This window comes from Azolla caroliniana, unplaced genomic scaffold, assembly GCF_043228905.1.
Source record: "Azolla caroliniana isolate FFs.n. ecotype wild unplaced genomic scaffold, voAzoCaro1.0.p SCAF_10, whole genome shotgun sequence".
Classification (NCBI taxonomy): Eukaryota; Viridiplantae; Streptophyta; class Polypodiopsida; order Salviniales; family Salviniaceae; genus Azolla; species Azolla caroliniana.
This window is the reverse complement of record NW_028230445.1, coordinates 3,465,085-3,601,497: the sequence shown is the minus strand read 5'-3', so window position 1 is coordinate 3,601,497 and position 136,413 is coordinate 3,465,085. Positions and strand designations below refer to the sequence as shown.

General features: G+C 37.7%; 10 protein-coding genes and 1 long non-coding RNA gene across 17 annotated transcripts; 5 read left to right on the top strand and 6 right to left on the bottom strand.

Moving 5' to 3' along the window:
* The first annotated feature begins 4,411 nt into the window (after positions 1 to 4,411).
* On the top strand, positions 4,412 to 6,904 carry LOC147858733 (pentatricopeptide (PPR) repeat-containing protein). The gene has a single exon (XM_087325756.1). It carries the CDS (start codon positions 4,445 to 4,447, stop codon positions 6,542 to 6,544), a length of 2,100 nt encoding a protein of 699 aa, XP_087181882.1. The 5' UTR covers positions 4,412 to 4,444; the 3' UTR covers positions 6,545 to 6,904.
* A 605-nt stretch (positions 6,905 to 7,509) lies between these two features.
* On the bottom strand, positions 7,510 to 11,615 carry LOC147858732 (pentatricopeptide repeat-containing protein At1g11290, chloroplastic-like). Of its 6 annotated transcripts, XM_087326109.1 has the most exons (5): positions 11,501 to 11,615; positions 11,091 to 11,467; positions 8,398 to 10,307; positions 8,161 to 8,322; positions 7,510 to 8,067 (listed from the first exon to the last, which is right to left on the bottom strand). In XM_087326109.1, exons 1-3 carry the CDS (start codon positions 11,581 to 11,583, stop codon positions 8,611 to 8,613), a joined length of 2,157 nt encoding a protein of 718 aa, XP_087182235.1. In that variant the 5' UTR covers positions 11,584 to 11,615; the 3' UTR covers positions 7,510 to 8,067; positions 8,161 to 8,322; positions 8,398 to 8,610. The 6 variants fall into 6 exon arrangements, with proteins under 6 accessions (XP_087182235.1, XP_087182238.1, XP_087182240.1 ...); XM_087326112.1 differs by lacking the exon at positions 11,501 to 11,615 and having other exon boundaries at positions 7,510 to 8,322; positions 8,398 to 10,216; positions 11,091 to 11,222; XM_087326114.1 differs by lacking the exons at positions 11,091 to 11,467; positions 11,501 to 11,615 and adding an exon at positions 10,991 to 11,084 and having other exon boundaries at positions 7,510 to 8,322; positions 8,398 to 10,216.
* A 1,811-nt stretch (positions 11,616 to 13,426) lies between these two features.
* On the bottom strand, positions 13,427 to 17,368 carry LOC147858731 (cytochrome c1-2, heme protein, mitochondrial-like). Its single transcript, XM_087325534.1, has 7 exons — positions 17,199 to 17,368; positions 15,595 to 15,800; positions 15,052 to 15,331; positions 14,909 to 14,980; positions 14,581 to 14,697; positions 13,969 to 14,034; positions 13,427 to 13,878 (listed from the first exon to the last, which is right to left on the bottom strand). The coding sequence occupies exons 1-7, from the start codon at positions 17,283 to 17,285 to the stop codon at positions 13,762 to 13,764; spliced, it is 945 nt and encodes a 314-aa protein (XP_087181660.1). The 5' UTR covers positions 17,286 to 17,368; the 3' UTR covers positions 13,427 to 13,761.
* A 3,229-nt stretch (positions 17,369 to 20,597) lies between these two features.
* Positions 20,598 to 30,656, bottom strand: LOC147858730 (protein ARABIDILLO 1-like). Its single transcript, XM_087325533.1, has 12 exons — positions 29,149 to 30,656; positions 28,907 to 29,065; positions 28,352 to 28,432; positions 28,132 to 28,263; positions 27,888 to 28,015; positions 27,718 to 27,805; positions 27,548 to 27,642; positions 27,419 to 27,482; positions 27,066 to 27,241; positions 21,283 to 21,504; positions 21,085 to 21,169; positions 20,598 to 20,979 (listed from the first exon to the last, which is right to left on the bottom strand). Exons 1-12 carry the CDS (start codon positions 30,511 to 30,513, stop codon positions 20,800 to 20,802), a joined length of 2,775 nt encoding a protein of 924 aa, XP_087181659.1. The 5' UTR covers positions 30,514 to 30,656; the 3' UTR covers positions 20,598 to 20,799.
* Positions 30,657 to 40,817: 10,161 nt separating this feature from the next.
* On the top strand, positions 40,818 to 49,983 carry LOC147858729 (callose synthase 5-like). Its single transcript, XM_087325553.1, has 30 exons — positions 40,818 to 40,955; positions 41,144 to 41,261; positions 41,340 to 41,674; positions 42,035 to 42,087; positions 42,167 to 42,227; positions 42,343 to 42,424; positions 42,526 to 42,575; positions 42,676 to 42,762; positions 42,938 to 43,015; positions 43,107 to 43,198; positions 43,281 to 43,377; positions 43,458 to 43,618; positions 43,767 to 43,890; positions 43,997 to 44,091; positions 44,184 to 44,304; positions 44,486 to 44,637; positions 44,821 to 44,930; positions 45,020 to 45,160; positions 45,244 to 45,312; positions 45,953 to 46,139; positions 46,214 to 46,325; positions 46,799 to 46,918; positions 46,996 to 47,111; positions 47,197 to 47,280; positions 47,362 to 47,474; positions 47,565 to 47,794; positions 48,062 to 48,859; positions 48,963 to 49,013; positions 49,115 to 49,300; positions 49,564 to 49,983. The coding sequence occupies exons 1-30, from the start codon at positions 40,872 to 40,874 to the stop codon at positions 49,789 to 49,791; spliced, it is 4,335 nt and encodes a 1,444-aa protein (XP_087181679.1). The 5' UTR covers positions 40,818 to 40,871; the 3' UTR covers positions 49,792 to 49,983.
* Positions 49,984 to 68,312: 18,329 nt separating this feature from the next.
* On the top strand, positions 68,313 to 74,292 carry LOC147858728 (Nucleotide/sugar transporter family protein). 2 transcript variants are annotated; one of them, XM_087326094.1, is made up of 8 exons: positions 68,313 to 68,378; positions 70,504 to 70,770; positions 70,949 to 71,100; positions 71,766 to 71,971; positions 72,126 to 72,219; positions 72,474 to 72,640; positions 72,901 to 73,071; positions 73,652 to 74,292. In XM_087326094.1, exons 2-8 carry the CDS (start codon positions 70,668 to 70,670, stop codon positions 73,947 to 73,949), a joined length of 1,191 nt encoding a protein of 396 aa, XP_087182220.1. In that variant the 5' UTR covers positions 68,313 to 68,378; positions 70,504 to 70,667; the 3' UTR covers positions 73,950 to 74,292. The 2 variants fall into 2 exon arrangements, with proteins under 2 accessions (XP_087182220.1, XP_087182221.1); XM_087326095.1 differs by lacking the exon at positions 73,652 to 74,292 and having other exon boundaries at positions 72,901 to 73,075.
* A 9,925-nt stretch (positions 74,293 to 84,217) lies between these two features.
* Positions 84,218 to 87,118, top strand: CKX5 (cytokinin oxidase 5). Its single transcript, XM_087326417.1, has 5 exons — positions 84,218 to 84,984; positions 85,110 to 85,237; positions 85,383 to 85,685; positions 85,787 to 86,046; positions 86,547 to 87,118. The coding sequence occupies exons 1-5, from the start codon at positions 84,282 to 84,284 to the stop codon at positions 86,953 to 86,955; spliced, it is 1,803 nt and encodes a 600-aa protein (XP_087182543.1). The 5' UTR covers positions 84,218 to 84,281; the 3' UTR covers positions 86,956 to 87,118.
* A 3,739-nt stretch (positions 87,119 to 90,857) lies between these two features.
* LOC147858726 (uncharacterized) lies at positions 90,858 to 91,109 on the bottom strand. The gene is made up of 2 exons (XR_015530380.1): positions 91,071 to 91,109; positions 90,858 to 90,929 (listed from the first exon to the last, which is right to left on the bottom strand). It is a non-coding gene; the product is annotated as an uncharacterized LOC147858726 (long non-coding RNA).
* Positions 91,110 to 92,281: 1,172 nt separating this feature from the next.
* On the bottom strand, positions 92,282 to 94,564 carry LOC147858725 (serine/threonine-protein kinase-like protein At3g51990). Its single transcript, XM_087326062.1, has one exon. It carries the CDS (start codon positions 94,173 to 94,175, stop codon positions 92,778 to 92,780), a length of 1,398 nt encoding a protein of 465 aa, XP_087182188.1. The 5' UTR covers positions 94,176 to 94,564; the 3' UTR covers positions 92,282 to 92,777.
* Positions 94,565 to 105,820: 11,256 nt separating this feature from the next.
* On the bottom strand, positions 105,821 to 107,930 carry LOC147858724 (uncharacterized). Its single transcript, XM_087325672.1, has 2 exons — positions 106,562 to 107,930; positions 105,821 to 106,212 (listed from the first exon to the last, which is right to left on the bottom strand). The coding sequence occupies exons 1-2, from the start codon at positions 107,928 to 107,930 to the stop codon at positions 105,821 to 105,823; spliced, it is 1,761 nt and encodes a 586-aa protein (XP_087181798.1).
* A 12,575-nt stretch (positions 107,931 to 120,505) lies between these two features.
* RBCX2 (Chaperonin-like RbcX protein) lies at positions 120,506 to 126,315 on the top strand. The gene is made up of 5 exons (XM_087326201.1): positions 120,506 to 121,133; positions 121,716 to 121,807; positions 121,903 to 121,960; positions 122,042 to 122,107; positions 125,994 to 126,315. The coding sequence occupies exons 1-5, from the start codon at positions 120,543 to 120,545 to the stop codon at positions 126,108 to 126,110; spliced, it is 924 nt and encodes a 307-aa protein (XP_087182327.1). The 5' UTR covers positions 120,506 to 120,542; the 3' UTR covers positions 126,111 to 126,315.
* The last annotated feature ends 10,098 nt before the right edge of the window (positions 126,316 to 136,413 follow it).

Here is a 136,413-nt window from a genome sequence, read left to right as displayed (position 1 = left end):
GCGTTTGAGGACTGTAAAAGGTCTACAAAACTGTGGGGCTAACTTAGCACACTTACCCATAGAAAATGTCTTAGAATTGTGAGGCACACGTAGAAATACTTTCTGTCCAAGGTTGAATACATGAGGTTGCCTATTATGGTTCGCATAAAAACACGCTCTATCTTGAGCCATTTTTATATTATCTCATGCAATATGCAACATATCTTGCATTTCCCTTAGAAAGTTTTGTGTATAAGTTTCACAACTCATCATGATGTATATTAGTTAAATCAATTGAGGCTCGTGGTTGGAAACCATACATAAACATAAAAGGACTATATCCCCTCGATGTATGTTTGGAGCTGTTATAAGCAAACTCCAAAATTGGAAGATAACGTTCCCATTTTGTTGGTTTTGCACCAACGTATGCTTGAAGCATGTCCTCAATAATTTGATTTACTCGTTCTGTCTGTCCATCAGATTGAGGATGATCTGTGGAGCTCATTCTCAATGTAGTTTCTAACTTCTTAAAGACTTGCATCCAAAAGTCGCTAGTAAACTTTGGATCTCGATCACTCACAATATCCATCGGTAACTTATAAAAAAAGAAAATAACTCATCAACAAATTGCTAAGCCAATTCATGAGTTGTTACCATAGTTTTCGTAGCTATAAATCAGGCCATTTTAGTTAGTCAATCAACCACAACCCAAATGGCATCATGGCCTTTTTGGTGCGAGGAAGGTTAACAATAAAATCCATGGATATATTTTCCACTTATTGTTGGGAATTTCCAAGGGATATAAAAGTCCAAAATAGCCCGACAATAAAATCTACGGATATACTTTCCCACTTATTATTGCTCGGCCTTGTTAACCTAACGTTGGTGACATTTAGTCACATAGCTATATATGTCAATGCATTGATAACAAAGAACTATTTCAACGGCCTCTTCGAAGGATTTTGGATCCTTATTGTGCATTATCCAATGATAATCCGAATTAAGGATGCCATTGACAAAACAAGCTATTAACCAATTTTCACATTCTAGCCCCGATTTTTGAATTTAGGTTCTAGTACGGTGAACATAATCTTCTAGCGAGGAAAATTTCTAGCTAGAGAGGTTCATTAATGTGTGTGTCGCCTTGGTGTGAGATGGAGGTTGTAGAAATTGACCCTTGAAAACTATGACAAAGTTTGTCTAGGTATTGGGCTATTTCCCAAAAGTGTGAAGCCCACGCCACCAAGTAGCAGCCTTACCCCCTAGTTCTCGACCGACATATGCAATCTTCGTACTGTGTGGCTTGGGATAGAACTCAAAATGAAACTCCCATCTACCTAGCCATGTGTAGATTGCTTATTCGGTTCTTTCCTTTTTTTCTCCTTGATGTTCATTTGGTTTATTAGTATCAAACTATGGTTCACCTTGACGTTCATCTGGTTTATTAGTATTGCGTTGCATACTAATGACCCGTGATTTTAGAGCACTATGAGATTGCCAAAGTTCTGAAATCTCGTTCAAGGTAGAATTGAGGAAATTTTGTATTTGTAAAAAATACGACTCAATTGGGATTGCCCTAGGAGTATATCCTTGAATTGCCTTCACATGGGAGGATGTCATCGGGTCGTTATTATGAGCCATGAGAATATAGTGTCTTGCAAAGAAATAGGATAGGGTCAGACAAATAGCCATAACATAATGTTGTGATATAAACATATCATGGGCAAACATCAATCGATATCATGATCTCACGTCAATACCCCTCTGGACGTATGAGATGAGGTTCAAGATCAAGTAACTATGGTAACACAAAGGTGTTTTAAAAACCATGGGGGTGACAAATGAATGTCTTTCCCTTATCTCTATATCTATTTTTACATGGTAGCTCCCTGAGGCTCAACCATGTTTGTTTGCATCATGAATAGTTTATACACGTAAAATGTTAACAATAAACCATGTCTTTGTGCCCACCCATGCGGTTTCAGCTCTTTAAGTCATATTACGAGGACCCCAAAGCACACTTGGACCTAAAGTCTAAACATGTTTTATAGTCATATGCATCAATAATGTTATATGGTCTTGGTCATATTTGAACTCAAGGCCTCTAGAACAAAACCATTAAACACTTGAGCTAACCAAATGGCTTACTCCTATTAAATGTTTAAAACTTATGCAGAGATATATCAAGGCATTTGCACACATATGTTATTTTTTAAAAGAAAACATATGTGTCTATAATCCTTATTCTCTCTCATTAACTAGAAAACTATGTTGGTACATTACCAAACCTCAAGTCTCATCATTGCAATGGCAGACCATAAGGAGCAACCTAATTGTCAAGCCAACATTAGCCTTTTTTTTCGTAGTAGGCCCACGTGGCCCATCACATGGTTACTCCATTACGAATGCCTTTCATAAAGATGATCTCATGGTGGCATCGTAATCATGTAACGAGTGCAGAATTTTCGATGTGTGTTTCATAAGGGCGACCTCGCATGAAGTGGGTCAAGCCCTTACGCTCACACCATCATTGTCGCTATGTTTGTCTCGTTCTAACATGTAGCAAAATCAAGGTGACCAAGGGGGATAACAAAAAAAAATGTTAAAAAGGATGGTGACTACGTCATTCTCACAAAAATGTGAGGACAGCCACAAAATCTTTACCCCGAAAGACAACCATCGATCAATTAAAATAACATAACAAATTCTTGATATACACACACATATGTTTATGACATGTATACACGATTAAATACGTATACATGTGATTACATATGTATATATTTCAAAGAATCGTTAACAAAACATTAAACGACAAATGATGTAATCAAGATATGTAATTGAGGCATATAGCCTCTACGCACACGTAACATCCAAAATAAGGGTGAATGTAATACACAAATGAGGTATTAACCTCTTACGCATAAGTAACATATGGATGTGAACGTAATACACAATTGAGGTATTGATCCCGTACGCATACGACACAAATCACATATCAAATATATGTCAATTGAGGTATTGAACCTCATACACACATGTATACGTTTTATACAACCAACCTATTACCACTACGACATAATTGAATGAATGAAATTATACATATTGACTTAAACATGATTAGAATGGGAGAAGAAAGAATAGTAAAAAATAAAGGAAAATACTGAAGTTCCTTTGTTGATATGTATTTGGATCCAACTCAAACGAATATCGATCGATCACCATCCAACAAAACAAATCAGCAAGAGAAACATTAGGAAAAATGCTCAGATACCAACTATTAGAGATTAGCCCTAATGTAAGCAAAATATAAGAAAATATAAGTTAAGAAAATAGAGAAGAGAGAGAATGAAGGGTGTTGATCCACCAGACCACCCTTGAACGAAGGGATCGAGATGAACTCGAGCCTTGATCGGCGTCCCATACCACCATTGTGGCATCTAGTTGTACTTAGTGTTGGCGTACTCTCTACAAGAGTTGATCACCACAATATCAGAGTCTCGATGTAGTCGATAATGTGTCAAATGAGGGTAGCTAGGCCTCATATTTATAGCCAGACCTAAAGTCCCTAGGCAAGTTCACATTTCGCCCTTATGGATTGTCTCAATTCCTAGGATTAAAAGTAATCATCCCTTTACACTTTCGTTTAAACCTCACACTTTATCCACATGTATAGAATACTACGATACAATCTTACCACGGGATAATTTATGGTCATGCTCGTAACATAACTAGCTCATACTTGTCCTAAAAGGTTGTGAATTAAAATGATAAAACAAAACTGGGAATTAAGTTAAAAGGATAATGGAGATATTAATGGCCTTTAAGATGCGAACTGATGGTGCTTATCAAAGTTCAAGAAATGATTCGTGCGGCTTTGGAGTAAGATCTCAATGTTTTTTTTTGGGAAGTATGGTTTCCATGCCAACAAACCCCTCTAGTTCCTCTCAATCCCTCAATTGAGAATCACCCACTCGTCCATTTCTTTCCATCAACTCAATTTGTTCATTCAATTTCAAATCTGCTTATCACCATCTCGTTGCACCCATGTCCAAGGGATTTGCATATCCTCTCCGCCCTCATAGTTCGAGTAGGACCTTCACATCTACACTTCGTGATGATCAATTCAGTGTTGTCCACACGAAGCTCTTCCATTCCGTACATATGTGTTAGTAAGCAGTTTGTGCTCCGGTCCATGTCCTGTAGAAGGACGCAGGGAGATGTTAGGGTTTCATTCACAGAGAGCACAACAAAACAGGCCGGAGCTTCTGTTTCCCACAAGCATTTCGTCCCATCGACACAAACTCCCTGAGAAACCCAAATATTTCCCGAATGTGTCCGGCTTCGTTTGTCCGGACAAGTGTGAACACGTTGGGAAGGCCATACAAATGGCCTCACACAGTAGGAGATAAGGCAAAGTCTTCAAGCTTTTGCCATAGCCATAGCCATAGCCATAGCCATAGCCATGGCAGCCAGTACAGGAGGAGTAGCTTCATGCCTCTCTTCCTCTGTTTCATCTTCTCCACCACCGCCTCCAACTTCATCCCCTTCCCCTTCCCCTTCCCCATCCACCATCCCTTCTTCTCAGAAACCCATCAATCCTCTCCAGAAGAAGAAGAACTCAGTCAAGATCAATCTGGCCGATCAGCTCCAACCTTTGTCCAAACAGTTCCTTCACAACCCCCCTCCTTCTCATGCTTGGACATCACCGAGCCGCAGGAAAGCTCGCGACTCTCAAAGCCCTAATAACTCGAATAAGAAATCCCCTCCTCCTTCGGTTCGCCAAACCCTAATGCTCCTGGAAAAGACTGTCGATCCTGACCAACTTGACCTCGAGGTTCTTGATGATGAGGTAGGCTTTCTCACCTGTAAGGATATGGTTGCTATCCTTCAAGCTCAGACAAGGTGGCGCCGATCATTGATCTTCTTCAATTGGCTCAGATCTAAGTCATTTCAATTGAATGCATATGTCTACAATGTCATGCTCAAAATACTGAGAAAAGCAGGGAAATGGGAGACTGGAAAAGAAATTGCAGAAGATATGGTTGAATCCGGAATTGAACTCAACAACATCACTTATTCCACTATTATTAGCTTTGCTATTCAATGCAAGAAGCCAGATGAAGCTCTAGAGTGGTTTTCTCAGATGCGAGATGTGGGTTGTGTACCCGATTCCGTTACTTTTGCTTCTGTTATCGATGTACATGTGAAATCTGGTAGAATTCGTGAAGCCGAAGAACTGTGCTCTGAAATGCAGCGGCAAATTCAACCATGGGATTCAGTAGTCTACTCTCAAATCATGAAATTGCATGGTTTGCAAAAGGATTATGATCAGATGTGGGAAGTCTATAAGAAAATGCAAGAGGAAGGAATAGTTCCAAATGTGGTCACTTTCAATTCCTTAATCTCGTTGCTTGGAAATGCAGGTAGGTCTATGCAAGCCTTACGAGTCTTCAATGATATGCTGGGGTTTGGATTGAAACCCTCTCCGGTAACACTTAGCCTAATGTTCAAGAGTTTTGCAAAGAGCAAGCATAGTAGTGAAGCATTCGAGCTATATGAGAGGATGAACGAAGAAGGATGGGTAGTTGACTCGGTGGTATACAATTCACTGCTTAGCCTATGTGCACAGCTAGGAAAGGTAGATGAAGGAGAGAAAATATACAAAGAGCTTTTAAATTCTAAACGATGTCGACCTGATGATTGGACATGGAGGACTCTGGTGGATATGTATGTGAAAGGTGGGAAAGTCGAAGAGGCTAGAAGGATAACAAAGGAAATGGTTAGTCGGGGCCGAGTGATAGATTTGCCTGTTTACATGGGTCTTATACAAGGGTATGCTAAAAAGAAGGAATTCAAGCTTGTTGTGGAGTTATTTGATGAAGTGAAAAAGACAGGTATGCCGATGGACCATATGTTGGCGGGAGTGATGCTTAACGCCCTTGTCCAGTGTCAGAAGGCACAAGGAGAGGAGATATTGCCTCTCATTGAGAGGATTGGTGTAATATATCCTAAACTAAAGACGGTGATTGAGAACCTATCCAAAGAAGAGCTAAGTATAGAAGAAATGAGAGAAGATATTCGAGCCATGTTGAATGGGGCTTCAGAGGATTGCCGGAGGCCTTTCTGTAACTTATTGATAGATTTATGTTATGCGAGAGAAGGATTGGTTGATAGCTATGCTCGGGAATTGTTAGCCATTGCTATATCTTTTGGAGTTTATCCAAATTTACAGAATAGATCAACTGTAGAATGGAGACTTAAGCTGAGGTTGTTATCATTTGGTGCTGCAAGAGCAGCTTTAAGTGGGTGGATTAGTAGCTTAAGAGATGCGTTGAAGGATGGGGAGCTTCCTTCTTCATTAAGTATTGAAGTTGGTATGGGTATTCTCGTTGCCCCCCATGATGATGATGGTGACTCTTCTCATGTGATGAAGACCTTCATTTTGAAGCTTCTCCAAGGCATGAATGCACCTTTTGGAGAAAGCAAATTTGGACGCCTAAATGCAAGCAACAAGGATGTTAAGGCTTGGCTGTTATCCTCAGAGAGCTCTATGTCAGCATAATCTTTTAATAGAGTGTGATAAATGAACGAATGATTGCTGGATGCAAATCCCTAGCCTTTTAGTAGATTATGAAGAATGAATTGTAGATTCATCTCCCTCACCATTCAGTCGATTATGATGATGAATGAATGAGTATCGGATCCATATCATGCCAAAAATTACAAGAAATCAGAGAGCCACTTATTGATGGAGATTCCCCTGCCACCAAGTACCAGTGAATCCAACTTTTGGACTGATTGTACCACTATTTACAATTTGCTTCAATTCAGCATCATAGATTTTGTAGACTTTAGTAGTTTCCCTGCCAGAAAAACTGTAAACATTTTCGAGTAATACAGTTTCTATATCTTGTTTTCACAATGCATATGCATCATAATGATGTGTGGTTTGTTATTGAGCTTAAGTTAATAAAGGGACAATAAATTTAGACTTTTCTTGCAGACCAGACTAAATGATAACTATTATATTTGGCTATACCTAGCATATCTTTGACTTCATGATGCAGTATCATTCTTAGGAAGTTTAGAACAAAGTTAAAAGTATTTGTGCAACACAAACAGATGTCTAATAAAAAGATTAAGAATTCTTATAGTCATTGAACTAGCAACCAGTAAGCTAATAAAGCTTAGTGATGTTATAATGATGAAAAATGTTTCCTACAGAGGAACTTGCAAAAAGAATGGGAAGAGTACGTAATAATTTGATAGACTACGTACAGATCAAAGACATTGTAGGAAGAATGACTTTAAGTCCATGTAACCTGAAAGTTTGTGAACTGCAAAAATGATAATGAAAATTTGAGAACAAATTATTCTTTACCTGCATATACAATATGTAGGTAACAATGTGATCCTTGAAATTTTATTGATTGTTGATTGACATGATATAGAAAGACATTGGCGAAAGGAAAGACTTTATGTTGACAAAACTTGATAGATTTTGAAATTGATGTGAAGAAATGATGGGAACATTTGAACTAACTTTATTTATGAAGATTTTACACGTTCCCTTGACCTACACTGCATATGCTTCTCAAAATGTAATTTATTCATTATTTTTCTTGGGGGAATTGTTTCCCACTCTTTAAAACATCTTATGGTACATCAGTGGATCGTCCATCATGCCAAATAAGCACCCAATTCTATGAAGGTTCAGAGCTTCTCTGTTTTTACTTAGGCCATCCATAAATACAAAATATTTTCGTATCAGCAGAATAATTGTGTAGCTAATCTAGAATTCCAAAGTGATATTTTGAGCAACTATGATAGGAGACCCCAAATAGCAAAGATGAGCATCATTATTGAGTGTGGCAACTGCTTCAATTCAGCCCCAGTATACCAGAGAGTGAGCAATATGCAGCATATACTTTTTATATGTTACAATTGTGACCTACCAATACAATTGTGATCAATGCAATGGTTTAACAAACAAGGCATTCACTCCAAAAGAAGGTGAGTGATTGACATCCGCGGGAATTACATCAGGAAACTAACCGGGTTCCTTCCATTGAGATCACTTTATGTCTACAGTGTCACCAATAAAAGAATTCAATCCTGACAATCACTCTCTTGAATGTAGATAAGATACTAGGCAAAATAATCATCATAACTTAGTACCCAAAATTTCAAAGAATTTGCTTGACGAGCTAGCAAAGAAGTCTGCTCATGTCCCTAAGGTGAGATATCAGCTACTCCGGCATCAAGTTGACCACAGTTCGTGCAAAAAATGTTGATAGAGATCCCCATTATCAATGAGTATTGGAAGTTAGATATCAATGTCTGCAAAATCAAATGAGATTGTCAAGAAAATTATACATGGAGTTGGTCTAAAAAACACACAAAAATTATGCCCACCTTACTAAGAGACTGCAATGAATTAAGCAAATCTTCCTTTCAACAGCATTGCTTCAATGCTGAAGATATGAAGTCATTCAGAACATAGACTATTTTGGTCATTACCAAACAAATCTATATCCAGGAACCAAGTCTATTACTACCCTCATTGTTCAGATCTCATTCCTAATCAGCTGAGACATCTTCTTGTTACTAGTTATCAGTTATGTCATGTCAGTCATCAAAATTACTGCAAGAACGCATGTTTGCCAGCATTAAGCAAACTCCATCATTCTCTGGCTCGAGAACAAAAGCTTGTTTTGCAATATGCTCTGCACGTTCTACATCTGTCTGATGCCGGCAGGCACTGAGAAATGTTCTGAATGATACTATTGATGGCTCTTTGTGCACATTAAAAATCAAGTCTTCAGCTTCATTCAACTGACCAGCTCTACTAACTAGGTCAATCAAACAATCATAATGCTCTGCCCTGGGTATGTCATGATAACCATGCAGCATTAAAGAAAACTGACGGATACCTTGCTCAAGTAGACCAGCATGGCTGCATGAAGATAAAATGCTCACAAAAGTACTTGAATCGGGGACAATACCTTTTTTCTGCATTACCTCGAAATAATAAAGGGCCTCATTTCCCTGACCATGATGGGCACATGCTGAAATCATTGTATTGAAAGACACATTGTTTTCCTCATTCAATTTAAGTTCAAAAACACATCTTGCATCATTGAAGCTGCCACACTCACTGTACATGTTGACAAGAGACGTCCTAAGAACAAGATCGATATCAAACCCTCTGGACAGTAGTTGAGAATGGATGTCAACTCCTTTGGAAAACGCAAAAAGACTAGCACATGCATCAAGAGCGCTGGCATAAGTAAATCCATCAGGGAGCAATCCTTCCCATTGCATCTGATAAAACAATTCCAGTGCATCTGAACACCTTCCAGTCTGCATAAACACTGATATCATTGTAGTAAAGGAGACTAGATTTCGTTCAAAAAGGTTCCAATATGTCCTCTCAGCATCTTCTAAACTGCTACATTTCTGATACATACTCATCAGAGCATTTGAAACACATATACCAAAGTCTAACCCACTTCCTACAATCTGCACATGTCTATGTTTTCCTTCAAGAAGACTTCCTTCACAAGAATACACAGAAACAACACTAATAAAGGTGACTTCATTTGGGAAAAAACCTTCCTCTTGCATTTGGTGAAAAAGTTGAAGCCCTTTCTCATCCTCTCTGTTGCAGATACAGGATGAAATTAGAGCATTCCATACTGCCACATCGACCTCATTTATTGTCTCAAATACCTTGAAAAGGTATTGTAGAGGGCATCCAGAGATGATGCTTAAAAATGTGACTTTATTCAGATGGAATCCCTCCTTTCCCATTTGGTCAAGCAAGTGCAAGATTATCTTAGGCCCACGAGATTCCTGTGCATAGGCTTTTAGTATCACATTCCACGAAATTAAATTTCTGCTGATCAATTTATCAAAAACAGATGTTGCAGCTTCTAATTTGCCACATTTGGAATACATGTTAACTATAGCATTTCCTACCTTCACGTCAGTTTCATAGCCTTTATTTACAATTAAACCATGGAATTTCTCACCTGAGATCACATCAAATGAACAAGCACAAATAGATAATAACGCGATAAAGGTAACCTTATCCGGAACAACATCTTCAAGCTCCATTTGCTTATATAAAGCCATAACTTCTTCCACTTGGCCATCTCGACAAACTGAGAGAATACAGTTCCAAGCCACTACATCCTTGGCATCTATGTTATGAAACACTAGCCATGCCTCACTGAGGCAACCACATTTCCCATACATATGCATAAGAGCAGTTGATACAGATAAATTCAAATCTTGTAGGATGCAAGCATGGAAAAACTTACCTGCAGATGAATAAGAGAAATTGATACAGATAAATGAAAATCTTGCTAATGTATGCATCAGATAGTCTACCCACAGATGAATAATCGCGCTTTCAACAGATACAATTCAAATGTTGTGAAATGCAAGCATTGTGAAACTTAAGAGCATATGTCAATAAAAGCAGTTCCAAGGTAGAACCTTCAAGTTAAAAACTGAACTTCAAATGAAGACAAGTAGTTTCAAAGAATAAACTCAAAGAAAAAACTGCTAAGTACACCTGGGTTTATCTTTTCCCCAAATGCCCCATGTTTTCCTTATTACCCCCAAATGCATTTCAGGTTTTTCCTTATTTCCCAAGTGCCCTAAGTATTTGATATTTCCCTGAAATGCACTTGGTTAATCCACATGAAAGCAACTGTATCTGCTGTTTGAGCAATTATAAGGTCAACTCACGACCTTTTTAGCAATTATATGTGCCATCTGAGACATTATGTGGTCAACGCATCTCCTTTTGGAGGGGGTGATTAAAGGCTTTTGGTGAATTGCCACAAAGTCACGGAGATTTCTGAGTTTCTCATAGAGGAGGATGCTACCATGGAAAAGCTCTGCGTGAGCAAGCATACACACACACACACACACACACACATATGAACAAGAAAAGTCTCAAGAGATGAATCCAACCCTTATAGATTGACAAATTTACCTTCATCCAGTGATGAAGACAAACAGAATGTGGGGAAGACAGCAGCAGAGATAGGCATATCTGGACGATAAATCCAGCCCTTATAGATTGACAAATTTACCTTCATCAAGTGATGAAGACAAACAGAATGTGGAGAAGACAGCAGCATAGATAGGCATATCTGGACGAACACCTTCAAGGATCATCTGATGAAAGAAACTACGAGCAAGCAATCGATGACCATGACGAACGCATGAGGTAACGACGTAATTCCACGAGTACACGTCGCGAGGGCATGAATCGGAAGAGAACAGCTTAACACTGTCGTGTAGGGCACCGCATCGACCATACATATAGAGGAGAACGTTGAAAAGGAAAGGATTTCCAAGTAGAGTATGAGGGTGGGGATGAAGGAAGATGTGGTGGTGGGCGATTCTACCTTCTTGAAGGGACTCCGAGTGGGCATAGGAGCGAAGGAGGGTAGCAAGGGAAGAAGGGGTGAGCGATTCCCTGAGTTGGAAAGAAGGAGAGGAGGTAGCGTGGCGAGAAGCTTCAATGGCGGAGGCGATGGGCCGCTCTGTATGGGATGATCGAAGGAGAGGAAGAGGCAGCATCCATGAACAGAGAAGAGGTTCTTTCTGGAGGCTCCCCTGTTCCTCAAATCAGAGTCTTCTGAGACAAAGACACTCTTCTTGAGTGTGTAGTGTGTAGTGTGTTATTAATCGGTTCGGTTCGGCTCGGTTTGAGAGGGTCCAAACCGAACCGTGGTTCGGTTTCAGTTTTCCAACGTAGGTCAAATCTTAAATTTTTTAAATTTTAAAGATGTTCCTAAAATGTGAGAATAAGGTCTAAAAATGAAAAGATTGTTTAAAAACAAATTTTTTTAAATTTAAAATAAAAATAGAAATAAAAAACCGTTAAACCGTTTAAACCACAGTTTCTGGCTGTTGAAACCAAACCGAACCGTTTTTAAAAACCTAAACTTGAACCGAACCAAACGAAACCGTTAAGCCGCGGTTTCACGATTCGGTTTGATCCGATTGTTATGTGCATCTCAGACAATAGAAACAAAACCCTTTTCTTCTTCAACAATAACTAACCGATGGCAGGCGCACATACCCGATGGTGGGCTGACATACCCGATAGCCGACTCCTGACAATCACAAAAAACCAGCCCTTCAGTGGTCCGATCCGAGGCTTTTAACCCCACCCGTTGCAACCCGCCAAATTGTGTGTCGATGCGAGCCACAATATCATCATTGATTGATTGATCGCAATATAACATTCGCACCTAACGGGTTTTCTTCACAACCTTTTCATGGACATGAATCACCATGGAAAACGGAAAACCCATGTTGATGTGGCACATTCGGATTGGTTGAAAACTTATGATTGAACCCCCAAGCCAACCCAATCAAATCCAACAGTTTCTGAAACTCGTGGATCAAACCAATCTCTTATACATGGAAGCCCTCTCGGGAAGGTTTCAATTATTGGCCAATAGTAAAATCATTTCGATTTAGTATCTACCCAACCGAAAGGTATCACCAAACTTATGAACACTAGATCTATGTTCTTAATTTCATGGCATGGATACTAGCAAGAACTTCTTGAAACCAAAAATTTTACTTGGCACACAATTAAGCTAACAACTAGGTATAGCATCTCCATCTTTAAATTGTTTATCTTAACTTGGGAGGCAATTTGACATAATCATCCACTAACAAAACTTTTGAATGCTTGACTACAAATTTCAGTTGACATTGCAATTCAAGTATAGAACAGTATTCTCCCCCTTCAGTTTTACTTCTAGAGTTTTGGTTGAGATTATGATACACCTCAATCAAGAGTTCTGAATAAACTACCTACAACTATCTATGCCATCCTTTGCAACTTGACATACTGCAACTATTATTCTGTTAAAATAAATGTTTTACCGGACTAGATCGTTATACAGAAAAGGGATTGTGATGGCTGGCAATTATGATGAAATAATGATCACAATATTATCTCCATTAATCTCCTAAGTCATCCTAAAACTAAATTATCAACCTAAATAATTGACACTAACAATAACCTTGGTCACAACTTGAAATGACTTATCATGAACAATAAACACACTAGAGAGGGGCATACAGATGCGAATCTTCAGACATGGCCATGTCACGTATGAATAATAATTCGGAATTTGCATATCTTTTAAGCTTAGCCTCTGTGGGCTTCCTTTCCCATACCTATAAGATCTACAACAAATTTAAGATGTATTCATCTGTATATAAATCCATCTGGATGAAAGAATTATTAAGACATTTACTTTTAGATCCTCTGGTTTTCTTTTAAACCTAAAACCTCAGACTATTACTATCATGTTAACAAACTTCGTGCATCGTGCTACAACCAATATAACTGACTACCATCACCCATTTAACAAAAGCTTATACATTTGAACACCGTATGTATTACAGAATAATTGCATTTCTATTACAGACAACTAAAATGTGAGAAGAAAAAGGTTATTCAATCATAGGGGTGAAAAGTTGAGCCCCAATCGGCCTTTCCACAACTATCCATCATATTAACTGGCCTTACACTCTAATAGAAAATCAACCAAATGAGCAAAATAATATTCATGACCCTCACTTCTCCAAAAAGCAATTATTGAGGAAAAAATTTGTTATAACCAGTTTTAAATGGATCCAGAGTCATGCAACTGCCAACGAAAGTCGCGCATCTGATTCTGATTATTCTCATGTAATGATGCAAAAATTACCAAGCTGCAGTGGATGTAATGTTTAGTTAACAACATCCACAATCACTTTCCTTGATTTTAGTGGTGCCCATTTCCATCTCTTGTAGTAGCCTGCTTGCAAAAGGGCTAAGAAAAGCACTAACATAACTTTGAAGCCCATCTGTAAAAGACAATTTGTAGATTCTGTTCAAGCAACCATCACACCCTTCAACATCCCTTAAGAGTCATAATATGTACAGCAAACACCTACCAATTTGCGCTCCTCCATTTCTGGCTCAGCAGCCCATGATAAGAATGTTACCACATCCTTTGCCATCTGTCAAACCAATCAACTAAAAATTTAGCCACAGAATTTGCATAAGGCAAGAAGCAGATGCAGCTGTGAAAGTACAAAAGACCCAAATTTCATGTGACACATTTAAATAAGGAAATATACCAACATCTAACATTATTTTCATTGCTAACCCATTATTTAAAAAATCATTGCGTTTAGTTATTTGAAACAATATACAAATTTTTGTTCCTCCAGCAAGCCTGCATGACATTCTAGCACAAAAACGTTGATGAGTTATAAATACAAATCCATTCAATCATGCAATTCTGAAAGTCCCAGTCAATTAGCAGACTGAACCATTAGCCCCTTTAAGCTGAATATATATCTGTAGCCAGTTAATGATGTGATATTTGAAGAGGTTGGGTCTATTTGTTGTATTTAGGCTTTTATGAGCTGCAAAAAGTATTTTCCTTTTGATATTACTTTATGTAAGTTGAAATCCTTTACAATGAAGAATCACATATCATAAGTCAATTAAAATGCATCCAATAAAACTTTTATTTATACATTACATTAAGAGGGCAATACCTGTGTCTCCGTTGCAGGTACACCATCTTCGTACTCAACTCCACCATCAACAAGCATTTTAGGCATTGCAATTGCCCCACCAGGAAAATAAGGATTGTAATGTAGACCCTCTCTTACCTGCATAAAACATTCTCCCTTATCCATATAGATTCTCGATTACAAATATTTGCCACTAATTTCACATCAATAGTAAAGAGAGAGAGAGAGAGAGAGAGAGAGAGAGATGTAGCATTGTAAATGTTCTGAAACCCAAGAAAGAGTATTCCCATTCTCTGCATGCTCATCTATCGTAAAATAGAGGTAGATCTAGAAGATGATGTAAAAATACCGAAACACCAGCTGGAGGTTCATGATACCCAGTGAGAAGAGCAAAGACATAGTTCTGACCATTATGGCGTGCCTGAAAGGAGAAAAGATGCTTTAAGACATAATTCTGTATCGCTACAATGTTTTTGATATCATCATACCAACCTTTGTTATCAGACTCAGATCTGGTGGATAAGCCCCTCCATTTGCAAATCGTGCTGCTTGTTCATTAGGATAGGGATTAGGAAACCGATCACTGGTTTTGCCTGGTCGAGTAAACATCTCTCCCTCATCATTGGGACCATCTGTGACTTCAATCTCTGATGCAATTACTTTTACTTCATCTTCTGTATATGCAACCCCAATAAGGTCACGGTATGATATTAATGACATGCTATGACATGCAGCACAGACTTGTTGATAAACTTGATGCCCTCTCCTGATTCTGCAAATTCAATAGAGAAAAGAATCAAAATGTATGCAGAATCTGAAATAGAAAAACCTCCTCGATACTCATCACAGCAATAGATATAAATGAACCAAGTAGTATGACCCTATAAACTTTTTACAAGGTATATTAAACAAAACATGAAATAGACCAACATCCTCAATGCTCATTGTAACAATAGACAGTAATGAACCAAGTATATTCATCAAGCAGTGGTAATATAACTCTTAACTTTTGAAAAGGTATAAAAAATGACATACGCAGCATGATCATAGGAACTTAATACGCCTTCATGGGACCAAGGGTAATTTGCAGCATGCAAACCATGTTCTGCCTCATCAGCATAGGCAACACCTGCAAGGCCTAAAAGGCCAGCCACACCTGCTCCAAAATAGATCAAACCTCTAGAAGATCTTGTTCTGTTACTTTCCCCAGCATTCTGATGGTTATCAATAGCAACTGCTGCCTGCCACAGAAAAACATAGAGAAAATCAAAACAATTCTAGTGCATAATGAGTTTAAATGTCGCAGAAAATATGAAGAACTTTTGAAAGAGTAAACATAATGGCTGGTCATACAACTAAAATAAATAAATCACCAAAAATATGGGATTGAGATATTGTAAAATAAAGAATAAAATCACTGCTAATCATATAATCAAATGAAATTCGTACAAGTTCTTTCTATGCACGTTGCAACCTACTCCTTTGGACCATTACCTTACAAACCCCAAATGCCCCACAAAGGACAGGTTTTATACTCACTCCGCAGAATATGATTATTGCATGAATCAATTATTCATACAAACTTGAGTAAGAGCTATCTCCAATTAAGATTTTGATCATTAAAAAGAAAGGTTATAACATTCTAGTCTCACAATGACATAAAAGAGAAAGGTGATTAGCATAGAGAGTTCAAATTTACACCTAAAAAGGAGAGAACTTTGATAGTTATTGCTCTTAGGATACTTATTATGCATGAAAAAGGACAAAATTTTGGCCTAATGAATCAACTAAAATACATAATTACCATTGAATATTTGAGATAAAGCAGCACATTTGAATGAAAATCTGTTTCACAGGTATTTTAGATCATGTGGAAGATCAAATAATGTCTTTGCAGAAGGGCAAGACGCATCAATTAACATGCATAACCATAATTGAATATGTTGACCTGAAGCAGCACATTTGAATGCAAATGAGTATATGGATCTTTTACATCATATGGAAGCCAAAACCATTTCTTTGCAGAAGGGCAAGAAGCATCCATGAACATACATAACTACCATTTTACACGTTTAACTGAAGCAATACATCTTTGAATGTAAAATGAGTCTATCTCTAGCAAGGCTCTTTTAGATTCTACAGAAGTTTTAACCACTTCTTTGCAGAAATGCACCAACTAACGTAAAGAAGTGCAAATGGATATGTTGGGCTAAAACACAGTATTGTTAACTGAGTAATGAATTTCATGAGTATTTTAGAGCAAATTGAAGCTCAAAACCAACGTAAATATACATATATCATAATATGTGTTGAGCTAAACCAACTTCATCAGTGAATGCAAAATCAATTCCATGGTTATTTTCAATCCTATGGAAGCTCAAAACCATTTCTTTTACAGAAAGGGCATATCATCACATTATGAGCGAATACAAATAAATCATACAAAGGTTTCAACAAACAGATCCCGATGCTTGAAGCCTAACACATGCTTTTACAGTACAAAATGCATACTTTCAGAAAGATAGACGTCGTAATAGCAGACAGATAATGAAGGTAGCCCTACCCTACCTGTCGCCCCGTAGCCGAAGGGCTAACCCTAAATCTAAACAGAAACAGAGCTCGAATGTTTTGAAGCTTACCGGAGAGACGATCTTCTGATTCTCTAAATGGCGAACGATGCGAGAAAAGGCACGCCCGGCCAGCAAGCCCGCCTTACGAGCAACCATAGCTGGATCAACAGAGAGGGAAGAAGAAGAAGAAGAAGAAGAGACAGGAAGGAAGAGAAGAAAAGAGAGAAGACCTACAAATACAGAGAGATCAAAATAATCCTTCCATCATTCATTCATTCATTCACATGCACAAAACATACACATGACACATGACACATACACATACACATACTCACATGACACATGACACATTACACATTACACATGCACATGCACATACTCACATGACACATGACACATGCACATACTCACATGACACATGACACATACTCACATGACACATGACACATTACACATATACATTACACATACACATGACACTTCACACTTCACACTTCACACATGCACACACATATATGCTCATCATGCTTTATCATCGTCCGTTCGGCAAACCCTCGACCACCCTTGCCGACCAATCGTTGGCCTCCCTCATCCAAGCACCTGATTCCATCACATGCCACCCCGCCCATACACACCCCAAATGCCATTTTCGTTCACGTGTGACGATACTCCACGTTATCTGATCGAGTTTTGGTCGAGTTATTTGACCATCCTAATTAACGATGCATTTCGAACACACTTACTACGTGAGATGTAGCTCCGCCATCCATTGAGACGTGTCTTGATATTATAGACACTCTTGATGGTTGCATCTTAGGTCCAGTTAAACAATCTTCACACACCATGGCCTTATTGTATTGTGTTTAGGTCATCTATAGATGTGATTGTTCTATCATCCATAAAGGAGGTCCTACATTGCATGGAACTTCTCACATGCATAACTTATAAGCTATTTATAATGTGTATACATTTAGTAATAAGTTTTGCATAGCTACATTAAACATGGGTTAAGGAGACCCAATACTTATTTAGAGGCCTCTGGCCAAAGACAATTTCGATGGCAAAGTTTTGTAAATAGACCTGGGTTTTATGGATATATATGAAGAAGGGTTATGCTCTTGTATGCATTCACTTCATTAGTACCATCCATGGTAGCTACTCTCTCTTGACCAAAGATTGGCATGCACATTATGCCCAAGATACAAGCTAGATGCCTTAGAGCATAGCATGAGGTGTGTGCACACCTCTCACCAACTGTTGGACCTGAACTCCAAGAGATTTGTGGTTGTTAGGAAATAAGACCCAAGCCTTATACATGTTTCCATTAGTTAATCGATATTATTATGTTCACCATGGCACCATGTGAACCAAAGGAAATCAAACATCCTCAAGACAAATTGTTAAGCGAAGTCCAAACAAAAAAGAAAAAGATCAAGATAGGAAATCTAAAGGGGAGTTATTGATATACATGCATAAACCTTGATGTTTGCATGGGCTTGCATACCATGACAAATATAAGTTTTTTTTTCCCCTTGGAAATATCCTTTCATTAGTTATAAACAATTGTTACAAGAATGTTGACCTACCGTCAAGCTTCCCTTGATATGTTGCACTTTTCCATGGCAAATATAAGTTATGTTCCACAATTTTGGATAACTTACCAAATAAATTGAAAGCAGATATAATCTCATAATAGAATTTGAAACTAATCGGGGTAAATGGACCAAGGAAGTCTATAAGTTCAAGGTAGTGGGTGTAAATGGCTATTTTAGTCACGTTGATAGAACCAATGACAATGTCTTTCGAAATATAGACCAATTTCATGGAAAGTCGTCAATTTCTAGCAATCATATCACTATGTAAGGGTGTCATGCTTGTTTTGGTGAGTTTGTTTTAAAAGACCTAAATTTGACAGCCAACATTTTCACGCAAGAGGATAAACAAATGGATAAAACAAGGTACAAATATTATTTTCATTTATTTAATTGCCTTCTCATGTACATCGACACAAACTATTTTGACAAAAATAAACTATGTAACAAAAAGAAGCATCTCATCTGCCCAAACCTCATAAAGAAAGACCAACTCGTTATAAAGGACTATGTCATGGAATTGTTGCAAGTTAGATCCATTGCTTGCCTACTAGAATTTGAACCATGATCTCCTACTCACAGGAGTGTCTTCTTCGTCAATTTGCTTTGCCACTATACCCATATGCCAAGAATTACACATTCCCTTGATGGATTTTAAACCTTCATGAGAAACCTCATCCTGTTATGGTCAACATATGCACAAATAGAATGAAGGAAAAAAAGTGTCATACAAAAATGATTATAAGTGATGTTGCACATAATGCAAGCTGGTAAGCATGTGAGGTAAGAGAATGTGTAAGATATGAACAAGGGAGTGCATATAGATAGTGGTTCCAAATTTTCCATTACAATCCAATGGGATGACTCTATACACACTCAAAGCATTAATGTGTTACATGCTACGCACAATTCAGAAATAAAACTCATCCTCCTCCAATTATTAGTCTTGAGAAAAGGCTATATCAAGTCCACAAATATAAGATCCCAAAACACTTACTACTTTCATATGAACACCACTCTACAAGATTTTGAAAATGATATTGGAACAAATTGATATTACCTTATACAAAGTCATCAGAACAAAATTTATGGAACCTTATAAGAAATTTTCTTCTCAAAAGATCCTTGCTATTCATTAATGAGCTTTGACAGATATTGGAGAGCACAAAATGAATATAATTTATCATATCACCCAGAACTTTCCCTAAATCTTTATTCCACATTTGAACGAAAATTTAATCCCAAACATGAGTAGACATTAAATTATTTAGTTACCCAAGACTTTCCATAAATCATTATTCCATATACTTCGCATGGAGTCAATTCCGAGTTGAGTTCTATTTCCCATGGGGGTAGACATGTCAAAAAGTGTTTATTGTCATTAGTTTCAATTAAGTTATCTTCAAGATGCACATATCACTATCCTCAAGATGCCCAAAAGCTATCTTCAGTTATTTGAGATGATGAGGATGATGATACATTAAGCCCCACAAGGGGTCAACATAACCAATATGGCCAACAAAGGTACGGACTAGGTATGTGACCATATAATTATGTGTATAAAACAAACACTTGATCCACAACTTTGTGAATTACATGCCAATCAAACAAAAATTATGAATTGATCTTGCAAGAGAAACTTGGCATTGCCACGGACCCAACAAATATGAAGCCCTGAACTGGGGGGTGGGGGGGTATCATACTTTACACACCCACCTCATCAAGAAGATTTATGAATGTAATTTCTTTCTAGGAAATCTAGAAAAAGGGACTTGTAACATCATCACAATCCTCTTATGTAAAGAGCATACAATAATCTTTATACTCCATGCAACAAATGCTTTTGCCAATCCTCTTTCTCTCCTCGATTAACGACTTCCTTGAACTCTTTCTCGCATCTAAGTAAAAGAACTACACTGCACAAACATATAACGGCGAAAAAAACCCAGGAATACAGTGGATATAAAACCTCTGGTTTGGTTTCAAATCAGATCCACAGCTTAAAAAGAACCCAAAGATTTTTTCCCTTTGGTGGTAAAGAGAGCATAGGACCCGAAATCCCTTAGCAACTCTTGCAGCTACACATTGGGGATATCTACATTACATTGCTCAAGGTTACGTAGAACAATGCGAGCAAACACTTTGGCCTGAAGAGGAGCTGTTGCTGCTGCAGCTGCGGCTCTAAGTACTCGTCCTGCGCCAGCATTCTGAAGAAGGTTCACATGATGAACAGCATGTCTGCCCCCGGGCATTGTGAACTAATATGTATATATACATACATATAAAATACCACTTTGAAAGTGAGAATTTTTTTCTAAATATTAATTCAACACCCATATGGATCATGTTGAGGTTATGGTCACCTGAAGAATAGCAAAAGCAGCACACGCACGTAGCACTGGTGACCCATTCCGTAACATAGTTACAAACCGCCCAATTTCAGCAACACTGCATTATTACACTCCAAAAATCAAAGATATTAAAGAACAAAAATGTGATACGAAATAAAATATATGATATAATTGTTGAGACTGAAAAAACTCCATATCCAGGAGAATTACCTGCAACGAAGGTGGCCAGCTTCTTGTATGCGCGCTGAATCAGCAACTGCCATTAATGCCGAAGGAACCCCTGAGACTGATGCAGCTGACAATGCATGTTGATTGGAAAAGCCATGAAGAAACGCTTCTATATGCCGCATTGCAAGTCGTCTTGCTCCATCAAGGCCACCATTTTTCATGACATTTTCACAGAAAGTTGCTCCTAATGTTACTGCATCCATTCTGAGATTGAGGAGATTTACGTGAGAGGAAGAAATATAGGACTTAAAATATAAACAGCTGAATTTACTTTTGCACGGAAAAGATGCACTTTCGAGATTCTCTAGGGTCCAGAATTTAGAATTAGGAATTTGGGTGGAGTTGGTGTAATGAAATTGTAGCACTGGTCAATGCGAAACCTACTGCAAAGGGATACATAGCTGAGTCCATCCATGTAGTTTGATTGCATACAGGAGCCCATTTATCATCAATATCAGTGCAACCTATACATATGACCATCTTCCCAGCAGATACTCAGATTTCTTCCATGTCCTATATGTATCCAGTCTATTAATCTCTCTTAATCACCCTGCCTTGCCCCGGAGACAAATTTTCAGGAGAAGAATGTGGAGATGGAGAAATGAACCAGAAATGGGCAAAAAACTACAAACAGGGTGGGAAATAGTCCCAAAACCAAAGAAAAAAGGAGGGTATGGAAATTACAGCTTCAGAATTCTGAGGCCCTCTACTGGTTGCCCCAATTGCACAACAGGTATCCCATGTGCCAAAGTTGCCAAGTGGAATGTGTTCCATGCACCCAGCAGTGTAATCATCTCCATACTCTGAATATGGAGGAGATTATACTGAGGTAACAGATCATGAAGATAGTAATGTCTTGTTTATTTAGATCATAATTGCATTGTCTCACACCCCAAGATTTTACCTCCTAGGGAAGTTGGAAAAGGCAATGGAGAAACACACGCCCAAAAGAGGGAAATAAACCATTAGATTGGTTACATCTTGAAGTACTTGCAGCCATCTATGACCAGACCCATTATATCTTGAAGTTATTGTATGTGGATAACTTAAATGCGAACACATAAAATGGCTAGGGAAGTTAGACAGCAATAAGGGACAGGAATAGAAAGCAATATCCTTCTTTAACCAAATCCCACATTAACCCAATCAAGACAGATAAACCCCCAATAAGTGTCGATATTCTTCTCTTTGTAAGGCTCTTGTGTAGCACATACTGTTCCACTACATGCCGAGGATATTTCACGTTCTCTTTCTGTACCTCGCATGATGATCCTCATAATAATCAACACTCCATGATGCACTAATCACCTCTCTGCACCAAGATCACATAGTCAAGGCATACTGATCCACAACCATAAGCTGTGCTTCACCGTGACACAATGATGTGGTGCATCAACTAGCTGTACTTAGCTACCTACTATGAGGAAGACTCCCGTGATATATATCCCACATATTAGGAGATAACCACCCACAAAAATTTATCTTGGATATGTGAAGATCTTGTCTGTACTGTAACATATCTCGCACTTCATGTGCACATATAATAGCATATACCAGCAACAGTTATTTTCACCATTGGTCCAAAAAGAATAGTGCAAACAATTTCGTCTTCAAAAATCATTGAGGTAGCACCTCCTCCCTTCACATTTTTTGTTTTATGGAACTAGCTTGGAAAAAGCCTTTACAGCGTACCCTTACCATATACACCTGTGAGAGTTAAAATAATATTCTATCATGGTTTTACAGTTCCATTTAATGTCCTGTCCACATGATGCACATTTATCTCATTGATTTCTAGCTTCCATTACCACTTGAGCACATGTCATTATTCTCACATAGTTCCTCTTGAACATTGCACATGTAATATCAATCAAACCAAAGTCATCAGCAATGAATTCATATGTCCAAATGTGCAAGTGTTAACATCCAGAGAGGCTTAAGCTAGGGACACAACTTCAAGATAAAGCACCTCATGTATGAACTTTGAGGACTTAAGCCATTCTATAATGGAACTAGTTTCTATGATCCCAGTAGAGAAGTATATAGTGAGCAGAACAGATAATCAAACTGGATACAAAGAGAACTTGTTTAGTCTGACGGCGCCACTTGGTACGAAGAGATCCAATTATCAATCTCTATTTAAGTTATGATACACCAGACATATTTATCATCCATCCCCTTTACGTACATACTTACCTCTCCCATGCGCTTGAAGTGGGATAGGACAAATAAAAAATTCATCTCACCAGGTGAAGACAGAGAGAGGTCATATTTCATGAAGGGCAGACACTCGCATGGTGTCATGCACAGCCATCAGCTGTAAAACCCTTGTTGCCAACAAAGCAAAGGATCATTACTCGGCATACAAGGTAGTGTCCTTGTTTTGGACATCTATCAATCTTGAATTGGACTATGATGGATACCTTTAAAATGTTGGGAATTTCTAGAACTCGTCTGAGATTCACTTCCACTCTATAAAGTGGAATCATGTAGCACTTGATGACATATATATATATATATAAAGTTTTATTTTGTTCTGATATCTCTTCCCCTCTTTCGTTTATGCCGCCCCAATCATCATAGCGGCATTATTCTGATCAGCGACCAGTATCCACTGGCTTTGGGAGCTGCCTAAATGAAGGTACTCCAGGTTGGCACTTACGTCATCAAAAAAACTTGCTGAACTCAGAGATAATCATTGTCGGTACCCTGAAACGCAAAAATGATTTGAGTCGCATGGCATAAGCATAAATGCTTGGATTGTCCCCACCTAAACATGACCAAAGTGGAGAAGAAAGAGCAATCTAAACTGATATTATCAAATTGGATAACGAAAGGACATGTACCAATGCCACAACATCTCTTGGTAGGAAGATAGCCCACTATAAGACACATCTTTTACACACATTGAAGGATGGATTATCATCAGGACATCTTATACGAACATACATCAATCTCATGCGCTACACTGTGATAGGGCAGCAATGAACTTCTTCACATCTCTGGAAGAAGAGGTAAAGATTTGAGGTAGGCACATATACATGCACATCTCTGGAAGACGAATTTGCCAATTGAGCCATCAAGGAGTGGAATCTGAAGAGTTGTCATTGTACTGTTTTTTACAAAATACGATGCAGATGCCATTGCCTCTTTAACCGTAGCTTTGGCCCCCCATGCAAGGCAATGGAATATGAGGACCAATGGTGATCAGGGTTGTTCTTGCTAGAACTCACGAGGCACATGGAGTTGTCGAAGGACAAACAGACAACTACACACAACTTTCTTTGGCCCCAGCAGTCCTATTCATGCCATAAGTCAATCAAGGGTCACACAAGTGGGCTCCCAAGTAGGACATTGCAAAGGGGTGACAATAGATTTAGCAATAACAAATTGTCGTGCATGTGGGCCCCAGCCTCGTGAACCCCAATCTCAGCACCCTTGTCATTGACAGATGAAGACCATTATTTCCCACTATAACAGTTGCTTCCCTTGTTTCAGATATCTCTACATCTAAGAACCTACGCTAGAGATCTTTCAAAGAAAAAATTACAATCTATGTGATGAGACAATATTTTAAGATGTAATGTCTTTTTCAATATATCTTTCTTTTCTTCCATTCCATCACTTTCCTCTCTTTATTCGACCATAGTAAAGGCTCCCATGGATTCTAACATGGTACCAAAACCCTGAACACCACAACTCTGTATATTCACTGGCATTGTTTAGATGTCTATATCTTTCTTTTCTTTCACTCTTTCTATTCAACCATGCTGTAAAGGCTCCCATGGTTTCTAACATGGTACCAAAACCCTGAACACCATGACTCTTTACACTCACTGGTGTTGTTTAGATATCTAAATCTTTCTTTTGTTTCACTCTTATCTCTTTCCTCTTTCTATTCAACCATGCTCATTATACCATGATACCAAAACCTTGAACACCTTGTCTCTTTATGCTCATTAGCATTGTTTAGGTGTCAATATATCTTTCTTTTCTTTCGCTCTATCTCTTTCCTCTTTCTATTCATCCATGTGGTAAAGGTTCCCATGGTTTCTAACATGGCACCAAAACCCTGAACACCATGTCTCTTTATGCTCACTGGAGTTGTTTAGATGTCGATGTATCTTGCTTTTCTTTCACTTTATCTCTTTCATCTTTCTATTCAGCCATGTGGTAAAGGCTCCCACGGTTTCTAAAATGGTACAAAAACCCCGAAAACGATGTCTCTTTATGCTCAGTGGTGCTGTTTAGATCTCAGATTTTTCCCCTCACTCATACAAATCAGCTCACTCAAAACTATCATACTCACTAATAAACCTACCTACCCCACCAATGCCCATATCAGCAACTTTATTGTCACTCAGCTTCTGCAACTTACAAAAGTCAGCAAAATTTCAGTCGAAACAACATTCCATCAACATTATTTCAGAGTCACTTCAGTCTTCAGAGCAGCCATCTTCAAACTCTTGAATCTCATATCAAGCTCATTTTGCTTTCTGATATCCATCACCTCAACCTTTAGCCATAGCAATCAGTTTCACATTTCCGACAACTTGACCAAGAATTAGCATCATTAATGTTATTATTCATAAGGTTCTCTAACCCTAAAATTTAAATCTTTCCAATCTCACTCTCTTTACTCACACTTTCATACTATCCTTTCACTTTGACGTTTTACCACTGTATTCATAAACACATACCATCTAGCATATTTGCACACAATTTCTCATTTTGATCATGTCAGAGGATCCATCTCTCTTTTCTCAGTCAGTCCTTTTACTTCGATCATATCTAGCATCATTGCTCCATTGATCCATTCATCAGTCAGTCCATTGTCTCCTTCACTTTCTCTCATTCAATTTCCACTTGATCATTTAGTCATCTTAGTCGCTCACATTGAACATCCACCCATTGCATCTACCCTAAGAACTACATGTGAATTTTATCCTTGAGGGGGGAATGCCTGCCTCTGAATCAAATCAATCAACTTTCACTAGATCACACCAGCTATATTATCCATCATTCATACCTCAAGCCATGTCAATCAATTCATCATCTATGAATTTGTCAACCATCAACGCTGTCACCTTCGGTAACATGAGTAATCCATCAAATACAGCAGTCATTTGCAAGTTATGCATTCATCTTCACTTGTTCAGAAGTAGGCACAGCTTTATGGGTAAAAACAGTCCATTTAGTCATGCATTCATGGTTTTTGCACCATAAGTTCAGCTACCAAGATTATCTATCGTTAATCCTTGTGATCATTTTAACTCTTTTATTGTTCTCATGGAAGAGATGATATTTGCAGTTGGAATACCTTATTAAGTCTCGCAGGCATTTTCATCTTTTACAGATGTTAATACTTCGTTCTCTCTTTCTTGTTTATCCTTTGCTCGAATCTTGTATCATATCCAAAAGGCTTCAAAATGATCAAAACTTATTTGAAGTTTTCTTTGAAATATCTTTCCACAGATTCTTGCGGATAATACCTTGAACAATGATCTACATTGGTAAAAGTGTTTCATGCCCAAGTGAATCAAACAACTATATACCCAATCGTACTGCTGTTCAAACCTCCATATCCACTAGAATGTGTATCAAGTTGCCTTTCTTCTCATGTAAAGTGGAGATTGATTGAGGAAAATATAGGGTTTAGGGTTAATTTACATGTTCTTTGAATAACAGAGTTTAAGGTTTAGTTTAGAAAACTGAATGAATGCTCTGAGCAAAGAAGAATGCCAATAGCTCATTGTAATTAATACCTGCCATCAAACATGTAAGCAAGTGCAAGGGCAGCCATAAAACGAGCCATCTTTGACACAGAAGAAGAGCAAAGATGCACAAGAGCCCGAACCCCTCCTTCTTCAACTATTCGCCAGGCATTACCTGGATTAAATGCAAGGTTCCATAGAGCACCTGCCGCAGTTTCATGTACATCCTGCAGTGAAACATGCAACATTCTGTCCATAGTAAAACAAACAAGTGATAATATCATAACATGAAACACCATTATCAAAGTATTAGTTATTTCTTGGTGAAATAAATGAGTTATATAGGTTATTCCATCTTTCAAAATAGATATTGCACATATAATCAGATGAAGGAGGAAGCATACCTCAGCCTCAGAGTAAGCAAGAGTTATCAAAGGTACCACACCACCTTCCCTCCCAATTGCGATGCTGAAATAACATATCAATATTAGGCCAGATTACAAGCAACTGCGTTATAAGAAACAGGGTTCCACCTGTTAGCTTCAGAGACAGACAACCCCCAAAGGGCTCCAGCTGCCCTCTCCTGCAAACCATGAGAACCAGTGCTGCAGGATTGTGCCAGAGCAACCTGTGGCCAAATGCAAAATGCCAGAATTAAAACCATGTTTCCTTCTTAAAAGAATGGAAGCAATCTATGACTTACCAATGCCTCAACACCACCAGCTGCGGCAATTGCCTCCCTGTTTCTATCATCAAATGAAAGATTCCATAATGCACCAGCAGCCTCTTGCCTAAACAGATCTATAATGATTAGCAGTGGTCATTGAAACAACAAGATATTATAGAGGACGCCCTTTAAAACTGAAGCATCACCTTACACCTTCACTCTGTGAAGAGGTCAGTTCAACTAATGCTTCAAGTGCGCCAGCTTCCTGCCCAACAGCAGCATTGTTGCCATTGCTGTCCCCATGTGCTGCCAAGTTGGCAAGGGCTCTAGCAGCCTGCACATCAACCATTTGCATGAGAACACCTCAAATCGCAGCATTGACTACGAATGATTTCTCAGTAAAACTTGATAAATCATAGAAGATTCAAAAGAAGAGGTAAAGAGAAAAACCTGTTCTTGAACACCTTCATGCTTACATAATCGTGCAAGCGTTACCAATGCATGCACACCACCTGTGATGGCCACCTCCATGCTACACTTATCGTCTGCTGCCAAATTGGCAAGTGCTCCAGCAGCACGTTCCTAGATAAGTAAAGCATCAACTCTTTGAAGTAACATCGTAAACCTTCAATGTTGGCATGAAACTAAAACCAAGGTCCTAGATTCGTACCAGAACCCCATCACCCCCATTCGGCCACTTAAAGACCAGCTCCACTAGTGCTTTGATACCCCCTGTTTCGGCGATAGTGCCCTATATGTAGAAACCCACATTCATTAACGGCATTTAACCAAAACATACTATATATGTCATATCAGATTGCCATAAAAGAAGGAATTTAACCAAAACATATTATCCATATCGTGTAAGATCACCAGAAAAGTAGATAGGATTCATCATCCAACTGTAGAATGATATAGCATATCCCTTTCAATAAATAGAACTAGCTTATTTAGTCTCTCAGTCCATTATTGGTCTTAAAACCATGCAGTTCAGTAAAACTCTAGGGCCTTGAGCTTTCAGTAAAGCAAACTATCCTATTTATCTATCATAAGACATAGGTGATATAGCACTTTTACTCAGGTTGAAAAGCTTAATTTCCGCTTTATATTCCTCCACTACTAATGGATTCCATTTTGAATGTACTTGGAGAGCTTAGTTTTGACGTTGTATTCCTTCACTACTTTTAAGATCCATTTGAATGAACTTGAAGAGCTTAATTTTCACCTTATGTTCCTCTCCTACGGATAAGTTCCATAGGCCTCCAGCAGCCTCCTCTGCAACCCACCGATTCGGAGATCTTGCCAACATAGCCAAAATGCTAATCCCCCCTTCCATAGCTACACACTTTGCAACCTCTGCATTAACAGAGAGATTTGCTATAGCCTGCCAAAAAAGACGAAGACCAAGTGAATAACCTCTACAAGCAAACATTCAAAGACGATATTTGTGAGATGTGGGCCTGTAACCTTAGCAGCCTCCGACTGAACACCTTCTCGACAAGACTTTGCCAACTTCAAAAGAAGACTAATTCCTCCTCCATGCATCACAGCTTCAGCTCTACAAGGATCTACAGTTGCATTCACATCATCGGTGACCACAAATGTGGCTAGAGCAGTGGCAGCCCTTTCTTGAACTTCCTCTTGTGTGCTTTTAGCTAGATGGAGCAATGTAGAGGTGCCTTGTTTAAGCCAAAACGAATCCAGACCAGGTGTATTGCTATCCGCGATTCTAAGCAATGCATGTGATAGAACCCATTCTGTCCAATTCAGAAGCTCTTGGCAGTTCTTGCTTCCTGGCTGCCATGTATGGCAATCCCATTCAAATTGCTGAAAACTTTCTTTGTTCTCCATAGAAGCATAAGAGGTGAGTGATACCAGTGCATTCACAAGGTCAGTGAAACGAGCAAGAAAAATCTTCTTTTTTGGAGAGTATATCAATGACCCACTTCCTTCTTCAACATTTGAACAGTTCAAAGCACAAAGCACTTTCAAACTATCCATGGAAAGCAATCTTCCCATGGCTGAAGGAGGAATTTGGGTTCGAGAAACATCTATTGCAACAAGCGAAGGAATCTTACTCAGTGATTGAGCAGCTAGATTCCATTGAATGTTCTTCAATCCTGCCAAAGATAAGAACCTGAGAGAGGTAGAAATTGATAAAGCAACATCATCAACATGGGCGGAATCAATAAAACCCAATTCGGAAATATGAATACAATGCTTAACTAATCCTTCAATTGCATCTCTATCCACGTCTCTGACACCCATGAGCCTGAGTCTCTTGAGATTGGGGCAACATAATGCAATGACTCGAATAGCATCACTACTTATTCTTTCACAATCAGGACCAAGTTGAAGACTACATAAGCTCACATGGCGAGCTGCGAGCATCGAAAGAGAAGCATCTGTAAGTTCTCTGCAATTATCACCAATAAGTTCTTCCAATTGATAAGCTTTCAGAGAGATGATAGATGAAGCTGCCATGGCACCTCTGAATCGGAGTCTGTGAAGGTTTGAACATTTCTTCGCAAGGTGAGCTGCTGTGTTCTGGTCCAATGTGTGAGCTCTCATATCTAAGTTTTTCCATAGACACGGCGAAGCTCCGAGAGAATGCCATGTCTTACACACAGAAGATAAACGAGCTCTGTCTCTATAGTCGAGAAGGGTGAACAGAGCTATCACAGTGTCGTGTGGGAGTCTTGTCCAATCTATCTTAATGCGATCGACATGTGACAGTCCGGAATCTCCTTCATCTTCTGCGTATAACAGGGTTTCTTTTGCTCTGCTAACTCTGTACTTTACTATTTTCCTGCGTACTCTGCGGTTCATCATTTCCCTCAATTCCGCTCAACAGAGGAAGAATGGAAGGAGATGAAGGTGAGGATGGTGATGGTGATAGCAATGGTGAAGAAGAAGAAGAAGAATCATGGTGTGTGTGTGTGTGTGTGTGTGTGTGTGTGTGTGTTGCTGCCTCTGTGGAATAGACAGACAGAGAGAGAGAGAGAGAGAGAGAGAGAGAGAGAGAGAGAGAGAGAGGGAGAATTCTCTGTGTTTTTTTGGGTTGCCCCGAAGGGCCCAATGAAGGAGAAGAGGGAGAATGGAGCTATGGCGAAGCAGGGGGCAGAGCTATGGATCAAGATCAATCGAATTCGATCGATCGATCGATCTGAAGACAGGCACAGACACAGACACAGACACAGAGAGAGAGAGAGATTGATCGATGGATGGATCTGTTACTCTGTATGTATGTATCTCAAAAGGAAGGAAGAAAAACAGAGAGAGGCTTCTTTCTTCTTCTTCTTCTTCTTCTTCTTCTTCTTCTTCTTTTCTATATTTTCTTTATTTCTTTTTTTTATTATTCATTAATTAATTTATTATTATTATTAGGAGTAGTAGTACTGACTTACATACTTACTTACATGGGCTTTTTCTTTCTTGACACTAACACTGCCTAATGATCATCACCCTTTCCAAATTTTACCCACCCAACCCAACCAATAAACCACCTCTCATGTGCCGGTGCCCCGCTTGTTTTGATCGCCCGTCCGAATCCAACGAAAGGGCGGGCGGCACGTCCCAGAAAACCCCTTCACGCATCACTACTATTCATCCCTCGGCTTTCGTCCTCGTGCGAATGGCTGCCGAACTAACACCCCCCCATACACTTTAACTCATGAATAGAGTTGTATTCATTGTTGTTCACTTTCTTTCTTTTTTGAAAAAAGATATCCTTTCATTAGTGTAACAATTTACAAGCTTGCAAAGGGAAGAAACAACCATTTTGGAGGTTGCAAGTGCCACAAAAGATTACCATTGTTGTCTCTCTTTCTTTTATCATAATTGGCATACCCTTGTGGTAAGTAAGTTGTTATGCTACAAACACTACACCTTGGGTTTGAAACCCATTTTTCTCACTACACATTGGGGGGGGGGGGAGGGGTTGCATTCTTTTGTGTGTGTGTGTGTGTGTGTGTGATGGTGGTGCTTCTGAATTTTGGAAAATTACTAGATGCGAGTAAGCATTCGTCCATCTTTGTTGGATTGTTTTCTTCATAAATATCTAGGAGGTTTTCACATTAAACCATCACAATTTCTAGAAAGTCAATGTTTGGAATATCGCACGTGCAAATGGCACCAAACTCGAGTATTTTCGCGCATCATTATTGTAAAGGATGCGACAAGTTGTAGAGCATGTCAGTTTTGGATTGTTGGTCTTAGGGGGGTTAAGTGAGCTAATGCAACCTTGAAGGATGCGACTTGGTTCGACGGATAATATGTTACGGAAATTGTTGAAAGTAGAGAATATGCCCCAAAATGCTAGCCAAAAATGGACTAGAAACTGTTGAAGGAAATAGATGATTTCCACTCTTACTTTGTTGGGTATGGAAAGTGAAGTTGAATTAATGGTGGCTGCAATCACATGTCCATGTTCCACATTCTTGAGTAGAATTTCTCCCATCATTGATTCTTGTGTTCCCTCGTAACATACCACTCTTGACTTTTCTCTTGTTCATTTGTTGTTATTATCTTTGTTCAATGTTAATGGATCATCACATTGTCATCCTTCTTTGTGTATCCAGCAAGGCAAGCCTTACATTGACCAAGTTAATGCATAAGCTAATTAAGCTTCCTGATTAACATCCATAATATGGTGGTAGTTTAACAATATTATTTTGTATTATGTGCGTGAATACAATGTCTCACTGCATATGTGCATGAACATTATCCATTCCATACAGATTGAGTATATAATGGAAATTCCTTTTGCTTCAATGAATCAACAATAAGACAAATCATGCTTTCATGCTTACAATTGACCAATACTCTAGTAAAAGGAATCCCTTTACATGTTATATTAAAGGTAAAGATGTACCATATAAATTCAAGTAAGACACACTTCATTGTTAATATTATGATAGTATGTGCTTAGCTCTATTCCAAAAAAATACTCTTAGAAGTACCTAATCTCTCCAGCCTCAAGATCTATTGGTTTTATATCACATCCTTCGTATGCGATGGGATTGTTCCCTGTAGCATAGTTTTAGAACAAATGGTACCTTTAGCATCCATATAATATTTACCCAAGAGAGATCCCACTCATAATGGAACAAGTGGACATTAGCCATAATGTACGTTATTCATAGCATATATCAACCAAGATAATATAGCCTTTAGAAATCAATTGCTAAGAGCTTGTAATGGTTGGTAAATGTAGACTATTCACAACTAAACTAGATAAATTCATACTCTACACCAACGATTGACTCACAATATTCTATCACTCTTGGTTGTACTTTTTTGTACTATGCAATGTTTAGTTGTGTGAAACACATGCACCACAAATCGTGTGCATGTTCTTATGCATGCCATTCAATATTTATTAGTGTGCTCCTACAATATCAGTTTACGATTATTCTAATTTTACAACAATAATGAAAATATAACTCATGAACATCTACAATTGGGCACTTGACACGATTTCCAAGCCCAATTTGTCTCTACAACCATCACACATGCACCACAAATGACATGCATGTCTTTTTTATGCCTTTCAATAATCAAGTAAATTCAAAACTGAGAATATTTTCAATAATCAATTCATTCTCAGTTTAAAAATCAATAGGACATAAATATTGAAATTGAAAATCTAGCTTATTGTGTTGACAAGCAATCCCATAAATGACAAACATTTGTCTCTTGGCCATGATGTCCACAACAAAGGGCAACCAAAACAAACCTACTTTAGAAAGAGTTAGACGAACCCCATGGAGATACTTATTTGTGAGCCAAAGCAAAAGAGTTACATTCATTGGGGACGTGTTCTCTCATAGATGAGTCCAAAATGTATGAGTTAAGACTCAAGCAAGGCCATGTTTCCTGCAATGCTCCAACGAATTTGGTATCGATGGTCTTTACCCATGCTAGAATTCATCTACCAAATTTACCCACATTAGCAAAGAAAGTGAGTTTAGTTTCCCATGCAATGAGAACAAATGCTTCGAAGTCCACTCTCTCAGGTGGCACTAAAGTTTTGTTGCTAAACACCGCCTCCACAACAATAAAAGTGTGCATGTCTCTTCCACTCTTATGGTGTCCCTAAATATTTGGTAGTGTTTGTCTATTCGATGGCAATACAACGTGCAATAATTTGTCATAATCCACAATTAGATATACATTGTCTATGCTAGATGCTTGATCCTATTCAATGAATGAAGTATAAAAAGTGGAATGTCGTGTCGCTATGTAGAAGGGGCCATTATTATTTCCTTAACGACATCCCCATACATCACCTACCTACTTGACATGACGTATTTTCAACAAATGATGTATCATCATGTGCATGTACAAGTATATCATATCATAAGTTCACCTCCATCACACCTATATTGAACCCAATGTCAATCACTCCTCATGCAATGTGACATGTGGAACCAAGCATGTGAACATTCTTCCTCCATACTTGATATTCTAAGTGAATGTTTGTGCATCTCTTGTAGAGAAACCACAAGCCACATCCCAACCCATTTGCAATGATCAATATATGTAATATATTCATATTGAAATGTATATGAATGTAAATTGCCAGATAATGAGCATACATAATCTAAAAATGTGTTGAAACATATAGACATTTTGTAAGTCACCTTATCCTAAAAGTCTAATACTATTTTTGAAAAATGTGTAGTGACATTCCATGCCTGCTTGGATTATGGAATGAAAAGCGACATTGACGAGAAAATGTCTCGAGTGGCCCACTTGATATGATGGGAAAACAAAGTAAGTGAAAAAATATATGAAATCATGGCTTGCTTGAAAGCAAAGTGAAACCTGGCAATCTATTTCGTAAAGATTAATAATAACGAGATGTTTAAGGTTACATTATGGAAGGGGATGAAAAAACAAAGAGAAAAGGCTAACCTAAATATGATGTGAAAAAGTTATGTTGTACATATGAACTTAGAGAATAGAGCAAAAAACAATTTTCGTAAACCAAGCAATGTACTGGAGCTCACCAAAACATTTTCCATTACATTTGAGAACATTGCTACTGGGTCGCAAATTATAGTGACTTGGCTCACAAGAACATGTTATTGAATGAGAAAAACAAAACTATGGATTATATACATCACATGGGATTTTCAATGTCTAATTGGTTTGGAAATATAATGCAAGTTATTTGCGAGGTAATTAAAAAATAGATGACATGCTATTTCATTTTGCAAGGAACTTTTTCTTTTCCGGATCCCTCTATGAAGATTAACAATTGAAAGAAGCATTTTCGTTATGTGTCTAAAATATACTCCATGAATGTGCACATCTTTAATTGCACAATTCACTTCTCCGTTTAGAGCTAAAGTTCTACTATTCGATCTAGAGCTTCAAGGTAAACCAACCACTCTCAGGTCAATTAGAAATGACACCAAGGATTCAATCTTGTGGGCAATCTACAACTCACACCCTAAACGGCTCAATGCAATGTTCGCAATCAACACAAGTGGCGTGCGAGGCAAGAGGTAAGGTACTAGAATCATCTCGGTAATTTTTCGAATCATCAGGCGGGACGACCTAGTGATACACATATGTTATCAGATACATACATACATGTATCGGTTGTGGTCTAGAAGGGTACATAGGTGTCTTGTTTCTCGAGGCCTATGCGAGCCGGCTAGTGGAGAGGAGTGGGGCCGCAATTGGCATTGGTGCATGCGGTAAAAAATGGTCTGGACACGACATACATTGGGAAGATATGTATGTGTGTGTGTGTGTTTGGTAATATGTTATTAAAGGGTAAGCATTGAGCAAAACAAAAGAAGGTTACCATCTTCTATTGTTAATCATACATACATACATACATATATTACATACATACATACATTACATACATTACATACATACATTATACATACATACACACACTATATACATACATACGTACGTACGTACGTACATACATACATACATTACATACATACATACGTACATACATACATACATACGTACGTACGTACATACGTACGTACGTACATACATACGTACGTACATACATACATACGTACGTACGTACGTACATATATACATACATACATACATACATACATACATGCATGTATGTATACAGTATATATATATACATATATGAACACAAAAGAAATAAAATTAGTTAAAGAAAAGACCGTTTTTCGTTGATTCAAAAGAAGCTCACACTCACACTCAGCTCCCCGCCATCGCCATCGCCATCCTGCTTCCTTCAGCTCGCCGATTCTGTGTATTACCGAGCACAACAAAGAAATCCACCATTTCCACCTGTATCTTGCTACTGCATCTCCATCTCCATCTCCATCTCCATCTCCATCTCCATCTCCATCCTTCGTCTCTCGTTTGGCTTCAGCGCGCCATTTCTGCAGTCCGTATCACCAAACGAAACAAAAAAAGAGGCTCCCATCTCGTATCCGTTCCCTTCTGTCATCTCCTGTTTCGCCATCGCCATCGCCATCGCCATCGCCAGCCTTCTTCTTGCTTCTTCCTTCATTTAGTTTCGTTGCTTCAGCGCGCCGTTTTATTTTGTCCGTGTTAATAAAGAAAGCTATCATTTTTCCCGCGTTTCTGTCCTTCCTTTCCTCTGTCTTCATCCTTCCTTATCTGCTTTCTTCTCCGTATCTGCTCTCCAAGCTTTCCTTCGACTTAATCCAGTTCCCGTAAAACTCCAGAATTTCTGTGGAATCAATCGAATCTTCTTCGCGTTTGTGGTTCTTCCACTGCTTCAAGTTCGATCAGCCATGGCTACCACCTCGCATGAACCAAAATTCAGTTTTCTTTTCTCTCAATATCAAATCTTGGTCAGAGCAGATCATGATCAGTGTTTCTGTGCATCATCCGTAATTTCAACCAAGTTTTGACAGTTCTTCTTCACCGTTAGCAACAATATCAGGTTCTTTATCTGCAGCTCCCAGTTGTCTCTGCCTCAATTTATGCTTATTAGGCCACTACCAGTCATTCTTCAGTTTCCTGCTTGCATGGACAAAGTCGAATCTTGTTCACGAAAATGACAAAACGATCGCATAGCTGAAGAATCCTCCAGAAACTTTCTTCATCGGTAATTACGATTTTAGCTATTTTAATCCTGAATCTGGAGTAAAAAAGATTGATTATATCAATAACTTCTGCTTTTCACTGGCTCTAGCTGCTGCTAATTAGGCTATCGTTGCACAAATCAATCACCAGTTTCTCCATGAAAACTTAACCCTTTTGAGGAAAATTTAAACGGATCAATTGGAACCAAGTTTCAGCTTTAGGCACTGGTTTTCAAGTAGCCATTGCAGAATCGATATCCACTTTCTTGGTTAAAAGACGAAATCTTATACTGGAATACAATACCTTCACTAATATGAAGGATATTTGATATTTGAATTTTTTTTATTCAAAAAGGGACTTTCTTCGAGCGCCATATCCCAAACATACCAACCATGGAAGGGTCATAAAAAAAGGTTAAGTTATGTGTCTAAGTTTAGTCATACGTCATTAGAGAAGGTTCATCTTCACAGCCACTCCAGCTTCTTTGATCAGAAACTTTGAAGAAAAATACATTTTTTGTAGCAAGGCTTGCCCAGGAAAATACATTTTTGGAAAATGTGCGACAGGTTCCCATCACCTTCACAACGATAACACCTTGGTTGATCAGGACTTGAAGACAGTTAATCCAATCAGGGACAAAAGCAGAGAAGAATCACCGTGAATTCTGTCACTCTGTCAAAACAGCATCCATGGCATTCGAACGATCAACTGGTGCAACACAACGGCGCTTTTCACATTCTCTTACGAACACTGGACAATTCTCCTCTGATTTCAGAGATAGTGAAGTCGTCCCATCATCGTTATCACAAATTGCAAATATATTACGGGTGGCGAAAGAGATAGAAAATCAGAATCCTAGGGTTGCCTACTTGTGTATGTTCCTTCTTTGCAAACTTGAATCTCTTCTCCAAAGGTTTGTGTATTTTCTCAAACTTGAAGCTCTCTGGTTTTGACTTTACATTGTTTTATTGAAGGCCGTTTCCATGCGTTTGAAAAAGCACACCGATTAGATCCACAATCAAGGGGTAGGGGAGTTCGGCAATTTAAGACATCGTTAATCCATAGACTGCAAAAGGTAAGTAAAATGGAAAAAATACAATGTATTGCACTAAGGCTATGATATGTCTCAAAAATCTTCGTACACGGTACTTCCATTTCCTGAATAACAACAATCATTCAAGATAAATACTATTCTCGGCAGCTTACTTTATGTCCTAGAACTTAATTCCAACGCAATTTTGTTTTCTTCCGTTTGGCACTGTAGGATGATGAAGAGACAGCCAGCTGGAGATCAGAAGCAACCGATGCCAAAGAAATGCGCAAATTTTACCGTTCTTATTATGAGAACTATGTGAAGGCCCTGAGTGGAGCTGAACAGAAGGATAGGTAAGTCTGAAAAAAATTGCTTCCAACTACATAATTTTCTTGATTTGGTTCTCATTTGTGACATGAATAACATGGTGATCCTCAAGCATAATGGATTTTATCATGCACAGTAAGTTTACATAACGTTTGTATTTTCTATGTAACACAGAGCAGAGTTGGCTAAAGCGTATCTGATAGCAGGAGTGCTTTTCGAGGTTCTTTGTGCAGTGAATAACGATGAAGGCGTTGGACCTGAGGTAATCTTCCTTTCCTTTGCACTGTTAGGATATACCTTATTTGCATGGTAAATGTCATAGCTTCTGCTATTGCAGATCATTGCAGCTAGTAGAGATGTGGAGGAGAAAAAAGAAATTTATGCTGCATATAACATTCTTCCTCTTGATGAAGATGGAGCATCCCTGGCAATTATGAATCGGGAAGAGGTACAATGAGATAATGCAAATACATTTTCCTCTATTAGCTCTTCTATGTTTTCTTATGCTTATATGTATGCTGAATAAGCTTTCAAGGTTTTGCTTACATTGCAAGAGACTTCTGTTTATCATTACAGAATATAACTATGTAATGGATATAATTCATCATGTTAATGCTCAATTTTTTCGTGGTAAAGAAAAGATTTGTTGGTTTTTACAAGGTTGCGAGTATTAAAAATGACTTGATGTTTTTACTAAAAGAACTATGCGCTGGTTGTCTATGCAACTTCATCATTAAATTGTTTACTATGCTATCCACTCTTTCGCACCCTCTAAATTAATTCAATGCCGCAGTGAACTTCTTCTATGTTTGCTGTCTCAATAATCAGATTCTCAAAAAATGAGCTTGATAAATGTAAACAAAAGATTAGAAACGTCTTATGGTATTTGATTTCTGAATAACCATTGTCTTAAATTTGAGATTGATAAATGGACAAGTAAAGATCATATACTTCTTGCAATGAGAGGTTCAGGGTTGAAACTTTCTTTGATTCTCTAATAGCGTCTCTCTCTCTCTATGTATCTTTATTTAGGAGAACAAATGCTTTTGTGTTAAATCCATATATTTTACAACTATTGATAGAAGTTACGTTTTCACCTAATAAATTAAGCTTCCGTCAAGGATTTGAATAAACAAGACTTGTTTCTTGTTTTGGTTTGAAATCTAGAATTTATGAAAGTATCATGCTAGCCTATATTGAAATCAAGTTCCATTATTTACGCTTGATTGTTGATGTACCAGATATGCGCTGCTGTTGCTGCATTGAGATACACTAATTCATTATCGTGGCCATCATCTAAAAAACCAGCAAAAGCAATTCCATTGGACATTTTAGATTGGTTGCAGGCCATGTTTGGATTCCAAGTATTCTTTTTTAATGACCATTTTTCTTGAACATTTGTTAACAAGTGTTCTTATGTCCTGGTTTAATGTCATTTTTTTTTAATGCAGAAAGATAATGTAGCCAATCAAAGAGAGCATCTTATTTTATTACTTGCAAATATACATGTGCGGCTTGATCCCAAACCTATCCTCAAGTTTAAGGTATTCAATTGACATTTTCCTAGAGAACTGAGAACTTATTTCTAACAAATCTGTAATGTAGAGCAATGAATTGAGAACTCTTTCTAACTTGTCGATGTATAATATATATCAGCTAGATAGTCGTGCTGTTGACAAGCTTAAGAGCACATTGTTCAAGAATTATAAAGATTGGTGTGAATTTTTGGGTCGTCAGAGCAATATAAGGTGTGTCTGACATTTTTTATTTAAAATCCTTGTTTTTATTAATTTAGTGCCCTAGAGCATTTGATATTATATCAGCAAACTTCACTGGAATCCACAGCTTTTCTCTCGGACAAAATGCGTCACATGAAGCAATTCAACAAAGGAACCTGCTCTTGATGGCACTCTATCTATTGATTTGGGGGGAAGCTTCAAATCTACGATTTATGCCCGAATGCCTTTGCTACATCTTTCATAATGTATGTCTGAATTATTTTTGTCATTTTGCTTCTTCTTTTTTGCTGTTAGCTAATTGTGTTTGAAGAAAAAGATGCCACCAATACATTCATTTTGTTGATTGAACTTGGATACACCTGATGGTTAGTTTCTGTACTGCAGATGGCATCTGAATTGAAGGGAATGCTTGGTAGTACTAGCATTGTTACTGGTGAACATGTTATGCCTGCATATGGAGGCGATGAATATTCATTTTTGAGGAAAGTTATCACACCAATATACAATGTGATTGAGAAGGTGCAAAAAAGTGATTAATACATGTTTCTGATCTGTTTTTGCGTTTGCATATATGAACTCTAATATGGATTGCAAAATGGGTTTGCATGAAACATATCTTTAGGAGGTGGCCAATAACTGGAATGGAACTGCAACTCATTCAGCATGGAGGAATTATGATGATTTAAATGAATATTTCTGGTTGAATCCTTCACATTATCTAGTCTATCATCATTGTTTTCTGGAACCACTTGACATCTACTAATTAGACCTTAATAATTTTCCGTTACAGGTCAAATGACTGTTTTCAGCTGGATTGGCCGATGAAATGTGAATTAGACTTCTTTCGAACTCACTGTCAAGTTGGGCCTTCATCAACTACTAAGGTGCGTGATGTTGGAGAATTCTTGTTGCTTTTTCTATGTTAATAAGATGCTCTATTCTAGAAAAGGTTTGGCGTTCTAGATACTCTATGTGAATTGCAGGATCCTCGCAAGATTTCTTCTCAAGGAGTCAAAAAGATGAATTTTGTAGAAGTTAGAAGCTTTTGGCATCTTTTCAGAAGCTTTGACCGAATGTGGACTTTTTATATTTTAGCTTTGCAGGTATTCTACATTAAACATCATGTCGTATGAGTGAATGTATAATCTAAGTGGCGTTTTTGTTTTGATTTTCTGGTATGTGGTTTTTATTTGTTTCTTATTGTGAGGGTGGAGGTTTGAAATATGATTGAAGATGTGAAGGAAAATGCATGAGGCAATTATATACATAACATAATGATTTATTTTTGTAGGCAATGGTTATCTTAACCCAGACCGAAACAGGATCTCCTCTTGAAGTTTTCCAGCTTCCTGTATTTGAAAATGTGTTAAGCATTTTCATAACAGCAGCAATACTTCGTTTGCTACAAGGTCTAACCTAGTTTTCAGATTTTCAACCTACTTTATTACTTCGACATAGACATAATGGTTTGTTCATGTACTTTGCAGTGATCCTAGATATTGCCTTAAATATCAAAGCTTATCACAGCAGCAAGCTCAGTAATATGGCTAGACTGCTACTGAAGCTAGTTGTGGCTATAGCTTGGGTTGTTATACTGCCAGTCTGCTATCTGCATTCATGGGAAAATCCAAGTGGCATTCTAAAAATGATCAAAGATTGGCTTCGACAAACAGACAAAATCCCCTCCCTATACATCTCTGCAGTTATAATCTATCTGCTTCCAAATGTCCTAGGTGCTGTTCTATTTTTGTTGCCTTCTCTGAGGACAGTAGTAGAGAAGTCCAATTGGAAGATATTTCAGTTTTTGCTTTGGTGGTCACAAGTAAGTGTTTTAATCCTTATATTATATTTCATAACATTTTTATTTCCTATTAATTGTAATTTGTCAGTTAATGGGAAATTCTGCAGAGGGAGGGTTCATTTGTATGCAGGTAGTTGTTAGGGTGTTTGGCCTAGCCATGCAGCAAAACCTTTTGATGAGTGAGAATTGCTCATCTGATGACTTGGATTCTGGCTGCACTCATCATCCTAGAAGTGACCTAAGGATTAGTTTAATTTAAAAGAGATTTGCAAAAGAAAAGAATAGAGCTGATTCATTAAGCAGAAAATGCTCTATTGAAATACCAGAGTTGGGAGATACAAGTAAAAAACATATATAACGGAATACATCTTATGAATGCAGCCTCGGTTATATGTTGGACGAGGAATGCAGGAGGGTGCAGTCGCTCTGTTCAAGTATTTCATATAATCAACTAGATAATTTTTGCTGCTTACAGAAATTGCCAGTCTCTTATATTTCTTTTTTCAACCACAGATACACAATGTTCTGGATTCTTCTTCTCATCTGCAAATTTTGTTTTAGCTATTATATACAGGTATTTAAGTTTCTTTCTTCTGTAGTACTCATTTGTATTGTGTTTATGATCTGGATATTTCACTAGAAGTGCAAGTGTTATCATTCAAATGAGCTAAACAAAACTGCTGTGGCAGATTAAACCGTTAATGAAGGTGACCCGTGATATTATGCGTGTGAAATCCATTCATTATGAGTGGCATGAACTTTTCCCCCACGGTAGGTTATCCTCACAAGCATTGAGTTACTATAATTTGTATTTTATTTCTGGCAATCAAGTCCCAGTATGCCTAAGGATTTCGTAACTATTGTGATAACAGCAAAACATAACATTGAAGCTTTGATCTCTATATGGGTTCCTGTGATTTTGGTATGTTCATGTAAACATCTATATTGGTTTGGTAGCTTGTAGTACTGAGATACCGAATGCTGACATATCTAAAAAAATCATCAATGTCTCTATTTGGCAGGTTTATTTTATGGATACTCAAATATGGTATGCTGTATTTTCTACACTTGTGGGAGGAGTAATTGGTGCATTTCGCCGTCTTGGGGAGGTAAAACAATGTTATGCATTAGGAGATAGCATTGTTATTTTTAGTCATCATTATCCTGTCTGCACCATTAACCGTTAAGGAACCATTTTCATTATCATCTACATGATAATTTATGTACATTTTCTCTGGTTGTACATAATGAAAATAATATGTTAAGTGCTCATATAAAATGCAGATTCGTACACTAGGTATGCTACGTTCGAGGTTCTCTTCACTACCACAGGCCTTCAATAATCGTTTGGTGTCACTTAAAGTAACTATTCAGCCTTATCAATTTACATTTAGAGAAGTATGAAAATTATTTGGCTACCTTGTTTAAACATCTCACAATTATTCTTATACAGGTTTGTGATAGAAAGACTCAGCATGCAAAGTTTGCACAACTTTGGAATGAGGTTATCCTTAGTTTTAGAGAGGAAGACATCATTAGCAATAAGTAAGTTTTTAGTCAAACGAAGCTTAATAATTTCAGATGTGAGTTATCTCAATCCAACTGTGCATGTGCAATATACATGCAGGGATTTGGATCTCTTGCTTGTCCCATCATCTTATTCCTCAGACCCCAACTTGAAAATAATGTCTGAGCAGTGGCCACCGTTTCTCCTTGCAAGCAAGGTAACTTTTTGTTGCCCAGTTGATGAAAGCGGTTGTGACATTTTCTCCAAGAATTGATGCAAATTGTCATCAACGTCCAGTTGCCAATAGCATTGAACATGGCAGCCGATTTTGAAGGAAAAGACCATGATCTTTGGAAGCGCATTTCAGCTGATTTGTATAGAAAAGTTGCGGTCGAGGAGTGTTATGAGCTCTTTAAGCTCGTCCTAAATTACTTGGTTATTGGAAAGAGGGAGAAGCGGTAAGGATTAAACAGCACCCTTTTGATAATTATAGTCTCCTTGATGTATCTTTGGTGTTCTTTGATTTGTAGTTTTTCAAAATTGTATCATTCATTTTTACAAAGGTACTGCCTTTTGACACATCTCCTATGTTTACTAATTGCTTAGAATATTGAAGAAACTATTAGGTGAAGTGGACTCTTCTATTCATAATAGAAAATTCCTTGAACGTTTCAAGATAAAAAAGCTTCCACTTCTTTACCAGAAGTTTGTGGATCTCATCTTAACTTTGGTAAGTTAGGTAACATTTTCCTCAGGCATTTCTATGAAAGTTGATAAATTTACTTGTAACACCATTTTTGCTGCTGAATGTGATTTTTCTATGTTTTGGTTTGCAGCAGCTAGAAACCTCCAATGATTCAAAACATAGTGCTGTAGTTCTTTTACTGCAGGATATGCTTGAAGTGACTACACAAGATATCATGGAGGGAAGGTAACTTTCAACTTCACAATGAGATTCTTGTGCAATTCATGTTCAGTTGCTCAAAATACACCGTGTCTAATTTGTTAAGTGGAATCAATCAGTTTTGAGCTCGAGTATAATAGCCATGGGAAATCTCGATCTGAGGAAAAACAGCTATTTGCAAGCACTGATCCACCAGCAATAAATTATTCGTTACCTGATTCTCTTGCCTGGAAAGAGCAAGTAAGTGTTTTTTCTTTATTAGAGGATAACTTTGAAAAAACCCTAAGTCTTTGTTATTTCGCCAAATGCTCTTAGTCAAGATTGAAAGGGGATGAATTGCTCAAATAGTACATGTAATTGAGAAATAGGGAATGCATTTATGGTTGAATGCAAATGCCTGAACAAACTCTTGGTTGTGCAGATTAAGAGGTTGTATTTGTTGCTCACCGTGAAGGAATCTGCTATGGATATACCATTGAACCTTGAGGCTCGCCGACGCATTGCCTTCTTTACAAACTCTTTATTCATGAGCATGCCAAGAGCTCCACCAGTGTGTGACATGCTATCGTTTAGGTATGATGGGCTAAAAATCTATTATGATGTATGGCATCTCTGGAATAGCAAGATATTTCTTTCATTAAATTGCATTGTTTCAGTTGTCTTGGGTAAGTATCAAGATTATTGAACTTCGTTGTATAAATGCACGATCCGGATATGTGATGCTCCACTGATTCATTATTTTGTACTGTGACATAGTGTCCTGACTCCGTATTACAGTGAGGATACTGTTTATACTATTGATCAGATTAATCAGGATAATGAGGATGGTGTATCCATCTTGTTTTATCTGCAGAAAATCTATCCAGGTAAGTTCATACACTTCAGGTGTTCTGACTACTTACATCTAGAAGTTATCCATTTTCTCTTCTTATTATGAATTCTTACTGTAAGCAAGATGAATGGGAGAATTTTCTGGAGCGTTTGGGATTCCAAAAAGACGGCGATATTAGGAAAGATAACGACCTTTGGTCTGGTGAAAAGGAGCTCGAATTACGTCATTGGGCATCCACACGTGGACAAACACTATTACGAACAGGTCCCATTGCGCTAGAATTGAAATTTTCGTTTTTATATAACAAAAACCCATTTGACATAAGTCTTATATGCTGTTTTTTGTAGTGAAAGGAATGATGTATTATTCACGAGCTTTAAAACTTCAAGCGTTCCTTGATATCGCGTCAGATCAAGGTTATATTCCTGGGCTTCTTTTGAGCTCAAGCTATTTGTTTCCTTTGAGTAACATAAAAGGTTGTTAGATTTTAATGCATAGCTGAGTGTGCATAACACAAAACCCATGGGCAATGTGATCATTATGGATTCGTGTAGAGTTGCCATACCTCTATTTTGTATAGATCAACAATTTAGAGATTACATCAGCAATTGAACTCTTCTAAAATCACTAAAACATGTAATAACAGCTATATACCTCGGTATTAGAGGCCGCGTTTGTGTTTCTAGTGTATGAAATTTGTACAATATTCAAAAACTATATTGTAGACATGTTATATTTTCTTGGTTTGTTATATTATTAGTCTTTTCTCTTTCAGTTTCTATTTCTATTTCATCATGGTCAGGTTTTACCACATCACCTCTGGAGAAGTAATCAAACACCTGATCTGTCGATCATTGTTTCCTGCCGTGTTTTCTATCATTGGTTTATATTAAGATTGGCTGCCTACTATATGATTTTACTGGTTCTGTTGATTGATTATTCCGTTTTGTCCAGGAAACCTTATTATGGTCATTCTTATGAATTAGTTTCCCTTGAAACTACATTTCCATGAAATTTCCCAACGCTGGGTTTTAAATCTGACATGATGCTTTGCAGAAATAGCTGAAGGCTACCAAGCACACATTGCAACCTCAGCCAAAGAAATGAGCCAGAGGTCTCTTGAAGCAACCCTTGAAGCAGTGGTAGAAATGAAGTTTACATATGTGGTCTCTTGCCAAAACTATGGTGCACAAAAGCGGTGTGGAGATCAACACGCTGCAGATGTTTTGAGCTTAATGATGAAGTGGGTATCCATCTATTTAAATAACCTTATACGGTTTATACACCTAGATGGTTTATATACTTTTATGTGTATAGGTACCCATCTCTGAGAGTCGCTTACATAGATGAAAAGGAGGTGAGGGAGAAGGACAAGATACATAAAGAATATTACTCTGTTTTGGTTAAAGCAGTAAATGGGTTGGATGAGGTAGTTCTTTTCCTTTTCATCTGACTATATTAAATGATCAATGCATGCAATGTATCACGATTGCTTTTGTGAGGGTTTCAAATAGTGTGACATCTTATTAGATCAATATGAAAGGCCAAACAGCATTTTCTATTCCTGCCTATGGTTACCAGCTATCTCATTTCTGTCTAATGGCCTCATTGTGAATGTGAATTATTGAATTAATTTAATGAATCATCTTAAGAAGCAGGGTAGATAAAAGAACACTTTGTATTGTAATGCAATTAGCCAGGGTCTGCAAATATTGCTTTTTCTTCTCATAAATCTGTTCTGTATTGCACTACACTAAGTCATATCGATTGTATCACAAATTCTATCTCTTTTTCTTTCATTACAAGCCCAAATACACACGTGCACAATCTCGCGCATACACAAATGGCATTTTCCCAGCAGTCACCCTCTCTGCAAAATATTAAGTTTCAATGACATGTCAGGAAATATACCGTATCAAGTTGCCTGGGGTGGTGCAACTGGGTGAGGGAAAGCCAGAGAACCAGAATCATGCTATTATATTTACACGAGGGGAGGCATTGCAGGCTATTGACATGAATCAGGTAAAATTTACAAGCCTTTATTCCTAAGTAGGCTATCGCTATGAATTTGTCATCCTGACCTATATTTAACTTTTCAGGATAATTATCTAGAGGAAACCTTCAAGATGCGAAATCTTTTAGAGGAATTCAAAGAGAACCATGGTGTTCGGGATCCAACCATCCTTGGTGTGCGAGAGCATGTGTTTACTGGAAGGTATATCTTTAACATTAGAAATATTGAAATATGCATGGTTTACCAACAGCTTGTAAATTTGTGTAACCATTCCGTTTCTTGGTAGTGTTTCATCCTTAGCTTGGTTTATGTCGATGCAAGAGACTAGTTTTGTCACCATTGGACAACGTGTGCTAGCAGAGCCATTGAAGTAAGAATAAATGTATGTTTTAATGGATATTATCATATTCAAATGCTCCACTTTATTAAGTTGTTGGCCTGGCAAATGCAGAACTCGTTTCCACTATGGACATCCAGATGTCTTTGACAGACTGTTCCATTTAACTAGAGGAGGTATAAGCAAGGCTTCACGGGTCATTAACCTGAGTGAAGATATATTTGCAGGTTTGTATTCTGAGATTTATGCTCTTCATAATTGTAGTCTATAAACGTATTGCATTCCTAATAATGTGTTGATTTGTATTTGTCCTCTAGGTTTCAATTCTACTCTGCGACAAGGCAACATCACACATCATGAATATATTCAAGTTGGAAAGGGACGAGATGTTGGATTGAACCAGATTTCAATGTTCGAAGCCAAGGTTGCCAATGGTAATGGTGAACAGTCGTTAAGTAGGGATATATACCGTCTGGGACACCGATTTGACTTTTTCCGGATGCTTTCCTGCTACTTCACAACAGTGGGGTTTTATTTCAGCTCGATGGTACGCCACAAAAATTCATTTTTTATTCTATGATTAAGTTTTTTACAGTCAATATGGACATGTTAGTATGCGGGAGAAATTATTATCCAGTGTAATAGAAAATGGCTACTAGGTAGAATGTCCTAGATATACAATGAGCATTACATAAAGCTCCTAGCAGGAATTCTTCATTTTCACCTTATAATAGCTAGTTGAGTTCATCATTTCTTATTTTTCTGAATTTATGTTCTGTAGAGTTGCAAACATTGACTACTTATGGCTTTGCAGATGGTTGTACTCACTGTCTATGCATTCTTATATGGTCGTCTTTATCTCACTTTAAGTGGGTTAGAAACTTCTCTTTTGGCTGAAGCTGAGTTAAAGAAGAATGTTCCTCTGGAAGCGGCATTGGCTTCCCAGTCTCTTGTGCAGCTTGGTGTACTAATGGCACTACCAATGGTGATGGAAATAGGCCTAGAGAGAGGGTTCTGGAAGGCTGTCAGTGATTTTATAGTGATGCAATTGCAGCTTGCATCTGTATTTTTTACATTCTCTTTAGGGACAAAGACTCACTATTTCGGGAGAACTATTTTGCATGGAGGTGCAAAATACCGAGCCACAGGACGTGGATTTGTAGTGAGGCATGAACGATTTGCTGAGAATTACCGTTTATACTCTCGGAGCCACTTCACCAAAGGGATGGAACTTACTGTCCTGCTTCTAATTTACAGCATATATGGAGAGTCAAGGAAGGGCTTAGTTTCATATATTCTGGTCACGTTTTCAATGTGGTTTCTAGTGGCATCCTGGCTGTTTGGCCCATTTTTGTTCAATCCATCCGGATTTGATTGGCAGAAGATTGTGGAGGATTGGGATGACTGGAACCAATGGATCAAATGTCGAGGGGGTATTGGCGTGCACTCAACTAAGAGTTGGGAATCATGGTGGAATGAAGAACAAGAGCATCTCAAGTATACAGGCATTCTAGGGCGGCTCTTGGAAGTTCTTCTTTCATTGAGATTCTTCATTTATCAATATGGGCTTATTTACCATCTTCACATTGTGAATGGAAGCACAAGGATAGAGGCAAGGCGATAGAGATGTTATAATGCACATTGTTTTGGAGAATCTCTTTCTTGTTTCTCATTTTCTTGTTTCTCATTTTCTTCTTTCCCTATATGTTATTCAGGTGTATGGACTGTCATGGCTGGTTGTGGTTGCAATGCTAACTTTATTGAAGGTCTGTTACTATTATGTGTTTCCCTATTTGTCATTTAAGTATAGTTGGATCTACCCGACATAATCAAATCGATACAAAATTTGAATTATGTTTCAACGTAGATCGTTTCGATGGGGAGGAAGCGGTTCGGTGGAGATTTCCAGCTACTTTTTAGACTGCTGAAGGCCGGGCTCTTCATTGTAGCTGTTTCCGTACTTTCAGGACTCTTCCTTGTTTTTGAATTTACCTCTTCGGATCTCTATACCTGCCTGCTTGCATTTTTGCCAACCGGCTGGGGAATTTTACTGGTAACTAATTGTGATAAACATCTAATGGAAAATCAGAATGATAATTCCCCCGTTTTCGAGAATCCCCAGAATATTCCTCGGTTTTCAAAACTTACACTACTGCATAGAGGTTAATTCTCGTTAAGTTAAGTTTGAAAGCACAGGAGTATTGTGGTAGATATTTTCAGGCAGAACATAGCAGTATTTTCATTCCCAAAGCTGGAAATCAGTGAAGGGTATGCTTTCTGTTCCTCATTATATCATTCATTCTTTACCTGTTGCAGATTTCTCAAGCATGCAAACCCATTGTGGTGGCTATTGGGCTTTGGGAATCTGTGAAGGCTCTTGCACGTGGATATGAATACATGATGGGGCTTGTGTTATTTACTCCTGTCGCAGTGTTGGCATGGTTCCCTTTCGTGTCCGAGTTCCAATCGCGACTCTTATTCAACCAAGCCTTCAGTAGGGGTCTTCAAATCTCACGTATCTTGGCAGGTGGGAAGAAAGGTTGATTTATGATGTTCTTTGGTTCTTCTGCATAAGAAGGGAAGACATGTATGTAAATACATAATGTTGTCTTTACATAAAGCCCAAACCTTACCAATAAGAACCTCATCAAAACCAATCAATTCACAACCCTAAACCTAACTCTAAACCCATTTCTAGATGGACTTACCAACTCTAAGAAAGAAAGAAAAACTATTCTTATTGTCTAGCCCACACGAAGCAAATGCTTTTGTACTATACTTCCTACTTTTGTAATCAAGACAACGTAGAGTGATTAAGGTTAAGCTCTAATTAGCTATATAGAATGTGTGTTGTAATCTTTTGTTCTTATGCATGTATTAATGCTTCTCAAATCATTTTAAAGCCTAATTAGTCTCTTAATCAAGGGTAATCATGAGGAAGTAAACGTGAATAGGTTATGGTTGTGGAAATAGCGATTCAAGAGTGATATCAATAGGTTGTACGATGGCTTGGATCATTTGGCTCACGACATTGATGTGAAGGTAGAACTTTGTTGGTCAATAGACGTGCTCTATGTGGTGTGCACCTTGAGGAGACATAGGTCACATCAAATCACGCTTCTAACATGTGATGCATATAATATTAGTCTAAAGATTCAATGTCTCACCACATTTCAACAATGCAATCATTGTTGTGTAATTGCTAAATTGCATTTCAACATTGCAATCATGGACGTTGAAATATCCAGAAAAACAAGGGAAATATATAGCACAAAATAAATTTAGATTACTTGTTAACCTTTTTGAATTGTGACCAATATTAACTAAGTATGTATTAAAGTTCGTATAGGCTTGAAAGAGCATCCTATCTTGTGTGCATCAAAGAGACATACAAGATCATGTTATTGCAAGTGTGAAATATTAATATAATAATTCATGTCGAATTATATTATAATAAATTATTAAAAAATAGAAGTAATTTTATTAACACGAATTCACATGCATGGGAGAAGCAAGCTATATAAGCATATTTCCTATCATACAATGTATTAACATACAATGATTCATCACCAAATCTATTGATGTTGAATTAGTTAATTGAACTACATTAGAACAAATTTAACATATTGAGAAAGATAATGTTGTATAATAAATCTTTATAGCAAAATTACGTAAATTCTTGAACAATAATAGTGGAGGAAGGGTTGATCATACACAACCAACATATTTGTGTTTAAGCTTTATGACATTGTTGGTGAGAATGTAGTTTTTGATGGTGAAAGACAAAGGTTCAACAAAAACACAAAGGCTAAAAGAAGCAATATGCTAGAAGGGATGGTAACCATGCAACACCTAAAACTCACAACCACGTTTCCACTAGATGAACCAAACATGGTCCCAAATTCCAATTGCCTTATCAAGGCCCTTGGCTGAATTGATCGTTAGTATGAAGCATCTTGAGATACATTGGATTGAGAGTTTAGGGTTTAGGGTTTTAGACGTTAGGGTAACAATGTTGGATAAGGTCAACCTTGTGACAAATGCATACCCACGGGCCACACCTATTGCAAATTGCCCAAAACCTTGCCATTTCATTGTTTCAACATTAGGTTTTGGAGTTGATCAACGATTACAAGGATGTCTTTGGTTGGTCCTACAAAATATGTGGGTAGTTCGGATCCCCTAGTTTATCACTATCATATCAATTATATTTTAGTTATTACTTTATGAATGAACACCAATTACTATGTAGTCTTGGTGGAGGAGGAAATCCACAAATTGCTCCACATTGGCTTCAATCGATTGGTGAAGAAGGTTGAACCCAATAGTTGATTAAAGGTGCTCAAACTCTTCCCTTATATAAGTGTGGTTAATACGGATATAGGACCTAGGTAATGAATGATTTCTCATTTTAACCGTGACTTAAGTCATTCTTTAAGCTAGTGTCATTCCTCATATTCGATCGGCTTAAAATAGAAGAACATGATTAGAGATTCATTAAAATAGTCCAAGATTCCTTTTTGCATACAAGGTGCATATCCATTTGATCTTGTGCACCAATCTAATGTGAGAATAACCATAAATTAATTGCATTGGAGCAATGATATCAATGTAATCACATGTTCATATCGTTCGATGGGAGATGTCATTTATATGCATGTACATAAATTCTTTGAGCATAGTTTGCCAATCCAGTCCAATCCTTAGTCATATTTCTCTCATAATCGATTTGCATTTCAATTCTCATGATTAAAATTCCTCAACATCACCATTAATACCAAGGTGAATCTTTAAAAAAAATCCTCAACACCAAAAGAGTCCCTACTCAAATCCACACATTGTACATAAAAAGCTTGCACTTTTGGTCTGTGGATATATCCAAGGATAATAATAAAATCTCTCTCTCTCATCAACTTGTATACTCATCCCAATAGCTTATTGTCATGAATACATAAACATCATGGCTTCACCTAGGCTTGAACCCAAGACCTTGTAATACATAATCAAGAACCCAACCATTAAGATAGCCTATAATTATACCAGATGATAAAAGCTACTTCTTGTAATACACTGATTATTATAAATACTCTGGAACATTCTAGAACATTCTAGAATATCCTCGAACATCTTAGAATATTCTAGGTCTAGAACATTTTACAACATTATAGAAAACTCTAGGCTATAGAAATAGGAACCTATAAATAGGGGCATACATGTATTCTCAAATCAATTCGAATCAACATCAGTCTTAAGCTCTCATCGCTTATCTTGTATCCATTCTCATTCTACTTTAATACATTCATTCTTCCCTTATCATTTCATTCCTCTCTTCTTGTGATCTCTTTATATCTTTCTTTTGTCACTCTATCTTCTGGCTTGGTTCTGGCAGTTTGATTCGAATTTCTCTCTCTCCTTTATCCTCCTCTATAAACATCACGAAACCATGGTTGCCATCAACTCAGAAGAATATCTCAGCCTTGTTGCTGAAATGGAGAATCTTAAATCCTAGTTCACATCTCTTGAATTAGAGAATCAACGACTTCTTGGAAAATGTTACTATGGAGAAGCAACAACAACAAGAGGAGTTTACACAATGGGTGCAACAACTAGAGTCAACAATTGTAATTTTACAACAACAAAGGGGCGAAGGTCAAGGAATTATCAAGGAGAGCAAAATCAGCCTCCCCGCTAAATTTGATGGTTCAAGGGCACATTTTCGAGGTTTCTTGAATCAAGTGCAGTTGGTAATTCAAATGCATCCCACGCGTTATTCGAGTGATGCATCTCGAGTCGAGTTAGTGAGCACCTTATTGGCATAGCATTGTTGTGGTTTGCTCCATTATTAGAGACAAATTCTCCTCTACTCCATAATTTAGAGGAATTTGTCAAAGAATTTAAGGCTTGCTTTGGAGATACATATGGGGCAAGAACAATGATCAACAAGATTCATACACTACGTAAAGGTGATAAGCCAACATCGACATATGCCGCCAATTTTCGTCTCATCGCAAGCGATATTCCTTGGCACGAACAAGCCCTAATGGAGCAGTTTCGTTACAGTCTTCATAGCGATGTAAAAGACTTACTTCCTACATTCCCCGAGGATTCAAAAACTCTTACAGAAGCTATTAGTCGAGCAATATGGTACGATAATTGTCTTTTTGAGCGTCGATGTGAACAACAACAAATAACAAGATCAAGATTCACACCAACTTATGCATCAGTAACAACACGGTCATCTCCAAGGCAAACATATAGCCTTGCTCCAACTCCAAGGCAACCACGTAGTCCAGCCCCAATGGATAGGCCTATACCCATGGAGATTGATATGACCCAACGACGAGGACCGTTGTCGGATGAAGAGAAACAACGACGTCGAGCAAACCGTTTGTGCTTATATTGCGGAGGTCCAGGACATATAGCCATTCATTGCTCCCGTAGGCCAAGACGTCAGGTAAATAAAATTCACTACGACAATAAAACCAAGTCCAACATTTTAGAAGCACTTAGTGATCCTAATATTATGAATAATACATCCTTGTCCAATAAATTTTAAGTCCTAAGCCAAGTAGAAGAGGAGCCAAACGAATAAGTCCGGCCAAAATAGGAGCCATTTGGCTGGACAACTCTAGATCTGTACAACCTAGTGTAGGTTCCATTTCTTCCAAGCATGTTAGTAGAGTCTTTTCAGCCCAAGTACAAGTTAGGACACTGAGTTGTCAATTTTAGGTCCAAGCTTGAGTCTTAGATACCGGTGTGAATTCTTGTTTCATGGATAGAGATTTTGCCCAAAAATATCAAATATCCTTGCATACCCTTCCTTGCCCGGTTTCTGTGGTAGTGATTGATGGACGTCCCATAGCTTTCAGGGAGATAATCGAAGTGTATGAGCCAATACACATACTCTTAGGTGATTTAGGATGTGTAGTTTCCTTAAAGTAGCCCCGCGCATCCAATTGTCCTTGGTTAGCCATGGTTTGAGCTACATAACCCAAGAATAGATTGGAGGAGGCGAGAAATTTGGTGCCCTTCATCAGAAAACATCATTGCTAAGGACTGAACCCAAGACTCTTCCTTTAAAGAATATAGTTCTAGCACTACACCATCTCCTTTTCCTCAAATCTAAACCATTACATTGCAATAATTGTCCCAAGCGGGAGGAAAACAATAACTTTTCTTATTTACAGTATCAGTGACACCTTCTAGTGCCACTCAAGGGAATTCAAACATCCAAATTCCCAAAAAATATCAAGAATATGCGGATGTCTTTGATAAAGTCAAAGCTAGCGTACATCTAAAGCATCGGTCGTATGACTATCCCATTGATCTTCAACCAGGAAAAGAGCTATCACCAAGTTAGCTTGAGGTTCTTCGAGAATACATCGAGGAGAATCTTGCCCATGGGTTCATTCGACATTCAGAGTCTCTAGTTGGTGCTCCCATATTTTTTGTGAAGAAGAAGGACGGTAATCTTCATTTGGTCGTGGACTATTAGGAATTAAATAAAGTCATCATAAGAAATAGGTATGTTCTACCTTTAATCTCTAGTCTTTAAGAGCGCATTGGTGGGGCAAAGCATTTTACAAAAATCGATTTAAGAGGTGCATATAATCTAGTTCAAATTGACCGGGAGATCAATGGAAAACTGCATTTCGCACTCGGTATGGTCATTTTTAGTCATGCCTTTCGGGCTCACAAATGCACCCGCAGTTTTCCAACATATGGCAAATGACATTTCTCGAGATTTTCTGGATATCTTTCTCATCATCTATTTAGATGATCTGCTGATTTACTCGAAAACATAAGAGGAGCATGATATACATGCCCGGAAAGTATTTGAACCTTTCAAAAAGTATGGTCTGTATGCCAAACTTGAGAAGTGCAGTTTTGACAGCAAACAAGTCGAATTATTGGGCTATACTATTTCATCCAAGGGTATCTTCATGGATCCAGCAAAAGTCATAACAATATTGGAATGGCAACCCCCACGTTCTGTTTGAGACGTCCAATGTTTCCTCGGATTTGCTAATTTCTATCGCAAATTCATATGGAATTATTCAAAGATCGTGTTGCCTCTCACCCAACTCACCAAGAAAGATCAAGAGTTTCTTTGGACTAATGAAGTAGACACGACCTTTACTTAGCTCAAAAAGGCATTCACATTAGCTCCTATCTTAGTGCATATTGATCCTGAAAGGCCATTTACTATTGAGGCGAATGCGTCAGACTTTGCATTGGGGAGTATCCTATCATAACCAAGCAAGGACATGCAGTCCCATCTAGTCGCGTTTCACTCGCGAAAATTTATTGTTGCGAAGATAAACTACAAGGTGCATGACAAGGAGTTATTAGCTGTGGTTGACTCTTTCGAGCAATGACGACATTTATTGGCAGGATCGCCTCATCAAATCATCATTTATAGTGATCACAAAAATCTTACGTATTTTCAAACGACTTGAGTGTTAAATAGGAGACAAGCTCGGTGGGCACCATTTCTAACTCGTTTTAATTTCAAGATCATTTTTCGCCCCAGGAAACAACAAGGGAAAGCGAATGCTCTGTCTCAGCAATCATATCTCGCACTTCGGCCTGGAGATCCAGCCTTCGACAATCAAAAGCAAATTCTCCTAGGACCATCAAAGCTACAAGCAACAACAGTTTATGCCACGCCACTTGAATCAAGCCTTGTGGATACTATTCAGCAACGACTTCACTCTGATGATGATTTCGCTAAGGATGTCTTAGCCCACATTAGTCCAAGCCATGCATCTTGCTCACATTGGAAGGGCCATCTCAATACTATCAGGAATTCAAATGGCAAGATGGCTTACTCTTTTACAAGAATCTCCTTTACGTCCCTGATGGATCACCCCGCCTTCAAGTATTGGAGTATTGTCATGATGCCCCTATCGCTGGACATTTTGGAATTGCCAAGACCATGGAGTTGGTGAAGCACTCGTTTTGGTGGCCTCATTTGCAAAACTTTGTCGAAGATTATGTTCGTACATGTGACACATGTTGCCAAGCCAAAAGACACAAGCATAATCCTTATGGCTTGTTACAACCATTACCGCCTCCAACTAAGCCATGGTAGTCTATTTCTATGGATTTCATTACAAATCTGCCACCTTCAAAAGGATTTGATACTATTTTAATAGTAATTGATCGATTTACCAAGATGGTGCATTTTTTACCATGTGTAAAGAGCATCAGTAGTCAGGAAACCGTAGATCTCATTATGTGTGAAGTGTTTTGACATCATGGTCTTCCAAACAATACAATTAGCGATCGTGGTCCTCAATTTATCTCTTACTTTTGGAAGCACCTATGGACAGGCCTCAAAATTTCTTGCAAACTCTCTTCGGCTTATCATCCACAAACCGACGGACAAACAAAGCGCACAAATCAAACGCTCGAGCATTATCTTCGTTGCTTCATCAATTATCAACAAGATGATTGGAGTAATATTTTACTCTTCTACCAAGGTTGTTGTCACCTTTCTTTGCCTACACCGGCAACCATCCTCGATGGTGTATCCTAGATCTTCCCAAGGTCGCACAAAACCCTAGTGTTGAGCATCACCTTCATCGACTACATCGGATCCAGTTAGTGTTATCTTCACATCTTCAGACAGCTCAAGCACAACATAAGACTAATGCAGATCGACATCGTCTTAAGTGTCCTTTTAAGGTTGGTGACCGAGTATGGTCGCTTTGTCGTCACATCAAGACTACCCAACACTGTGAGAAACTCGATTATCAACATTTAGGTCCTTTTCTCATCATGGTGCGGATTAATGATGCAACCTTTGATCCTAACCTTCCTACACACATGCGGCTTCACCCAGTCTTTCATAGCTCTCTTTTGGAACCTTCTCGCACCTCTTCCATTCTGAATCGAGTCATGCCACCTCCGCCCCCTGTCCAACTTGCTGACGGCCCCGAATATGAGGTATGAGGTAGCTACTATTCTTGATTCTATGTCCAACTTGTTGACAGCCCCGAATATGAGGTATGAGGTAGCTACTATTCTTGATTCTAAGATTGTGCACAATAAGCTCTATTATCTTGTTGATTGGGTAGGCTATCCTCCGAGTGATCGCACTTGGGAACCCGTCAATAATGTTTCTAATGCTCAAGCTCTTGTCGACGACTTCCATCGTTGCTATCCAAACAAATCGGGCCCTACATTGTTAACGCCGACTTCCACTTGTCGTTCTCGAAGGGGAGATAGTGTCATGAATACATGAATATCATGGCTTCACCTAGGCTTGAACCCAAGACCTTGTAATACATAATCAAGAACCCAACCATTAAGATAGCCTATGATCATATGAGATGATAAAAGCTACTTCTTGTAATACATTGATTATTGTAAATACTCTGGAACATTCTAGAACATTCTAGAATATCCTAGAACATCTTAGAATATTCTAGGTCTAGAACATTCGACAACATTATTGAAATCTCTAGGCTATTCTATAGGAACCTATAAATAGGGGCATACATGTATTCTCAAATCAATTCGAATCAACACCGGTCTTAAGCTCTCATCGCCTATCTTGTATCCATTCTCATTCTACTTTAATACATTCATTCTTCTCTTATCATTTCATTCCTTTCTTCTTGTGATCTCTTTATATCTTTCTTCTGTCACTCGATCTTCTGTCTTGGTTCTGACACTTATTCAATCAATTAAATGAGGGAAATATGAATGTGTTTTGGTTCTGTTTCACACATCTTATTGTTTTACTGTTGAGGTTCTATGCATAAGACTTAAGCAATTGGTCTCTCAAAAGGCACAAGACCTTCAAGGTATGAGAGCCGAAATGCTCAAATTGACAAGAGGAGGTATATCAAGGTATCATGTAGTATGTGTTTGGATCACTGACATGTTTAATTGTAATTATGACATTGCTTGCATCACTATTCAAATTGAAGGAAACCTTTACATAAAGTGGGTGGGAGACAAAAATAACATAAACAACTATTAGATAATAATGGCAAGTTCTCTCATGAAAATCTATTTGGATGTAAAATTGAAGCTAACTTAAGTGTATGAGCTCAAAAGAGTTGTGAGAGGACTTATGGACAAGTTGGTTTTTGAAAACAACATAAGTGTTAATGAAGGAAAATCTATTGAAAGGTAAAGGATAATATTTTGCTTCGTAAACTTCAAGAAAGCTCTTGATGTGGTAGCCCATGAGCATCTATGGAGATGCATCAAACTATAGAGGATACCAAATGATTATGTGGTTGTAATTTCTTGGATTTATAAGAATGTGATACGTTATGTGTGCATGTTACATAGAATTTTAGTTTTTTTTAGTAACATTATTAGTTTTAAGCAAGAAGGTCCGTTCTCACCATCTCTCTCTGGTTCATGCATTGATAAAGTTGGAAGTTGGAACAAATGAGCAATGATGCATCATGGAATTTATCATTGGGGATGCACATACTTACGTGTAAATGGGTCTAGGGAAGAAGAATACGATGACGAGGAAGAAGAAGAAGAAGAAGTGGGAGCATGAAAATACTGCAAAACGTTCTTCACAAATGGAGATGATGTGGCACTTTTTTTAAATGTTGTAGTAGATGTATTGTTGAGATATCAAGCTCAACTAGGCTTAGGAATTTTGTTAACTAGGTTTAGTTATTTTATCAAATGTGTAACTTAGTAGTGACATACATAGAATCTAGTTAGTATGTTGACTTCAAAGCCATTGATAGGATTTTATACTTGTACTTAAGTATGGATACATTCTATATCCTCCACTACCAAGTACATTTAATATAGGACTTCCATCCTTGTACCTATATTCTCCTCACACATGTGCACCCTTGCACATGATATGTATATATACCTCATTGTGGGTATTTTTGTAACTTAATGTTTTTTTTATAATACAAGCCAGAGTTCCTTGAGCTACACTTGTGTTAATCATCCCCCATCTTGTCTTATTGTTCCGAAGTGTACTTCCTCTCTTTCTCTCATACACACACACACACACACACACACACATATCACCTAACCTTCCGTTGCTTAATCACATACGTTATTAACTACTCACCTAATTAAACACTAATTAACCCTTAGTTAGTTATCTAATTATTTACATGTATAAAAGCTTATGAGTGTATTTTGAAACTTTTGTATGGATATTAAGTCAATTGTCAACAACTCCATAACAAGGGTTATGCTTGTGAAACTTCAAAACAATGATAAACCATGCAATACATACAATCACAATACCACAAGAACCCTAGTCCTTCTTATGATAGTGAGGATTTTATGGCAAGATAAGCTCTGCACGGTGGTGTACGATTAGCTAACATAAAGGTAACTCCATTGAGGGATTGCTACTACCTAATAGTTATGGTATTTCATGGAGACAATCAAACAAGAATTGATTTCGTATACTTCGATTGTACCGCAAACCCCAATACCTAAGGTCGTTAAATATTGTTCTATATAGTGGGGAGGGAAAAGCTCTAGTACGTGATGTGAAAACACATTGGAAGGTTGACAAAGCTATCCTTGTTAACAATGTGATATAACAATCCAAATGGCTTAGCAATTGACCATGCCAGCCTTTGTGTTTGGTATTCTTAACCATTGTATTGAAAAAGCATGTCCCATTCGAATCATTCTTTTCCCCATCTCTCTCTCCCTCATACATTCAATTGATATGTTGTCATCAAGATTTGACCTTAGCAAATGCTACTGGCTTTTGAAGCTTTTATTGAGTGGTAATTCATTTTCATGTGGCTGATTGTATGTAAATGACAGTATTAAAAACTTGGTTTATGACAAAAAGGTATATGTTACAACCTAAAGTGCTCATCGCATCACCTTAATGAAACTTTTATAAAGCAAGTGAAGAATGCTACTCACGTATGTCCTCAATGTTTTATGCTTCATTTGATCATGTTGTCAAAATTGACGATGTTATATTTGCATGTAGCGAAAAAGCTCTAGGGGATCAAGTTTACAGGAGTCCCGGTCATGAGATTCAAGATTGAATTTGGTAATTGTTTTACTTCTAACACCACTTTGAAATTCCATGTTACGTTGACCAAATGTCTCATTGTTTATGCATGCCCACTCATGGAGGCGACATCTTCTAATGGGTGGCATTGCAAATTTGGACATCATGTGTATCATTAACTTTGAGCTTTTTCTTAATCCTAATTAATTAACAACAACCCCACATATAATTGTTGTTTGTTGGCTTTCATTGTCTTCATGTCCATGTGTTCCAGTGCGGGTAGATAAGATGCAAGAACATTATATTTTTTATTTATTACTTTACGTCCACACATCAATGCCAAAAATATACGATGTACGTGCCACATTTATGAGTTGGTTTTGAAAGTGTAATCGTAAAGTCTTATTTAATTAAGATTTATAACTTACTCTTAATATTTGCGTCTTTGTTATTTCTCGGTTTTCATATTTGGTTTCTCAAAGTCAGTTCATTGTTATGTCTATGAAAACGAGGTAGTATGTCATCCATGTAATTTCATATCTATATGGGTTCTATCAAATAATATTAAAGATACGTGTTAAGTAGATGAAGGAATTTGTATAAAATCAAACCAAGTCAAGTGATCTAGTCAAGAATTGCATTTTGTTTTTTGGGCTTAAAACACGTATTAAGGATCTATATGCCGGAAGAGAGCCTTGCAACATAAAATGGGGGAAACACATTTGTGGGTAACTAATATGTTTTTATCTTATACTACAACATGAGATGAACCATAGTCAAAGTGGAAATTGGATAAAATCTTGACATAAAGTGAGAGATAAATAAGTGGATCACATATAACCCAAGAATAGTGATGGAGTCTCTTTGCATTTGTCAAAACAATTTATGTTGGCCCAATCCTTTCGTGCAATGTTTTAGATCAATTATAATTCTATAAGCTAACAAGTGATTTGATTGTCCAACTTTGCCCCAACAATTGGAATAATGGGGTACAAGGGTGCATGGGAGGCCTATCACAACCAAGGCAACATTGTTGTTAATCTTAGCATTGCTATATGTTGAAACTCAAGGATATCCCTCGAAAAATCCTTCTCATCCTAATCGTTTCTCTATTTAAGCAAAAGGGTTCTGATATTCTTAAACCTCTTGTAGATATGGATTCACCTTCCCTCAAAATTTAATGTAAGATGGGGTTTTTATAGATACCATAGCAATTTATTCCAAACTATATGTTGGGGGTTTATCATTCAATGTGTGCATGGTGTGGCTCAAAGTAATGAAGGGCCACTTTGGTATATACTTAAGCACAGTAATTGTGGAAATTCATTTTCTCTCAATTGAGGAACTTGGTGGTTACTTATCAAGGTACTTTGTTGGGAGGCAGGATTCAAACCTATGCTTCTAAGTGATTGACACTCTACCACTAAGTCACTCCCTAACGGTCTTGACGGAATTTGTGGGACCAAATCCAAGCATTGGAAGTGTTCTTTTCTTTTCCCTTCCATGGTAAAATATGTTAGGAGTTTCATTTCAACCCTAGCCCAACCCCCCAACCCCTCTTTTTAGTCTCAAAGGACCCCCTATTTCATATGTGACTCGTGAGTAACCCCCTATTTGGACCTAGGGACACCCCCCTCAATTAGCTCTAGGTCAATTTAAGAAATCAGCCCTAATTAAGACGAAGTTCCTAAATCAACATTATGTAAGCCTTAGCTAAAAGGCCTAGAGCTAGCAACAGAGAGATGCTCTTCAATCGAGAAGCAGGTAAATAGTGTGTGATGGTCTTGTCGCTCATCAACGCAACAATAGTTGCAAATTCTTGCAATTGTTGATGCCCAATGTCTTTGTCCCAAACCACACTGCCAAGCCTTACCCCTTGACTATCCAAGCCTAGACTTCACACCAATATACCCCCCTACTTCTCCCTCTCACACACAACCTAACCCCCTCAAGAACCTTACCCATGAACATGGAGAGGTAGGGAACTTTATGTTTCTAGAATACCTTCGCCCCAATATCTTGTTTAGTGTCACTTCCTCCCCCAACCTACACACATATAATTACATATAATTACATTTAACCACACACATATACACAATCACGTAAGTGGCAACATACAATTACAAAACTCCCACCCTCACTTTTCTAGCAACACACAAATGTATTTCCACATAAACTCATGTGTTTAGACAACTACATACATGTGAACCTAAGCACACTCATTACTTTATCTTAAAACGCCCCCTTGTTCTTATCATACACATGTATATATACATGTTTACTCACACATATATATTGAGGCATTACTACACACAAAAGCACATACATGAGTCATTATGTGCACACATACACACGAGAGCAAACACATCCACATTTGCTCTCACACATAGATGTAATCATTCACGCATACACCTTTATACGCCACGCCCTTTGGCACAAACATATACAATCACTCACAAGTGAATATAAGTACGAAAACCAAAGGACTCAACACTAAGTGCATACATATATGGACACAAACACATATGCGCAACTTTCAATCGCAAAAACACACTTTGGCACCTTCTCAGGCATCCACAAGCACGAGCACACATTCCCCATACAAGCAACATTAGGGCAAGTTAATTCATACTTATGCACCCATATGCACACATTCAACGAGGGCAATTCTAAAGTGCTCCTACACATACCAATAAGCAAAATAGTTGGAGGGGGACTTTCCATCATCATAAATGTTCAACTTTAACAAACTTTAAACACACAATATTCAACCTTGCCTTCCCTAGTTCTCGAACCTTGGTGGTTCCACCCAACCTTTCAAATACATGCATTGATTTCTACAACATTTATCTAGTCATAGTCCACTCTCTTATGGCAAAGTGATGGAAGAAAAAATAAGTACACGTGCTAAACAGAGTAGTAATATGGCATAAAAGTTAAACAATTTTTTCAAAAACGTCTTAACACCATTGACCACATTGTTATTCTTTGAATGCAAATGAATTAAGTCATTTAAATAGTAAATGATTTTATTGTTGCTTTATAGACTTTTAAGGAAGGTTTTAATATGGTGCCCCCTGAACAGTTTTGGAGATCCATGGAAGAACTTGCAATACCAGTGTGCCTGCAATTTCTAACATTTATGAGAAGGTAGCATGGCAAGTGTATGTCGAAATGGAAATACATTTTTTTCACTAACATTATTGATGTTGGGCAAAAACGCCCACCCTCACCAACTCTATTTGGTTGATGCATTGATGAATTTTAGCAAATGCTCAATGAATTAATAATAGGGCAATATTTCATTGAAGAAGTTATGATTCATGACTAGGATTGCAATTATCGTGCTTTTGTTATATATGTTAAGAACTTATCTTATGCTTCACTCATCATACCTTTTTGGTGGTATTGCCATCAATATAACATTGAACGCGAAGATGTATAAAGAAAAGGGCATAGCTTCCCAACTTTAGGATTGGGCTTTGTGTTTGTGTGTGTGGACCCAACAATTAGTGTTAAGGGATTTACACTAATCCTTGCACTAATATCTTGTAATGTGCAAAGTGAAATAAAATAATCTAATGTGTGGGTTATTCCTTCTTCTCATTTCCTCTTCTTTATTTAGTTAAACGAGTTGTGTTAAATTTATTGTGATTCTAATTAAGTTATTTCAATAAAGTGTTTAACACTTGTCGGTATGTTAAGAACAATTGACACCCCTTGCTCAGCTCACCCCTAAATAGGTAGACCTTATCTTGGATTCCACAAAGTGGCCTTTATGTAAAGAAACTCCATTCAATAAGTTCTTAATGTGTGGCTGATGTGATGTTTTAACAAACACTTTAGGAGATGTACAAAAGCTCATTGAATGTCTTGGAAAACTTTTAATCCTAAAACAATAGTTTATTAGTAATAGCAATAGCCACACCTCAATTGATTAAGAATGTCACACAACACATACAAAGAAAGAAGTGAGTAAGGTTTGGCTATTTAACACTAAACCTATCACTCAACTCACTAAGATTTACGTGGAACCAAGGGGAAGGAGAGAGCTAGCTCATGCTTAGACTATTACTGGGTCAAAACTAAAGATGGAAGAATAAGTAATAAAGTAATAAAAAAAATGTCTATTGCTTTTTTACATAGGGTTTGTCCCTTTTCACATTTGGGTGGCCATTTTGCCAAAACAAATTTGTTCTATCCCTTTTTTTTCTTAGTCTTGCCAATGTTGTTATCTTTATGGATCGTGCTACATATTTAACAATGCAATGACAAGATTAATCAAAAATCATGCTCTCATGAAGTATGTCTTTGACACATTGGTGATAAAAATGCTACTCTATGGTGTGGTAACATCTTTAAGTCCATTTGGGAAGAGGTTGAAAATCTCCAAAACCTTTTCTTAAGAAGTTTCTTAAAGTTGGCATAGAAATGTTAACAAATGCTCCTTCTTCATGAGATTAGATCACTTTCCATTAAGATCATGGGCATAGAAAGAGTTGTTGAGTACATGGAGAAGGTCCAAAAAGATTGTGACATTGATTTCCTAAAATTACATTGGAAGCAAGCAAAAAACTGAATACTCCCACATAAGCAAAAATGCGAGTTTTGATGGGTGCAAGTTATGATAAAATGTTTTTGAGAATGGGATGTACCATGATTGTTTCTTACTATTTAGGAGAGATGCAAAGGCTCACGCTTCACACATTGTATTGCATATATTGAGCCAAACCATGAAATCTTCTTCTTCTTTGAATAGACAATTTGCAATCGCCGATACAAGCTAGGCCAAAAACCATCCCTTTGTCCACCCTTTGTACATTGTTTCCATACAACTTAGCTCACATTCTTTTCAAAGTGTGTTATGACACAAACAAAGAGATTAATTGATTGTGCATACTTCTCCTTGAACAAGTTCATGAGTCTAAATATCATACTCCATAACAATGTTCTACCTTTGATCACCATGTCATCAATCTTGACCTATATGTACCCGCATTTATCTTATAATCTCGGTGTGCGTGTACGGTTAATTGTGCCATTATGGTTTAATGTGTTCTGTTTTTCTCCAAAATGAAGCTACTTTCCCATTAGTTAGGAAGGATTATTACAAAAAGACTGCACACGAGGCTTATATACAAATCGAGAAATCTCCCTCCAAACAAGTACAAGAAAATGAGATTAGTTACTTAGCATACCGGGTTGACTACTCAATATAAGCAGATACCTATAGCTAAAAATGGTGCCCGTCAATTTTGGCTAGTATGAGACACCTCCTAGGGCCTACACCGCAGGGACGGCGGCAAGTGACTCGGAAACACACAAACAAAGAGATTAATTAATTGTGCATACTTCTCCTTGAACAAGTTCATGAGTCTAAATATCATACTCCATAACAATGTTCTACCTTTGATCACCACGTCATCAATCTTGACCTATATGTACCCGCATTTATCTTATAATCTCGATGTGCGTGTACGGTTAATTGTGCCATTATGGTTTAATGTGTTCTTTAGTGTGAAGGATTAGTGTTTTCTTAATTTAGAGAATAACAAAGTGGAATGGAAGGATCATCATATCTTTGACCTTTGAATAACACACCCTTTAATGTAATTTTGCCTCATAGAATTCCAACGGTTATTCAACCTTTAGACTTGGTTTCATATTTCAAATTGGCTCTAATACTTGTTGGATATATGATGGATTATCAAGAAAGCATATATTCATATTGTTCTTGTTTTTATTTTAAATCCCACTTCATGATACATCAAATTACTCTCATGGGGAGCAGAGCTCAAACATGAGTGGGCATTGGGATCCTATTCTTGTGTCTTGTGTTCGATGAGGATGTCAAGAGTTGTTTTCTGTATTTTATACTATTCTATTTTGAAAGGATTCGCATCTGTAATATCATATATATAATCAACAAACAATGTTGAAAGAGTTGTTTTCTGTATTTTATACTGTACTATTTTGAAAGGATTCGCATCTATAATATCATATATATAATCAACAAACAATGGTGAAAGACAAAGGCTCGTTTTTTTGAAAGTTGCACATGGACATAAAGAAGAATGAAATGCCACACTATTATATTTCTGTAGTACTTCTTTATGTTTTTACACATCATATGTATATCCTAAATCAATGACAAGAAACAAAAGTCGGTGCTTGTCTCACTTGAAAAGATGTTCCTGTTGAGGGTCTCCATTGGAGGAAGAAATTCTTGCTTATTCCTTCACATAAAATGCATGTGTCACTTGGAACACGTGAACAACTAACTAATGGATAATTGTAGCCAAACATACAAATCAACCACTTGAATTTCGTAGAAAATGAATCTATACAGCATGAGACATTTCACAAAGGCTTCCATTAACTAGTCCCTTTAGAAAAGAAAGTTAAAGAGAGAAAACAATACGTGACGCAGCAACACACTTGATGAAAAGGAGGCGATACATGATATCCAACAATTCACAACCATAAAAAAATGTACATCTGTGCTTTGCTCTCCCTTCTATGACACATTAATTGTGTCCGATGTTAAAATTCATGAATTGTGCTCTTTAAGATATATAGCTTTATTGAAACAAGAGAACATAAGGGGCATGACAAAAAATCTACCTTCCATTTTAAAATATTGGAAAAGTAGGTTATATAACATTTTAAATTTACGTGTATGACCTATAGTGGCCTCATATCATGGATCCAAATTCAAGATGTTAGCTTCCATGTTTAGTAAAACCAACAGGAACCTTGGCCAACTCAAGTATTTATTATGAGTGAATAAAATGTTAGAGGACACAAGTCACGACTCAAATATTGCTTGTTTGGTCTTTCACCTATATAATTAGGATAATTGGAGTTCTTCATACATACTTTTATTAGCTCAAGCAATGGTGACTGGCAGCTTCTCAACCCTTAATCTATTTACAAACTTCAATTCATTAAGTAGGTAATGTAGAACGAGATCTGCAAAGTGGGCCATTATTGTAAAGAAAAATCAGTGATGGATGCGTGATGACATTATTTTTATCGTCAAAAGTATACAACATATTGCATGTACCTACAACGAGATTAACACAATAATTTATAAGATAACAATTATAGATCGAGGAACAACATTGTCTATGAAGCATATAAATGCTGAACTCACTTATTGATATTGGGTAGGTGACCTATTGAATTGAGGTGCCTCCCATTTCTAGACCTTAAAAAGTCTTCAAAGGTTTGACATGTACTCTAGACTATATACATGGATGGACTTACGACCATGCGAATAGTTCTTTTTTTTCTAGAGTAGTCAGACACAATTTAAGCTCCATACGTAAGCGAATTGCATAATGAATACATTTGATCCAGACATCCATTTTACCACTAATCACACAATGAATACATTTGATCCAGAAGTCTGTTTACCACTAATCACATAATGAATACATTTGATCCAGACTTCTATTTATCACATAACGGATACATTTGATCCAGAAGTCTATTTACCACTGGGAGTATAGTCATATGGTATTCATCACTTTGATTTCCGACATGGTTGACACTAGAGTTGAATTTTGGCACAGGAGGGTCACAAAGCGCTTTTATATACAATCTCCGTCAGTTTTCTAGCCAGACCCGGGTTAGGGTTTAGGGTTTAGTAGTGCTTGCATAGAAGACAGTGTAAGGCGATCCTTCCTCGAGTGTGTGCCGAGATGGATTTAGCTCAATTGGTAAGGTTGACCAATGGAGACCAGCAGGTGGTCATGGGTTCAACCCCCTACATTCAACAGAGTGGCATATGGTGAAATAAGAGATATCTATGGAATAATAGAGAGGTGAGAAAATTGGGTCTCGAACCCAAGATGTAGGTAGTGCTAATACAATGTAAAACCACACTTAGGGTAAGCTAATTACAATAAATAAATAAGAGAGAGAGAGAGAGAGAGAGAGAGAGAGAGAGAAAATGAATTTTTGATAATTGTAGAGAAAATGCCCCTGTACAAAAAAAGAGAGAGGGGTACCTTTTGTAATTTCATATTTCTTCATCACCTTCTCTGCTCCTCTAAAGTGAATGAATTATATATTCCCTGCAGAAAGAACCTCGAGTTTGTTCTGTTCTCATTCTTTTTACTTCCATTTCTCAAGCAAGGTATGTTTCCTCTCTCTCTCTCTCTCTCTCTCTCTCTCTCTCTCTCTCTCTCTCTCTCTCTCTGTTTGCCTTTCTTTCTATATATATGCTTTTGGGCTGTCTTTCTTCTCTCTCTCTCTCTCTTGTGTTCTCTTTCTTTATCTGCATTGTGGGTTTTCTCTTCTCTTCTCTTCTTTTCTTTCAATCCCCCTTCATACGAGCATTCCATTCCATTTTTTTTTCACACGCTCCATTTTCTCTAACTGCATCAATCTTTTATCTCTCTCTTTCTTTCCATTTTATATGTGGGTGTGTGTGTTTGTGTATGTTGACTGTATGGTGGAAGAATTAAAAGTAACTTCCTTTTTTGTTCTTCCTATGATTCTTCTGGATTTGTTCAAAAACCTCAGCTTAAATGTAGATCTCTGTTTTCAATAAGAAAATTATTTCTCTTCCCAATTCAAGTTTTATTCATCATCTTGATCATCAGACTTATCCACTCCAGATCATGTATGTATTTATATCTCCTTTTTATCCTCCTAAAATTTGGTCTTGCGCTGTTTTAGCTTACATTTTCATTCTCTGTCAGTTATCTTAGGTTCACATATTGTTTTTTCAATGATGTATATATACATATATGCGGTGGTGATTATTAGTATCCTCGTTCTTTTTCTTCTTATCTCCATAGCTCTTTCACATATTTCTTTGTTTGTAATTCTTGTTGATTGTAACTTTAACATCTCTAGAGTGTTATATGATGTCTCTAAAGTAGCAATACTGCTTCTCTAGTGTACTACGGTTTTTATTTTAGGTTTTTCTGTTTCGATTCAAAGGTTTTTTCTTTTTCCAAGTGTTATATAGTTTCTCATTCTCAATTATTCACTAAAAATCCTCATCTTTATTTGAATATTCAAGTGAATCATATCTGGCTTTCACAAGTCCCTTTATATGCATGGATGGTCTTTACAGAGATCATGACTTAATTCTCTGAAATAAATGCAGGGTCTTCCATATAGTTTTACTGTGTTATATTACATTACCACAAGCATTCAGGTTACGCATATAGTATTTACCAAAGTTAGGTAGGTCAATGAAGTCCTGCCGAACCTACACGATTCGATCCTTTATATTGTATTCCTTTCAAAAACGTGGTGTCTTGAAGGTTAGTTTAAAATTTCGCTTATAGGAACAAAGAACAATGTTGTCTTATTGTCATTAAGTAGTTGACTTAAAATATGAATCCACACTCATGGCTTATCATTCATTGTATTGTTTTCCTTCTAAAAATATGGTATTGTGAAACTTAGTTTATAACAGCAACACACCATTTAGTCTATAGTAATGAAGGACAATGTTGTCTTACTGGCATCAATTAGTTGGCATCTGAATCCACATCCATGGGTTCTCATCATATATTTTTCCTTTCGAAAATATGGTATTGTGAAAAGTTTTGGCGTAAGAGTCAATCTCTTTATCAGGAATTTAAATCATTATGTGACATTTAAAAGAATTAAAATTCAGAAAAGGATATTTTCCTTTCTTTCTTTCATTCAAATGTTTGATCTTCCTCAATCATATATCAAATATCTTCTGTCTTTCAAATGATTCGAAATCCTCGATTAATATCAAGTGTATCCTTTATCAATTCGTTAGGAGATTCCAGGAACACATTGACCTCAAATGATCGGTGACACTTTTTCATTGTAGAACGAGATTTTATTTTTACTTTATTGACCTTTTTCGACATCTTGTACCACTTTCCGTTATTTATAGTACTCTTATATATTTTCTTTGTATATTCTATCTTGTGTCTTAAGTATATGAAAGGCAACATTCAAGTAAAATACCTGGAATACTCATAACTGTAAAACCTGGTGGAAGAAAACATAAACAATAATCACAATTCTCGTGAAAATTAACTTCATTTTTATAATGTTTGGTAAAACAAGCTTTAGGATTCAGGATTTCTAGAATTGTTTTGCTCCACTGTGCATTGGGAGTAATTAGTAATGGTTGGAAGATGATTTTTTTTAAGTGACACAGTTTTGGAAGAATGTGAATTAACTCAGATTTTTTTTTGGAATAAAGACACTGATTTTGAAACTTTAAAGTTTACGGTAAATACCATGTCTCCTGTTCATTGCAGGGATGCCTTGTCTTTTGGGTTGAAGCAAGCAAACCACATTTTCTGATCGAAGTTTTGGGGTTTTATTTGAATACGCATATATGTGGATCATTAGATCTGATGATCTCTAGGAGCTGTGGAAAAAGTCTTAAGGATTCTTTTGCTCTGTTCCATACAAATTTTCCATGGCTGTGCTGAAGCTTGCTGTGGGAGAAACACTAAAGTACTTCCTCAGCAAAGATGTACAGAAATTGCTGAAACGGAAAGACAGTGATGCTGGAGACCGAAGTATGGTTTCTTCTTGGCTACAGTTATTTATGGCTTCTTCATTTGTTAATACTTAATTGATCATCTCTTATCTGCTTCTAAAACGCTACATTGTAGTTTGTGTGCTGATAATTGTATGGTTTCTTTTCCAAGATGAATTCTTGTGTTTCTAATGCTGTTTTTCTTCTTCTTTAAACAGCAAGATCATTGGAGGAGATAAGGTCATCTTTTATGAATGAATTCCTCACTGGTGAAGGCGCTAAACGTCAACAACTACGTTTCTGTGGCCCAAAGATTGCATTATCTTTCAACTTCATCGTTGCAATCGCCATCATTCTTATGAATAAGCTGGTGAGCCTATTACACTGCTTGTTTTTTCATGAAAGGTTCACGCCATTTGCCTGTTCTCTTTTTTGCTCGCGTTGGTTGTTTGATTTTCTATAAGAATGCAAAATTGAGGTTCAAGTTGAAAAAAGAGGGGAGAATGTAAGAAGTAGATATAGACATGATAATGGTCTCAACTTTCACCAAATAGATTCCAAATTTGATAATTTCCTTAACCCCTGCCTTCTTTCATTAGATCGAGTTGCTTTTTTCAATCTCCTGATGATTACCAAGTGTTCTCGTGAAAAAGGTGAGGGACCCGTAATATCTTGGTCAAACAGTCCGGCTAATCCATGTGCATAATGTGTGTTTTTGACATTGATCATATATATGTTTTGAATATGAAATGTTCATTAGGCAATATTTGAATGATTGCCATGACAAATGTTCTCAAGCACAATAGCAAATATTCTTAAATAGTAAAAAGGTGCACCAGGTGGTTGTAACATTTTTAAACGGGTTTCTATGAATATGAATAATGCATTTTGGACTATTTATGCTACATTGCGCTAGTATTAGTGTGGCACTTTTATCTTTATGATTATAGTACATAATAAATTAATATATCTGGATACAGAATGTATACATATTCGGACCTATGATTGGGAATAGTTTATTCTTGTCTTTTGCAGTTATTAGGCAAGGTGGGATTCAACTATCCTATAGCTCTTACAGTTATCCATTATGGGGTGAGCTGGGCTCTGATGGCTGTCCTCAATGTATTCTCTTTGATTCCTGCAGCTCCATCATCCAAGACCCCTTTTATCTCTCTTCTATCCCTTGGTGTAGTAATGTCATTTGCTAGTGGGCTTGCGAACGTAAGCTTAAAGCATAACAGGTGAAATCTACCCACCATGATTAAAAGTACTGGATCATGTTTCTGTTTAAGACTACAATATTTCTTACTTTAGTGATTTTCATGCACTACAAAGAAGGATAACTCTTACATTGATCTCCACTAAGACAAATTTCTCCTGATGTTAAATATCCAGTGTAGGATTCTATCAGATGGCAAAAATTGCTGTCACTCCAACAATTGTATTCACTGAATTAGTAATTTTTGGGAAACGTGTTTCCTTCCAAAAGGTAAAAAGACTCATTATTATTTTAAATCTATGTAGGGCAAAAACTCCCAAAATTCTCCTAAATCTGCAAGAATATCCCTAAATTTGCAAAAGATACCAAAAGACCAAAATTTGCAGAAGGTACCAACATTTTGTACTCCAGCAGAGGGTTTTTCTGGTAAATTTTGAAAAACTTAGGGTTATTCTTGTAATTACCTGATATGTATTAGTTAACCAATTATCTAAGCTTAACTGGATTTGGATCTATGGCCTCAGGCACTCTCATTGATGGTGGTTTCTTTCGGTGTTGCGATTGCGACTGTAACTGACCTTGATTTCAATTTCTTTGGTGCCTTAGTTGCAATTGCTTGGATTGCTCCTAGTGCTGCCAATAAAATTTTATGGTCTAGCTTGCAGCAGCAGGGGAATTGGACAGCACTTGGGTAAGTCAAAAAATGAAGAATAAACTCGAAGCTTTGTTTATGTTTCTTTTTTGTAAGATTGTCTTGAGGTCTATATGTGTGCACGTTTATTTTTAATTCTTGAATGTTTTGTATGTTTTGAAACTGTGTGTGAATTGAAAGTACTTTCTTATGTAGTTTGAGGATCTGGAGTAGGTACAGATTGGAAATTCTTTTTTGTTTTCAAGTTCTGGACAGATTGTCATTTTTTGAAGTGTTTTTAATCTTCTGGTATATATCAGCTTAATGTGGAAGACGACACCAATCACATTTGTATCACTCATAGCTCTAATGCCTTGTTTGGATCCGCCGGGTCTTCTCACATTCAATTGGAACCTCACAAATACGATGGCAATCTTTCTATCTGCCTTCTTTGGTTTTCTGCTGCAATGGTCTGGGGCTCTAGCATTAGGGTAAGCTGTGTACATAAATCTCAAGATCCTATCTGCATGTATCTATATATTTAGTTCTATATTTATTTTTAGATGTGTGTGTGTGTATACACACATACCAATACACATATATACATGTACATGTCTGTATGATTGGCCATATATGTTTAGTCTGAAGATGACTATATTTATTAGTCCTTTTGGCAAATGGGGTTTCCATGGGAAACATATTGTATTGCGAAATAAAATTATTGCATGCATGCATACATACATACTGAAAAAAATTATGCATGCATGGATGTATGTACATATCTACATATACATTTGCCAAATATGTATGTATCTTTGTCACTACATATACATTTGCCAAATATGTATGTATCTCTTGCTACATATGTATGCATATTTTCTGTGTATGTATGCGAATCTCTTGACATATGTATAGAGTGTATACACGTATGTGTGTATCTATATGGATATATCATATATATATATATATATATGCATGCATGTATGCCACATGTATGTATGAAGGTATATATGATTTTGCGATGCATATTTAATATATACTGGTTTTTAATATTCTCCATTATCTTGTCAGTGCAACATCGGCCATTTCACATGTAGTGCTTGGGCAATTCAAGACTTGTGTGATCCTTCTTGGAGGGTTCCTTCTCTTTCAGGCAAACCCAGGTCCCAAGAGCATTTGTGGAGCGACAATGGCCTTGTCAGGAATGGCCATGTACACATTCTTAAACCTTCAACATGAAGGAAGTGATGTCAACACAAAGCAAAGTTCACAGAAACCACTGGGTTTTTCTAACCTAAAACCTCATTCCAAGGTGAATAAATCATTCTTGGAAAGTAGTGAGACGAAAGAGGCCACTAACTCTGTATGAAAATGGACTACTGTCCATGACTTGTGACATACCTTGTATCTCTTGATGAGAAGTGAAAAGGAAGAAGAAAAGACACCTTACTATATTCCAAATAGTATTTATGCTATTTGTGATGGATTAGGTGATAAGGAGGAATGGAAGGAGCAAAAATTATATGAGAGTGCCCTAGTAAAATGCTTATTTATGGCATGTTCTATGGGAATGCATATTCCAAGTAAAAAGATTTATAGTTATATTGAAACCAAACACGATATTTTATTCATCAAAGTTGTGATGTCACAATTTGGCATTCAAAGAATGAAGTCTTCATGGTGAGTTCAATAATAATACACCATTTGGGAAACTGTTGACATATTAGCATTGCATAACCCAAAATTATATCTAAACTTCTTTGATGAGCTAGTTGGCATGGTTGCAAATGTTTGGTAGATTTTGGGTTTAGGATCTTTTAAGTGCTATTTTTTCAACTGATCGAAGGCGTGGCTGTTGATACTTGCATCACACGGAGTTCTTTGTACAATGACATCAATTCTTGAAGGCATACAATATCTTTATCATTTGGTATGTTTATAGTTAATCATGTGAGTTCCTTTCATAGTGTGATCGAAATTAGTCTTGTCTTAGTTAATATTACTCTTCCTTTGTGAATGTTAACAAAGCTTGAGCCTAAGTAGAAGAAATGAGGGGATCCTACCAATAAGGATGAGGTAGTTGTGAGAATCCAACATCGAGCATTCAAAGAAGCTTTGACAAATTGCCATCATTCAGTTACGATTGATTTTTATGACCTTGCTGTGTCCAAAGTGGATTTATGGATATACTATAAAGGTTACAACTCTAGCAAAAACATCATCCTCAACATTTTATGATATCTTTGGCCAATGCTTGCAGCTCAAGAGTAATCAATCTTGGCATAGTTTGTATACAAACCATTATGTCCATTGCATTTGGTTTTCTTATTATTCTCTCTTGTGTTGTTTCCTTTTCCTCATAAAATATACAAGTCTTTTTTCGTTCACATTTTAATTAGATCAATATCAAAAGTTGTAGGAAATTTGTACATTATGTGTATGTGTGCTCAGTTAGTAAACTTGAGTTGCGAATCAATATATCATGTTTCTTATTAGCCTTGATTATATATGACAAGTTTTGCCTTGATGCATTTCAATGAAGGATTGATCATACAAGCACGTCGATGAATTTCTAGTTCAAGGATTTCATAGTGTGGAACAAGTGGTAACCTTAAAACAATGAAATACATGTGTGATGTAGCATGATAATGTGTACCGCCATTTTCCACAAAAGGGATTTTGGCAATTCCAAAATAAGGAATGTAGCAAATGCATTCCAATTAGGCTTTGTCCCTCACAAAGAAATATTTATGCTATCATTTAGGGGTTAACAAAATTGCATACATTGTCATGCTCTTGGGAACAAAGAAGAAGCTTAATAGAGTTCTATGCCCTTCATAGTGTTTGCAAGTATATATTGAAACTTGAAAGCAGAATGCCTTACAATCACCTCGTCCATCAACTGGGAAATCAAACATTGACCATAACAAACCACAAATATAATTTTCTATTGTCTATCTAGAAAGGGTTTGCACCATGGCAGTGTGAAAAGAAATTCTGAAAGTACAAGCAGAGTAAAAGAAAGGGACATGCAAACATGATTGCGTGTTTTACTCAATCAAACTAGAATGTCTACACATGAAGGAGTGAAGTACTCAACATAGACCTAAGATTGATCTATATTGCAACTACATTGATACTGAACGTTGGGGAAATTCCCAAGGTGAATGGTTAAGGCCCATGCTTACATCCATGTTGAAGAGACTGAGATGTACCATCGCACTGATGCACTGATGCACTGATGCATTCAAAATAGAAATTCAAGTAGGAAAAGAGGATGTGACTATGTCTCATTGCTTTTATATGAGGACATCATGTGTCGTTTCCAATAATTAAGGTTGTACAAGCTTCCAATAATTATGTGACTATGCCCATGCTTACATTCAAGCACCCATGTTGAAGAGAGTGAGATGTGCCATCGCAATGATGCACTCATGCATTCAAAATAGAAAATCAAGTAGGAAAAGAGAATGTGACTATGTCTCATTGCTTTTATATGAGGACATCATACATCGTTTCCAATAATTAAGGTTGTACAAGCTTTCAAAAACCGTTTTCAATAACACAATGCACATGTTCTTTGCTTGTCTCCTTCACCACAAAAAACTCATGCGAGGTAACATTGTTTTATTGCTTTCTTTTTGTAAAATTCCCCACCTACAGTTTGGGGAAGTGCTTTGTATTAATTAATTAGTCCCATCCATCAAATTTGGCCCCCCATGGGCCTTACATATAATCATCTCTCAAAGTTTTACATTAACTGTAAATGTCCTTCAAACTTGTAGTGTATCCTAATTTTGAGGTTAATACAAAAGACAATAATCCCATTTACAAACTCTCAATGCCTAGTAGGAACACTATGAAGAATGATATATGACAAAACATTGTGCATATGTGCACTACCATACAAGATGAGAATTGAAGCAATGAAATTGAAGAAAAGTTGAGAATCACCCAAAACACTGAGGACGATTAACCTCCTTTCTTGACAACATCAGAACAAACTATGTGAGTAAACTTCTAAGAGTGTGGATCAACTCACTACCTATGATAGCTAAGTCCACTAACGCAGATTATGTCTCATTAGAAAGTATATGAGAGTGTTGATTCTTCATAATAGTACAGAGTGCAATACTTAAAATTGTGCCAAAAATATTAATGCAACATAACTTGAGTGCCTCTCGAATTCCCTATAGTTGTGGCATAAATGAGGTGTATGGTAACTCACATTTTAGAGAGAGAGAGTGAAAGAGATATTGAGAGCTTGTGAGGGTAGAAGCATGATAATAGTACTCAAGATGGACATTACAATAGAATCTTGTTTGATTGTTCAAAGCGTGTAGCCACATGTAGTTGGTGTATTTTCTTAAGGGAGCTCAAGTGCTTAATAAAAATGATATATATGTCTCTATAAAGCAAAGGTAGGAATGTCTGATTGGAGGGGATTAGAGCATGTTGTATATGAATGTGCGCAAGAGAGAGTTCATAAGGTTGTTTGATGAAGACTAGGGGTTTATATGTTCAACTTTTAAATTTCCACAATTGCATTGATTAAATTAGCTAATTGTGCACTCAAATAGTAGTAAATCACATGTTCGACAATTACATGTTGGAGTGTCATCTAAGAAATTAGCAAAAACAAACTACTTTGAGAGATTTGAACCCATTTCATGGGTTTATTAAAACCTTGGGTTACTCCTATACATGATTGTAACATGAATATAAAAAATGGTGTGAGAAAATATTAAAGTATCAAAAACCCACAAGATGTAATGGGTATGTGAGTGGCATTCTCCTCAAGCCTCGTAGAGAAATCGGATTTGAACTTAAATTTTTTGGAAAAAAAGAACTTAAATGTCTCTGCATTTGAATAGATATAATACTTTGTTTAAAAAGACAAAGCGGAGGGAGATTATCATAACAATATTAATCTTGGAAATATTTTAACCACAATTTCATTCTCGATCGTAATCCTTGAATATCTAACGTTCATTGACCAAAGAAGACAACTGATTTGGGGTTCAGTTTGATACTCATGGTGTCATCTACAAATTGAACTTTCAAACAAGTTAAAGATAGATAGATAAATTTTATTATTGCCTTGGCAAGTCAATTATGATGTGTGGGAACCTAAGGGAGGGAGAGCCACTTAAAACGATACACATAGTGTCACCTACTAATCTTGCATCGTATTGATGAATATTGCTAACAAGGTTATAATTTTGGATCAATAATGTTATATTGTGTGATAATGAAGAAACTTATGGCTGGCAATATTATAAAGGATTTATATTTATTGCAAGCATTGATATTCTAAAAGTATCTTGGTGCTTTGAGATTTCATGAAATATATTTTATGATCTTAAAAGTGTCTTGGGGATCAATCATACTTTTATTTACACGAATACCCGTGAGATATGCCTACCTGGCTTGTTTAAGGATTTAAAAAAATGAATTGATGATGTAATTTATTGTTGGATAAATTTGCAAGATTATATTTCGGATTTGGAAAAAAGAGTATTGATGATGCAAATCTTCGTTGACTAAATATGAAGGATTATAAATACAATCAAAGTTCTAAAACGCAGGCCTTTTGTTGCATGCTCATACATGGCTTGTTCTAATGGAAAGTTGAAACTTATTGAGGTTGTACATAGTGTTTGACAAAGAAATTTACTTATGGATGATATTATATGTTCCATAATCAATATAGAACCGTATAATTGTTTTTACTTGAAAAGTAATGTTGGTTTACTACAGATATATGTCACTTATGTAGGACTTGCCATGAGCCTTCTCATCATCTTTTAGTATGTAAATAAGTTACATAAGAGTCAAAGTGCATATTGAAATTCTCTTTAAACCTATCATCGTGATGTTAATAGTTCTAAATCTTGTGATTTGTGGCCCTAAATGAGTTCAAATATTAAGCAATGGCATAGTCATTATAAAAATTCTTTGTATTTTTTAATTTTGTGATCATGCACATATCAATAATAGTTTGCACCTATCTTAGGAGAAAGGTACCATGTTTATTTTTACATAATGTGAAGCATTTTTATTCGTATTATAAGGACCATATTGATGGTTTTAGTAATTGACCAAAGCCTATGGTGTTATTTCAACAGTTTTTGTGCCTACTTAGACCTAAAAGCACTTTGCTCCCTTGTAGGTTAGCTAGAGTTGAACCTAGATTTGAAGACAATGTACTCAACTTCCCTTGTGCCAAAGTCCGAAGTGTGAACACTTTCATAGCAATTAGTGTATTCCTTAAACCTTTGGCAACAAACTTGAGCTCAAATCTCTCCTAGTCCAAAGTTCAAGGTCTCAACACCTTCATAAAATAACGGTTAGTAACATAGAAGGATATTTTTTGTTCAAACCATAACAAACCCATGGACTTCGACGCAAGGAACCAATCCCTAATAATTGCCAAATATCTTTAGCACATGAGGTAGCATATAACATCACCATCTTCGATAATTTAAGAGATCTTGGACATTAGTAAGATAGTGTTTTTATTTTCAGAGTGGCATGTATAATTTACGAGATCTCCCACCAAGGAGGAAATAGTAAGATAATGCTTTGTAAAAGCATGGCAAAACATCCTGAGATAGGAGTGCGTGTATTTTTTTTTCCGGAGGGGATAATGATAACGAAGGGATATTAATAGGAAGGAGATCTTCTTCTTCTTCTTTTGCCAAGGAGGAAAAGAAGGTGACAATGATGATGACAATATATGCAAGATGTTGTTTATGTGGAAAGGTGTTAAAAAGGGGAGAGATATGGGGAGAGGATCAAAGAGTGATGTCAAGTAAGAAAGTAGTAGTTAAGAGGAAGCATATGAGGGCATTATTGTGAAGGATTTGATGACATTTTGGTAGGAAAAAAAGGATTTTGTTCTTGGAAGTGTGGTTGTCAAACAAAATCCCTAAAGCTAAGGAAAAGGAGGGGGGGGGGGGGTTTAGAATGAAGATAGATAGAGATATTATTTGAGTCTTTTTTTTCTCTCTCTCAAAAGCATAAATGCTTAGATTGATAAGAGGAGATACTAGAGGTTTCTCAAATCTTATGATTACCAACACTCTCGTCTTTCTTCGAAGCAAAGTCTAGGAGCTCAAAATGATATTGAGAGAGAATGTGTGCGTACATGACAATTCTGACCATAGACGAGACAACGCCCGACTTTGTGGAGACCATGTGGTCATCATTTCGGTACATTGATATGGCATGTATATTCCTAAAAGTGTGGGAACAAGAAACAAACTTGAGAGAGAGAGTGATTTGTGTGTGTGTGTGTGTTCATGACCAATTGTGGCATATTTGAGATGCTTGTATCAATTGTATGAAGAGCACAAGGTCATGACTCATTAGGTTGGATACAAGAATCTGGCATGTAGTTTTCCAAAATGCGGGAGCTCAACAAGAGAGAGAGAGAGAGAATTCGCATGGTTGATCGAGTACTTGGCAATTGTGTGTGGGTTTATTATGTTTGGTACACACAAATATGTGTAAGTTTCTAAGAGAAAAGGCGATGTTCTAGAGAGGCACGAGAAAGGGATAAAAAGGAGACTTGAACTGCACGCAACAAACACATGGAAGCTCTCACATGGGTTCGATCAATAAGCCAATGTATGAATGAAGTTTATGAGAGTGATGTTGGGCGGCATGCCCATTCTTCTAATTAGCAATGGCGAAGTTCCAAGGCCATTCTTTTATTCTGGACAATGAATGAGGAGCTCCAAGACCTCTCTTTTCTCTTCCTTAGTCGAAGGAGTTCTTGGGTACCTTCTCTCTTGGGGCACATCATAAACAAACAAGGCTAATAAAATTAAAATAAAAAAACAATCAAATAATCAAAGAAACAAATAAATAAATAGATAAAACAAATATAAACAAACAAACAAATAATACTATAAATAATTAAATAAACGAATAATTAGATAAATCATTAAATAAACAAATAATTAAATAAACAAATAATTAGATAAATAAATAAATAGAGTTAAATGATGCATTTCCGGGTCTCCCTACGTGGGGATGATGACGCGGGGATGACGTCATCGGCATGTTTCAACGAATAAAATAGCAGCGCGGATCCCGATGAAGATTGTTTTCTTTGCGCGGAGACCCGGGTGACGTCATCTCGACGCAGACCAGTACGGAATGACGTCATGAAGGATGCGTCTCATTTAAAATTTTCTTTCTCTTTTGTGTTTTTTGGATGCTTTTTGCTTTTTGCTTTCTTGGCTTTTGTCTTGTTGTTGTTTCTTGCCTTTTTGCGTTTTGCCTTCTTGGCCATGTATTTCCTTCTCTCTTTCTTTTTTGCGTTTTGCCTTCCTTGGTTGTTGCTTTTTTGCTTTTTTGCTTTTTGCTTTTCTGCCTTTGCGCCGGATGCTTTCTCCGTATGCAACATAGTCCTATGATATGATGTGAATCATTACATTTGCTTGAGATTATTGTTATAATGTCTTGACTCGTAACATAGTTAGCTTCAAAATATGTTAACGCCTTCACATCGTTTTCCTATGAAATGCACATAATATTGGCATCCTCCGATCCAAGACTTTATGTATTTATCGTTTACATACCGAAGAAGTATGCAATACTTCATTATAAAGGATCATTGAAATTTGAGATTATGTTGTTTTTTTTCTTTGTTACACAACACATATGCGAAATTTTGCTTTTTGGTCTTGTCAAATCCGTCGTTCTTGTAGGGAAATTCGTTTCTCTAATCTACATTCTACACTTGATCAGAATTTTATGTCTGAGCCTAGATTTCAATGACTACAATAGAACTACTTTGACATGGTTCTCTCCTTATGCGTCATCAATCACACGCACACGCACACGCACACACTCCCCAACCATACAACAATTCTTTTTTGCAAACGTAATAATCCATTATGAGCCTAGATTTTAACGACTAAGATAGAACTAGTTTGAAATGGTTCTCTCTCTCACTCACTCCACACACATTTCCCAACCACATCAAAAAAATTGTGAATGTAATTCCAATGTGATCCATTGCATATATCTTATCATTCGCGGATTCACAGATTATGATGCTCCCCTATCTCTTATCATCTATTGCAAGAAAGTTTTGAGTGTATTATCCTCCCAGTTTTATAGTGTTCTTTGAGGAATCCTATAATTATCGACATGAGTTGGCTTACATTTAGTGGGTGCGAAGTGATTACATATTGCTCTCTTTATATGTTGTGCAACGACATAGGGAAAGGAGCCTATCTTTTCACAAGGGAAAATACCAAAAATTCTTGTGTACACTCTAAGTCTCTAATCTATGTAACTTATTGATTGAGTGCAAGGGGCAACCACGTTAAGTTTAAACACCTTCAAAAACATTCCAAACAAATTTTGTTATTTACGTAGAGAGAACGTTACACACAAAGTGCATGGCATGCCTTCAATTATAGCGTATTCACACAAAGTTTTTATGGAAGTTTGCCCTCCCTCATTTCTCTCATTTATGAGCATTGTGCAAGACCCAATTGTGTTAAGTTACCACATGAACACATCTCAAATATGATCGCTTGAAAAGTTTCCTACATGAGGCTTGCATTAGATATCCAAAGGGATGTGGGAGAACACTTAATGGTAAAAGTACACAATATTCTCTTTAATCATGAGAATGTTTTGGCGGTTTTGTAGAGGCAACGAAGTTTATTACCTCCAAAGGTAGAGTTGCAGAAATATATTCACTCTAGTTATCTATTGGAGGGATTAAGGGGATTACACTTTGATTGTTATGATTGAAAGATATAATGTTGCCATCAATTTAGGTTGAAATTTAGCCTATCGAAGGGGGGAGTCAAATTTGAAAATGAATCGCATGTAAAAATTTCCTTAACCAAGCTTTCAATGAAGTGTCAAATTTGAAGAAAACCTTAGACCTCGAGTTCAATCAAAGACAAAGATTCAAAGTTGTTTCAAATTTTTGCATGCTTGCGCTGAATTATAGAAGCATAATTAATTACTTGTATGTACTACTTTGGCATGCTTGGTAGCTCAATATAATTGCTATAAGATACATGCACATATACACATTACGTTAATTGTAGTTTTGGCAACCTTATAGAGTAAGTCGGGACATATATGTTTTCAATTTTTGGGAGTTCAAAATTTGGAATAAATATCACAAATATCATACGACAAGATACACACACACATACACATCCTACCATATCAAAAAGCTTAATGATTATTTCTGGATTCCTTTAAGGTGTTCTACATAGGCATGAAATATTTCATTAGTTTACAAGAGAGATTGACGGGTAGTTATGCTTTATTGTCATGCCCAGAGGTCAAATATGACATATGAGAGAAAAGGGAAGACCTTCACATTAATCTCTCATCTTTTATTGTGTAAACTTTAGCAATAAACCTTATGCTTATTGTTATTATCTTACAATGTCATTACAACATTTTTAAAGTATGCATTGTAAACATTTATGAAGAAGATATAGTGCAAATCCTCTCATTCATATATCGATACATTCCTTGACTTTTTTACTTTTATCCTCGTACTCTCCAAAAACATAATATAGATGTCTCAACCGTTGAGTGTATGGAAACATTACAATAGTATTGCAATTTGTTATTCTTGGCATCCTCATTCCATTTGGCTGTGACGACATTGATAAGGTCTGTAAAGCTCAAATTATCAAGTCATGCATTCAACCTCTAAATTTTGTAATGCCTCTAACACGACTCTAGGAGTAATACAAATAGACGATACCACTAATCCAATATAAACAGAGCGAGAGACGGGGACATTCCATGTCACTAGGCTAACCCGAAGGCCTATTAACAAATTTATTATTTTGATATTGATTGATTGGATGTGGCCATTGATATCAAGGGCTACCATATTATGACTTTGTTCAGGTGCATGTGCAATTTATACTTTATTACGCTACCATTGAGTTGTTTATCACTTTGGAATTTATGTGATGAAAGGTGAATGTACAATCTACCGAGATACGCTAAAAATTGACCCAATGTGACCGGTTGAAGAAGAAAAAAACATTCATTAACCATTCCACTGCGAGACTTCCTACACTAAACAATTAATTCTAGGACTTAAAACCTAGATTATAAGTTTATACATATACTAAATACATAGTATTTATCTCAACGGAGTTTTCGCTAGCAACTCATCACCTGGTAACTTGCATCCATACTAGGAGAATTTCATGATCTACCTTGAATCAAGAGATTGTGGATTTGTCTTTGTTTCCATTAGAAAAAAGGACATACATATGTATGTGTGATTGTATATTGTATGCATGTGTATGTGTATTGTGTATGAATTGTATGTTTGTTGTGTATCCAAATTTGCATGGGGTTATACAAGGGAGATTGATGAGAGAACTATCTATCCATATCTATATATAATGCAATGATACATATCATACACACACACACACACATCATATACATACATACATTTATGTATTTATATTTACATGCATACACATATATGTATAGATACATATTATATATTTATGAATAAATAAATAAATAATATATATATACATATATACACAGCTAAATGAGAACCTATATAAACCCCTCCAACTCATTCTACCTACAAACGTTTTACTTAAATCCTTCCCACTAGTGAACCATTGCTAAAAAGCTTTTACTATTAATAACATACATTGATTTATATGTGATGGAGTCTGATGAGTATGTAAATTGGGTGAGTGATTATCTAAGTAGAGGCAGTGCCATGCTCTTGCTATTGATCATTACACGGCTCTTGGTGTCGGGGTTACGTACGGTGGCGTCCCACCGATTCGCGCTTATCCTCAAGTCACTCGGCCCATTGGAAGGCCACCTAGATGTGCTTGATAACATGTTTGTTGTCCAAGGCACTAAACAATACCCATTGGTCGACTTCGGCAACCTAGTGCGCCCCACTCCCGCTTGTGCCGTCCTCTACCCGGCCAGTGTGGCGGACATCTCCACTCTCCTACGAGGCCTCAATGACAGGCCTTCCGACCCGCCTACCCATGGTAATAACCCTCACCCTGACAACATGATATTGACGGTCGCGGCCCGTGGCCACGCGCACTCCCTCCATGGGCAGGCACATGCCCCCAATGGTGTCATCATAGACATGGAGTCTCTAGCCGCATTGTGTCGTGTCAACGTTGTGAGCGACAATGTGGGCCACATGTATGCGGATGTGGCCGGAGGGGCCTTGTGGATCGATGTCCTTCGTGCGTGCCTTGTCCATGGGGTTGCACCTCGCTCGTGGACCGACTACCTTTACCTCACCGTTGGTGGGACACTCTCGAATGCCGGGATTAGTGGCCAAGCATTCCGGCATGGACCCCAGATTTCTAATGTCCTTCAACTCGAGGTCGTCACAGGTTCGAATCCGTCGATGTCTTACAACAATTATGTATTGCCGAAAACATATAGAATTGAGTAAATTTTTGTACTAAACCTTATGTGTTGATCCAATATCTTCTTCTTTTTTTGCATCACAATCTAGGTAAGGGTGATGTAGTGACATGTTCCGAGAACGAGAACCAGGATCTTTTTCATGCCACACTCGGAGGGTTGGGACAATTCGGCATCATCACGAGTGCCCGCATCCCGCTAGAGCCGGCCCCATCACGAGTAAGTAAAACAATATTGTCAAAAAGTATTTGTCATTTTGCATGTGCATGATGATATGATCACATGTAGAGAAGCATTTATGATTTCTTGTTAAAAACTTTGTTCAAAATGTTGGGTGGGATTGTTGTGCTTGTAATGCTACTAGGTCAAGTGGATGAGGGCACTCTACTCCGACTTTGACACCTTCCGAAGAGATCAAGAGTATCTCATATCGCTACCGCCAGGTGAAACATTCGATTATATTGAAGGTTTTGTGGTGCCCAACTCCGAAACCGATGTGCTTGAGAATTGGAGGTCCTCACTATTCGAGCCGCACAATGGGGCAACCGCCACAATTGGCGAGCTGGTGGACGAATCACCCACCCTACTTGACGAAGCCGGTATTCTATACTACTTGGAAGTAACCAAGCATTACAACGAAAATGAAGAAGAAGAGACCATCAACAAGGTGAGTGACACTATACAACAAGGTTCATGTTGTGACTATATCTTATATACGATTTTAAACTTATAAGTGCTCTTTTTACTCTCTTTTTTCCTTGCAAAAAGGTGGCTACCTTGATGGCTTCTTTGCATTGTATCCAATCATCCGTGCATAGCAACGATGTCTCCTACCTCGAGTTTTTGAACCGTGTTCACGTGGGTGAGGAGAAGCTTCGAGCTAGAGGATTGTGGGATATACCACACCCGTGGCTCAACTTATTTGTGCCGAGCGACAAGATTGTCGAGTTCGACACGGTCGTGTTTAAGAAGATCCTCGGGAAGAGCAGTGCGGGGCCGATCATCATCTATCCCATGAACAGAAACAAGTAAGACGGAGTTTGAAGACGATAATATATTAATTTAACCTATGTCTTCAGCATTCTTCCAACTTTGTGTCCAACGTGAATGTGAACTAGGATAAGGTAAATGTTATGAACTTTACTTAGTGTCGAGGGTGAGCACACCTAGGTAGGTGTAGTGCGGGGTGGGTGGGAAACTTATACAAGAGAAAAGGCCGTCCCAAGCATACCTAGCCAACATTCATAGTCATACAAGCATACTTAGCCAAACATTCATAGGAGTAGACATGTCGATGTTGAACACTCATGCATATAAGTGGTGTAATAGTATAACGACCCTCCGACTTGATCCCCACATTAGTCGCTTATAGCACCTAAGTAGACATAAGAGGTCATAATGTTGCCTGGCCCTTGGGACCCACCCCCCCCCTCCCCCATAGGGCTATAATGCTCCCGACTTACCTCAAGAAGTGGTGCATAATGTCAAGCACTCCCATAGGTGGGTGAACTAATTTATTTGCATGCAGGTGGGATGACAGGACGTCGGTGGCAATACCAGATTCGGAGATATTTTATTTAGTAGCAATATTGCGGTCTGCGTCGGGTCATGATGAGGAGGATGGGGAAGGTGTAGAGGTGATAGTGCAACAAAATGAAGCAATATTGCATTATTGCAAGAGTGCAAACATAGGCGAGAAGCAATACTTGCCACGGATAACAAGACGAGAGGGGTGGATTCGCCACTTCGGGGCCCAGAAATGGGCAACATTCGAGCGGCGAAAGGCCACATACGATCCTCATTTGCTCCTCGCCCCAGGACAATGCATCTTTCATCGCCCAAGTGTGGGCAACACATGTTCTGACATCATGGAACATGATCATGGAAAGAATAACTATAGTAAGGATATGGACATTAGGAACATTCACCAACACTAAGTTTGGTACCTCATCCTTGTAGTAGTACTTAACTCTTTATCAATTTATATGCTTATATATGTACAATATTACATTATTGCAAAACATTTGAACATTCCTTATTAGGGGGTTCAACCTTTTGTTTCTAGAAACTTGGATGTATTGTCTTAAAGTGTAAGAGAAAGAAAAAAAGTGTTAAACAATACTACATTGTTTTGAACCCTTGTGTAAGTAGCACTCTTACTCCAAGGTACATACAAAATCATTATCTTGTCTTGCACTTATTGCTTCCAAATTTAGAAAACATTTCCTCCGTTTGGATGTATCCTTGGTCTTTATTTAGACATCTCCAAAAGCTTATGTAATGTGTACTTAAAACTTCTCAATTTGTAATGTGTACTTCAAAATTCAAACTTTTCACTTCATTTTATGCAAAGTATGAGCCCACATGCACATATGGGCGTTAGGATGTGCACATGTAGCTTTGTATTGGAAACCTCTCACCATAAGAAGTAACTAGAGTACATATGGACAAGTCAATGTTATGATGTACCACAAATATGTATTCTTTGTACTCCCAAATTTTCATTTCATTCTATGCACCTTGTGCATATGGACATTGCATTAAGTTCTAAGTAGTGTTACCAACTCGCATGCCTTAAAGTTGAATCCAAGACCAAACTTATGCGATTAGATCAAATGAAAAATTATCTTTAGTCACCTTTTTATCTTTCCTACCTTGGCACCATATGAAAAGGTAAACTTTCATGCCTTAGACCTGCTAAGTTTTTCCATTGCATTAACTTCCAATGAATGAGTACTAAATAGTGTTACCAGCTTGGCATGCCTTAAATTTGAATCCAACTCCAAAGTTCCGAGATTAAATAAAATGAAAATTTATCTTATAGAGTTCATTATGTCAAGAGTTAAGATTTGATGGAATCTGAATTGTGGCAGCTTGCGGTGTGAATGGGAATGTTGTGTGGGGTTCCATACAGGGTCTAATCCTAAATGGGGAAGGTTGGGCAGAAAAGTTAAACCCACAGGGATATGGATTTATAGTGCAGTGGTACATATTCCTATGTGATGGGGTGAAACCTACCACAAATTCTGAATTTTTGGAGCAAATATGGCTTATGGTGGCGTGCTTATTAGTTTGGCACATTTGGACCAGGCGTTGTAAGTTTGTTTTTCAGCGGCAAAAGCTCTCATGCGGTGAGGTGATGCTAAATATTTGGTTTGAGCTAATGGCCTAGCTACGTGGACGGTATGATTCAATTTAGGGGGAATCAGATGAACCTAAAAGGGCAAGGTCTAAGTTCTCGCTAAAATGGGGTGGTCCTCCCATGATGGTCAAATCTTCAACGAGGCCTAAGTGGAACTACCAAGCACCTACGTGGTTGTTTCCGTTGATGGCTCCCAATATTGTAAATGGGATGTAAATATGTAGGTATAGCTGATAAAAGAGTACATTTGGATGAGGAGAGATGGTGTAAAATGGGGTTTGTTTTAGTTTTATTGGGGATCAGGGTTGCGGGAGTTTTGTTAGTTTTGGAGTTGTTCCTCCATGTTGTATATATTGATCCCATTGTGGATTCAAGTTGAACTTTGTTGTATTCAGTTTGCTAACTAATGCGAAGTAGTGTTTTTTGAAAAAAAAAAAAAAAAAAAGATTTGAAGGAATATCACTTAATAATATTTGAATGGTTTGGGCCAAATACTACAATCTTTTGAGACTATTAGATAGGTGAAGCGACATGTTAGACCATTGCATGTGTGTGGGAAGTAAACATTGCATGTGTGTGGACAAGCACCAAACCTCTATCCACATGTGGAGATGGGGGAGTGAAAAGCTAGTTTATCAAGTTAAGTCTCGAACGTGCGAGCTTCAAGATAGATTAAATAGTCTCCACCAACAGATCACAATGTATGATTGAATGCTTATGAAATATTAATCCATGACCTTTAGGCTAGATTAAATAACATTTACTCAATACACCACATAACACATATACAAATGAGCACAATATGATTTTATTTATCAAAATATAAACTAATATACTTACGATATCTTCAAGGAGGGTCACTAGATATAGCAATGTTTGGTAGTCTATGCAGAAAAAGAAGTGACACCTAAGTAGGCATTGTTTGAATTTTTGCAAACTTGTTTGTTGGCAGTACTGATAACATAATTTACTAAACATTATTGTGACCATTAACTTTCTTCATATTTGTGTTAGGTGTATCTATGTTGATGAGTCATGCCCTTCTTAATATTGGAGTTATGTAGATTGCTTAGCGTCCATGTATTTCTATGTATGTGAACATATTATTGAAGGTTTATCAATGTTAATGGGTGGGCATTGTAAAAGTTGACGATTGCATATTACTAATGTCAATATTGAAGATTGAGATAAGCTTCGACTCATTATACCTTTGGGAAATGCTTGAATGTGGTCCATTTTTCAAGAATCTATTCTTATTTGCTAGTTTCACTTTATAAAAAATAACTAATTTGAAAGGTATTTTGGAATGCATTCCTTCGCCAACATACCAAGAATAACTACTTAAAGAGGAACATTCATTTGCCAAGTAAGTTATGGGCGACCAACCTCACATAACTTGGAAGGGGAGCTTACATAGCTAGAGAGCGGAGATATTTCAATGTTGGCAACCTTACGACCCAAATTGGAGAGTTTTTGAAAGCTTGATTTTTCCTCTCAGGGACCCATGCATGATAATCCATAACACATCCACACCCATGTATATCCATTCATTCCATGTGCAACATGTATTATCCTAATGATAACATTTCCATGAGATGTTTTCTACATCCATGAAATAGCCATGAACTATACCTTCACAGTCCATGTCCAAGAATCCTTTCTTCTCGTCACACCATTAAGTGGAGCAACCTTGACACATCCATTACATACCCATGAAGATTGATTTACTTTTAATCCATATTCAACCATGTACTCCTAATCATACATTTGTATGATAATTAAGGGGAAGAATACTGCCTTTATCAGAAAATGTCTGGAGAAATGATCAGAAAATGTCTGGAGAAATGATCGACAATGCGAAAACAAAAGAAGAAAAGACATTTATTGCAATTACTATAAATGCCTTTAGTTCGTGGTCTCTTGAATAATCATGTGGTGTTTGGGCAACTATATGGTCAATTCATCACTTTCTTCATGATTATATGTGCTATTTGAGCAATTATATGCTCTACTCATACCATTTGTTCATCTTTCAGGGGTGTTAGGGGAAATACTGAGAACTTTAGGCATTGAGGTTCCCAGACACATCAAATGCTAAAATATGTTACTGTAAGGGAGATGCCTTATATTCATCTGCCATATTCTTAGTTATACGAGCACTTACTAATCCCATTGCGCTGTTCTTGCACCAATATCAATTCTGTGGCCACAGAAACATCACATGAATGATTTGAAATCATGGAAAACTGATGGTTGTGCAAGAAAATGGCGTCAAATTACATCGGTCGAACACCAAAAGCAGATGAATTTATCAATGACTACACTCAAAAACAAGTTGGGAATAAACCATGAGAGTCTAGTCATTCTAGTCAATGTGGAGACACTAATTTTGTCACCAAGGGCATCATTCCATTAATATATGTAACTGAAATGCGCTGCTTATGACATATAGGTTCGCCATGTGCTTTGCATTCTCTTACCGACCAATAGCATCCAACACAACTTTCTTTCTCAAATTCTATAAATTACCACTGTTATTATTACCAAAACATAGCTTTCTGACCACTTTTATAATGTGAGCATTATGTCCCTTGTCCTCAGCATCATTGCTACTTGCTCACACATCAAATCCCTGAAAATTGATACATCCCAACAGAAAAAGATAGAATATAACCTATCAAAGAAACGGCACTGAGATTATGAATCATGTATTCAGTTTGAATGTAATAATGAAAGGTAACAGCATCGTTTACACTTCGAAATGCCCACCTTAACAAACAGATGAAACCCAAACCAAACAATATAAATTAAATTGATAGACCAAAAGGTCACAATATACTGTCTGTGAATACTACAATAGATCAAATAAAATGTAAATAAATGAAACCTGATTCAGAGAGGCCGATTAACCTTGTCTAAAACTGAAATAGCAAACATGTTATTCCTGATGTAACGAGGATCGAAATGTTGTACTAGAGAAAATCTCTTGCATTTTTCCTCCTCCCACACAGTTTTATGTCTTCACATGAGCAGATTATATCTGATAAGCGATGTGCAAAACAAAAAAAAAAGTATGATAGTTCACGGCATAATGATTGATCCATTTACCACATGGTAATTTACACCAAACAGATGAGGCCCAAACCAGACAAAGTTAAATAAAGTCACGCGACTGAGATGTCACAACATACTGTCTGTGAATGCTGCAATAGATTAAATCAAATGTAAATAAACGAAAACCTGATTTGGCATGGCCGACTAACCCTTGTTTAATGCTGAAATAGCAAAACGCATTATACACACCCTGAACTAATGTAACAAGGATGCAAATTTTTCTTGTACAACAGAAAGTCTTTTACATTTTTTTCAGTTTCCTGACAATTTACTGCCTTCAAGTGAGCAGATTATATCTGATAAGATATTTGCACAACAAAGAAATAAACACAAGTAATTTCCAGAGACTGAAATGTCACAATATACTGTCTATGAATCTGCAATAGGTCAAATAAAAGGTATATAAATGAAAACTTGATTCGGAGAGGCTGCCAAGCCATTGTCTAAAGCTGAAATAGCAAACATGTTATTCTCAATCAAACAAAACATGCATTGATGTAAGAACACTGGAAAATTTTCTATGTACAAAAAGAAAGACTCTTACATTCTTTCCAGCTGCAGGACAGTTTTATGTCGTCACATGAGCAGATTATATTCGATAAGAGATGTGCACAACAAAGAAAAAAACATGGTAATTCATAACATAATAATCAATCCATTTACAACATGGAAATTTACAGGAAACACATGAGGCCCAAACCATACAAATATAGATTAAATCAAGACACGGACATCACAAGAAACTCTTTGAATGCTGTAATAGATCAAATAAAATGTATATAAATAAAAATAATCATTAAGAGAGACTGACTAACACTTGTCTCAAGCGCGAATCGTGAATATGATATTCTCACCTTGTATTGATGTAAAAAGGATGGAAGTGTTTCTTTATACAAAAGAAAAACTCATAAAAAATTTCCAGCTCCTGCACAGTTTTATGTCATCAGATGAGCAGATTATATCTGAGAGATGTGCATAACAAGAGAAAGAAACATGGTACAACATAATAAGAAATCCAACAAAAAATGATAATTTACAAAAATACAAGCCCCAAACCATACAAATATAAATTAAATTAAGAGACTGAAATGTCACAACATTCTGTTGGTGAATGCTGCAATAAACCAAATAGAATGTAAATAAATGAAAAGCTGATTCAGAGAGGCCGGCTGATCCTTGTCTAAATCTGAAATAGTTAACACCATTATTCTCGATTATACACCATGTATTGATGTAACAAGAATGGAAAATTTTCTTTGTACAAGTGAAAATCTCTTACATTTTTTCCTGCTCTCAGACAGGTTTATGTCTTCACATGAGCAGATTATATCTGATAAGTGATATGCACAACATAGAAAACAATATGGTAATTTACAGCATAAAGATCGATCCTTTTAAAGGAAATTTTTATGACGTTTTAATAAGTTTTCCCATGCTTATGCTTCATTATGAGGGGATGAATTGGGTGTTAGAATGCCTCATTACTTTGCATTCCAGATAAAATCATTCATTATGGGATCCTCTAAAGAAATGGCTGATCATTGCCTTTCCATGAGCTAATGAATTAAGCGGAGAACTATTCATTTCTCCATTCTTTATTGTTATTGTATCTTTGCGATGACGATTTTGAAGGTTAAAACCAGTCCTTGGCTTATTGCCTCTTAATTGAAACAAACCTCGACTTTCATCATAAACTCGGAGATTTCTTTGAACTACTTTCTTATGAGAACCCAAAGAAGAATGACTACATCTACCATTGTCATTATCATTACGATTATCAACAGTATCACCATTATCATTATGGTTGTTATCATTATCACTATCATGACCTTCAGATGGGATATCTTTTCTTCGTCTCATCTTATCAGCTATACCATTGAACATAGAGAATCCAATCCGATGGCTAACTTCTTCCAGCTGTCTAACCACATCCACCATATCCGGACGCTTAGTGCTTCTCTCTCTTACACATTTTGCGGCCAAAATGGTAATTTTCTTCACAAACAACAGATTCTTTGGCGGAGCTAGCCTCGGATCACAAAGTGGAAGGAAATCTCCATTTTTAATGAGGGGGATGGCCCAATCTACTATACTGGGTGGGTTGTGGTTCACATCAATGGCATTTCGGCCACTTACAATCTCTAACAGAAGGATTCCAAAACTAAATACATCATTCTTTGTACTGAGCATATCAGGAGTAGTATATTCAGGATCAAGATACCCTAGAGTACCTGCAGGAGGAGTAGTAGAGATAGAATCACTACAGTTATAGAGGGCCAATCCAAAGTCTCCGAGCTTTGCATTCCAATTCTTATCAATGAAAATATTAGAAGACTTAATATCTCTGTGTATGAGAGGTGGATTGATGCTATGAATATCTTGAACAGCTCTCGCTGTTTGTAACGCAATATGGAAACGTTTAGACCAGGGTATGGCTTCTTGATTCTGATGAAGGAGATCAAAAAGAGTACCATTTTGCATCAATTCAACCACAAGAAGCTTTTCTTTGTCTGAATCCTCACAGATGCCAAGAAGCTTAACAAAGTGAGGATTGTTCAGAGAAGACAAGACACGGATTTCGTTCTCGAAGCAAGCTTCATCTTGAAGCAATCTTCTTCCATATGAAGCTCTTTTCACAGCAACTTCTCGCCCATTCTTAAGGATTGCCTTGTAAACACAGCCATGGCTTCCTTTCCCAAGCAAGGTTTCCACAGAAAAGCCATCTGTTGCAACTTCTAGATCGTTAAAATGGAAGATCTGAAGAGAAGATGACGCTGACGTCGATGCCGACGCCGGTGCTGATGACGACGTTGATGGTGTTGAAGAAGAGGAATGTCTCTTCTCTCTTCTCTGTGATTCTACCACTGCAGAACCTATCTTGCAGGACTTAAGGTATCCCATTGATGATTATTGTTTTTACTATGCTTCAGATTCTCCCAGGGCCGGAGAATATCAAATCACACAGCGCAAGAAAGCATTCGATTAAGCCAGGGAGGAGGAAAGGGGTTGCGTCGGCAAAAGAAGCGATCCTTAATCTGTTTCAGAGAAGATCGAACCAGGGAGTTGGAAGAACGGCTTCGATACAAGCAGAGAGAGAGACAGAGACAGAGACAGAGAAAGAAGCAGGTCGAGGCGGATCAAAACTCGGCTGAAGAAACGAGGAGACTTATTTATGCGTCCGATTCTCTCATCAAAACAAAAAAACCAGAGAAGATCGAAAGATGGAGATGCAAGGGAAGCATTCGACAAAAAGGCGGAGAGCAGGAGCGGGAATCGATAGGGGCAGAAGGAAACGATTTCTGTGTATGCTTCAGATTCTCTGAGGGATCGAGAAGACGAGAAAGGGAGAAGGTCGAACGACGACGACGACGACGACGACGACGACGAAGAAGAAGAAGAAGAAGAACGGAAACGCGTCTCAGGAAAAACAGGGGAGGGCCACAGAGGAGGCGAAACGGATCGACAGAAGAAACGTTACTTTGTCTGAGCCGAAACGGCTCCGAAACGGAAGAAGAAGAAGAAGAAGAAGAAGAGAAAGAAGAATGGTCAAGAAGTCAAGCATTACAAAGAAAGTCTTCCCTTCCACAAAAAGAGAGAAAAGATAGAGAGAGAGAGAGAGAGAGAGAGAGAGAGAGGCCTCGGATTTGGACGCGCCACCTCGGACATTACACGGTTCCTTGACCGGCTTTTGTTCTACGCCGTGTCCGGTCTTTGTTCTGTCCCGCACCCCCCCACGCACACGTCTGCACCTGCCCTTGTGTCTAATCTGTTGGTAGTTCGGTCGCTGGCCCGATTCCAGTCACCTCTCAGATACCCCTTCACCATCGTAATAGAGCCTCAAGGTCTTTAACCACTCTATCTGCGACAAAATTGCCCTTCGTCCATACGATCCCCCCCTACATGAAGACAGACGAGACGACGAGGATTGACGCACCCCGCTTGAGTAGACAATCGTCTCCATAGGGAGGGCGATCTTATGGTCAATGGCCATTTACTAAGCAGCTGAGCCTTTGTGTTGAGTCGGTTGGAGAATATTCATATATGATTCCAAATGACAAACAAGGGGGAGCTTTGATGAGAATATCATTCTCAATGTGTGGAGGCTTGCCGGCTTGTTGAATGTTTAGTAACCAATAGAATCGTGAGTTAATTGTTGGGTCGGAATTACTATTATTCGGATGATTCACGTTAGAACAAAGAGGAATGTTTAGTAACCAATAGAATCGTGAGTTAAGCGTTGGGTCAAAATTACTATTATTCTGACGATTCATATTAGAACAAGAGGAATCTTGCTAGGAAAAAAAAAACCATTATGTAAGTCCTCTCTCTAATTCATTTTAGATATTTGATATTCTATCAACTTAGAAACCTTGCAAGTATTGGGACTCTTGGGATTCCTAAGAAACCACAGGTAAATATTTGCCATCTTTGAAGATAGTGGTATGGGCCTTCTCGTCGATATTCTTTCTTTTTACTAATCCTAAGTGTGTGAGTATTGTGGCATGCCACACAAAATGTACTTTGATTAGCTTCAATGCAACAAATCCCTAATATATCATGTTTTGCATTGTTATGAACTCTATCGGGGGCAAATAATCCTCCCAATTCATTTGTTTCACATTAAGTATAGATGCATGAAACATATATTCGAATAATTTATCAACACCTCCAATTTGTCCATCATTCTCGAGATTATATGTAATATTCAAATTACATGATTGTGTTCAATTGTTTGCCAAAAACCATTTCATCATGAGCAAATGCTAGTTATGAATGGGTGACCCATACAAATGCTACCATCGATCCACAAAACCATGCATTAATTCTAGAATTGTATATTTACTTTATATCGCAATTAACACATGTATATTTAGGTCAAATACCATAATTATGAATTTGTATATTTAGAACACAATACCACATCATCAACTCTCCACCCAACCAAAACCAATATATGGGCATCTCACTTGACAACATAGTTTTCATACATAGGGGCTACATATTGACCATTAGCTCTCCTACACATGTATGATTGGCATCTTGAACGATAGTCATCACAATGTCTTCGTATTACTTTGAATTATTTCACCAAGCATTAAAAAAAATAGGAGTGCTATTGACACCACAACAAATGATTGTTTGAATAAGGTGCTTTGTGCTCACATGGAAGTAATTGATTGGTTCCAAGAAAAGTATGAGGAGGGTTGCAAAAAGACTACATGAGCCAATATATTATAGAGATTTCACGTGGGTTCACAAGGTGTTGATTGAAGCATTGGTGGGTTCACAATGGTGTTGAATTAAGAAGCTTCTATGCTTGTACTTTGAAACATTAATAATACATTACTTTTAATCTTAAGCATGTGCATGTCCTCCCAATTGTAAGTGAGATAATCTCGGGAATGGGCATTTAAGTCATTTCTTTTTTGACTCGAAGAAGCTTCATATGAAAACACTTTTTGATATTTCCAAGAGTAAAGGATGCTATTGTCACATACTTCAATCCCATAACGAAGCAAGAGTGCTAGCCCTGTCAAATAGGGGTTTCTTTAGAACTTCACATTTTACATCTCCTACATTTTAAGTGTTTTAGAATATATAGTGTGCTCTATTACTTGCTTGTAAGCAGTGACTAGGACACGTTCATTCCATCTATGATTTTAGGGAGCCTCAAGTCTACATTATGTGAAGCTTTCTACCATTTCAAGTGGCTCGTTTTCGCACACAATCCATATATTATCTTTTTTTTGAGTCGTCATTAGCATAGCCTTTGTTTTAGAGATATTGATGCTCAATTTAGTGTAATTATGAATATTTTCAAATGCATTTGTGTATAACAAACCCGTGATAAATGGGCCCAAATGATAACTTCTTTAATGCCTTCTTCTTTTACAAACTTGTCAACCATTTATTCCCATTCATCAATACATAAAACCAAAGATAGTTGGTGAGAGTGGGCATCCTTGGTTAACACAGAGAAAGGGCGGGGAGAGAGATTGATTGATTGTGTATGTGATTGAAAAGATAGGAAAGAGAGAGAGAGAGAGAGAGAGAGAGAGAGTATGTTATTTGTGAGCAACCTATGTACGACATTGGAAAGATTTCTAATGCTTCTTTCATAGTAGGAGGGGAAATTACACCACTTTCGAGAACATATGATAGAAGAATACATATAAGTGTTGTCCTTTCACATTAAGTGTTCGAATATTGAGAAAAGTGAAAAATGTACCATTACCATCTAGAATCACCTTTCATCACTTGAATGCTTATGCATACAAACATCATGACACCAATGTGAAATGGCTATGATCAACAATTCAGAAAAACTAGCCAATTATAAATAATTGAGAGAAACCAACTAATTAAGGTAATTACTAATTATCAATGAAGAGGTAAGCAATTATGTTTGCCAATCATGAAGAGCTATAAATGTTTGATATATTTCTATTTCATATGAGTATTTGATTGTACATCATCTTCTAATAACTATATTGACAAACTTTCATTGAATCTTGGATAAAAAAATTTGGTCTACTCCATTTCACTTCTTGTTGTATGTATTTCCCAACCTAAGGGTCATCAAACATCAGTTTGAGAGTCGTTTCAAACGACAACCATATTCATCTAAACATTCGCTTGTCATTCAATTCAAAATCATGGTCCCTTACACTAAAAGGATGTCAATATACATTCCTTTATAAGAGAAGGCTTTTACTTCAATTATCACAATGGGTGGTTGATTTCAATATGGCTAGCCAACCACTATTTATATTAGATGTAGGAGGACAGTAGGAGATATGCCGAGCATATAGTCGTTGGGCTTTTGTTAAATTGTTGAGAAGACGACATAATGCACATTATGCTAGCAATCCATTGGGCGAGCACAAGTCACAATCTACCAACAAAAAATTGTGCACACATGCGTGTTGTAAACATCATATCCCTTTTCTACTCGAACACTTGGTGTTTTATCATATGGGCGAGCATACCTATATGCCAAAAATGACATAATGTATGTGTCTTCAACATCAAGCATAACACATGGTATCCCATAGTTCTATTGGTAAGCATGGTGTGTACTAAATGTTAGAGAGGTGTACAAAGTTGCCAATTACTAGTTGCAAAATCATAAAAGTTGCATTAAATTTCACTAACAATGTTTTATTGAGTACATTTCTTCTATCGTCTTCGGGAAAAGCTTGTCATATTCTCTATCTGGAAGAAATGCTATGTAAATGAAAATTTACTAGAGCACAATTGACACTTGTGTAACTATGACAAACTTGTAGTAAATGTCATATAAACACTAAGTTCCTACATTGGTACACACATCAATAGATTATTTTACATGATTTTGCTTGGAACAATAGCACAACATGAATGGGGTATATGTCTCACACAATGATACATAAACATGGTGATCTCTTCCAACTGGTAGCTGAAAATTTATAGTTATTTAGGTTATGAAAGATTTCCCCTCATGAGAGAAAATAATTCAGTCAACACATTTCCACCATTCCAAGCGTGATATCAAATATTGGATTCACATGGCATTTTTGGAACACGATGCAAATGTAAGGTGTCCCATCTCCAAATGCATTGATATATTGGAACATTGAAGGTTAGGTACTAGTAGAAACACAGTTTTGTGCCAAGGGGGGTAGATATCTTGATGGTCGACTACACATACTTCCACAGAGACTATAAGACAAAACAAATTAATCCACCACCAATTTCCACTGGTTGATGCAACCACACCCTTCATATTCTAGTTTGAACTATTTTATTAACAATTAGTTATTGGTAGTCCTTTAGTGACCATTGGAATAACATATATGAGTGCTTTCATATTTCTTAATACCTTGATGTATAATAGGTGGCATGAGAATTTAGAAATTTATCGAACTAATATATGGAAAAGTGGAGAAAATGTGTCACGCTCAATGTCCATCTAACTTAAGAGTCGTCCACATTGTGTTGTAAATATTAGTATTTTAATGAAATGCTTGTTTGGAAGCCTTCTTAAGTTCTTCCACTCTTTTGTATTTTGTTCTACAGAAAAGCTACATATTTGATAAATATTTGTTGGGTTGATCATCTATAATGCTTAGTAATGGGACGTGAAGTTTGATTATAAAACCCATTTATGTGGGTTCATTACTGACCAAGGCATCATTTATGCAAAATGTACAATACCCCAGCCATGTATTACATTCATTTGATAGATTATGGACTTTGAATAACACTAATTTACCACATTAAGTTAACTCGAAAAATGGTGTACCAATGTTGGAGTTGTGTATTGATGAGTGGACATGGTTAAATTTATTTATTCCCAAAAAAATTCCTTCCATTAGTTATAAAATTTTACAAATGAGATTATTATGTACAAATCCATGTAGGGATGTGATAGTTCCATCTTATGTGGATGCCCACTGACTCAAGAAAGGGAGAGGACAACCATTGTTGGATGAAGGCTATTCATTGTCTTTCAACTCCATCGGAGCCGCCCTTGAGGCCATCATATTGGCTCTTTAGAGTGACTACAATTTCACTCCATATCTCTTGCAGTAACATTGTTGGATGCGTGGTTTGGTTGGAGAAGACCCGTCTACACCGTTGTTTCCATAGAATCCTATTGGGTTGACCAATTCCACCAGACATGGTTAAATTTACTTCAATAGAATGTTGAGAAGCCATTAATGGATATTTTTTGAGACGCATCAAAAGTTCTTTGACGTTATGATGTGATGACAAAGCAACACACACTTACTTCATTCTTAAATGTTTTTCCACTTTACTAAATGAATACAACACATTAAACACAATAAATTAGATGGATAATAGTTTAGAAAATCATGTTTATAGTCATGTTAGAATATAGTAAATTAGTCAAACAATATTATAACAGCTCATAAGCTTTCAATGTTAGAATTTTATCAATGGAAAATGTTCTTCAAGTAATGTACTATTGTGATAACATTAATTGACATGATCATAACATGCGTGTAATATGAAATTTGTACAAGTTTAGGTCGATGTATGCAGCAATGCATATTTTGTAAATAACATTTAAAGATGTGATAGAAAGTTTTTCTTGAACAAGATAATATGTCCTTCAATTTATCATAAAACAAAATGGAGAAGTAGGGCATCGACCCCATACTTCTTGCACACCAAGCAAGCACTCTAAAATTCTAGGTAAATCCCTGTCTAAAAATGAATTTTATATAATTTCAAAGCTCACAAATATTTCATATTTCATGATTGATCATTAGACTATGAGGATTCTTTTTCAAAGCTATAGAGTTATTGCCTCTATGTTGATGTTTTGAATCATACATTTGTAAAGATACAAAATGGGGAATTGTTGTATTGATCCATATACCACAAGCAGGAGAATCCAACACTATTGTTTGAGACACATTCTCATTGTATTTGTGAAATGAATTTGTTTTTCAGATTCTGGAGGCATTTCCTCTGGTTCAAGTTTTTTTTTTTTTTTCCAAAGAAGAATATACTCCATTAGTTAAAATGACATACAATACACAACTTTAGACATTACCTACTCCATATGGGCTACATCACTTATTTATCCACTAAATAGCTCACTTATTTATCCTCTGGTTCAAGTTTTGATTGATACATATGTACTGATACAAAATGAAGAAAGTGGGATATCCACTCCATACCTTGTGTATCCTAAGCGACATAACATATACTTCTCGCTTATTGAGCGTGAGGTCTACAATTTAAGTTGCCTCACCCCCATTTGAGCTACACCTAGAGTGGATTTACATTAATGGAATTGAGATACTTAGAGATTGGCTTTTGATTTATAAATTTCTAATGTTGAAATGGAGATGCGAGGTATCGATCCCCGGACCTCTCGCATGCTAAGCAAGCACTTTACCATTTGAGCTACATCCCCATAACATCGATAAACTTTATCAACTGGCGAGCTAACTTTCCCTCTGAGAGGTATATGGATTGATACCCTACTTCTCTATTTTGTATCATTACAAATCCATGAATTGAAAGACAATCTTTATGTTTCAAATTTCCTTTAATGTAAATCCACTTAGAATGCATATCAAATAGGACGACCGACATTCCATTAATGTAAATCAAAACTTCAACCTTGAGGCAATAACTCTATAGTTCCAAGAATGCAAATCAAATGGGACATGAGATATTCCATTAATGTAAATCAAAACTTTGTATTATAGTAGTACTAAATCACCTGAATGTAGAATGGAATTACTAACTACAAATAGACATGTATTTATTTTCTCAAGATGGTAATTAGCACAAAGCATATGATATATATGCAAACATGGTGTAATCACAACATCCTTTGCCTCAAGCTTGAATCCAAGGTCACAGAATACACACCTACAATTTGTAGACACCAATAAATGAGATACTAGATTGAGAAAGAAAGAAAGAAAGAAAGATGTATTAATGTCTTCTAAGGCCAAATTTGGCCCATGAGACAATTGGTTTACAACAATAGAGTATTTATCCAGTCATCATAACTAAAATAAAAAGAAGAATATATTACCATGATATAGAAATACTTGTAATCACACTTTCAATGCTTGTTGGGTGCTCAACTATAGATGGATGCATTGTTTCAAACCCTTTTTCTTTTGGTTCTTTCATCAAAGATGCAAAATTTTCAGAATGAGCTTCAAGACACTCAACTTGTCATTAATTTCGACATGAGAAGACCTCCAAGCTTAAAGATCTATCTACATTGAACCTAATTGACCACCCATAGTTTTTATCGGCTTCTTCAACTCCTCTTCCAAAACATTGCTTCTTGAATTCTACATTGTCAATGCAATCCTGTCATATGTAGCGGAAATAGAAGAGAATTGCTTCTCCGCCGCAATCTTGCCTGATGTAACTTCTATCAAATTAGTACGCAATTGTCGTATTCTACTTTTTGTTATTGGAACTATCCAATTGAGCAAAAACTCTTTTTGCTTTTCTAAGAGTGTTACTTTTGCTTTTGCATTCAGCTTGTAAGGTACAAGTCTCCTAACTAGTGTTTCAATATGAGAGGTATCCTAAGATTTCAAGCCAACGTTTTGTACTTGAGGACCCTCTATAATGTGTTGACCAATGATTGGTAAAGTCTTTCCAGTCGATTTCAATACTACCGTGAACTTCACATGCAAATACATGTGCAAATATTGTTCCCACTTCATTGTTTATGACATGTTGTGTATCGTAAACGGTTTCATATCACTTCTTGACAGTGTTTACATAATCCTTTAAGCAACTAATGTGGAATCCTCTCCTTGTATTGGATTATGATGAGCCCCATGTTTTCATGATCCACTCTCTCACTTGTTCATACATGTCAGGCATGCACCAATAAATATAACCCCATCCTAAATTTGTCCCTTGAAGAACACTTTTGCACATCTTTTTACTTTCTTTTGTTGGGGTATTCACCCTTTCTTTGGTGGGGTTACTTTTTCTTTCTTTACTAGGTGTCTTCACCCCTTATTTTATGGGGTTCTTCTTCGTGTGTGTCTTCTTTCTCATTGTTAATAGTTATGGTAAAGTGCTTGCTTATCGTACTTGTTTGGCATGTTTGTTTACCCTATTTCTCCACTATGTATAATTACAAACATATTAAATTAAATGTGAGCTCACGGGATTAACTTTACAATTTAAAAAAAGGATTATTATAGCCTACCAATTAGATTGAGAAATATGCGTTATTTGTGAATGTGAAATAACATTGTACCCTTCTTAATCCGTAGATTTTGCTATCACTTTTATTGTACACTCCATCGCAGGCTTAGTATATAGTAACCTCTGCAAGTCATTCAACTACTTTACGGTTGGTCGAATCCATGGAAGCTCTAGTTTATACATATCTACTTGTAGTCACTCTAGGTATAATTTTTTCATCATAAATGTTTTTGGGAACCACCCAAACTGTCCACCGAGATTTATGAATTGAAAGCCAATTTCTAACTATCTCAACTCCATTAATGTAAATCCATTCGACATATAGCTCAAATGGGAGGGGATGCAACTTAAATTATAGACCTCACACTTAACACGCAAGATGTATAGATTATGTCGCTTAGGATACAAAAGGTATGGGGTCGATATCCCACTTCGTCGTTTTGTATTAGTACAAATGTATCAATAAAAACTTGAACCCAAGAAAACACCTTCATGATCTCAAAATCAAATTCATTTCACAAATTGTACAATACTTGCTTGGTATGCGTGAAGTACGAGGTCAATACCTACTTCTCCATTTTGTATCATTAGAAATGTATTAATTTAAATCTAACCTAAAGGGATTAGCTTTAGAATTAAAAAACAAGGATTATTATTGCCTACCAATTATATTAAAAAATATGCAATTTTTGTGAATGTGAAATATCCTTGCACTCTTTCTAATAATGTGAAAACCAAACTTAATGGGGATATAGTTAAAATGGCAGAGCACTCGTTTCACATGTGAGAGGTCGATTGGTAGAATTTGGACACTGAAGTTGAAGTCACAATTTTTGTGTTGGTTATAGTGAGCTCTTTAGCTCATTATATAGATTTCAATAACTGACTTGCCATATAAAAACAACAATATCTCTTTTCGCATGCATCATTGCCCTCTCTTTTAGCATCCACTCAACTTTATCCTTTCACGGGCACCTAATGCAAACACTTAACCATTTTGTTCCAATGTGTAACCTTCCTATTTAAGCTATGTTTTGTTGTTGATTTTATCATTAACTACTCATTTTTTCTTTGGAGCGCAAGTTCCGCTAGAATCTTGATCTAACATAAAACTTAACATTTTAGTGCTTTTCTACCTTCACACATGCCACATCACAACTATGTAACCTACTAGAGGAAGCACATTTGCATATGTTGATGGTTTTGTCCATGCACATACTAGATGGAAATGGTTTGGATTTTTGCCCATTTGCATATGTTGATGGTTTTGTCCATGCACATACTAGATGGAAATGGTTTGGATTTTTGCCCAATTGCATATGTTGATGGTTTTGTCCATGCACATACTAGATGATGGAAATGGTTTGGATTTTTGCCCAATGTTTTATGCATATATAGCATTAGCTATCATTCTCTGCAAATTATATTAATTCTTTTACCTACTTTTTTTTCCCAAAATGAAGCTACTTTGTGCACAAAGAAGTATATTCATTCTTCTTTGTGCACATTGAGAAGTATATTGATAAGGATGGTGTAAATTTAACACCCTTGATTAGGAATTGGCAACAATTCGGTTTCAACTTAACAAATTTGGCCTTGTCCAAACCAAATTGGTTAAGCCTTAACCGGTTTGGGAGTTTCCAAACTTCAACCGAATCAGTTCCTAAACCGGTTTGGAAAAACCATTTAAGCTCGGTTTGGTTCGGCTTGGGCCATCCCAAAACGAGCTCAAACCGGTTAAGGAAGATCAAGCCTAAACTGAACCAAACTGAACTGCAAACAATTTAAAAGCAGTTTTTAACGGTTCTGTTTAGGCTTGACTAAGCCGTTGCCGATTCCTACCCTTGATCAGACAAGAGAGACAAGCTAGCTAGCATAAAGGGGGTGAGGAGGCTATGATCATTGATAATAATCAATTAATTGTAAATGACTAAACTAGTTTAACCAATTTGAGTTGTTTAAACAAGGTTCAAACCAAACTAAACCGAGCTCAAACTAGTTAAGAAAACTCGGGCCTAAACTGAACCGAATTGAACTACCAAACCATTTCAAGTTGAACAACATGGTGCAAGCTAGAGCCAAACCAATGCAATTGTTAGATAGAGTCCAAGTAGATCCATGATTATGTTTTCTTCCAAATTTGACCAACTTTGATATATCTCAATTGCTATATTTGCCATTTGTTATCCAAAATTTTTATCTCCTCTTTTGACAATGACAAAGACACATTAAAAGCTTACATATTGTTTCACCTTCTTAATCTTCACTCTAATGTAAAGGCTAATGAAGGAAATGACATTTTTGGGTATACTCTGAAAAACAACTAATGGCTCGTTCCAAATTTAAATAGAAAGCATTGTCGAAAGGGACAATGAACCATATAAGGGATTCATCCACATAAGCACTCAATTGTACATGTGATTAATTTTTTTTTTTGAGGTGTTATTAATTGTTAGCCTAGTAGAAATTGGTTTATATTATATAACAGGGGGATGATAGAATTCCTACGGATCTCATTCTATATTAGCGATTGTTTGACAAAAATATGAACCATAAAGGATTTGTTAGAGTCTAAATTTTGCATCTAAAATGGTTGGGTTGAAAGGGTATAAACGTTTCTAATATGCCTCCATAAACAAATGATGAATAAGCCAATTAATTGCATTTAATATAAGGATCACATGTATACATTCACTTTATAGACAGCCAAATCATAAATAAACCTCTTCCTTAAGATTGAAATTTTTAGTACAACATTATGTGCTCCTCAAGTCCAACAAAAAATTGTTGCAAAAAAAAATGATCACGTTGTAAAAATACAAAAGATCAAAATTTTACAGCCTAGGTCCGTGAGAAGTAGAGCTGCCTCGCAAATAATTAGGGCTAGGTTGACCATAATTAAGAATAGATTTATTATAATTAGGACTAGATCGACCATAATTAGGACTAGATTGACTATAATTAGCACTAGATTGACCATAATTAGGGCCAGATTGACCATAAATGTGTCCATAAGTAGAGCGAGTGTGTTCATGATATGGACAATTATTTCTTATAATATCTTCTCCTCTTTGTCGGCGATCAATCTCATGTTGACATAGATATGCATTATGCCTGCCCAATACTTGTGCAATTTCGGGGTTCATGCAAAATCGCACTTTCTTGATGCCGTCATTTCTCCTCGCTAGTTCCACAGTGGATTGCGTGTCCTTGGATGATTGAGTTTCTATGGCAAGCCACCACAATTACAAAGTCATCATCATAATGCCAAACTTCTTGCACTAAGGCTATCTATCACACACACAAAGGCAAAAATGCGAGAAGCTATAAACACTTTAACATTTTCATGTAATACACGTGAAAGTGAGTAGGGACTCTAGATATTTAAGACCTCGGGTAGGTGACAAAGGGGTGTGGATATATGACAAGTGGACCAATAATAATAGGAGAAGGAGCGTGGATAAGTGTGCTTGCGTATCCCTAGGTTGCCATTATATATGATCTTCCTAGGTGGGAGTTCACGAGATATAAATAAATCAACAACAATTGAGAGAGAGGGAGAGAGAAAGTGTCACCTCCGTTTATATAACAAAGGGCTTCTTGGAGATCGATTGTTCGTGTTTTGTTAGTAAGAATCGACGACGAATCGACTTCTTTGACATGGATTGTTCGTGCTCCAGTGGTAAGCATCAATGAAGGGGTTCGTCCGTCGAGCTCGGGTTTTTGGACTCCATTGTTACTTATTGGCGAAAGATGGGTAGGTTCGAGATCGGGTGTTTCGACTCTCTTGCGGCTTGTAAGGGAGGAATGGGTCGGTTTGGGGTCGGGTGTTTCAACTCTCTTGCGGCTTGAAAGGGAGGAATGGGTGGATTCGAGATTGGGTGTTTCGACTCTCTTGCGGCTTGTAAGGGCGGAATCGGTGGGTTTGAGATCGGGTCTTTGGGTTTTCTTACGAAACACTCGCGAATAATGGGTTGGTTCAAGATCGGGTGTTTGGGCTCTCTTACAAAACACCCGAGAAGAATGAGTTGGTTCGGGATCAGGTGTTTGGACTCTCTTACGAAATAATGGCGAAGAATGGGCGGGTTCGGGATCGGGTGTTTGGAATCTCTTACGAATTACCGGCGAAGAATGGGCCGGTGGTTCGTGTTCGGGTGTTTGGAATCTCTTACGAATTACCGGTGAAGAATGCGCCGGTAGTTCAGGATCAGGTGTTTGGACTCTCTTACGAATCACCGGCGAAGAATGGGGCGGTGGTTCGAGGTCGGACGAGAGCATTTTGTTGCGCGGCTTGGTTCTTCGCATGCGATTGCTCGCGGGCGCCCTAGTTGGTGTGCCTGCAATATAATTAGGGTTAGATGATGCCGGAAACAGCAACGATGGAGCTGGCTCGCATCGGAGATGTTTGGGAGCAAGGGGATAGGGTTCAATGTGGTTGTATTGGAGGCGATCGGATTGTCGGGATTGTAGTCGCGGCTTCGGTGGTGTCGGCATATTGGCATGATAAGAATCTACGCGACCACGGCCATTGTTCTGGGATGGATTCCCCGGCGGCGTTGCGGAGGAGGTATACGAGATATCATCGGGTTCAGGTGTGGGCGCCGGGTGTTGAGGGCGAGATCTAGCAAAGAGGGAATCGCCGCATTCCGCAGCATGGCCATGCTTGATCTCCGAGGGACCAGTGGACAGTGATGGTGATGGTAATGGCGATGGCGATGGTAATGGTGATGAAGCAGAAGCAGAATTGGTTAGGAGCAAAACATTGGAGGAGGAGGAGGAAGAGGATGGGATTAATGGTGGAGGAGGGGGAGGGGAGAAGCGGCGTTTGGGACGGTGGCCAAGGATCAGAGAATGGAAGGTGGAGGCGAGGAGGTTGGAGAGCAAGAGGAAGCCGCCGGAGATGGCCATGGCAGTGGCGAGGTCGACGCCCACGGGATTCTCCATGCCGGACGTGGCTGAGAAATGGGCAGCAATGGCGGCGGCGGGGGAGCCGAGGCTCGGCCCCGGCCCCGGCCCCGGCCCCGGGCTTGGAGTGGCTCCTCCAAACCACCTGTAATGGAGGAGGCAAGCTGTGTGGGCATAGGGCCCTGGAATCTTGAGAGAGTTTTATGATCCTCCTCCTCCTCCCAACTCAATGATGGATCATGCATGCCAAGAAGAAGAAGAAGAAGAAGAAGAAGAAGAAGAAGTATGTATGTATGCCTTTGTTGGCTTGTTTGTTTGCCCTCTCTCTCTCTCACGTACACCCCTTGCCATCTCCCCACACCCCAATAGACTCCCATAGAACCCCTTGTTTGTGTGGCATGGTTCAAGCCAGAGTCTCTCACTATGGCATGGTCGTGGTCGTGGTCATGATCATGGTCTTGGACTTGGTCTCGATCATGGTCGTAGTTGTGGTCTTGGTCTTTATCTTGGCCATGGTTGTCATAATTTTTGTGGTCTCGGTCCTTATCTTGGCCATGGTTGTCATAATTTTTGTGGTCTCGGTCCTTATCTTGGCCATGGTTGTCATAATTTTTGTGGTCTTGGTTATCGTCATTTTTGTGGCCATGGTATTGGTCTTGGTCTTCATCATGGATATTAGGATGTACATCCCTCATCATGACATGTACATGTACATCCACACTGGCATAATGTGTTTTCGCCATCTCCTCACACCATCGCACCAACATTGTTTTGTCACAAGCCCAACATGTGCCCCCAAGCGTGCACACACACACACACACACAATAACAATATCTTAGAATCACCTGAGGCATGCTCTTGTTTGACATGACTACTTGGCCGCTAGTACCATCCAAGATGTTGTGGCTTTGTTGTACTATAAGTACAATCCAATGAGGTAGTGTCAGGCAATATTGTGTAGTTGTAACCAACGATGAGAGTGTGGGACAAAGGGAGAGCATAAAAGAGATACTTTTAGAGGTAGATCCTCATGGGAGATACAATTGTGGAAGGGGACACTATTTTGGTGGAGTGTGTGCCTTTTTAGTAACGGTTTATCTTTATGAACTTCTTCTCCTCTTAAGAGTTAAACAAACAAACACACATTTATCTTTATGAACTTCTTCTCCTCTTAAGAGTTAAACAAACAAACACACAAATAAAGCGACAACTCTTTCTCTTTTTTCTCATAATTAGCTTAACCTATTGGTAAGTTGTTACACTACATGCCACTATGTCATGGGTTCAAAACCTAGTTTTACTCACCTCTCTATAATATACTTCATACATATAACCTCCATTGGGCAACCTTACCAACTAAGCTACGTCCATCAGTACATATCTCTTAATTCACTAGAACCCATAACCTCCTAATCTCCATTGGGCAACCTTACCAACTAAGCTAGATCAATTTGTACATATCTTTTAATTCACTAGATGCCACTGTGGAATGTAGGGGTTAGACCCATAACCTCCTAATCTCCATTGGGCAACCTTACCATTTGGGCTCTAGTAAGTTGTTACAGTACAACCACTATGTCTTGGGTTCGAAACCCAATTTCTCACCTCTCTATTACATATTTCACTAGATACAACTATGGAATGTGGGGGTTGAACCCATGACCTCCTGGTCTCCACTAGGCAACCTTACCAACTAAGCTACATCCATATGGGCTCTCTCTCTCTCTCTGTCTCTCTGTCTCTCTGTCTCTCTCTGTCTCTCTCTCTGTGAAAACACATAATTATATTAATAAATGTGTGTAAAAAACACTACTTACAATGGGTGTGACAATGGAGTATGGTTACCCACTAACTACACTACATGGGTGGTGGAACATGTTGAATTGTCAATTGGCAAGACGAACACTCCACTGAGGAAAGAATTTCCACTTGCTCCAATAAAGAAAATTGCCACATTAGTACTCCCTTTAACTTTCGTAGATATGCTTTCACTCCATGTCTACCATCAAATACAAAAATGTTGCGCATGTTCCAATTATGACGCAATCCCCAATATCTCAAAAATAGAAAAACGATATCCATTTATGATTTTGGGTCAACCTGTGTAAATTGTGCAAACACCCACTGTCTAGGTGTCAAATAACACAGTGATAAAACTTGCCAAATTTGAGAAATGTAACTCCAAATCTGACAAGCAATCGAACATTGTATAAATCGATGAGTACTATCTTCCATTTGAATAGTGCAAAAAAAGCAATTACGCGTTTGCTAGTCCACGACGCTTTAGAGCTAATCCCAAAGGAAATCCTCCAACCAAAACTCTCCAAATGAAGAACTTTGCTACAGTGGCAATTTAGAATGCCAACTACGTTGTAAGATCTGCCACCACCCATGATCAGATTTGTGTATTTTCCATTCTTCTTCAGTGTTAGATGATAACCACCCAAGAGACTCAACAGAGCAATGATACAAAAGATTAGTTGTCACTTGTAATAATGACGTTTGACCTCATAAACACCAATCAATCCACGGTTGTTCTCTTGTTTGTAGAGGTAAGGGACCTATCATCAATGCAATATTTTGTAGTTGTTACCAAATAAACCCCTAATTAGGCAGGATGCATAGTAATTGTCGCGCTTCAACAAAACTCCAAAATTCTTTGAAATGGAGCCTCAACTATAACTCCCACCTCTTTGACCCCCAAACGAAACAAACGATTAAAATGAGAGTGCAATCTCTCCTTTCCTGGCCAAAATAATAATCGAGAAGGCACAAGTAACTCTTTTTGCAAAGAATTACAATGTTTTCTACTAGATGATGGTTTCCACACATGAAGAGTCCGGAATCCTAAGTGAAATACATCCATTCAATAATTGCCACCATGAAGCCTTAATTGTTGTCCTCCCATATGTTAAACCCTTGTTCTTAATGAAATATTGAACAATAGATATCCATGGTTGTGAGTTTGAACACATGTCTTGTAATAATGAAAATCTACGATCCATCAGATGCATAGATAAGTTCAATATTCCAGCTCCCCCCAAGCGCTTAGGGGTTGCTAGATGATTCCACACAACCCAAGTGATTCCCATCTTATCCCTCTTCTACCACAACAAATATCGAAGAGGTTGCAAAAGAGAATGCAAAGCCTTCTTTGTCCATGGCAACAATGACAAGTAATATAATATCATGGGTTCCATAACACATTGTACAACTTTCAAGTGTACATGAATGGCCAAGATTGTGACTTTCAATACATGAACTTATCCCTCAACTTACTAGACATCCATTCAATCAATTGACCATTTGTAACATTCATTCCTGATGGATAGCCCAAGTGTAAAAAATAGAGTATTTCTTCACCATGGATCCTTGCCATCCTAAACATTCCAAATCCCTTTTAGTACATGATATGAGACTAGACTTACTCCAATAAATATGTACAAGCATCCCCTTCTCAAGATTCTCTCGTGAGGCTTGTAGAAACATGAAAGAATCATCAGCCAAAGCTTGTGCTACTAGTTGCCCTCCAGATGGAAGGACCGGTTTAGGGTTTGTCACCATTTGTTGTAAGCCTTGATAACATCACTAACAAGGGATGAGTAACAATAACAAACAAAAATGGGCTAAGAGGGCATCCTTGACGAACGGATCTTGTGAGGGCAATATCTGATGTAACTCCCCCATTAAGCATTACTCGAGATACCGCATCTTGTCCTAGTAAAATACGAGGCGAGACATAGGAGGTCTAAAGCCCATTCTATGCATTAACCCAGAAACAAAGGACCAATTAATGTGATCATAAGATTTCTCCAAATCTAATTGCACCATAATCAATTCTTAATGAGTGTTTCAAGCATAATCCATGGCCATTTGAACATTCGACACATTATGCAATATATTCCTACCTGCAATAAAACCATATTGGGCAGGATGTATCAACTTGCAAATACTTTTGTAATCTATTTTCCAAGACCTTTGTAAATATCTTATACAACCCCCCATCAAAGAAAAAGGTCTCCATTGATGAAATGACTCGGGAGATGCCACCTTTGGAACTAATTTAATTAGAGCAACCTTCCAAGCTTTAGGCATACACCCAGAATCCCAAGAATGTTGCAACATGAAAGTTAAGGGCCCCCTTTAAAATGTTCGAATGTCACTTAAAAACTTTATTTGTCAAGTCATCCCAACTAGGGCTCTTACCACTAGGAAGATTCCTTAAACCGTGTCCACCTCATCCTCAGTGAAATCTGCATCCAATTCATGACTAATGAGGTCATGCACAATACATCCAACCACATCATAAAACTCAGGATGTGCTCTACTCACCTCATTTGTCATTAACAACTGTGGGCCAATCAACTCCTTAAAGTAATGAACACATATGTCAATTATTGTAGTAGGATCCACTATCAATTCATCCCCTTCCTTCACATATACCACATTAGATCGAGCATAAGTAGGATGTAACGCTTGGAAAAAAAAAAGAGATTGACATTGATTATCTATGAGCCCATCCCTCAGTTGACGCATCTTCGCATAACGATAACTTTGGCATTGTAACTGAGAAATAATAACCTGCAATAGTCTTTGGATATCGAAAAGCTCATCATCTAATGGTGTATGTATCAATAATGCATTACACCTAGAGAGAGCTTGTGAGGATTGTCAAAGAATACCTCTTTTTTGTTGAGAATTAGTAACTCCATACATACGATGAATGATCTTAATTTTTCGTAATGTTGTCGTGAAGGATTCTAGCTAGAAGAAGAAATGGAGCCGAATGCGCGTGAATGGGTGTGTGCGCGGATACACACGAAATTTGTCTTAATGTATAAAGTGTGTAAATAACGTAGGACTAATAAGTACTAGGCTGAGTGATTGAGACAGGTACTTTAATGTCCCACACGTATAGAGAGGAATGAGAATATTTGATGGGAGGAAATCGAGGAGAGAATCGGGGGTTCAAAAGCGGCTGCCTTAACAACTTGATGTAACGGTCTCTCCCTCCTTGAGCTATAAAAGGAGAGAGAGAAGATGGAGAGAGAGGGATCCGCATTTTGGGAGAACGAAGTGTTGCCGATTTGAGATCCGAGCCCTGTCGTTCCCTCCATTTCTGTTTTGTGTTGTTTTCGGGAAGAAGGTGGAGCCCTCTGTTTGCGTAGGGAGCCTGAATGCTCCCGGCAAGAGGCCCATTGTTCTGTGCTTGTCGAGTTGTAAGCTCCTTTGCCGGCCGCGTTTGGTTGTAACCTTTCCGTTCTCTCTGTTAATCGATAGCATTCGTTGAGTCTAACCTTGTGTTTGTCTTGTGTCATAGTGTCTCGAGTCCATGTACTTATCTCCGTTCTATTTCTGTTTGTGTGCACATATCTGGGTGTGTGGGTCCGTGACCTCATCGGTTGCTACCCGAAACTCGTTCGCTACAGTATACGTCACTGAGTCCATGCGCTCACCATTCGATATCCGGGGACTGATCTGGATCAGATATGTGTTAGAAAGATCCGGCAAAGTTGTTCGGAACCAGACCCGAACCCCTTTCTTCTCTAACCGGCTCCTTGGTCTGAGACCTCGGCGGTCCTGTCCCGTTTCAACACATACACGCGGATATCCGTGACATCTTTGGTGAACCTGAAGTGAAATGGGCGGTAGAGGAGTCCAAGATGAGAGGAAGTGAACTTGTAGAGGCGGTGGTGGTCGTCGTTGATCGTATCGTAAACACATGAACTTTAGCCAACAATGCACTTTGATGTTCTGGTGAACGAAATACTACATCATAAAACCCTCGTGGTCCTGCATATATAATTTCAACACAATTTGGTGACACGATTGTGTTCAACCATTGTTTAATCCAATTAATGTATGGGAGTTTCCTAGTAAAAAATAATATAACTGCACTATCATAGAATACATCAAAAGATTGCAACATTGCCTTAACATCAACGTCCACATCATGCACATCCTCATCAATGCATTCTTTCGCTTCATTTTCATTTTCTTCCACAATATTAGACAACAAGGTATTGGCAATTCCCTATAAATGATCCCAATTACAATGATAATTGTCAACCTCATCTACATGTATTACTTTGGCATATGTCAATTTTTTCTCATTAATTTTCTCAATAGCCTTAAACCTCTTAGAGCTTCCAAAGTCTTCCTTTTCACGATTACATTCATCCATCACATTACTCTGATTGAAGAGGTCGAAGATGATGAAGACAATAGAAGACTCGCAATGTGTGTTGAGTATGTGGATGCCGACAACACATGATTCCTTATTTCTATCACTGCTTCTCGTACATACCGCCAAATTTAACTTGCTATATCTCCTTACAAAGCTCTAATCGAGGGCTTTCGAACGCTTGTCATTTTGCCCAATTCCGTTGCCAATAGAGAACGCAACAACAAAAACAATTTCGCTTCTTCTTCTTCCCCTCACCACTGTTGCTTTTTTTTCTCTCTTCCTCTCTCTCTCTCTCTCAAGATATTAGATATTATTGTTAAACGTTCATTGAGAGCCAAACCTTAATCACCATTGTATGTGTCATGATAATCTTTGCTAATCAAAGCATGATTACCTTATTTCATTGTGTTCTTATTATGCTTAAGCCCTAATGAGGCATTAGTGAATTTCTTAGTTAAGAGAGGTGATTGAATGTTTGTGAGGTATATGTATACGATATCTATAGAACTGAAGAGTGAAAGAAAACCACTCTTGCTCGACTAAAGTGGGTACATAACAATCCAACTCCAACAAACAGTCACAACTTAGGGTGTGATGAAGATGTGCACTCAATGGAAGCACCTCTAGCCGACACGAACACCAATTACATAAATAACATGTTGTGCTCAATTTTGTCATATGGTCCACTCTCATGAGCATATACACAAAATGACATAGTCATAATAGAGACTTGAACCCATGATTCTTAGAAAATGCATGCAACATTAACCATTATGATATATGATATTTTATTAATAGTGTCACTAGTTCACATAGACTAATGATGCATTCATCGAATGGCATGCTTGTATGTAGAATGCCAAGTGGCTATTGTGCAATGGAAGTGAGGTGGTAACTTGTAAGCATGCATGTGTCCAAACTATACTACACAAGCATGTGCTCTAGTATTGATGAACTATTCTGATTCAACTACAATATCTAATGTATTCTTGTATATCTTTTTCTTCTTGTTAATACATTGTGATTCTTCACTTATTTGCTTCTTCTTATGCTAGTTGTCATTCAATCTTGCTCTCAAATATGACCATAACGTTCTTCTCATATTTCACTCTTCTTATATCCCTCTTCAATTTGATTTTATTTTTAACTACGACCATGATTGTTTGCCTCGCTATTGAAAGGAGTAAACGAGATAAAACAAATTTTATAACAAGAAGTATGATTATAAACCTTGCTTACAAGAGAGAGCTCAATAACTTTGAGGAGATACATGGTTTGTAGCATAGTATGTAAAATTTGTGTTCGTCTAGCATAACATTCGTTTTCCTACGTTGGAAAATGAATGCAAATGTTATTCAAACATTCTTGTGTTTTTTTTCCCATTTTTTTAATGTTTTTTTTCCATTTTTTAGGCTTATTTATCTCATAATAAATAGTTAATCCCAAAGTATGGTATTTATCATTCTTTGAGGGTGTTTTTCTTACTATCTAGTTCTAATAGTGACACGAATAGATCACCTTATGCCCAACCTAATCAAAAGTTTTGAAAGAGAAAGTATGAGAGGATATGTGCGTACTCTCATATTCTTGAACGCAACCGGGGGGTTGATTCCCCGATTTATATATAAGCCATAAGGCACCTTGTATAGTCTTTCTGTCAAAATCTCTCCTAACTAATGGGAAGGTAACTCTTTTTTTGGAAAAAAAAAAGTTTTGAAAGAGAAATGAGTACCAAAGTGAAGAGACGAAATGTTTCTCTTGGGGGAGGGGCATGTATGTTTATAGGCCCATATCACTCTCTTTTCCCCTAAAACAATTTGAATTCAATTATTAAGCCTCTTAACTATGTTTTTAGTAGGATGATCCAGAAGTTTAATTATATTTTTATACTATTAAGACGATGTAGACTCATGGCCAATCTTCCACCAAAGTTTCCAAACATGTAGTTTGGGAAATGATTTTGGTTGTCAGGCCTCTTTCCCAATTATTACAAAGGTCAAATCTACGTGACCTTTTTTTTATATGTGAATGATAATTGTTAATCACTTTTTATTTCTTTTGTTTGAAGTTCCTCAATTAACCATATTACAATAGTTAAGACTAGAACACAAATATTGGTTCGTGATGCCTGAAATGTTGACTTCAAACTTGGGATTGTTGTCAAATTTATTGTTAGAAATTCCTCTTCTTCATCGTGTGGAACATTATATATCGAAGGAATGAGATAGAAATTGAATGGCTTGTATTTCTATTCTAGCATTATCTTCTCACCTATTTTTACATGTTTTTCTTTTTCCGACCTTAGAATGACTTCACAATTTCCTCGTTTTGGTGTTAGCTCTAGTTATGTAAACCACAATTTGCATGGCAACATTTGGTATGACTCATTTGTATCCTTCATTTTCTTATACTACAAAGTTGTCATGAAAAGCTATACATTGTAGCTTAATTTCTTGTTTCCTTGTTATTCCCAATTATTTGTACCTCAATAAATCTATATGATATGAAATGTAGTAACTTCTAACTTCATCGCTTGTGATATTTAAGAAGTAAACAGCTTTCATGCATTTCATTAACACATGTAAGCAAGTTACAATCGCACATGCACTCTTATTCGAATACCTAATTCAGGAGTCGAAATCAAAGCTTCTAGACATTAAAGGAAAAAGCCATTCATTTAACACTCAATCGATCAAGCTAGCTTATGTGGACAGGTTTTTTATCTCTCGAGATTGAAGTAAAGTATTTGAAGCGGAGTTTGTAGATACAAGTTCGACGTTGAGGGTTCAAAGCAAAGTTTCATAGAGATAACGTGTGATTTGTACGGTGGAATGTTGTAACTTTGTTAAATAAAATCTTGTATTTCCAATTAAAATAGAACATATTATGTTGTAACTTTGTTAAATAAAATATTGTATTTCCAATTTAAATAGAACATATTTTTATCATATATCGTGTCAATTTTGCTTCTTTAATACCTTGTTATCTCTATCATGTCTTTACTTTTCTTTTATGAATTCTCCTCGTTCATAACCCTAGTGGTTTGACATTCTAATCATGAATTCCTTGCTTTAGTTTGAATAAGATTTACATGAGGTATTGGTCTGTATTGATTGAATTTGCCCAATGATTGGGGTGTAATATTGAGTCCTCTAATTTGGTGATTTGGATCCAAGTTTATTCTTATTTTGATTGATGTTAAGATTATTGTAGTTAATGTTTGAACTATTGTGATAGTATATGTGTAATTGTTGAATGGTGATAAAAATTATTTTTTGTATTTTGATTGTAATTCGGATTAGTATGCTAATTATTATTGTTTCGATAAAAGTATCATAAATGTTGTGATCATTTCCATTTTTATCATAGTTATTGCAATTGTTCTTGTTTTTATCATAGTTATCAGCCTTATATCCAACTTGTTGTCGTCGTAAAACTTTTGATTTTATGAATGACATCATACACCTTTAGTTTTCTCTATGTTTGTTTTTTTATACTTATTTACTTTTAATTTCCAAAGCACTCTAATTTTTGCATCATAGATGCAAATTGATGTCCTGTGTTCATTATTTCCATGAGAGTGGTCTTGTTGTGGTGCTTAAATGAGTCTCATTTCCTTCATTGGTTTGGTGATCATTTTCAAGTTTCTTCGTCCTTAACTTTTTTCTTCTTTTTCTTTTTGTTTGCTACAATTTTTTTCTTACTCTTTCTATTTTTCGAAATATCAGAATCATTTAGATTCAGATTGTTGTCCAATGTTCACCTTATAAATTCTTAAATTCTAAACTTGAATTCATGATGCTTGTTTTCTAGGGATGTGTTTTTTCTTCTTCTTTTTGTAGTAGCTATTCCAACATTAATTCATCATCATAATCCGGCATTTTCCTGCAACTTGAATAACTCTAGCCCCCAATTCCTAACTAATGGGAAAGTAGCTTCATTTCGAAAAGAAAAGAAAAAATCTCAAACCCCCAATAAAGTTACTCAATAACATAGGATGAATGTGATAGAGGGCTTTCTTATGGTGTTGGGCCTTGGGCTTGTTTGAATGTTTGGTTGTAACTTGTAATATTCTACCATATCATCTCCTTGTCTAATTTTTTTTTTATGTTATCATACCAATTGGTGTATTTTCTTGTTCAAATTTCGTTTCAGAGAATGTGTAAAAGTTTGTCTTCCTCTTTGTTGGCCAATCCAATGCTTTATTTATTTCAACCAATAAGAAAATAACCTATGGAAATGCATACATTGTTGGGGACGTTTGTAATTGTTGTGTTATACACCCAAGTGAGCCTAGGTTCGTTGTATCCTCACTCGAGCATTAATGAAGTCTCATCTAACAATGTGCTCTTACATGCAATATGCCCTCTTTCTAGGCTTTATGCATGTTTTTGAGTTCCTCACCCTTGCCCCTATGTTCATGTTATTTCTCATCAACAACCCATTACCTGATACCTTTCAGAAGGCTATAATGACGAGGAAGAGAGACAACACCTCTTAAGTCTTAGGCCTTGACAAATCGAGATGAATGCATCAATTGTTTTGAGCCCTTAACATATTTAATTTGTTCAATGACTAATGTAGAACAGTTGAGAGAAGTGAGTATTTGACCCATGACCCTTAAGTTGATTGTCAAAATCTAGGGCAAAGCCCATTACAAGAAAATAAAAGCAGATGACAGAGGGAGAGATGAATACGAATTGTCATGAGATAGAATAATAACGTATTCAAAGAGAGACACAAATATACTTTTTCAATATTTGAAAAATTAGAAGCGTAGGTTTTCCAAAAATAAAACAAAACTGACCAGATTCAATGAATACATAGGGTGCAAAACAAAGCGGCCAAATACATATGAACAAACATATGAAAGAGAGGGATCATACATATGCATGCAAGGGGGGCAATTTGAACATTTCGGGGAAGAGAGTTCCAAGTTTCAATTCAAACACCTATTTGACCAAGGGAATTAAGCCTAATTGGTAAACAAGTGCGACTCTTGAAATTCATGAATGATCCATAGGTACATTAACACAAAGAAGAGGATGGAAACCGCAAGGAATGAAATGTGTACTACAACACCAACGATAACATAAAACCACGTGTAAACACGATAACAAATAAACCATGTAAACACTACTACAACAACGATAACAACATACATGAAAAAGGATGGTTGGTGGACTAGAGCAATTTGTTTAGGTTTTATGTCCTCTGTGGTACACTTCCCTTCCGTTGCATGCCCTTCTAGCTACATTTGTGTGCCCACCAAAAACATCGATGTGCCACCACCACGTGTTTCATGCATTCAATGATTTTGAACGGCAATATCGGCGCAGAAAACTTTATTCTCTCAGCCACTAAAAAATCAACGTTAACCATTGTTATGATTCGAGAGCTCACCATGCCTCGGCCAAAAGATAGTCACGCATGCATCTAGCAAAGAAGAACAGAAAAAGAAAACGGCTTGGGGCTAGCGAATGGCCGGCATGGGAGGCACATGTTGGCTTCATTGTAGGCACAGAAAGCATCTCCATTTTCCCCTTTTCCTCGCGAAATGGCTCGGGCCAACAAATGTTGTCGGTCGAGCAGACACGTTTAGGGTATAGGGTTTACGCATGCATCTACCCCAAAGAAAAAAACAAAACACGGCTTCATCATGGGCATAGAAAGCATCTCCATTTCCCCCTTGCCCTCGTGAAATGGCTCGGGCCAACAAATGTTTGTTGGTCGAGCGGACACGTTAAGGGTTAAGGGTTTACGCATGCATCTAACCCCCCTCCCCCCAAAAAAATAAAAAATAAAAAAATGGCTTCATCATGGGCATAGAAAGCATCTCCATTTTTTCCTTTCCCTCGCGAAATGACTTGCTGGTCGAGCGGACACATTTCCTGTTAGGTCAGGACGGTTATCACTATAATTCTGCATGTGCGTGAGAGAGTGAGAGAGAGAGAGAGACCAAGTGGTCATGGGTTCAACCCCTACATTCCACAATGGCATCTAGTGAATTAAGAGTATATGAAGTATATAATAGAGAGGTGTGGAGATTGGGTTTCGAACCCACGATGCAATGCTTGTAGTGTTAACAACTTACCACTAGGGTAAGGTACTTAAGAGAGAGAGAGAGAGAGAGAGAGAGAGAGAGAGAGAGTAGGTCAAGCATAAAATGTGGGGCAATGGACAAGAGGGATTTCGTAGGCGGGTGGGCGGGCGGACGCAACGGGTGGTCGGGTCAGGTCGGGTCGGGTCGGCCGCGTGTGGCCGGCCATTGAGAATGAGGCGGCCGGCCATAGAGGAGGAGGGGCGGCCAGGAATTGATCCATCTCTTCTCTCTCACTCACACTCTCTCTCTCTCTTTGGGAGGCCCATATGAAAAATCACGAGACAAGTAGAGAGGATTCCTTCTCTCTTTCTCTTTCTTTCTTTCTTTCTTTCTCTTTCTCAGAGATTCTTCCATTTCTGTGATGCTTAGCTGTGCCACGCCGACGCCTGCTTCTGCTTCTGCTTCTGCTTCCTCCTCCATCTCTCTTCGTTCGGCGATGGTGTTACCTCCTTCTCCATCTCCTTCTCCATCTCCTTCTTCTTCTCCTTCTTCTTCTTCTTCTCCTCCCTCCTCCTGCTCCTCCTGCTCCTCTTCTTCTGTGCTTGTCGTACCTTCGCTTCGACCTTCGTCCTTTCTTAATTCTACCACAATCTCTCCTCCTCCTCCATCTTCATCTTCATCTTCATCTTCATCTTCCCCTTCCTCCTCCTCCTCCTCCTCGCCTGCTGTGACCACTTCCTCCCTCTCCCGCCATGGCCGCTCTTCTCTGCAGAAGCTCCATTCCCGACGAAATCATCCACACCACCCTATCCTCAATTCTTCTTCCTCCTTCTCCTCACGCCGTTCTAACACTGCCTTCCTCCCGTGGAGTTCCTTCACCCTCACCTCCCGATCCTTCTCATTCATTGTCCATTGCCGTGGATTAGGGCAGAAATCTCGTGCCCCGTACTCACTACTTGTACGAGCTGACCTTGGCGGCCAGTATGATGACAACTTTGCAGATGTCGATAAGGTACTTTTGATCTGTCTGTGATTAGTCATGCACACACATATATACTCTTGCTACTGTGTATTCAATAATTTACTCCATCTTCATGCCTACCAAGAGTCCTCTCATAGTCTTTGGATCAGATTGTTTTACCGCCTTTCGCTTGATCATTCAGACATGGATTAATTTCATTATGTTGATAACCGTGATAAGGTCAATTGAGTATGTAACATGTTCTTTTGCGTGTACTAGTCCTGTGTGAGTGTGTGCGCGTGTATGTACCTCTGGTGGATGTGCCATTCATTTGTGCTATATATCCATATTGAACCTCTTGTTTCATACCTTTCAATTAGAATCTTCACACAATGATCAAATCATCGTGTGGAACATCACATGACATGGTGCATGTTTTCATTTGATCAGATAATGTGATTATTGTTTCCTTATCTACTTGGTTTGCTCACACAGTGTGATCTTCCTTTCCTTTTCTATGCGCATCGATCAAATAATGTGATCATTGTTTCCTTATCTATATGTCCTACCTTCATCACATATTGTTTACTCATTTCTTATATTTCATACTCTTCCTTTTCTTTTTAATGGTAGCACCTTCTGGATTACTTCACATATAAGGCAGTCAGAACAGTTCTTGTACAGTTGTATGAGATGAACCCTACAGAATATGCTTGGTTTTATAAGTAAGTGAAAATTCTAAAAATTCTGAAGTGTCTTGCCACTAAGTTTGGTATTGAATCGTTAAAACAATTGATTTCCATCCGTTCTTCCCTCACAGCTTTGTGGTGGACCACAAACCACAAGACAGTAAGCTTTTCCTCAGGACACTTGTTCAGGTATGTGTTGCAGCTGATGAATTTATGAAGAAAAATATTTCATTTCCCAAGACTTACGCAGGAGAAACATGATGGACACAGGAAAAACAAGAGTTATGTGAACGAGTGATGGTGACGCGATTACATCTATATAATAAATGGATAAAGGTGATCTTTAGCTCCGTTCCCTCAAATCTTTTTACTAAATATATCTGAAATTACTGTTCAAATTGATGTAGAAATATATGGAAGAAACCTTCCACAGAAATTTTCTGAGGGTGTAACAGTATACCAGGTAGAAATGTACAGATACAGTATCACTTATGGTTCTTAGAAAACACACCAAACAATTAATGATGGGAATAGAAATTACACTGAACAAGAATGCTATAAATTCAAAAAAATGCTGTGATATTTGAACAGTTTGTGCTTAACTTGAATTTACGTGATAGTTGCTGTATTTGTATCTTAACAGATGTTTGCATACAACATTATATGAAATCCTTCTCGATGGTTTTCAGTTGACCTCGTTATGATTGGGGTGTTTTTAATTAGCTGCATCTTAAAAGTGAGGCAAATATTTTAAAATCACATAAAGCCTTCATATCCAAAATTGCAGGAGAACATTGTCATTCGACAAAAATTAGATCGTCCGTTGTCATTTCAAAGGCTTCAATGGACTTTTTAGTTCAGTTGAGTGGATGTGTGTCTATTCATCTCACATATTTCTACAGTTGGTATACTTAGGCTGGGCCTCCCTATATTGTCAACAAGGATGAGGTCTATATGTCTATATGCTGCGTAGCTTTCTGCAACAACAAAAGCAAATCCTTCATTTTGGAGTAGTGTAAATAGGAAATGGAGGATATAAGGAGGCCTTGGTCTTGGGAAATCCTCCAATCCAGGCTACCTGAGCTTTATAATGGCAAGCTAAAATAAAATAAAATGTACACGATTATACATAAATTGCTTAATCTGTTCTATAGCTACAATTTTCAGGAATTACAAACCAGCAATATCTGTTACGAAGTTAACAAATGAATCATGATTCCGATGTTTCGAAACTTACTTAGCTCCCCAAATGTTTCCACCATGCTTAAAGTGTGACATAGACAGTAATATTAGTCCTGAAAAGTAAGTATTACCTCTTCTTTTTCTTCATAGTCAATCCTTGTGACAGAACGATATGCTACAAATCAGGCAAGCTCACATGAAATTCCTCACAAATCAATCTGGAAAACTAGGTATTTCTGGAATGAGGATTTTGAGGACAATGTTTGACCATCATCAAGAGAAAAAATGTGGATTCTGGCCTATTGTGACTGAGATTGCAGCCATCAAAATCTCTTTCTAAATAAGAGCAAAAGAGTGGAATTTATAGGAAAAAGTAAACTTGGATAAGAAGGGAGAAAAATAGTAACTAAAGACAGTTTCTTCATGTCTTATTCTTTGGCTGAAACAGTGGAGAATATAAACACTCATTCACACAAGCCAAGGTTTCTGAAACATTGTTCATTTTTCTCGCATTTTTGGGCCTTCCAAGTTCCTCGTTTCTAGGGACCCTGCAATATAGTCTTCATCTAAAGCTCTGTGCAGAATACAAAACAATTTCAGACTTTCAGTCTATGTTCTTCAAGCTAAAATATGTGTTTTCATATGTCAATGCAGTTCATGGTTGGTTCATATCAGCCTTCATTCTTCAAATATTCATGCCAAAGGATTCTAGTAGCTGTTCCGCATCGTTTTTAAATATCACATTTCGCTTGACCACATACTGTTGTGTGCTTATATTAAGTGTGCAACAGAGTGGACAATCTAAATTTATACTAGGAAGTGCAGTGATCTTCCATACCATGTGTGGGTTTAAGCACATATCACTCCAATGGACATGAATCTTGAAGAAGAAATCGTCCTAACTTTGGAGTATCTTTTCCTAGGCACTCCCATATCCCGTTGATCTCCTTGTAGGGAGGATGGATATTCCATTACTTATTGGAATCATTTAGCAGGTTCTACTTTTGTGGGATGTGAATTGCATGCCCTCTACTCATGGTGATGGCTAGAACTACATGAATCTTGATTTTGTTTTCCTCTATTAGTATTTTGGATGATGTTAGTCTCTGTCCCTATAAATGCTGAGAGAAAAGTTTGGATGTTGTTGCAGTCTCTTGTAATTTACATTCTCTTTTTCTCCGAGAAAGCCTTTTGATGTTCATTAAGCCACATTGAAACGCAGGAGAACATTCCAAATTAGAAAAGCAAGTCCTATGCTGTTTTATTGGCTCCTCAAAGGACTTGATCTATAGGATCATAAACTAGGAACTTCCTTATGTGATTAAGGAACCTTAGCTGGTTGTTTTGCGGATGATGTGTCTTCGGCATTGTTTAAGAAGGCTTCAGGTGTGATGCCTTCAATACAGGCTTCGTCTAAGGAGGATTTTATTTGGAGGCATTGATGCAGCTTCCAAAGAGGGATGTTAGAGGTTCTTCAACCTTTTTCTTTCCAAGTAGCTTCGTCTTCTTTTACTCTTTTCAAACTTTGTTCTTTTGTACATGGGGTCTCAAAATATGGAAACCTTTGAAAGGCAAGACTCATGATTCCACGTAGGATATTTGCTCTAGTTGTTTCTTGGCTAAGTCTTGGCCATATACCCTCTGTGCTTTCACTTGAGATATTTTGTTCTAGAAAAGTCTCTATGGGACAAGTTTTTATGCCATAGTTGTGGTAACGTGAATCCTATGAAGTAAAAACTTTGTAGATTTTTCCCATGGGCCGCTTATGTATTAAAGGAAATGGGAAACTATGATTGTTGACCACAAATATCTCATAAGTAAAGAATGCTGAAATTACCTTATTTGCCAGATCGCTTGAGTTGGGACTGGCTGAATTACCACAAGGGGAACATGTTAGAGTGTGCCTCTCGAGAAGAATAATTCTTTAAATTGTTAAATGCAAAAATAGAAAAAATACATCTTATTTTAGACGTTAATAAATATTTATTTAAGCCATAATTAAAGTATAGAATGTTTGGCTTAAAATTTTGAAACAACTATTGAAGGCTGATTATATCTATATGTGTGTGATCCTTAGGACTTGCCACTTTCTCTCTTTTTCTGGTGCAGTTTTTCTAGTTCTATTTATTTTCTCCATTTGTTTTTAGTAGACTTTATCTTGATCGAGTCCAGCCATAATGTTTTTCTTATTATTTTGCTAGCTTTAATCATAGTCAACTCTGCTACCAATTACATCTTGACCTGTGAAAGTCAGTCCTTTATATTCTTGGGTTTCATTTATCCTTTTTGTTTGCCTCATGAAGGTAATGCATTGCCCACTAATTCTAAATTATGAAAGCAAGTCACTAACATTTGTTAGGCCTTTGAATTTATATACAAAGTAGTGCAACAGAAAACTGAAACGAAGCACGGATAAGGAAAGGGGTCGCCTTGAGATAAGGCTGGACTGGTTTGGTGATTTCTCTGCATATCCAGAGTGTCAGATATCTTGGTTTTGAAGTCATTCTTAATATTTAAACCGCCATTCTTGAAGTCATTTTATATATATTTTACTTTCGGAGTGTCAACAACGGTTGGCCATATGATATGATGTAAGGTTCTCTCCTAGGTACAGGTTTTTGTTTCCTCTTTTGGAACCTTCTTTTCTCTCCATGTTCTCAAAGCTGATCATTCAAGGCCTTTGGAGTACTGCTTTCATTTAAATAAGAGGTCTTGAATGCCAGACAAACACTGATTATGTGACTTTTACTTTCTTCGAGAGGCTAAGTGGTCTACTTGGAACTAGAACAGAAAGTTCATATTTAAATAATATTAGATAATCTTGCTGGTTTTGAACAAGCTTTGACAACTGCAAACTTCTAGTTAAAACACAGACTCTGGGATAAAAGACAAATGACAAAAATATCTTTTGAATTGTGGTGATATCTGATTTAGATTTTTAGGTTTTTCACTGTAGTGTCCACACCGTCAATTATCTGAGATATAGTTTCATGGTTTCAGTTTTGCACAGTATACTTATCATATAGTTTCTTGATTACAGAAGCATGACCATTCAAAGATGTATCAAGCCATATCGGACCAGAATCTGGAACTCCTACGGGAACGCTTAGTACAAACTATAAAATGGGCAGATTCAGAAAACACAGATAAGATCTAAATATTTTGTATGGAACTCTGGTGTTTATGGTCAACAAGAGTTAACGAGTCCTGGATCGTAGGCTCTTAATTTTTCTATCTAGAAATTCTCTCTCAGAATTTGAAGTCCATCCCTATCCTAATTTTTCTGTATGATTTACATCCAATTGATGGACTCTCATTTATTGTAAAAATTTTCTATGACCATAAATCTTTCTATTCTACCTGCTTATAGCAATTAGCATAGGATTTTGAGTCCGTTTCATATTTATTATATGTTCACAAGGCTATATAATGGTTTGAATGTGTTAGGAGACAAGAAACGTTCGTAAGGCTTCAACTAAGACGATGTTTGCATTCTTCTTCCTACATACTAGTATTCAACATGCTATGGTAAAATACCAAAAACTCTCTCATAAGTCATATGCTGAGATTGCCTACTCGTTCTACATACCATCAAGAGCATGTTGGAACAAAATTTGTGCTTTGAGGCTGGTATGCTTCAATGCTAGAGTTCTAAATTATGAATATGAAAATCGAGATTCATGATTCATACATAAGCTGATTGGGAATATAAATTTGAAACATTTAGCTCCATCGATACTCGCAAACATGTGGATCTCCATTTTTTAATGTACTTGCTTATCCTCCATGTGATCACATTCAGTTCTTTTATCTTGGAAGGCACTTGATTATTTAGTAATTTGTAGTTAACCAAATTTGTTAAATTTGATATGGTAGTCTTCTTGGATACTTTGATAAGCAGAGTTTTACCTAGCTTAGTATTTCAAGTGTGAATTAATGGTAGACTATATAAATGAGGACACTTTATATATAGTGCATTTCGTCCTATAGATTAATTGTTCTTTTTGCTTTTATACTTCCATATTTCCATGCAAATAAAAAATGTACGATTATCAGTGACCATGATCCTTACAGTAATGCAAAATGCCTCGTCTCTGTTTTGTTGAATGCCTCATATTGCATGTAAACTCATGAACATTTCATACACTTAAAACAAATCAACAATCGTTTGATATTTCTATGCATAAGTTGTAAGGATTGAAAAATGTAAATAATGTCAACCCTATTGATTGCATAGGTTTTTTTTTCTCCCCCCAAAAACTCCTTCCATTAGTTATAAAATTTTACAGATGAGATTAGTATATATAGATCCTTGTAGGGACACGATAGGTCAATCTTATGTGGATGCCCACCAACTCAATAAAGGGGGAGGACGACCATTGTTGGATGAAGGCTAGTTGCTCGCTGTCTTTCAACTCCATTGGAGTCACCCTTGAGGCCATCATATTGGCTCTTTAGAGTGGTTATCACTTCACTCTATATCTCTTGCATTAACACTATTGGCTGCCCGCTTTGGTTCGAGAAGACCCGTCTACACCGTTGTTTCCATAGAATCCAAAGAGTTATGAGGCTGACCAATTCCAACACAACTTGAGATTTGGCATTGACAGGAGTTGAGTGGACATTGTCGATGCTGGAGAAAAAAACCTCTTGTGCTTTTATAACCAAAGTCATCCCCTCTTCCTGATGCTCATATCTATCAACTGGGGCCTGCCATGATAACCAACATACATTCCCCCACTTGATTGAGCCTTGCACCTGGCATAATTGCAATAAGCGGCCAACCCCCCACCATATTCAATGGGACTCTGGGCAATCCCATAGAGCGTGTTGTATTGATTCTACTACAGTTGGACACTCTACACAATTAGGAGAGCTGAGGTTCCCACGCTGCCATGCACCAACCGGTAGTGACTTATGTATTAATAGCCATTGGGATGTGGAGATTCGCCTCCCGTGTTGTTGTTTCCAGAGTTTTTGCCAAAACTTGGTGATAATTGTGTTAGGAACATGATATGTTTTCCAGACCTTTGCAGCAACCGGATCTCGGGCAGATTGAGCGGCTATAATATGGCGACCCGGTCTAGTTGTGAATTGAAAGAAAGGGATATGTTTGCTTCCTTGCCTCGCGTAAGGATCACACTATGTCCATTGCAAAGGGTCCCAACTGACCTTACATAGCCATGTGTTTTCATGAGTACATATGTGCCAATCTGGTTGTACATTGATCGGATCAGGATCTACAATCCATTTATGCCCATTATATGCTAGTACTCGAATTGCCCTATGCTGTGTTGATGCCTCGTTGTCTTGCAGTTCAGAACCTTCGATCCTGTCCGGTGTGTCCCTACCTCTTGGGAGCAAAGAGCCCTCCTCCTTGTAGCCTATTCATTTCCTTGTTGTCGTCCTTTGATGAGTAGCTTCCCTAATCAGTAGAACGTTAATGATTTCAGATCTCATAGCCCATCCGCCTCTGATTCCATGGAGGATGTTGGCCTAATCTTGTATTGGCAATGACATAAACCGTCTCCAACATTTTATACTTTTTCTTGGACCTTCCGACATGTATCCCCATGACATCCCCTTACTTGATCCAATTAGTTTATTAGATTCATCCCTAATACATGGGTTCCAAAGGATACGTTGACTGAGCCAGGTAGGTTCGGAATTGGGTTGATTGCACTTGAGTCCTCGTCTAATGTCACACCACACCTTCCACATGGATGCACTAAATCTATCCTCCAGTTGGCAAGAGAAACTAGGTTTGAGATCCATGTTTAGAATCCATCCAGTTTAGGGGGCCCAATTGGTCCCTTTTCGTGGCCTAAAGTAAGTGAAGCGTAACCGCAATAACATTTTCCAACGGTCATTCCCTGGTTGGAGTCCTCGCACCACAAATTTGGCGAGTAGGGCTTTTGATTGTGAGAGGGGATCAATAAGACCCAATCCTCCTCTCGACTTAGGTGATGTGAGTATAGCCCACACTACCTTGGCCCGAGTTGCATGATCTTCCTTACCAGACCAAATGTAGTTGTGTACCAGTCGTTGAATCCGGTGTATACTTTCTTTGGAGATTGTCCAGCATAATAGGCTATACCATGCTGTCACGAGTAATAGCTGGTTTGCCACTATGATGCGCCCCGCTAGCGTGAGTATTTATCTCATAATAAATAGTTAATCCAAAAGTATGGTATTTATTATTCTTTAAGGGTGTTTTTCTTACGCGAATGATTGAAACATTCACGAATGCGAATGCACGTATGGTACGTATGGTTCATACTATGCTTTGATCCATGATTCGTGAAAGTCGAGTTTCCCCATCACACTTTCTAGAAATTTCTAGCATACCCTGTCATATGCTTTCTCAAAATCTGGGAGCACCACAACTACCTTGTTGTTGGTACGTTTAGCAAGGGCTACTGCTTCCAAAAATGAGAAGAGATTGTCTGGGATGCTCCGATTTCTAACAAAACCTGCTTGGGACGGATGAATGAGCTGAGGGAGAAGTGGTGCTAAGCGGTGTGCCACGATTTTTGCGAGCAACTTATAGACAATATTGAGGAGAGTTATGGGCCGCCACTTACTAATGTCATTGGCACTTGCACCACTTTTAGGAATGAGATGTATCATTCCTTGTCCAAATTCCTCTGGCATGTTTCTAGAGGTGATGATCTCCTCATATGCTTGGAGAAGATCTTCTTTAATAGTGTCCCAAAGGCACGTGAAAAAGTGAGGGGTGAGGTCGTCGATTCCGAGGCAGCTATCTACATCCAGATCAGAGAGGGCCTCTCATATCTCGATGATTGATAGGGGATGCACGAGCCATGTATTCATTTCCGTCGTGACTTTCTCAGGTATGCTCTAGAGGATAATATCTTCTCTTATGTCTTCCCATGTGGCCTTATTATCTTCAGTAAGTAGTCGCTTAAAATAACTTGTGGCAATATTCCTCATTTTGTCACCATCCTCCGTGGTTGTTCCATTTGCTCGGTTGAGGTTGCACATCATTGTTCTAGCGTGTCTTGGTCCCTTGGATCAGAAAAATTCCTTTGTGGTTTTGTCCCCTACTCGAATCCATCGAGCCATGCTTCCATGAAACTCCATGTCATAAATTTCCTTTTTTGCCATGATGAGTTCATGTTTGGCCATGGCAACTTGTCCCGCGAGCCAACTACATGTTGGGTATCGCTATTGAAGTCGTTGTAAGGCTATTAATCCCCGTTTTGTCCTCTGTCGCTTTTCCTGAGCATCCTTACTTCTAGTCTTGACAATCTCATGTAGTAGAGTTGAAGCTCTTGATAATTTAGCTAGAAGTTTGTCAAATGCTAATGAGGTATTGACGGGTAGTGACCATTGGTTGGTGAGTTGTTCCTTCACCTCTATAACTGTGTAGATAGTGTGTGGGATTCGAGGTTGGAATGAGCCCCACTTTCGGTGCAAGTGAAAGTGACCGATTACTGGGTAATGGTCGGAGAAAGTTGTGCCTGGAGTTATGCGACACCACCCTCCCTTTGCTTCTAGGGCCTCGCCTACATAAAGATGATCGATGCGAGATAGAGTGGGTCCACTATTTCGCCCATCTGATCGGGAGAATAAGAGAGAGTCCCTTTTTTGTGGGAAGTTGTCGGAATGCCATATATCTCGCAAGTTAAGGTGTACACATAACTTCTCCCATTGTTTATATTCCCTTTTAGGACTCTGGGATTGTTGTTAGAGCTATCATGGATGGATTCGATCATATTAAAATCCCCTCCAATGCACCACTCCTCCGCACCCGCTACTTGTTGGCGAATGCACTCCCAGAATGTTGCTTGTTCTATGCTGTTGTTTGGAGCATAGACATTCATGAAATTCCAACGTTTCCCTTGGATGGCCAACGTGCAAAATTGTGCCCTTCTAGGTATCAGTGATTCCTGGTGTATTAAACCTTGGGCTAGATGTTCCTGAATTAAAGTGCAAATACCACCATGATTTCCATCCTCCCCTATTGTTGGCTCCCAAATTGTTCGCGATGATCCTGGTAAAAGATCTTTGACTTCCTTTGAAGAGTACTATCAAGGTGGTGTTCCTGCAACATCATGATGTCAGTAGCACCCCCTAATATATATTCCTCAAGATCTCTTCTCAGTTTCCATCTGTTTTGCTGGTCTAGTCGACTCCTCAACCCTTGCACGTTCCATGTTACAATCTTCATACTCATGGAATGGGGTGGGAGATTGCCATTTGTGCTTGATGCTTTGCACAACATGCCGTGAGTGGGGAGCACTCACCATTTAGACATCCAGTCATTTCCATTGATGGAATAGTGATCCACATCCATGAGTGGAGTTTGTGGGCTATCCTATGAGCTTCAATCGCCCCTTCATGATTCTCATGGAAAAAGAAAAAGCTTAGAGTTAGTTGGGCGTCTATGATAGTTCGTAGGTGGATGTGGTAGAGATGAGGTTCGTCTTCATCCATGGTGCACCAAAATTCAGTGTTATGCCAATGCTGCTTTAGTTCGTTCATGAGCTCTTCATCTCTTATTTTTGCTACAAAGCATGCTACTTGGCTACATAACGTATCTTTAATCTTGGATTTCGACCAATCTTCCTGTGTCGGAAGCAAAAGTGGAAAGGAGATTGAGATCGTCGGAACTCCGTTAGTGTGTACCACTGATACATGTACCCTTATTTTTTCCACTATCTTGTGCCCTATACCTAGCCATTTCAAGGCATTTTGCGGGTGTGGTTCAAGGTCTTGGCTAGAGGAATCACACTTATTTGTGTCTGGGAAGACTATGATATGAGGCGTGACATTCAAACTTCTGCCTTGGGTTGTTGCTTCTACATTGGGTGTTGTTCCACTCAAGCTCTGTATTAAGGTCTTAACATGACTTATCCTTCTTCGCTTCCCTGTTTTGTAAGCTTTAACGAGAACTTTCTCTTGTGTGCTTGGTGTCACCTTAGGTCATTCCTTAGGGCTTATGAAAGAACTAGGGGAATGCTCGTCCGTGGGGTGGAGCTCTTGTAGTAGATCAAATGGATTGGGGCTCATAGGTGATGGAGGATTTTGTGCCTATGAAGTTTTTCGAAGGACATGGGTTTTTTCCACCACTCGCCATTCCATCATAGCCTTATCAGGTCGTGGTGGGGGAGGCTTCTGATGTCTTATGGTGTCCCGACCTTCCAGAGTCTCCTTTGTAGGATCTTTAATACGTCTTGTGGGGCAGTTCTTTTTTACATGACCAAGTTTTTTGCATGGAAAACATTGCCCCGGTGCGCCAATCACTTCTATGTGTTGTTCAATCCGCATTCCGTTTTTCCCGGGAATGAGGATCTTGGAGGGAAGTTTGTTGATGTCTTGCACCAATAGGCGGATAGAGGGAGGGCCTAGGTGCTTCTTTAGCCTGTCCGCTAGCGTTAGTTCCTCATCCAGCATCATACCAAAGGAGTTGCCAATAGTAGGAAGTAACATGTTGTATTTTAAGGATAATCCAGGAAACAACATCGTTACCTTTTTCATGGAATCATCGTGTTGCGATGCCTTCTCTGGGTTAAAACCATGTGTCCATTTCCGCATGAAAACCACGTGTTTTGGACCTGACAAGGAGACATGGTTATGAGGTTCGCTGTAGAATCCTTGTCCTCTAGATCAATTTGATAGAAACCTTTACCAAGCGGTTGGACTTCTTTTATTCCACCTATTTGTGAATGAAATTTGCCTTGCAACATATCGTGCAATAGTCCTTGTCGAACTGGTTGTGGGTCCCACTCGTCGAACTCATCATATTCGACCATGCTTTCACATATCTTCGACTAAGCCCAATCCTTGCACGAATTTCTCTCACAAACACAATGTGCACTCTTGATTGCAACATTCGGTGGTAAAGTTCTTGAAATCAAGATTCGCCACACTTTCACACGTATCACGTGAAATGGAATATTTTTGGTCTCATTGGTCATATTCCGAAGATGATAATAGAATCTCTCTCTCTCTCTCTCTCTCTCAATAAAATGTGAAGGCATTATGCATATTCCAATTGAACTATAGGCCCCAATACCTCAAGAACTCAATATTTTTTTGGAAATGAGGCATCCGTTCATTGTTCTCCATATGTGTAAAGCCCCAACTGAAGGAAGATAGGCTTACTTCAATTAGAGACATTCACACTAAATGGATACACTTCCAAACCATTCGAGTCATTGGGCATGAAAGAAATCGATGCCTACTATCACTATATCATGACACCTACTATGTTCCAATTCCACTGAACAAAAGAAACACGTTCCTCTAGCAATGTTTCTTTTTTTTAATGCATCCCCCAATGGTAAAGCTCTGACCGTAACTCTCCAAATGAATACCTTAGCTAGTAGCATTAATCGAGAACACCAACCTACCTTTATCACATGAAACCACCAGGTAATGGGCTTACGAATACCCCATATCTTTATATCCCTTTCTTCCATCTACTTATGTTTGTCAATCAACTTGTGATAAGCACAATTTGTTGAGATCATAGTCAATGTACTATTTTCTACAAAGCTCTAATCAAGCTCTTGAGATTCCCCATCTAAATCAAGAATTGACTCATAGGAAGATATTTAACCTTTTGGAATACAAAATGTTGATCTAGTTGTTCGAAAGGCCATTAATCTTCTTTGTGATACCAACATAGCAACCTTGAATATACCAAACCTAACCTCGCCATACGATTAAATTGAAGGTTAAGAATTTGTTTACCTTCCCACCGCAACAAACTTGATGTCGCCAAAACCTCCATTTGTAATGAATTGGCACATCCCCTTTCATGTGGAGGATGCCATTCCACAAAATCCCACATACTTTGGAAATGATTAACTATTAGAAACCCCGCACATTGACATCCCTTTGAAAATCAATGACATTCCACTAATTAACTTAAATCGTTATGTTTCCAAGCTTAATTCCTATCTTCTCTATACAATATGCCACCATTGTTATCCAAGGTTGTACATCCTCAAACATAAATCGAACGAAAGAAAACCGACAAGCCACAATATGCTCATATAAATTCATTATTGATGCCCTACCATGACGCTTTGGAGTACAAACATAATCCCATTCCAACAACGACATGCACTTTTCTCTTTTCTTTTCCATAACAACATTCACATTAAGTGTGACACCATTTCAAGAGCTTTCTTCGACCATGGTGCAAAGGAAGTTAATAAGGCACCATAGAAACCATAATCAATGGGACCACCATAAGTCATACATGAAAAGATCAAAATTGAGACCTCCAATACATAAACTTATCCTCCAAACTTTTGGATACCCACTCAATAAGTTTCACATGAGAAACTTCTGCCCCAATTGGATATCCAAGTTGACAACAAATTATACCACGATGTACTATCCTTCTTGACCACCCCAACCCTAACACATCTTGTTCTATACATGAAATACGAATTAAACATGATACGGTCATTTGCGAGTGTTTAAACATTACATGGCTTCCCTGATGGCAATCTTAGTCCAAGTAATTCTTCCTCCATAGCCATATTGTATAACAATAGTGAATAGTAAAAGACTAACATGGTATTGGGTGAAAGCATGCGAGTGGAAACAATTAGCTATGTCCTTGACATAGCTAATTAGCTATGCAAAAAGCTACCATTGATAAATAGTCATTTTAGTAAAAAGCCATCATTAATAAATTAAGTATGCAAAAAACTACCATTGAAAATACTAGAGTGTTTTAATTACATATGTAAATGAGTGCCATAAATGTGCAACATAAATTGATGTGTGCACCATAAATGTGTACCATAAATTATATATCGAATTCCTAGGTCCATTATGCATGATCCTTTGCCACATCACGTAGGCCATCTCTAGTTGAGTACTGTGGGTTAGTTGCTACCACTGTTGCTAAACCCTATCGAGTCCACCTGCCGCCACTCTACATTGAGGGGCCGCTACTGTGCGTTCCAAGCATCATCAAAGAGCTGCTCAATATGACAGGGTTCTCTTCTCTGTGCCACTCTACACTTAGGGGCCACTACTGTGCATTCCAAGCATCATCAAAGAGCTGTTCAATCTGACGGGGTTCTCTTCTCTGTGCCACTCTACACTTAGGGGCCACTACTGTGCGTTCCAAGCATCATCAAAGAGCTGTTCAATCTGACGGGGTTCTCTTCTCTGTGCCACTCTACACTCAAGGGCCGCTGCTGTGCGTTCCAAGCATCATCAAAGAGCTGTTCAATCTGACGGGGTTCTCTTCTCTTTGCCACTCTACACTCAGGGGCCGCTACTGTGCGTTCCAAGCATCATCAAAGAGCTATTCAATCTGACGGGGTTCTCTTCTCTTTTCCACTCTCACTTAGGGGCCACCACTGTGCGTTTCAAGCATCATTGGTAACTGTTCAATCTGACGGGGTTCTCTTCTCTGTGCCACTCTACTCTCAGGTGCCTTATATGTGCGTTCCAAGCATCATCGGTAACTGTTCAATCTGATGGGGTTCTCTCCTCCATTGCCATCATTCTATACTCAGTTGCCGCTACTGTCCAGTCCCGGATTGCTTCCACATTTCGATTTGACGGAGTTCACTCATCCAACGACAACATTCTACACTCAGTTGTTGCCATTGGTCGGTCTTGGATCGCCTCCTCAACTGTTCGATCCAACGGAGTGAAATCCTCTACTGTTCGGTCTTGGATTGCAATAACTTTTCTGTCTATTGATTATCTTGTGTATTGTTGTGTCTAATCTTGTGTATTGTGGAATATTTTTGTGTATTGTTGTTGCCCAGAGCCATCTTTAATACTTGTTTTTTATTTTGGAAATTTAGGGTTTTAACATGTCCAGCCAAATGGAAGGGGAAGAAGGGTGTTTAGAATTACCCCTCAATGATCATAAGGATAGGGATGATGTTATCAGGACACAACAAGCCATACGAAACTATTGGGCAGAAAAAAAAAGGAAACATCGTCAATTGTTGAAGGATACGAAAGCCACACTCAGTAAAGGTAAGGATAGTTTAGCCGAGAATGTAAGTAATGTGACTACCATCATAGAGAGAAAGGTTGTAGACTATTTCAATGTTCAAACCAAGCACATCAGCAATGAAGAAAAGAAGGTAGTACTTTATGGAATATGTAATGATCCATCGATAAAGGACTTAGTTGATTGTGATGGTCTTAATGCAAACATATAATCTATTTTAGTAAATAATCTTCGTAATAGTTTCGTATCCATGAGCAGGTCAGAAGATGATCTTGTCTTAAAAAGGTCTAGTCTAATGATGTTGCTTAATAGTGATGTTGACGATATAAACATCAGTGAGCTATCTAAGGTAATTGGTGTTAGTAGAAAAACAGTGTACAATACAATGAACCGTATAATTTCCTCGGGTGAAGGAACTAGTCTACTAAAGCTAACTACAAGATGTAAGCCAATGACACCCATAACATTTGAAATCAAGGATGTAATCACAATG

Bases quoted from the DNA above. Each gene is read 5' to 3' on its own strand.
- LOC147858733 (XM_087325756.1), top strand. From the start codon at position 4,445: ATGGCAGCCAGTACAGGAGGAGTAGCTTCATGCCTCTCTTCCTCTGTT.
- LOC147858732 (XM_087326109.1), bottom strand. From the start codon at position 11,583: ATGCTGCCTCTTCCTCTCCTTCGATCATCCCATACAGAGCGGCCCATC. The intron at 11,468-11,500 runs CTCTCCTTCTTT...GGAATCGCTCAC, and splicing joins GCTTCTCGCCACGCTACCTC to CCCTTCTTCCCTTGCTACCC. The intron at 10,308-11,090 runs GTAAATTTGTCA...ATTCATCTGCAG, and splicing joins GTCTTCATCACTTGATGAAG to GTAAGTTTTTCCATGCTTGC.
- LOC147858731 (XM_087325534.1), bottom strand. From the start codon at position 17,285: ATGGTTGCTCGTAAGGCGGGCTTGCTGGCCGGGCGTGCCTTTTCTCGC. The intron at 14,035-14,580 runs GTATTGCCCTCT...TTGGTTTGACAG, and splicing joins TACCTGCAACGGAGACACAG to ATGGCAAAGGATGTGGTAAC. The intron at 13,879-13,968 runs GTAGGTGTTTGC...TGTCTTTTACAG, and splicing joins AAATGGAGGAGCGCAAATTG to ATGGGCTTCAAAGTTATGTT.
- LOC147858730 (XM_087325533.1), bottom strand. From the start codon at position 30,513: ATGATGAACCGCAGAGTACGCAGGAAAATAGTAAAGTACAGAGTTAGC. The intron at 29,066-29,148 runs GTTACAGGCCCA...CTTTTTTGGCAG, and splicing joins TTCAGTCGGAGGCTGCTAAG to GCTATAGCAAATCTCTCTGT. The intron at 27,806-27,887 runs GTGATGCTTCAG...AGATCTGTTTAG, and splicing joins TCACAGAGTGAAGGTGTAAG to GCAAGAGGCTGCTGGTGCAT.
- LOC147858729 (XM_087325553.1), top strand. From the start codon at position 40,872: ATGAATTTTGTAGAAGTTAGAAGCTTTTGGCATCTTTTCAGAAGCTTT. The intron at 42,763-42,937 runs GTAAAACAATGT...TATAAAATGCAG, and splicing joins CATTTCGCCGTCTTGGGGAG to ATTCGTACACTAGGTATGCT. The intron at 44,092-44,183 runs GTAACTTTCAAC...GGAATCAATCAG, and splicing joins CAAGATATCATGGAGGGAAG to TTTTGAGCTCGAGTATAATA.
- LOC147858728 (XM_087326094.1), top strand. From the start codon at position 70,668: ATGGCTGTGCTGAAGCTTGCTGTGGGAGAAACACTAAAGTACTTCCTC. The intron at 70,771-70,948 runs GTATGGTTTCTT...TTCTTTAAACAG, and splicing joins CAGTGATGCTGGAGACCGAA to CAAGATCATTGGAGGAGATA. The intron at 71,972-72,125 runs GTGAAATCTACC...TTAAATATCCAG, and splicing joins GTAAGCTTAAAGCATAACAG to TGTAGGATTCTATCAGATGG.
- CKX5 (XM_087326417.1), top strand. From the start codon at position 84,282: ATGGAGTCTGATGAGTATGTAAATTGGGTGAGTGATTATCTAAGTAGA. The intron at 85,686-85,786 runs GTGAGTGACACT...CCTTGCAAAAAG, and splicing joins AAGAAGAGACCATCAACAAG to GTGGCTACCTTGATGGCTTC. The intron at 86,047-86,546 runs GTAAGACGGAGT...ATTTGCATGCAG, and splicing joins TATCCCATGAACAGAAACAA to GTGGGATGACAGGACGTCGG.
- LOC147858725 (XM_087326062.1), bottom strand. From the start codon at position 94,175: ATGGGATACCTTAAGTCCTGCAAGATAGGTTCTGCAGTGGTAGAATCA.
- LOC147858724 (XM_087325672.1), bottom strand. From the start codon at position 107,930: ATGGAGAATCCCGTGGGCGTCGACCTCGCCACTGCCATGGCCATCTCC. The intron at 106,213-106,561 runs GTGACACTTTCT...GGCTTGCCATAG, and splicing joins CCTTTGTTATATAAACGGAG to AAACTCAATCATCCAAGGAC.
- RBCX2 (XM_087326201.1), top strand. From the start codon at position 120,543: ATGCTTAGCTGTGCCACGCCGACGCCTGCTTCTGCTTCTGCTTCTGCT. The intron at 121,961-122,041 runs GTATGTGTTGCA...TGATGGACACAG, and splicing joins TCCTCAGGACACTTGTTCAG to GAAAAACAAGAGTTATGTGA. The intron at 122,108-125,993 runs GTGATCTTTAGC...TCTTGATTACAG, and splicing joins TATATAATAAATGGATAAAG to AAGCATGACCATTCAAAGAT.